Below are 142487 nucleotides of genomic sequence, written 5' to 3'. Positions count from 1 at the left end.
GGGCCTGCTTGCACCATCTGCTCTCTGATTCCCCTTTTCCCCTACTGTTATAGTTCTTTACTCCCTGAAATATGCTGCTGTTGTCCAGGGATGGGAGCTGCAAAGAGAAGTGCTGCACTGGCGCTGCTCTGCCCGGGTGCAGGCAGCCTGGTGATGGTTTTCCTGCCCAGTTTCTAATCTTGACAGCTCAGACAGCTGGGCTGAGCTGAACGGTCCTTCCCTCTGTTTATTCAGTATGATTTTTCACCCTGAAATTTGCTGGGAGGCTAAGGCCTGCACAGCTGAACTGTGAGCTCTTCCTAGTGCACCCCCTTCCCCTCTCCCTGGTTTCCCATGGTTTTAATTGCCTGAGTAATGGCGCAGCTCCTGCCCCAGGGCAAGGATGCTGCAGAGCGTTTCCCTTTGACAAGAGAACAAAAATATCTCAGGGCCAAAAAAAGGCTTCCAGCGGCTCAGTGAGAAAATTACAGACATTTACTGGCTGTGGCTGTGAGGTTCATCACCAAATAGAACCCTGAAACACAAAAATGTATGATGAACCATGTTACCTACCTGTGTGATGGTGTTAGCATTGAACCTCACAGCTTCAGCGCATCCCAAATGTGTGTGGCAGGGCACAAAGAAGGCAGGCAGGATTTGGACCTGTGCTGTGCGGGTCCCAGCAGATGTTGGCTTAACCAAGATGTTCCTTCTGTTCTGCGGGAGGGTTTTCCCATCCCACCTCGCACCAGCTGCTCCCTGCTGCTGCCAGGGAATGAGCGAGATGGTGGGAGCCAGCAGGGACAAACCTGCTGGGAAATGCATCTCCTGGGCACGGCTGAGCCCAGCTACCCCTCAGCTGGGCAGGGGGCTCAGCTGAGACAGCTGCCAAGAGAAGGGCCAGAGGTGTGATGGAAGGTGGGCTCATAAAGAGTGCAAGCTGCTGGGGTGTGATGGCACCTCCATTAATAACAAAGGTTCAGTGAAACTTCAAGCAGCACCAGTTTCCCCCGGAGATGGGGCTGGGGGAACCCAGGACGGGGCTGGCTCAAACAGGAGCTGCCTCATGCCAGCACCAGGGCTTATTTTGCCTCCCTATCAGCATCTCTAAAGTCTCCCCCTCTTTTGTAGCCAAGGATTCCCAGGCTTCATGCTAAAACTGGCCACTGGTCAGCAGCCCTGTACCCCTTTTTGGTGCAGGTCTCTGCGGCACAGGTACCCAAAAAGGATGGTAAAGTTTTTTGTTAACTGCTTTTGCTCTTCGGGGACTTGGTAACACGGCTGGAAACACTCATTCCCCAGTGCAAATTGCCAGAGACACTGCTGATTAGAAGTAAGGCGCAGATCTAACAGCAGCACAACTCCTGTTGCGGTTCCTGCCCATAAAACCGGGCAGCCTTGAAGGCCCCAGAGCCAAAGTGCGGGTGATGTGAGAGAGAAATGCATCCCAACTGGCACCATGAGCCTGAAACCCCTGGAGCCAGTGACTGTGAAGCTTCTTTGGGCAGACTGCTGAAAGAGCCGGTACTCCTCAGCTATACCTGGTTGCTGTCCCAGAATGAGGTCCCTGGTGCTGCGGTCCTGCTGCCTTGGCAAAGAGTAGCTGAACGGGGTGATGTGCAAAACTGTGCAGTCTGGCTCCTGGGGTTACCGTGGCAACGGGGTATTTGCTCATTTGTATTTCTTAAAAATTATGCTGGGCTGTTGATTGCATCATTTGTGGAGCTCTTTGTCAGCAGGCCAATAGATCATTGTCTGTCAGGGCTGTACCACAGTGAGTGCTGATGTTCTTATGTTCCCACTAGGAAACCTGCTTTGCTGGAGTGTGGTGTGTGTTGTAACTGCATCTCTCCTGCAGAAACCCAGCATAACCCCTAGCCTAGAAAGTGTGTGCTGGCTTTGCTCATCCCCTCTGACAGCCATTTGTACTCATGGAGTGGCTTGGGATAACACAACATCCGAGTGGCTTGCAGTGGGAGACCTTGGTAAGGATGGGACAGGGGAAGGCTTGCAGGAGAAACTTTCTTCTTGCACCTCTGTAGCAAGAGGACTTGAGTAAAATATGGCTGTGCATGGAAACCTGCCATGAGGTAGGAAGGAGAGGAGGTTTAACTAACTCAGAGCTAGTGTGAGGAATCACCAGTCTCCTTGTGTGACTGGGGGATGAGGTGGGAGCTGCGTGGCTGGAGGAGCAACACCTGCCAGCTGTAATGGGAAGACTGTGGTCCTGCTCCTGGGGGAATAACCACCATCCTCCACTTCCAGAGTGCATGGAGACTTTGAGGTTTGGGAAAATGCAAGCTTAGATCAAATGCTTTCTGATTTGTTGTATTGCAAAGATATCACTCCACTCGCTGCAGAGCACCGGGAAAGGTTGGTGCTGTGGGGCTGGCTTGAATTTCCAGAGGTGACTGTAGAACAGCTTAGGGAAAGCTTCTTTCTTTTTTGAATGCTGAAGACAGAATTAATTTGATTTGGATGCTGCTCAGATTCAATGGCCATGAGTTCCTGAAAGTCAATTGACCCACAATCCAGGAGCAGTTTAAGAGCTCGTTGTCAAGTATTTGCTTAATGGCAAAACCCCACTTGCCACTAATTCCTCTTTTATCTCATTGATATAATCAAATTAGGAAGCAGGACATTGTGGTAGGTCTGTAGACAGAAGTTGTTTGTGCAATTTGTCTGCGTGAGGACATAGTACCTCTGTGGGCTCCCAGTCTGCTCAGCAGGGCTGGCAACAGTGTCCATGTGGAGCACATGGGCTGCTGGACCTCATGGTCTCCATCATGGCCAGCCTCTTCCATCCTCCCACCACCAGCCATGGGCTGCACCCAGCAGACACCAAACGTGAATGTCACAGGCAGAGAGAGGGGAAGGAAATGTCAGGAGTGAGGGTCAGAGCAATTAAATGTGGTATTTCATCAGTGTGGAGGGCAAGCACTCACAGGAAAGGGCTGTGGCCTTTATTAATCTCCAAAGCATCACATGAAGTCATGGTCCCAAATAAATGCTAAATGCAAATGATGAATGCATTAATCTAGTATGGGTAGTTACCCTGGACTTAGCTGGGTCGTGAAAGTGATTAGTATTTGGTAATAGCAATAAGAGTAACATCTCTTATGAACTTTTAAATGCCAGCTTTGTAACCTGCCTTTTTTCCGCACTGATTCCAATCAAGTGACCTGCTGTAGCTGCCTATGGGACTGCTTGTAGCTTTGCACAGGATCCCTCCAATTCCCCAAGCATACCTGGGGATTTCAGTGTTATCTATTACCTGTGCCCCACAACCACACAGGCAACACAGAGCAGCTCCCACTCTGGCAGTAATGCAGGCAGGCTACTGAAAATCCTTGCTTGGATTTGACATTTTTGGGTGTATTCTGCATCTACAGTAAATTCATCCTTCATTGCACCTTATCCTGAGCCCCTGGGTGCTGCCTGCTGCATCTTACAGGCAGCAATTGCCAGAGCAATAGCCATTGGTCTCCCACAGCATCCTGGTGCTGCTGGGTTTGGTGCCTTCAACCCTGGGATCCCCAGGATGTGACTTCTGGGGAAGGACTGGTGAGTCTGTAGCTTTGGGTGGAGCGGGTGAGGTGATGGTGAAGAGCGCTTGCAGTTTGTTCCACTCCCGCTTTTAGCATACAGCCTCACAAGGCACAAGATGCCTGTATGGGTGGGGTTTTAAAACCGCCAGTTTTAGACTGCTCATATCATCTGGCAGCTACAGCAATCGCATCCGTTCCTGCATTGCTTTCTCCATTTTTCTGGTTTAAACTGAGCAGACCCAAAAAAAGCTGCTGTTTTGTTCAGGCGGCTCAGTGCAGTGAATGACCCATTTTTCTTCCCGATGAGTCACGGATCCTCCTTTGAAAGCTCTCATTATTAATATGCCATTTGGGGGATATGTCTGAATTTTCCAGCATTGTCAGCAGCCTTGTCTGTGCTCACTAAGGGAACCTACACAATTAACGGCATGTGCCAAATGGCTGCACCCTAATGCAATGGATTTAGTATCTATGTATTTTTAGAGGATATATTGCTTCTCTTGTGGGCATTTTTGGGTACAACATTCTTAACACTTTTTCCTTATTTGAAATTTGTTGCAATTCTTCTCACATGCAGGGTAAGGGGATCCCTCCCCAGATGGTTTGGCTCACAAAGGAGAAGCGGAAGAGGACAAGGGAGCTATTTTGGGATGCGCAGAATGGTCATGGAGTAGGGCTGCACCTCAGAGAGAGAGCAACCATCACTCCTCAACTGGGCTGCCAGGGCGGCACTTCCCAAAGCCCTGCTCTTTGTTTTAACACAGACCTTGCTCAGCTGTTGCAGAAAACAAACGCTTGTGGCAGATGCCCCCTGCAAGGGAAAACGTAGAGTCAAACAGGAGGAGAACAGTGCTGAGTTTAGTTTGGGAAGAGGCCAAGTGCACTGTCTGGGCTGTCTGAACCCCACCTTGGATGAAGGCAACATGCTCTGTTTAAAATGATACCTTTATTTACAAGATGAAATATGTTTTCCCTAACATTTGTGGAGCTCCTGCCTCCAATACATCACCTGAAGTGTGACTTTAAACAACAAGTTAGACTATCAGGTAATACGTTAGTTCAAGGGTAACAAATGCAGGTTGAAAGAGGACAATGTTCCTCCCATTTTCTGTTTGTTGTTTTCCCCTGAACTGCACTTTCAAAACGACTTCTCTGGAGCATTCTGCAAACGCTCAGTCTCTAGCAAGCCTAGTGAAAACACTAAACCACATACACCCCCTTCCTCCATTACATATGCGTGTTTAACCATATATAAATACACACATAGATATTTATGTATTACATTACTATTATATCCTAACCATTTCATGTACAAACAGCACATCTTCTCCACATCCCACATAGAATCATAGAATAGTTAGGGTTGGAAAGGACCTTAAGATCATCTAGTTCCAACCCCCCTGCCATGGGCAGGGACACCTCACACTAAACCATGTCACCCAACGCTCTGTCCAGCCTGGCCTTGAACACCGCCAGGGATGGAGCATTCACAACCTCCCTGGGCAACCCATTCCAGTGCCTCACCACCCTCACAGGAAAGAATTTCTTCCTTATACCCAGTCTAAACTTCCCCTGTTTAAGTTTTAACCCATTATCCCTTGTCCTGTCGCTACAGTCCCTAATGAAGAGTCCATCCTGCCCAGTGTAACCAGCACTGAGGTCTCTCCCATGGACATTTCTTCTGCTGAAGAGCCCAATTACATCATTTTGAAGTTCCAAGCGACATACTTGGTAAGATTTACACTAAAACCTAATTTCAGGCTGATTATACACTGTAGGCAGTCACAGTGCGTATCGCCTCATTAGCCTGATTAGCTGGCTGAGCTGAAGGACGAGCACTCTGAGCTCTCCTGAGAATGGCTTATAGGAAGAAGGCCCAGTACCCAATAAGGTTTTTGGCAGCAATGAACGTTTATGGGTTTGGGCATAATTCTGTTTATGGGGATTTTGTGATCAGCCAGGAGCTGGGAACAGCCCTGTGGATAAGTGGCCATTTGTGTGGCTCAGCTCTGCTGGGAGACTGAGACGTCCCCCTGACTAGTTTTGCATACTGAGCTCTGCCTTTTCTTCTCTTCCCTCCTCTAATCCCATGCCTATTATTGTGGATGTACTGGAAATAACAGGTCTTTGCCGATTTTGGAGCTGGGTGTGTGTGGGGACAGAGCCTGGCTGCATTTCTGCCCTCCCTGTCTCACAGGGGAAAGTTTGGGTGTGCAGGAAGGCTTAGTACCCAGGGGGGTTGTACAAGGGAGCTGAGGCCACAAAATTAAAATGGTTGTAACCTGTAGCTTAGTCACTCACTTTAGAGACTTTTTAATTTTAAATGGAGCTGTACACATGTGCCTGTCTGCCCCAAGGTTCTCAGTGTGTGCTTAAAGCACCACTGATTCAGTGGACAAACACTAATTTAGTGCATTTAGTGATGGTGCTTGCTCAGGCTCCCTGAAACAGCACCAAGCAGCTTGAGTGTGTTGGGGGCTCTGACCCTTGTTCTGACATGGGGGGAGCTGTGGGATGTCAGCTTACCAGGCAGGTTACCTCTGAGACGTGCAAGAGGTTTCTAAAGAAGTAGGTGACAAGGGAGCCAGGCACAGAGCTCTAAGGGTAGGTGGCACCTGCCTGGGAGCCTGCTGAGGTCTGCTGAGGATCCATCCCATACAGCAGGCTCAGCCCATCATCTCTTCTGGGAACACAAGCATCAGCTTTCTGGGGGCAGCCCTTGTTGGTCACTGAGCTCTGGTGCCCCCTCCAGCATGGTGAATGGACCTTGCGCTTGTCCATCCTAGGAAGCAAAGCTGAGGTGATTTTACATTCAGCTTTATCAAACAGAAACTGATGCCAGACTTGATTAAAAGGTGGGCTCGAGTCCGAGAAATAAATGGGCCTCTGTGGTGCTCATTACCCTGGGGCAAGCGGCGCTGGGAGTTTGCATTGCTGATGCCTCCTGGAGTCCTAGGCAGACCTGGATAGCAGGTTTGACATCACGTGCTGCAGGGATCAAATCTTGGTTCAATAAACCAGAAATCTAATCTGCCTGATCTCTGGTCAGGAGGTTTATCCAGGCCCTGCTTCGCCTGAAAGCCTGGGGATGACTGCTGCGTGGTGCTCAGCTCTCACAGGTTCGGGGTCCTCAGAGAGGCTGTGGCTGTTGTAAGTTATTGTATGGCAAGTTATCACCGTGCACATAGCACGGGACATCTCCACTGCATCCCTGGCAGTCTCTGGCACAAGTATGATTTCCTCTGGCCGCTTTCTGAATACGATTTTGAGCCATCAGTGTGTGGCTCTGCAATAAGAATGCTAATTAAGTGCCACTTCCACAACCGCAGGGTTAAATTAGTTTTGGCCATCACTGATGAATTATTGAACATTTGTACTCCTCGATGCGCTTTGTGATTTTCTTCAAATGATTTAGTCCCAAACCCAGAGGAGTCCCATTTAAATGGGATTTGCCCCAGCTTGTGCTGATGTTGCACTGGGGCTCGCGGTGGTGGTGCTGATCCGGAGCCCTGTGTGCTGCAAATGCAGTCCTCGCAAGAAGTCTCTATGATGTGTAGCAATGATAGATCGTTTCTGAATAAAAAGATTAGGAGAAGTAAGGCGCAATGACGTGTTGATACTTCATCCACCCCTGCCCATGTCCTGGGCCAGGTTCTCATTTCTAGCATGCTGGAAGGAGCCCAGAACAACTCTGTCAATGGCAGTGAAATTGCTTCTGGATTTATGTTTGTGCAGTTGAAACTACAGTATGTCTGCTATTTGGGCTAAATCTGCCTGTCAGCATCTCGGGAGAAGTGAGACCATCCAGGACAGGAGAAGGAGCCACCTGAAGACTTTTTGCGAGGTAGAATATCTCTTAATTTACCAAGAGATGCACGGTTTGCTGTGGGTATCTTCTGGCTTGGATTCACCATTAAACAGTCAAGCACACTGAGCATTACTAGTGCAGCTCACATGGGTGAGACAGCCAGGATGGAGAGGAGCTGTGGTGGCTTTCCCGGGGTCCACGTGTCCCTGCCAGGCACAGAAGGATGCAGGGGCCCATCTGCAGCCACGTGCCGACTTCATCACCAGATGGGAGTCTTGCCACACTCCCTGGTTTGGCACGTGCTGTCTCTGCCTCTCTCCATCCTGGGTTTCTAAAAAAGCATTGCCATATGCTGTATGAGCTATAGGCCATAGGGGATGAATCATGGCTCCCTCCACTGAAATGAGGCCGTCTCCAGCTTGGATCTTGCAGTTGTCAATAATATATGACCATTTACAGTAGTGGTGGGACTACTGCCATGGAGTTGGGCCAGGAAGGTAGCCCTAAAAGAGCAGGGATGGACTCAGAGCATCCCTGGTTGTGTGCAAGGTCTGGTCCAACAGCAGTTGAAATCCCATGGGCTTTGCTGGGCCTTGAGCCAGACCACAGGGCTGGAGGTGTCCCACAGCTGGGTGGAAATCCAGCTACTGCCCCTATTTGGTGGGTTTTCATAGTGTGGGAGAGAGAATCCTGCTTGGATGGCAGGTTTGCCTCTATAATAGTGCTTGGATGGCAGGTTTGCCTCTATAATAGAAGCCTCAGCTTTCAAAACTTCACCAAGCCTTTCGAAGCAGAGCTGACCCTGAAATGTCCTCATTCTCTCATTCTTGTGGATTATGGCAGTTTTGATGAAATCCACTTCCCTTCGCTGGTCTCTGTGAGTCTGAGAAATCAAGTATGGGGGTCTGAGGGACTGGGAGCTGGTGCTAAAGCTGGCCCTGAATTTCATCCTAAACTTGATCTCTGTGGGGATTTTTTTGTGTGCAATTAAAGAGGGGGGTTGTTTTTTTTCCTATCATCACCTTCAAGCAGCCATGAAAGGCCAGGAAAAAGAGAGAGGGCTGATTTATTTTCCACTTCCTTTGCCATCATCCAAATTGTTTGTGATCTGAATTTGGCCCAGTGACATCTTTTTGCTAAGTGAAGGCTCCAAGATAAGAAGCTACAGCTTCTTGACAGGGCTGTTACAAGTACCTGTGCTTGTATATGCCAGACTGTGTAGTGCTGCCTTGGCAGTGACAGTGCAGAAAGCTGTTTTACAGCAAGGACTTCCCAAGTGGTGGGAATGGCAAAGGATCACCATTTATTAGCATTTTCTTCCTTTCATACAAGAATTAGGTGAGGGGCTAGAGTTTTCTGGCTGGAGTAAACCAAATAGCAGTGATTTGGATAAGATGATGCAGGTGAGAAATTGCAGGCAGAGGTACAGCAAAACAGGAGCTCCATCAGAGCAGGGATGGGGAAAACAAACCTGAAAATTAAACCTGATTGGGATCTCTCCAGCAGAGAGAGGGAAGTACATGAAAAATAAAACAGAATTAATCCTTCTGCGTGGGAAAATGGCCAGAGTGAAAAATCCCTGTGAGATGGGGAGTACTGGTGAACAAGGGCAGAAGAATGCAATACAGTTGTCAATGAAAGTGGTGATGGAAAACCAAAAGCAGTTTCCCCTCCAGTTCTCTGAACTGCCCTTGCAGTGATTTCTTCTAGTTAAATGGTTTGTCCCCACTAGCTGCTTTGGGGAACTGGGTTCTCTGCTAATTACAGACTTCATGGAGTCAAGTTCTGCACTGATTAACCTCATACCCCTTCTCTGACTTACCTGGTAATGACCAGGATGCAAAAGAGCACAGCTTCCATATGCCAGTCTGAGAAAGATCCCTGTTTTCATTATAAAATCCCTTCTGCAATACTAAATAAGCAGTTTAAAAACGGAGCCTAAAATCACTGTCATTTAGCCATGACTGCCACTGGCCTCTGCCTTTTTTTGAAGGTTATTGATTGCTGCCATGGATAACAATTTTTCCTGCTTGGGCTCTCTCTCTTCCTAGGCAGCTGAGCTCCCAAGGAACCCGTATTTATCTGTGGCATCCTTGCACCCAGGGCACGGTGCTTGCCAAGGTGTCCAGGATGAAGTGTGGGGTGTCCTAGGGAGGATGCGGCAGCTCCTGCAATGGTTGGTTCAACCGGTGCCACTTGCCTTCCTGCAGAGAGCTGCTCTGCAAAGCCTGAAACGCTGCTCAGTGCCTGCCTGGAGTTGCAGCAATGCCACACTGTGATCTGAGAGAGGCAGTTTCCACCACTTATAAACATCCATCAGAGATTAGATCTGTTGGTCTTTTTTCTTAGGAGAGCAGCTCAGCTCTCTGCTTTGTCTGAACACTTCAGCACAAGCTGGGCATCAGAGGAGCCTGTAAGATAAGTTACAGACATGTACTGTGATAATGTTCACTCTGCTCCTTGCAGCACATCTGAAAATACACAGACAATATTGCACTCCTGTTTTTCTATTATGCTCATTTTGCACATATAATTTCCAAATGGCTCTGTGTGTTTGGTTTTTCCATTAACCCAGACAAAGGCATCCTTGAGTACCACCAGAGACTAAATGAAACGCCTGCCAGCGTAAGCAAATCGAGGCAATGTTATGCTCTGTGTTTTGCAAGAGAGATGATAAAGATCCTATTTCCATGGCAGGTCACTGTAATGTTTGTTGCTGCTCGTGCCCTGGCGATGCTGCTGAGGTCATGCTGGGGCTGCAGGCCAAATTCAGCCTGGGTGGAAGCACTGGGCTCTCCTTGGCTTCTCAGAGGGTAAGGCAGTGGCTGCCGTGTCCTTGTCACTCCTGTAAGTGCTGGACCAGTGCAGGGACTTTAAAGGAAGCCCAGAAATCAGTGGGGCTGAGATATTCTATACACTGCCAAAAGCAGTTCCCAGGTGTCACAGAGGCTGCCCTGCTACTGAAGACACCTTATTCCCAGGCTGGTGGCACTCCACGTTGCAGCAGAGCTACCCCATGGTGAGGCTTCCAGGATAGCACAGAGTGACCTGGCTGCACAGCCCCAAAGGGGAGCATCAGCTTGGCTTACTCCCGGTGGGGGGGGCAGCAGCACCCACAGGGACAGTGCACAGATGCTGGACCTTTGGCAGTGTCCAGATGCGGGGGTTGCTTAAACAGCATGGAAAATACCAAGGAGGAGAAAGGAGATGACTGTGTGGAGTTGCAGATGCAGCATCTGCCCCATAGCCTAGGGAGCCCTGTAATGGAAACTCATCAGGTCCGTGGGAAATCAAGGAGAAAACACTGAACCAATGTTTCCTGACAGCTTTTATTTGCTGTTGGTCCAAATCCCAGATTCCTTGTTTTGTAAAGACCGGATCTGGGTTTTTAGCACACCTTGCTCCGAGTGCTTGTGCTGGAGAGCAGCAGCTGGGCCAGTAATGCCCTTGCAGAGCAGAGGACAGAAAGTAGTCAGGCTTGATGAGCAGCTGGCACATGGCAAGTTTTCTGTGCTAAGGAAAGCATTTGATGAGTTTTCTTTAAGCAAACTGCCCTGAGGAAATGCTTCCCACCAAAGCTGGCTCCCACGGACTGTGGGAAGGTCCTGCCAGCTCTGCTCTTCCTTCCTATAACAGTCAAGGAGGCTGTGGCACAGTGGCATTTGCAGGTGAGGCCATGTTGCTGCCCCTAATTAATGCTGTCATTAGCTTTTGTCCCAGGTGCTTCTCCACTCAGGTTTCCCATATTGGTGGCAGTGGTCTGTCTCCTGCAGGAACTCAAGCTAGAGGCTCCCCAGGGTGATGGAAAGGAACTGCAGGTCTTCCTAAAACCCAGTCAGTGCAAAGGAGCATCTCTGGTTGGCGCTACCACTCGAGCAGACACAGCTCATCTCAGAGGTTCTTCTTCATGAAAATTTGTTGTAATTAGAAGGTATTTCCCTCCCCAGCTCCCAGAATGACACCTTTCAATGTTGCTACTCCTGACTGACAGCATTAAGCAGAGAAAAATCAGGTCATGGTTCACACTAAGTCTGCCTGCGGTCGTGGTCAGTGGTGACTGGGGGTAAGGGGTCTGTCCCTTTCCAAAGCAGTGACCAAGTCTGTTTTCAGAGAAATGAAGATTCTCCTCCTTCATCTGGCACAAGCTGACCTGCAGAGCCAGGGTAGCTTCCCTGCTGTGGGCTCTCTGGATCTGCTGGGTTGGCCCCTGGGGGGCTGGAAATGCTCAGCCCTCGCTTCGACCTTAATGCACAGAAGATGTGATTATCCTAACACAGCACGGCTCCTGTTGCGCCATTATGTGCTGCTGCGGATGGGCTTCTTGCTATAAAGTGGTTTCCTCTGGGTGCAGGCACTCACATTGCCCGTGGTGGGGAGGGACTGCCTCCTCCAGCCTTTCCCTTACATTCAAGTGCCATGATCCGCAAATCTGAATTTCCCTGCAGCTCTCCACCTCTCTTAGTTCCTTCTGTTTTCATAGGGATTATGAAGCAGATCTCTGCATCAGACTTATTGAAATCAAACCTTGGTTTCTTCTGTTTGCATAGTGTTGGAAATGAAGGAGGGATGGCTGCGATCTCAGGCAGTGGCAGCAGCCTTGTGGGATCCCACAGGAACCAAGACTTGGCCAGGGCCAGCAGGTCAGTGCACAGCAGGCTCCTGGGGGTGTGCATGAAAGAGTTCAGCAGTCAGACAAGAAATAGGTGCAGGGTAGGAGGAAAAAAACCAAAGGTAAGTGGGTGGAATCCTGTGGTGGAATCATCACCTTGGGAAAGGCAAAAATCAAGGCTGAATGTTTTCCCTGAATTTCTCTGCTTGTGTGCACTCGGGGCAGCTGGGACCTGCACCACACAGGGTGGCATGGGAAGCAAGGAGAAGGAAGAGTCATTCCAGATGCCAAAATCTGGCAAAGGATGCTGCTGTTCTTATTTTCTTCCGCAAACACCATTCAGAAGATGAAGAACAAATCCTTTCACTGACACCTAGCAAACACCTTGGATGGACAGCATAGCATCCATTCCATGCAGATGGGGATGACCAGGCGTATGTGAAATAATTGCTGCTGCTCCTTGCCTGTGTGGCAAGGTGGGGGCAAGGCCGGTGTTGCTGTACAAGGCACGGTACACAGGCAGCAGCGGCATCATCATCCCTGCCCTGCCTGTGCCCACAGCCCTGCAGCCCCATGGCAATTAGTGTGGCTGCATGCTGCAGCAGACCAGACAGGACAATGTCCCTGTGATGTGCATCGCCACTGGATTAAAGTTCTACACGTTTGCGTTCATTTGTAGGGGAGAGGGAGCTTTTCCTGCAGCACATATGTGAGGGAGTGCTGCCATCTTTTGGCTATGCAAATCAGGAGAGGTGTAAAGGAGTTACAGTGGGCAACTAGTATTGGCTTGGAAAATGTTGCTTATGAACTAGTTTCTTCTGTGTGTTTTTACCATTATCCCCATTACCATGTGTTATTCCCTTTACCGTGTGAAATGACCCTGGGCGCAAGGGGAAAGCCGTGATCTGTGCTCAGTGCTGGCCAAGGGGACCCTGTCATGGCTCCCAACAGCCCAAGCTGAGCATCCAAGCAAGCATTCTGTGTTGTGGGGCACCGGCATCCAAACAAAATGTTTTATCAAGTGTCTGATTTTAGTGTGTCAGCCCAATAAATAAAGATTTTCTGTAAATCTGAGAATTAACTATTGACTGATGGAAAGTCTCAGGCTTATCTATTTGCTTCAGTGGTGCACTGCAATGTCTGCAGGATGTAATTAGCATCTTCCTGGGTTTAAAATTAGAGTTTACAACCAGCAAACACATGAGCTCTCTATTTTATATACAGTGTTTACTGTATGTGTGTTGCCCAGGATCGAACGGTAGCTGCTACCACTGGGCAAAATAGGTTTCAGAAACAAACTTCAGAAAATGGGATACCTGTTTCCTTTCTGGTGAGCACCATCCAGAGCTAAGCATGAATCATTCCATCCATCCATTCATTCATCACCACAAAATCCATCAGTGTGATTTCTCTCAAAGAAAATGGGTTGTGCCATGTCAGATCCAGGGTATCATCAGCTGTAGAAGATATTTGTTAGTATAGCAGCCTTTCTTTCTCATTTGTGTGGGTCTAAATAGCTCATCTGTGGTCCCTTGCCTTTGGAAAGGAAAAGAAACTGGAAATTACTGAAGAAACATAAGTGAATACTCGTGGCTGCCATGGCTGGATGTAGTGAACATGACCTGACGGCTTGTTTCCCACCTAGGCTGGAGCCAAGATGCCACCCCTGCTGCAGTGCCATGTTTTTAACCCCATTGGAGTTGCTTTTTGCTGTGCGATTCCTTCTCTGGCCAGGAAGCATTGGCCATGGATGCTTAGTTCTGCTCCATTGTGGCCATGGTCCTGCCCAATGGTGTGGCTGCAGCTGTGTGGTACTGGGCTGAAATAGCTCCCTGGGAGCTCACCCTGACTTAAACATCTCTTCTGGGGTGAATGCTTTTGGAGAGCAGCCCTGCAAAAATAGCCCTAAAAGCTATCATGAGCACTTGCTCTAGAGGTAACTCCTTCCTGCGGTGATAAAGTCAGTGTTTGAGAAGCCATGAAATAAGGAAGAAAAATTGCCAGGGGAGATTACAGGGTCAAACTGCACCAGGTGTTTTGTTGATGCAGATGTGATCTATTTGAATGTGACATCTCTGACAGTGACATAAGCTGCTTTCCCAAATATAAAGGCTTTCAATATATCACTTTTCCAACACAGAAAAACAAATTTCAGTGGTGCTGCACTGAAAGAAGGTGAGGGGGTAGGGGAAGGGACCTGCTCTGAGCTAACAGCCCATCACTGACAATATGAATGTTGAACTGGCGTGTTTCAGGCTGTTTTTCTTGCCTCTGCCCAAATCAACAGCAGTGAGTCATCAGGGCAGACAGCATCAGCTGCCATGGTGCTTGCAGCGGTTCACAGCCCAGGCTGCTGAAACCTGCTGCTTTCCTCCCAGACATCCTCGGCATAAAAATGACAATCTCTCAGTGGAAATGTGGTTTCAGGAGCCAGAGACCCTAAGTTTTATTTTCAGTACCAAAAGATGCAGTGCCCTGCTCCCACACTAGGATGGGGATGCACCCCAAACAAAAGGTTGGGCAGAGCCTGTTTAAGCAGATACTGGGGAAGAAGAGCTATGAGATGGGCAGCCCCATGCTTCTGCCTGGCAAATCCCACAGGCACAGTTCCCCGAGGGTCTAAGTGTCGTGATACCATTGTGATAGTGATACGAGAACTTTGCAAGCGGTAGCAAAGCAAAGGTCTGGTTTTAGGCTTTCCCCCTACCTGCACTTGGGCCACCATGGCTGCTGCCAGAGCATCCCAGTGGATGCAGATCCAGTGTTTTCCCTACTGTACCCCAGCTCAGCAAGCATTAAAGCAAAGGGGAGCCATAGCCAGCTGGGTTATACTACAGCACTCTTTTGGTCCCTGCAGCTGAGTGCCTGCCTCATGGAGACCTTGACTTTGGGCAGGGAATGGGGAGTTTGGCACCTTGGTGTTCTGACTCAATTTGAATTTAAGAAAACTCCAGAGCATGTTCCTAGACCTGTGACTGGGGCTCCCCATATGCACTCACTTACAGGGAGCTGGTGTAAGGCTGAAGGGGTCCAACTTGCTTTGCCACCTGAAAGGAGGTTGCATTGGGGTGGGGGAGTCAGTCTCTCTCCCAGGAAACAAGTGACAGAACAAGAGGAAATGGCTTCAAGTTGTGCCAGGAGAGGTCTAGACTGGATATTAGGAAAAATGCCTTCACTGAAAGTGTTGTCAAGCATTGGAACAGGCTGCCCAGGGAAGTGGTTTAGTCACCATCCCTGGAGGGATTTAAAAGACACTTAGATGTGGTGCTTAGGGACATGGTTTAGTGGTGAACTTTGATGAACTTGGCAGTGTTGGGTTAACAGTTGGACTTAATGATCTTAAAGGTCTTTTTCAACCTAAACCATTCTGTGATTCCATGATCCAGGGCTCGCCGTGGCCCTGCAGGTAGGAGGCACTGCTCAGCACCTGCTCTGCCAAAACTACCACTGCCCACCCCAAAACCTCCTCGTGGTGGCTCCAGGAGGGCCAGCGTGGTGCTTGGCAAGGCAAGGTGAGCATCCTGGGGTGGCGCCAGGGCTCCATGGGCCATGCAAGCCCTCTCTTCCAGCCCTGAACATGCACCCAGCCAGGGACTGGGGAACACCTGGATTTCTCCAGGAAAGCTGCAGGACGTGGATGTCACTGAGCAGCTTTTGCTGAGCAGCCTGATGTGATTTAGAAGGAAAGCCTCAGTACTTAGAGTCATTTTCCAGGCTTGACCAGTGCAGCTTAGCAAAAGGTCAGTCTGTGGCTGGAGCTGACTGACAGTCCTTGGGGTGCAGGTATGTACCCACAGCATCAGCAAAAACAATGAGACAGCTGGCAGGACCTGGGATGATTGAGCAGTTTGCTACAGAGGGAAGCATTTCAGAAGCTTTACAAGGTCAATAGAGATGCCCTTTTGTCTTGGAAATCCCTGTAGCCACAGCTCCTCCCTGCTTCTTGCTTGGGAATGGAAATGTGATTGAAGTTAAAGGAGCAGAGCTGAAAGCCCTGCAAAAGCCCTAGCTGCTCAGGTCAGGCTCTGAGGAGAAGAAAAGCTTCTCCACTGCCCAGGTGGCTCCCTGCACACAGAGCAATGGGATGGGGAAAGCGTGAGCCTGCATAATCATTGCTATTGATGCTGACAGTCTCCAAAGGCATCTCCCTTGAACACCCACCTCACAGATATCAATCGACCAGCTGGACAGATTAGATTAACTGGATTTCTGCATCCAAAGCTGATGCTGATGCCCACTGATTGGAAACCACTCCAGAGCAGAGGCAGTTAAATAGGAAGGTGTTTCCTGTTCATGCACAAGCTTTGCTCAAGGGAGATAAGGATACTTGATAAGAGGAGGCAGAGGAGACATGCAGCAAAGCTGAATTAGTAAGGAGTTTGGTATGCCTGTGGTCAGATTGTTACTACAGCTTCAGGAATTTGCTAATAAGCTGTGTGGGACCCTAATTATCTTGTCAGCCAGTAAGTCCAATAATAATTCAGTTTAAGCACCATTTATTTATTTGGAAGCCTATTTGGCACTGACATCTCCATGCACTGCTGCAGTGCTGCACAGGCTGTAATTAACCCCCTGGCTCTGCAGGAAGGGGGGCTCACAGCCACCCAGTCTTTGGGGTGATATGGCCCCCAGTCTCACTTGCTGCTGTAGGAAAGCAAAGCAGGACACAACAGGAGGATTTGCGAAACAACACTGGAGTTTGGGTGGTTTTGTTTGCTTGGGTTGTTTTTGTTTGGTTTTCTTTGGGGGGGGGGGGGTGGTTTTGGGGCCTTTTTCATCCCACAGAACCCTGAAATACACCTCAAGGATGCAGCCAGAAGACAAGCCCAGGGCAAACAACAGCTTTCAGCTGGCTCTGTGGGGGCAGCAGTCCACAAGGACCAGAGATAGCTGGAAAATTAAAACCTGAATGTTTTTAATAAAAGACTGTAAGCCCTACAGAAATGTTTGTCTCAAGCAGGTGCCCTGGTTACCCCAGGCCCTTATTTCCTCAATCTTGCACTCTTCTCAGATGAGTATCCAAAGCTGAGTCCACTGGATGGGGCAGAAATAGCTGGAAAAGGCACTTTTTTTCCCACCTAGTTGATAAAAGTTTTAGCCTGTGGGGTTAACCGGGCTCTGAGTGACACCAGAGCAAATCTGAAGTTCATTTAATTTATTAGAGTTCCTCCAGGTGTAACGACCTGCAGATTTGTTCCTGCATCTGAGGAGGGATCCACATCCTGGGCAGGAGAAGATTTTCCCCATCCCTGTAAAAGTTTTTTCCCCTGAGCCAAGTGGGGGAGGAGGTGGTGACTTACATTATTTGTGAGCTGAGTCCTAATGAGGCTAATCACCAGGTAATGAACGTTCTCCTGTGTGCTGGTTTTGACTGGGATTGTTATTTTTCTTCACAGTAGCTGGTATGGGGCTGTGTTCTGGATTTGTGCTGGAAACAGTGGTGATAAACCAGGGGTGTTTCAGTTCCTGTTGAGCAGTGCCTACAGACAGTCGAGGCCTTTTCTGCTTCTCACCCCACCAGCAAGGAGGCTGAGGGTGCACAAGAAGGGGACACAGCCAGGATAGTTGATCCTGACTGATGTTGGCAATATCCCATACCCCGTGGTGTCATGGTCAGTATATAGAGCTCAGGGGAGAAGAAGGAAGAGGGGGATGCTTGGAGTAATGGCATTTGTATTCCCAAGTCACCATTATGTGTGATGGAGCCCTGCTTTCCTGGAAATGCTGAACACCTGCCTGACCATGGGAAGTGGTGAATGGGTTTCTTGTTTAGTTTTGCTTGTGTGCATAGCTTGTGCTTTACCTGTTAAACTGTCTGTATCTCAATCCACAACTTCTCTCACTCCTACTCTTCTGATTCTCTTCCCCATCCCAATGGAGGGGTGAATGAGTGTCTGTGTGAGGCTGAGTTGCTGGCTGGGGTTAAACCACAACAGTCCTTTTGGCGCCCAGCATGGGGCTTGAAGGGTTCAAGATAATGACAGATTTGATTGGAATGTGCTACGTAGAGTTTATAGCTGTTATTGCTGTTTAGCTATTAATTGCCAAGCTTCTGTGTTTGCCATGGGGCTTGCTTGCCTTACTGGATATTAGAGTCCAGTGCTCGTTGGTGGCTGCTTTTTGCTTACACTGCTTACTGTAGTGCTGCACTGCTTATCATCTTACTGTGCCGTGCCTGGGAACATTCTGATAACAGGGATGGCCACGTGCTTGGGCTGGCAGACAGCCAGGGCATCCCTGCTGTAGTGGACAGGTTGGAACTACAGTGTGAACTCAAGCCGAAGGGACTGGACCTGTGGATGAGCCCATGTGGGAGCAGGACACCCCAAAGCATCTGTGCCTGTGGTTATGTTTGTGCTGCTGTAGGTGTACCTCTGAAGGGCTTGTGGCCAAAGGATAAGTCCACGCTGGTGAAGGTGCATCTTGAAGCATCTGTGTCTGTGCACGAGGTCATGTTGGAGCACCTCGAAACGTTGCGCCATGGATAACCCTGCAACAGAGCAGGGCACCCCTGGAGGGACTGCAGCCATGGATAAGGCTATGCTGGAGCAGGCTTACTTCTGAAGGGACTGTGGCTGTAGGTAAGGTCCCACTGGAGCAGGTATATCTCTGAGCATTATGGCTCATGGATAACTCCATGCTGGAACAGCTACACCTCAAAATAAGGTGTTTATCCACCACCTGTGGCTGTGGATAAGCCTGTGCTGCAGCAGGTATACCCCTGAAGAGACCTTGGCCCATAAATAAGGCTTCACTTGGAGCAGATGCTCCCTAAGGGACTCCAGACTGGATAAGTCCAAGTCAGAGCAGGGGAGAGGGAGGGAGTTCATTGCAATATTAAATACTACAACCTGACCCACAGGGACATGCAGTGGGTATATCTTGCACTGCTTTTCCTAACACAGGGAGTTAGCTGAAGAAGCTGAAAACATTTCTTTGGAATACATTCCAAAATCAATTTAATATATGATGTCTGCCAGGACTGGGTGAGTCAGAGCACTGTGTTGGGCCTGTGAATATGCTGCAATTTATTTGTGCTGAAGTTTAAGCAAGATCGATGGAGCCATAAAAACATTATTGAAGAGACTTCATGGTGGAACATAAAGCACAGTAACAGGCTCTTGGTTTTGTGGCATCCTCCCACCTCACTGTGGGGTTGTGATGGTGGTAGGTCTTTGTTAGCTGGGTTTAGGTCCACAGAGAGCTGTGGATAGCTGTAGGTTTGGGTGGATGCCTGGGACTTGCAAGAACCACCAATGCTCTGCAAGGAGATTTCTCAGGAGATGAGAGATGGTTTGTGGAGCTGTACCCAGTAGAAGCTTAAGGTCAACCTGAGTTTTCTGGTTTAGATCTGAGCTTTTGTCAGAATTGGCCTTGAGGAAGAAGGCTTGTAAACCTGCTGAGGTTGGGGGCTAGTTTGGTACGGAAACCTTGGCGAGAATGCAGAGGCCCAGGCTGATTTGAGGCTTTTTTTAAAGCATCTCATAAATTGAGAGCTTGAATCTCTTCCTGTATTCCTTGAAACAGTGATAGTAAAGTAGACCAGAAGTAGCCTTCTGGCTACCTGGGATGAGCCAGGGCCATGGCAGGGAAAGGTGTTTTGGAACAGAAACCAGAAAATCCAGAAGTGCTGCAGGTTTTGCTGAGTGTTACTGGTGCTCAGACAATTCAGAGGTGGCTTGGGACTGTAATAGCTCCTGGAAAAGAGCATTTACACTCCTACAGGAGAAACTGAACCCTGCTGCTGGCTGTGGTGCATGGGTGAGTCTTTGCAGCAGCAGGCGACTGCAGTTAGGAAGAGAGATGCTTTGAGGGTCCAGGCACCTCCTGCTGAATCTGAGGCTGTCCCTCCACAGCCCTCTCCTCACCCCATTTCTCCTCAGTGCCAGTGCCTCTGCCTGCAGTGCTGTGCAATGAACTTCACCAGCAAACCTTGCTGGGCTGGGATCTGGAGACGGCGCATCTGCCACAAAGGCTTTTGGAAGCAGAGCAAAAGAAATTGGATAGATGGGATAATAAAACTACAAAGGATTATTGGCTTTGGTTTGCTTTTCAAAGATTAAGAACCTCTTTCAAGCGTCTTGGGCTTCATTTATCACTTAGATGTAGACCAGCACAGGCAAGTACGTTTATGGTGCAAGATATCTCTAAAGGTCTTTCTTTATACTTCACAGTTGTGAGGTATCAAACCCTCAGCTCTTTAATGATAATTTAGTCCAAGAAAGACATAAAGAGCATCAGCAAGTATATGTGGAGCTGTGCAACCACGGGCTGGGCATCCATGGGCCTCAGGGCACCTCCACTTTCCCCACACTCACCACACTGTCACATTGCCATCATGCTTCATCACGCTTCAGGCTTCCAGGGTGACCTGGGAAGGTTAATGAAAAACCTGCTGTCAGATGTTCACAGGCTTCCAATTTTAGCTGAACCCTTTCCATCTGGGCCTGTAGAAAGGTTTAGGGGTGGCTGCTTCCTTGATGTTTTCAATGCCACGTGTGCAGCCGACATGTCCAGTATTTATCACTTGGAAGTCTCTTTCCAAATGCACGAAGACCTTAGCTTAAGGGCAAGAAAGACCCAGGACGCACCAGGATTTCCAACTGGGGTATTTCTATCGCTGCTGTCTAAAAAGAGCTGAAGCAGAATCCTTCTAAGTAATTCAGAGTCTCCCTTTGCATCTGGGCATGTGAGTCATCAATGTGTTGACACATACTCATTTTAGTAAAATCTGGTATTTGTTTCACTAGTAGTGTTGATGTATAAAAGGCATTGAAATTAAGTGCTGCATGTTAAAGATCAATTAGCTTCTACTCCCACTGAAAACGACATTGGTATTTGGAAGACATATGTGCACACCCACGTCCCTGCTTACGCTTGTTGGGAGATTTATGGCCCTCTCCCCAGCTGCAGAGAGGCCATTTCCTCTGCAGCAAACTTGACACTTTGGTTTCTAGCTCTGCTCTTTCTCCACTTGAGTACGTTTATGTGTGCAGGAAGGAAAGCCCTGGAAAGAGTGAGTACTGGCCAGGAGAGGCTGAGAGCTGCCTGCTGCTCTTCAGACCTCGCTGCCTTCTCACTGGGGCTTATTTAGGGTAACCAAAGGAGCAGACCTACATCATGTGTGTGGGCTGCATGTGGAAACCCATCACCTGATGTGAAAGCTGCACCCCTGGGGTCGTTAACAGCCGCTTAAGAGGAAACGCTATTACAGGTACCTCCAAGGGAAGTGCTGTGGGATCTGATGAGGAGGTTTGCAAGTTTGGTACCAAGGGCTTTATGCTGCTCGAAACCAGAAGAAGAGATGAGGTAGGAGAAAGTATGCTAAGGGTGCTTGCCTGGGTTACCAGAGACACTGAGTTAAGGTTATCCCGGTCTCCACAGGCGTCCCTATGTGGGTGTCATGGAGCCCTGCTGATTGCTGGGTTGCTTCTCTGCTGATTTGAAGAGGGGGGCTCTTGCTGCTGTTTTTCTACTCAAGCAGCTTTGTTTATCAGTTCCCTGTGGTCTTGGGCTACTCTTTTGAAAGAAAGAGGTATTTTGAAGAGCAAAGCACAACTGTTGGATGCAGTATCTAAAGCAACAGCCATCCTTACATGTGCGTCTGCCTGGACTTTCCTGTTCCTGTGGTTGGTGTTGCAAGGAGGTGGAGGAGGCTGTTGTTCAAGACCTGTGAGTAACACACCCCTCCCTGCCCACAGCTCTCAGGGAGAGCAGGCACCCTCCATCCCACCCCAGCCCTGCTGGAACCCGGGATGGTCAGCATGGGGCTCTGCATGAGCAGACGTGGGCCAAAATATCCCTGGGGAAAGGGAGTCAGGGGGCTCTTTTCAACCTGAAAATTTCCTTGATGTGGCTAACGGGACTATCATTCCTTTCTCTTATGGACTTGGAAACATTGCTGCACAAAGGATATGGACACCTTTTCTTGTGTTTTGGCTTATATCCTCTTCCATCCCTGTGTAAAGATAGATACAAACTGAGTTTAGTACGGACAAGCTACAGAAGTGATTTCAATTGTTAAGAACAGACTGGAAAGAGAGGGGCATGCATATTCTGCCTCTCATTGACACCAGAGTTGTAGCTGTTGTCATTTCCAATTGTGTGCATGACTTTGTCAGTTTAATCAAATCTCTCCTTTTAACACCAGATTTGCTCAGGGGCTTCTTTCCATTCCCTTCTATGTCGGATGAGGATCCAGCAATGGCACAGCAGGGGAAGGCCATCCCAATGCCCTGCAGCCTCCCCAGAGGGCTGACGGCCAGGGATGCTGCTGGGCAGGGGCTGCCCCCAGCTTTGGGCACAGTCTGGGGCTGGCCACACAAAGGCAGCACATTGGGGACCACCAGCAGTGTGATCCCTGCTGTGATGATGATCCCTGGGGAGACCCAGAGGAGCTGACCTGGCCACGGAAGGCTGTGAATGATGGCAGGGAGGGCAGCAGTAAGAAACGTGATGTCACCGCTACGGCTGCTCGCTCCGTCTCGCCTGCTGGGGACTATTTTTAGCATTATCTCAAAAGTGCCTCCTCACCAGGGTTTAGTTGCTTAGCAGCGCCTGGCGAGGCGTGATTTGGATAGGAGAAGGCAGTTATTAATGCACACGTGCAGAGATTACCTTGCAGCTTCCACACGGTGGCTGCTCAAAACCCTGGCAGCTCTCGGGTCCATGGGGCTGGAGACAAGGGGTTTCGGCCCCAAAGGCAGATCTCCCCTGTGTACAGTAGTGACAACCCACACTGGCCTCGGGGGGCTGCCTGCATGCTGTCCTGGGCTCATCCCTCTGGCACACCAGACCCCTTCCCTCTGGGTTTGCTCTGTTTGGGAACAGGCATCAAAAATGGGATTCAGGTTCAAACTATGCCTCTGTGGCACTTGGCAACCTGCAGCCAAGAAAACATGGTGCACAAAAGATTGCCCCGATGCTTTGTTTATTCTTCAGTGAGCCTTTTTACTTTCAGATGATCTGTTTTCTCTGACATATATATAGAATCGCATGTTTCTAAAACTGCCTACCAGGATCACTGGTGGAATTATGTTTGTCGTTAAGTCAGCGATACACTCAGTCAGAATCAGGGCTCTTGGAAGACAAAAGAAGTTATTTTCTCAAATGGAAAAGTTTAGTACTTAAACTATATCTGCTTAATTTGATTGAATCAGATTGCTGAGCCACAGGTAACTTTATAAATACATTAAGCTGAAGGAAAAAAGTCTCCATGCACTGATAGGCTCCTTTTAAAGCTGGAAAATCCTGAAATGAATTACTGTAGGTACAAATACAGTACACAAACAGCACTTTAAGGGACTGGTTCCCAAAATGGCAGGAGCCGAAGCTAGTGCACAACTGTAAGCATGTCCCAGCTGATGGCAAAGTGATGTCTGCAAATGGAGACCACTGCAGCCTCCCAAAGTCAGAGCATTGCAGCTCTCCTAGGAGCTACTACAAAATGTTATTTAGACAGCAAAGTTGTCCTTCAGCATCTGTTCAGGGATGGTCTTGCTCAGTGGTAGTGTTGGACAGTGCCTCTGGGATGGCCACTGTGCAGAGGGACAGTCAGCATGGCTCAGCCAAGGGTCTGCTCTAAGGAGCCTACATAAAGGGACAGACAGGCCTTGGGGACCAGGTGGCAAAGACAGGGGCTTTTGTGGATGGGCAGAAAGAGACATCCACCACCTTAATGGCATCCTTGACCACGGTCTGGCCCTCAGTGTGCTCTTTTTGGGAGCAGTGTAGATCAAGAACTTCTTCAGCAGCTCTTCATTCCCACCTTTAATCCTATGCAAATTCCAGGATAGTGCAAATAATATCCCCGAAGAGTGGTCAAAAGCTTGCATGTGGATATGGAGCAAAACTGGAGATTGCACAAAGTGGAAAATTGGGCATAATCTGATAAACCTGAAAAATCAGGCTGAGGCTGTGTGTGCCTACTGGGACCCATCCTATTCCTGTCTGCCCAGGACCTTCAGGGACATACTGTAGCTCCTGGTTCCTGCATGTGCATCTCCTCACCATGTATGACTAGATATGTCTAGTGCATCCAAGCTGGAGAGTGGTGATGCAGAGCCACAGGTCTCTGAGCACGGGCAAAGGAGGTATTGGGAAGGGGAACGGAGGTCTGGGATCTCCTCAATAACCCACTGCCTGGGAGGACCATGCCATTGCAAGGACAGGTGTTGTTTCAGGAGTAACACTGTTTGCGAGACAGAAGGTCTCCATCAGGCACCAGGGCATGAATGCTGCTGGCAAGAGAGGGTTTCTGTTGCATGTCAAAAGCTGTCAGGAGAAATCCTGCAGCGTTCAAACCAGGGATCAAATTCCTACTCAAGGGAAGTGATCTCTGGATATCACCCCCTGTTTAATCCAGGGTAGGTTATGCTACTGTGTGTATTATGCCCAGGATCTCATCTGGAGCATCTCCACCTCTCCTAGGCAGTGGGTAGGGATAAGAGGTGGGAGCACTGGATCCCAGCATGAACACCTTGCATGCATACCTGTAGTCCTACTGATTTAGCATAAAAGGCAGCATTCAAGTATGATTTCAGCCTTCTCTGCTAGCTTGATTCACAGATCATGCATTTTTAGAAAGCCCTCCTACATCCTTCATGCAACCGAGAGCTGTGGGCCACCACTTGTGATGAATGTCAGCCAATTAAGCTATATATGGGAATGGGGCAGTCTTGTCCTTCCTGACAGTGATAGTGACACCAAAGGCCTTCCTGGTGGCCTGTGCTAGTACCCAGATAGCTGGCAAGCTGGAACAGAGATCAAACAGTTTGAGGAAAAGTAACATACAGTACTGCACAAGAGAGGAGGTGTTTCGGTCTGGCTATGGTTGGCACCCTAGAGTAATCTTTAATCACTTAAAGATTAAATGGCAATTCCTGAGCTACTGTAAACTCAGCGTTACAGAAAAACTGTTCTCTTAGAGCATGCTTGAGTGACGGAGCTGTTTCCTCTCACTTGTTCCTCTTTAACCTATGTACAGTGAAGAATGTAGAGCCAGTTACTAAGCTGTTTTTTCCTGACCAGTCCTTGGTCAAGCAGCAAAATGCAGGTGTGTGTTTCTGTCACGGTCCCAAAAAGGCAATGGAGAATCAAGTACCGCAGTGCCTGTGCTCCTGTTCCTCTGCAAATACAGCTGTCTCATTTCCACTGTCTGGCACGTGTCCTGGCTGAATCAACCCAGTGCGCACCCAACTGCCTGCACAGGCATGCCCCGAGGTGATGCTGGAAAGGTTATTCCTTGGCTTTTTGCTTTTAGTCATGTCAGCGCTTGTGCCTGTATCGATCACTTTCAGACACTATGCAACATTACAGCATGGAGCTGAAGCTCCTTCGCCCAGGTGAGGCAGCATGAGAGCAGATCCGTGGGCTTTGCTTCAAAACAGCTAAAGCCATAAACCCGTGTGGCTGCAGAACCAGCCCTCACCAGGCCTCTGAACACTTTTAATGAAACACTTTCTGCATTCGAATTCCAGTTGCCTCTCGCTAGGTGTGACAGTGCCTTCACTCTGCCACCTGCTGCCAGCTGCTGTGGGCACTGGCTTCACTGCAGCCGGGTCTAGGCCTTGGGTTCTTCTTCTTCATTGTAAATCGAATTTGAGGTAAGAAATACTATTTAGGTGGTTTAGGGCAGAGCTTTATCCTACTACTTGTTTGCTTGATGCTTTTTACTTCGGCAAGCGTGTCAAGAGTGGGAAAGGAGTGTTAACATTTGTCACACATTTGGTAATATTGCATATAGAAAGGTAAATGCCAAATGTACATATGCCATTTTATAAATAAATGCTTCTGGCAAGGAAAGACGTTTTCTACCCAATTATGTCGCCTTTTTGAGGTAAATGTTATGAATGTGTGGTAACACTTGGCCATCTGCTGATGATAGTAAGAATTGCACTGGCATGGCTGAAGGAGTCGCGGCTCTGTGCCACTGCAGGCAGGAGGAGGGATCATGGGGACCCCAGCGCCCCACAGAGGTACTGAGATCTACCCCACATAGCGCGATGCGGTGACAGCCTCATCCAGACTTCCTGACATCATAAGAAACCCGAATTCAGGTTTGGGATCACCACCTTGGTCTGTAATAGTACCTGTGGGTGGCAACTAGCAGATGACCCTGCTCGTACACGGCAAGCTTTTCCCACACTGTTGACCACTTGTTGCTTTCAGTCACTGGAGATGTTTCTAGAAATGTGTTTGCCTAATGTCTGTAACCTATAGGGTCATGGACTGCACCCAGGAACAAAACCAGGGAGCAGTATCTGAGTGAGAGGGGAAAAGGAAAGGAGCAAGAATAAAGGGGAGATGAGAAAAACACAAAGCAGGAAAAGGTCTAAATCAAACGAAGTCTTGATTTGTGTGGTTGAGGCTGTGTGAAGGAGGAGACAGTGGTGGAGAGAGTAAGGAAAAGCCGGTGAGGGAAGACAGGGAGACAAGAAAAAGGGGAGGGGAGGTTGAAGTGATGAGCTCTTCTTAGATGAGAGTTTAGGATCTGGCATACAGGTCCTGATAGATAGAAACTCGTTCCTTGAAAGCCCCCTGTGCTCCCCCTCTGTATGCACAGGCTGTGGGACAGAGGGCTAGAGGGGAGAGTGCAGGACTTCTCTGCCCCTGTCCAAACCCTGCCAGCACCACTGTTTCACACCTTCTCAGCTGATGGGCAGTGGGATGTGATATCCCTGCATGTGTGGGCTGGGATGTTTCAGTGCCCTTCCAGCTCCTGGCTTTCTCTGTGGATTGGGGAAAACTGTGGGCTCAGGTCTTGCACTCACAAGCTGAAGTCCGGATGGAGGAGCTGGGGCAAATGTGCTGTGTGCTGGGGTGACAGCAGGGACACAAAACTGTGACAGCAGAGGTACGATGTAACTTTGCCTCGACTCCAGAACCAAAGGAAGTTGGTTAATGGTTTCATCACTGTTTTTTTCCTTTTACTCTCTGCCAGTGGCCACGTTTTGTGTGTCAGCATAGACCAGCACTGTGCCACCCTGGGCAGGGTGCACACAGGGACATGACTGTGTCACCTAGAAGACACCTGGTGCTGAGGTCTCCACCCTCCTGTCCTGCTCTTCCTTCATGACATGTACGTATTGCAGGATATTGGTACTGTGCTTTACAAGAACGGGTTGTGTAAAGAGATGTGATTTTACAGTCTGCCCAGCAGAAGGCAGTCAGGTGAACTCTGATAACTCTTATCTCCTCCTCCCATCAGAGGGATCTTTCAGTTCTTATTCCCTGCCACCCCACAAAAGGTACCGAGGAGGTGTTTTAGGAGGTGAAAAAGGAGGACTTGGTTTTTAAACCCATAGAAACATAGTGAGTCAGGAAAGGTTTCTAAAAGAGATAGATAGAATAATAGCACAGCCATTTTCTTCTGAACTTTCCTAGACATCTTAAATACATTTTTCTGCTTAATTAATCCTGATTATTCTCAGCCCACCTCCTCCAGACAGAGGGGCACCTGGCATCATTATAACACCAGTCCCACCTCTATCGACCCTGAGTCTCAGCTGTGGGTCATGAGCTGGGAACAGAGGACCATGTCCTAGAGCAAGAGCTAGAATTGGATAAGGGAAGGTGACAAATACATGGTAGGGATGCTGAATTAATGTAATTCAATAGGAGTATGGTCCCCAGGCTGGTCAGTGCTGAAAGCCTCCAGCATGAGGAGCAGTCCTTGGGGTGTGCAGTGCTGCTGGTCTGTCTTTCCTGGAGGAGAAGGAGAAATTCTTATCTGTCAAAAGTCATCCCCTGTGCCTGCTTCAACCCTTTGGTCGTTTCACTGCTGCAATAAATTTGTGCCAGGTAGGGACTTCGTTGATTGCATCTCTAAAAAATACATGTTTTTTTTTTTTACTTTCAGCTACCATGACTTTGAAAAACACTTCTGCATTTGACAGGCAGTGTATTCACTTGCTTCTGCCCATTTGCTTTCCTACTCTATTTTTTATTTCACATTTCTCAACAGCTCACCATAAGCTATTCAAGCTTGTACTCTTTCTGTGACAGGGCATGTCCTCAGACTAGAAACTGCACATGTTGGACAAGAGATGTCTGCTCCAAGGCTTTTAGCTAGGCTTTTTAGAAAGACCTGAACAATTTCCAGAATCTGGATCCAGCTGTGTTTCAAATGGATGCAGCCAAGACAGTATGAGGGAGCTCAAGTACAGCACTTCAGCACTATGATTTTGTTTCAGCTTAGAGTAAAAAATACATCTGATATATATTAAAGGAATTTATGGAGATGTCATTCAGAAGAGTGAAGGACTTGTTTTAAGAGGTATGGGGACAAATTCCCTGTTAGGGGATCCTACAGGGGAAAGCCTGACTTCCAGGGAGGGGATGTTCCTTTGGCTAAAAATCCTGTGCAATTCCTTCACTTTGCTAAGTAAAAAGCTGTGCGTGCTCTCCCTCTCTTACCACAGGCCTTGATCATAAGTGAAAATCTTTCCACATGTGGCTGATATCTTTCTGTGGCCTAACAGCATTCATAGCAATTGTATTCCAATTTCCTCTCTTATGTGACAGTTTAATAATATCCTGAGTGGCATTTAATGCTACTGTTATACTTGCCCCATCTGGTACAGAATGAGTATCCTTACAAAACTGGAGGTTGGGATATTTATGAAAGCTTTCTTTATTGCCGAGTTCATTGTTGATTTGTTTAGTGTTCTATTTTTATATCTACTCTTTCAATTAAAGGAAAACCAACTCTGAATAAGAAAGTAAGGAGAAAAGGCAATTTCTGTGGGCTTATGTTAGTGTTCCTGACCTACACCCTCTTGGTCCTGCTTACCTTTAGCTAGCTGAAGTCAAGCTGACATTCAACCCCTGTCGCTGTATCAGACAGGGCCATAGAGATCTTTTTGCATAGATATCCCTAACTTCAAGGGGAATATTTGACCTCTGAAGCATCTGAGCAACCCCCATTGCCTGGAATGATAAAGGTGCGTTTGCTAGGAGGAATCCTTGAGCTGTATTTCAGGCTACTGCTCCTTGCTCCAGAGGTGGCTGCATTGCAGTAACAGTGAAAGAAATCCCTTGTTGGAGCACTGCAAGGTTAAATTGAAGCAGACATGGAGTCGTCTCTGGCCACGAGACAAATGGTATTACTCACACAACGTGAACAAGATCTATCCCAGGACTTATGAAGACTGTCAGCTTTGCACACACGGATAAAAGGCATTAAGGAAATCCCTCTTATTTTTATGATGTGTTGTCCTTTCTGGGACTTGCCCATTTGCCGGGTTTATGCTCTCATGCTGAACGCAGTTTGAAGCTCTCAGGTGCTGTGTATTTAATTGGCTTCGCAGGCAGGCACCTCGCGCGACACAGTCTGTCTTGCTGGCAGTCCGAGAAATATTTCGCCATTGTTCTTTCTCATTTGGCACACAAAGATCTGCACATGGTGTCCAGGATAGCCAGGTCCAAGTCACTGATGACATCATGGCCTCTGGAAGAAAAACTTCCTCAGGGAGCCGGGGCAGTGTGTGCAGTTTTGAGCTAACTACAAAGCAAATCCACTTTTTTTTTCTGTAGAAAATGAAAAAGATATTTATAAATATAAAAGGAAATTACAATTACCAGCAGAGGATGTGTTGGATGAGCCCAAAGTTGATGTGATTGTACTTCACACTGTATCAGCAGTTGCATCTGTAGTGTGAGCCCCAGCTCCCAATGAACTCATCCTCATGCCTTGGTGGCCTTTTCCCTCTTACAAGGGGCAAACTGTGGTCCAGATGACCTACCAGGATTCAGCAGCACTTGACCTAAGGGAAGCCTCCTGTCTTGGGAACCTCTCACTTCCAGACTAGAGCCTGCTGGGCCCATGGTTTCCCTTTTTTCTTCTTTTTCTTTACTTTTTTTAAGCTGATTGCAGGTATCAAATGGTAAATCAGCCTTTGCCAACACTGATGCGAATTCATCACTCCTCCTGGTTTCCAAGAAATGCTGAAAACTCCAAGGCTGGGAAGAATCGGTTTTGAGGGAGAGAGGAGGAACACGGCATGAGCTATTCAACTGTCCAGGCAGATTTGCATCTTTCAGCTATTAACTGAAGTAGGGAGTAAAAATGGAATCAAATTTAAATTGCCTAAACAATCAAAGACCAATTACTTCCTTTCACTATAAGCAAGATGGAGAAAACAATGGGGTTTAATTTCATTAAAATCTCAACCAACTCAGCTATGATTTTTATTTAATACAAAAGTGACAGAACTTCCTGCTTTGCAGTACCCTCTGTGCCTGAAAATTACCATGCTTTATCTTCACCATACACAATAAACCATGGTATGGACTTTGCTTAATACTCAGCACCTGACTGAAAAATAAACCAGGGCCCTACACTTTGTTTTTAAATTATAATCCCAAATCTGTACAGCAGTATCTGCTCTCAGTGCCAAAGTTCACTGAGAGAACTCAGCTCTAAGTTGAATGATGCCCTGTTTGTTTTGGTATTACTTATTAATTATATATTTTTAGACCCACCCAAGCATCATAATTCCTTTACAGAGCACAGAGCCAATTCGGTCTCTCCTTGGAGAGGCTGAGGGCTCAGCAAAGGGGATGTGAGAGGGACCTTTCAGTACTTTGAGATGGAAAAACTTACCAAAATCTGGGTAAACAGAAAGGGAAATGAGAGCAAAAGTAACAGCTGGATTAGTTGGCCACTGGAGTGCTGCAGGCTTGCTGGTGAGTGGCACAGCTGTAGAACAGTTTTGGCTCGTTTATTCCTGCTTTTTGCCTTTGTAATTGCAGATTATTTTTTGCTAGTATTTTTAGCATTGTTCCAGTTTGGTAGCATTTAACCTTGCTGCTATAATAACTGCTGCAGAAATTTTCATGAGGGAATTTATTCTGTCTTGGTGAATGCGTTTGTATAGTATGAAATAAAGAAGGCCTGAGGCAAGCTATTGAACTACAAGGAAAAGACAAAATATTGACTCACCAATTCAGTAAGCATCATTTGCCTAGTGTGCTGAATAAGGCAGGGGTCCTGTAAGAAATTTCTCCCTTGGCCATGCTATTAAGGAGTATCTTGTAAGGCAGAGAAACTGAAGGACTGGTAGACCACTGCATGGTCTACAGTATGCCATTTTTGGATATTTGATTTTGCAGCATGTGAGTATATAAAACTCATATATAATCCATATAGGTAGGCAAAGGAACTGATATGCCCAGACATATATTTCCAGTTCATGTAAATCAGTGGTAGTTTCATTCCTGATGTTCCTGGTTCCATTTATTCTCATCTTAGTGCTTGTTCCTTTTATTTAGAGTTGCCCCTTCTGACGTCCTGAGTCACTTCAGAAGAGGAGGACATGAGGATCCAGCTTTAGCTTCTCCAGGCAGCTCAGTCCCATGCCTCGGTTGTTGTCAAGGAGACATATCTCTGGCATATATCTTCTCTGTGGTTTCTCTTCTTAGTATGCTTTTCCATTGCTATGGAGACTATCAGAACTCATTTAGCAACTCCCAGTGCCCCAGGAGGAATGTGTATTTCAAAATCACTGCTCAGAACGAGGAGTGTTGTTTAATTTTTGGCCTCTCACCTGCACTGTCCAGCCTGGCTATGCCAGGGACTGTCGGTGCTGAGACCTTCTGGACCAACCCAACACAGTTCTAAGGGCAGAGCGTAAAAAGGTATCTTCAGTGGGGACGATTTTGAAGCTGAGGCAAACCTTGCATGTGGGAGGTAGCCAAAGGCCTGCCCTGGCTCTCCAGGTCCCAAACCCTCTTCTTCTCTAGTTCTTCAGCTTGTGTTCTACTAAGTTCCCATGCCATTGTTATCTCTGGTAGAGACCACTTCAGATCAACGATTGCATGCTGTCGGTGAAATGTAGCTTTGGATTCAGTAAGGATTTCATAATAATTTATTTTGAAGAGACATAATTACAATAAGACTATTAAGAGACAAGTCTCCAAATAGCAAGAGGGACTGAATTTGCTGGTATAAGAGCAGAAACAGCTCAGAAATTTGAGGATCAGGGCAGAGAACACGGGTATGGTGGTCTTTCATGGATACAATCTGAAGCAAAACAGTTGAAACCAAGGAAAGTGCCTAACTATAATGGTGCAAAAGAGAGGGAAACAGAACTGCTCTTGGCCACCACTGCAGGGTAGGAGAGAGGGTACCATGCAGCAGATATAGCAGCGTGGAGATATAGAGAGAGAATCTGTGGTTTGGTTCAATCAGTTCCTAAGACTGACAGCATCCTAATACTGCAGATGAAGTTGGCATCTTCCTCAGGGTAGTACCTGACTTTGCATCAGCCAAGTGGTAACACTTTGACTCCTAGAGAGCAGTGGGGCAGTTGCGTTAGAAGCAGCAGCATTCCAACAGTGGAGATGGCAACAGCAGGCTGGAAGAAACTAATAGTGTGCTGGCATCATGCACACAAAACTGTGCTGGGCAGTACAGAATTACAAGCTTTACTAAGAAAACCAAGACATACAAGAAGTTATCATTTGGGGTTTACAACAGCTGGTACACAGGAAAGCAGACACTGCTGGGCTGAAGAGGCAGAAAACAGTGGGCAGAAAGCACATCAAAGCATCTTCCTCCTGAGATAGGAGAATAATCCCTGCAACCCAGTCCAACAGGGACTCAGTTCCATGGGAAGACCCCTTTCAAAGTGGATGCAAGTGAGCAGGCAAAAATTAGAAATAAATAGGCCAGCCTATAAAGTAATGAAGTTTCATGTTCAAGGTGGGAATTACAGCCCTGCTCATGAGCGATGTGGTTCATGCTGAGATGGTAGCTGAGGCTGAAGCTCCCAGCTCCCTGCCCTATTTCCCCACTCCAGTGCACAGTCTGACATATTAGCATAATCCTCAATTCCAGTTTGCATTAATATGTCGGTCTATACCCTGCAGTAACTCAGGAACAGAAACACTATCATTCAGCTTCTACAGCTGGAAGGCCATAGGAGGGAACTGAGATGGGGATAGTAACTCCATTACCCTCCCAGGGTAAATCAGAGCCCACCCATACACAGAAATCTGTAAGTAGCTGGATAATCTCCAAATCACCACCTCAATGCCACACAGCAATAAATATTCATCAGGTAATAGGAACAGCTGAACCCAACTAAAAGAATCTAAATATATTTTAAAAAATGAGGTAATTAATCAATTCAGGCATTTTACAAAAATGTAGATAAAATTTACATATTTTGCTGAGGCACATGATTTGTAATGAAGTCAAATTTGGGGAACTAAAAGGAATCACATATAACCTGTCACTTATGCAAATCATTCTCTTTTCAGTGATCTTAAAAATCAGTTACATGTGAAACTGCCTTAAGATGCTGACATGCATCTCCATGATGTACTTGGCCTCTACATGTGCTGAACTGCAGCTGGTTCAGCACAGCTCTGCGCTGCGCCAGCATAGGAGGCACACCCTCAAGGTACTCTCAGCATTAGGAAGCCAGCACACTGCATCCAAAACATTCACAGGCCATAAGCAATAAAAGGAGGGAAACGCATCAAAAATCAACCCTGAACAATTAATCTCAATATAACTTAGAAGAGATGGGTTGGTTTGTAATTCACTTCAGTGTCATTTTTAACCTTATAAAATTCAAAATTAAAAGGATATATTTCATTCAAACTTAGATGTTCTTTTTTTCAACTTGGATTCCAGATTTAAAGGAAAACAGTTATGATGATCCAGATAGTATCTGTAGAAATACATGTGTAGGCACATATACACCATACATGCAAATACATTTCAGAGGGGTACCTACACCCAAATTGCAATTACCTGCGCAGCTCTGGTTCGTACCACTACATTTCTCAGTGTCACTTCTTTTGTCTCATCATGGGTTTTCTTCACAGCATTTAAACGCTTAGCTTGTTCTTTAGCTGTGCGTTGGTGAATGTATACAGCCAGGATTTGTGGACTTGCAAACATGTCATTACGGGGCTGGTGGACTGGGCCTGCATGCTTGGAGCTAAACTCCATTTATCTGGAGAGTAGGTGTTTAACTAACAGGCACATCAGACATGGAATAAATGCAGGGCCGCTTCTAGTGTCAGTGTTTTACAAAAACACCTGAATTAACAGGCTGAGAGAGCAAAACGCTGACTAGTTTTATATTCAGTGAACAGAAATAATAAGAAAAAGTACCATGATGAAGCGCTATCCTGGTGGATTACTGATTATTTCAAGGTTAATTTTATTCACTCTGAATGATTGCTGTATCTATCTGCAAGACTGAGGAACATGAAGTTCAAGGAACAGAGAGGATTAAGTACAAAACATAGGCTAAAACCAATCTAATTAATATCTCAAATAAGAATTTAGAGGAACTTATGTGAAATACACCAATAAATTTATGTCACTTATCGATTACTTTCTAGCTGAATGAAAGGCTGATCATGCTTGTTAAAAGGCCTCTGGGTTAAAGGATTGTAACACTGCTGTGTGCGTTGCCTGTGTGGGCTGTGGTCTAAGGACAGCTGTGCAACAAGGAATCAGGCAAAAGTGTGGTGCAAACTGTGGTCTAGGAAATACAATGATGGAAAGAAGAGAGAGATGTGCTCTGTTAAAGGGCTCATTCTACTTCAAATGATGAAGCTCACACCAACTTCAGGCTCTTGAATTCTATAGCAGAATTATTAGACTTAACATTATGTTGTGCTCCAAGATCCCAACTAGATCAAGGTCTTACTGTACTTAACATAAGAAAAGATGTCATTTCTGCCTAGAAAGCTCTACAATGTACAGAGTTTTATAGATTAACATGTTTTTTACAGGAGGAATCACAAGTATTGGGGACTAAAAAGTATCAATTATATGTAAATCATAAAAAAAGGTAACAGAACATGTCTATACATCCTGATGAGATCTTCTGTCTTCATTCTGTTTATCTCTGATTAAATTCTGGAGTTTTCTCTGTAAACATGCAAAAACTGAATTAAAATAACTTTATGAAGGCTACAAAACCAAAATTCAGGTTGACTAGGAATAATGTATGATTTTTATGCACAAGAATGCGTACTATTTTTTCATCCTGGCCTGGAGATGAGTCAAAGCTGTTTATTGAAGGAAGCTGTGGTTTGTGAGGCTGTTGTTAGAGAAACTGGCAATTGTAGTGATTTAGATAGGGTACAAGAAGATGATTTGGTGGTTACGATGCATGTATGTTATCTGGGAAATCAGATACTCTTTTACATAATGCTAGACAGTCCTCCCACACCAAGCTTTTCAAAGGCTCAAATTAATACCAAATCTTCATGCTGAATATATCTGAAAGTAGAAAGCAATTTATTCTCATTTGATTCAGCTGGAATTGTGTCATTATTTCAATAACGGACACAGGCTTTCTCACAGAAATAACATGCAATAGCAACTATGCAGGTGAGATTTCAACCAAGTAGTGCCTGAGACCTCAATTCCCTGTATAGAGACTTTGAATCCTCCTGGGTTTGCTCTAGATAGTGCCAGGTGACTGCAGCCACAGGGATGCTCATCCTCTGCAGTGCCAAGCAGAATAGCCATGGCTGAGCTGGAACAGAGCAACTCCTGCTGCTGCTGCTCCTGAGTTTACCCCAGCTTTATCCGTACACCACGAGTGAAGGAGTCCAACTCACGCTCTGATACTATGTTTTTTTCTCATAAAGGCTAGTTATTGAGCTGTCACTTGAAGTATGACCCAAGTGACATCTCTAATGACATCATCAAATTCTTTTCCAGAGACTTCAAGGAAAGATAGAGAGGAAAGGATATGGTAATGCTGAGACCTGAAACACTTTCAAAAACAGGTAGGAAAATAAGCCTAGAAAAAGCAGTTAAAATTAGTGGAGATTAAAGGATAAATACCCTATGGGAGTTTACTCTCTGTTTCACCTTCTAATTGTTAGACCTCTTAGACCAGTCTTTCTTTTAATTTTCATAGCACTCCACTATCAGCAATAAACACCAAACTGAGATAAATTAGCAAGTTGGATTCATTACACCATCCAAACAAATTCTCCTGGGCTTATTATGCCTTAAGGGCTTGACACTTTCCTGGCAGCCTCTTTCAAGTTACCCCTTCAACAAACACAACATAAACTTGGGTCTGCAGAGCATGAAAATTTATGTGAGAGAGCAGCTATTTTAAGAGATGGAAATTCTCAGATTCACCACAAAGGTGAAGTATCGAGTACATGATTAATTTTTCAAAAGGACTTCACAGTATAATAGTCTACTGGCATCCACGGTAAAAGATAACTGCTTCCTGCTTCAACTTTGTCTTTTTCTGCAGTGCGGTGAATGCCAGCTCCATTCCAGCACTGTCTAGCATTTCATAATATGCAGTTGCTTGTGAGTCCTGATTCAGCTTTTGCTCTTGCAGGATGCAGTGCTTCTCATTAAGCTTCTGCCCAGGCTTTCCAGAAATAATGCAAACAGCACAAATTTCCCAACAGCTGCCAGTCAAAACAGGGAGCTCTTGCAGCAACATGAACTAATCTACGCTCCTTGGCTTGCACGTAACAGAACATCTCGGGCAGGACCTTGGGTACTCATTGAGCAGAGGGAACTGCTGCTTGTGGCACACATTTTATTCAGTATGAGTAAAAGCATACTTGATTCTTGGCCAGCACTGTCTACCAATCAGACATACAACTGTTCCAGTCTGATTTTCAGAGATGCTGAGAATTTTTTTTAACTGAGTTGCTATGATGCTGTCACTTTAACTATGTAAAACACTGCATGCAGACTGTGACTTTCCTCCAAGGCATTCTGTGTGGCTTCCAAAACTCGTAAGAGGATTGCTACAATTTCTGCTCTCCTGAAGACCAGCACGGAAACTACTGCTTTGGGCCGTCTTGTCAGTTTTACTCTGGCTGGGATTTAACAGGTGTAATATGGCTGATTTTATTGACAAAAGAAATTTACTTTTCTACCGTTTTTTCCTTGGACATTTCAAGACCTAAATATTTAAAGACCTAAAACTGTTTTAGGCTATGTATTTGCCAGGTCAAAGTAACTTAAATGACTGCTTGCTCAGGGACTAGTCACTTGAATGGATGCTTTCAGTTTATATATTATATATAACTGTTGCTGGTAATATGTAAATGTTTAGGACATTTAAGGAAGCACATAGTTAATAAACAGAAAATGAAAAAAAGCTTATACACACGACCAAGGACTTTTGTAGTCTATGATGTAATAAATCTATAACAAATATCTGTGATAGGCACTCAAATATTTACGCATATATTGTACATATTGCTATCTTACCTAGGAGATGTAAAATGTCTTAAAGATGCAATAGCCTTAAAGAAATTCAGTAGAGCAAAAATACAAGTTCTCAGAAATCTACTGTATTTGTTGCACTGATGTAGGGGAATACTGTTCAGTAAAAGTTATTCTCTAAAAGACCTTGAGGAAATGGAGCAGATGGTTCCATGTCCTATACCAGTTAATTTTAAAGTGGGTTTATAAACACTCAGAAAAAGCAAAATACTATTTCCCTCAGTCTGTTATGTAAAAAAAGGTAAAAGATGTTTTTTGTTAGTATTCAAATCACAGTGCACTTATTATGGAATTCCAAAATATCAGATTGACCCTTTTTTTGCATTATAAAGATTTTCAACACAAAACTGTAGAGTGGTTCGATATGCCTTGCTATTAGGACTATTTGTAAGTTGGATTTCTGTACTGATACACCACACAGGATATGGAAAGATTCCAGTTTGGGATGAAATAAGGTAGACCCCTATATAGTCTGCACATTTGTCCATGATAGACAGTATCTGTGCTCGGCAGTACAATCTCCATAGATCATTACACCTGCCAACATTTTTAATGAAGAAAACAGTAGGAGTCCTGTGGGACCTCCTGTGCATGAGCGGATGGCTGTGCCTGCACCACAAGTACAATATGTTCTGGACACCCTGGGCTCTCTATGCTTGCACAGATTGGCCATACATCATATGTGTTTTGAGTCTGCTGTGTCCAGAAAATAGTGTATGGGGCCACCCACCTGAAAATCTGGTAGGTTACCAACAAAAATAGGATTCTGCCATCCAAGCAGTAGAATTGGCAGGTACAGGGAATAACTGTTCTAGGAATCCTTTCTAGTTCTTAAGAGGTATCCATCTGCAATATACAAGCTACAGGATCTTGGTGTCTGGTACTTCTCTGCTCTAGTTAAATACTCTTTTGCTCCTTGGCTTCTACCATATTTCCAGAGGAGGAAATAGCATCCCTTTCCCTCTCATGGTTGGTGATTATTTTTCTCTCAATCTGTAGCTTTGTTATGCATCAAAGTGAGCCAAGGGCCAAAAGTGATTTGTAATCCTCAGAACATGCTGTTTTTTCTAGACATACTGCTTAGTAAGGAAATAAACTAGTAAGTGATAAAAGATGCAACATGGTGCTTACCACCCTGTTCCAGCACATTAAATGTATACAATCTGCACTTCATTCCAACTAAAAATAATGCTCAGATTAATACAGCTTTCTTTCATATATTAAATAATCATTACCACAAATTACAAAGCAGGAAAAGCGTGGTTCACAGTGTCTGTCACTCCAGAATTCTGCATTAGTATGGATGCGGACAGTCTGATGGAGTGAATTGAGCATCTCACCCAGCAGTGAGAAGAGAGGCAGACCTCTGTGAGTGTCATGGACTCATTCTGAAGTGCAAAACTTGTTTTTCGAGTTCATATAGTTCTATTTTGAGAGGGTTCAGATTTAGACATCTTATTTATTCATTTTTTAACAAGACTCAAGAATCTACAGCTCCAACTGATGTCAGTGCCAGCCACTGAGTACCCAAAACTCAAGTCCCAAACTCGAGGACAGAAAATGAGAAGAATTAGAATTTTGAAAATCCTGGCCTCACCTTCTGTGGGCTTCTTCATTCAGAGTGGTGTCCGAATGGCTTTACCCATCTTTGCAAAGTGGCCGTAACTGAGAAACTGCTATATAAATAATTATTGCCCTATCTTGGAAATCCTGATGAGCATTTTCACTATCAATAACATTCAAATTTCACGATATAATCATCCTTGTAGAAACAGATCAAGTATGTCTTCTCATTTGGCAGCTATAGAATATTTTACAGTTTTAAGGCTGTGCACAACAGCAGTTTGGAAAGCTAAACATCACTGATCCATTTTACAAACAGAGACAACTGCACTCAAAAGAGGGATCTGCATTATACCACACAGACTGCACCAAACTCACCACTAGAATACAAGATTTCTGATACAGAATTTCCAGTACCAAACACTAAATCAGGCAGTTGTTTGTCATAGTATGCCAGCTTTATTTCTTGCTTTCCTTTGCTAAGTTAATATGAAAGGTAGTTAAAAACACATTCCTAGTATTGCCTTGCCCCTCAAGTGATTTATATTGTTACTGTTGCGATACTACTCAGTCATCAAATAAGAAAAATCACCCGATACATCACCAAGGGCAGGATCTGCTAGACTTTGTTGGAAAGGGCAAGCAAATTTGCAGCAGGTATTCTTACTACGCTTATAAACACATAATTTTGCTGCATACTGTGTAATTCTGAATCTTGATTATAGAGAAGGGAAAAAAGATCTATCATGGGTCGTGGAATTGATTGTTTTTGCAAAACTGAATCACTTAAGATTCACATGCATGTGTCAGTTGAAACAGCCCAATGGGCACTGGGTCCTAGCACATTAAAATGGCATTGTGTTGCAATGAAGCCTCAAGATACAATTCTTATTTTATTTTGTCCTAGAGCTGATTTTTAAATATGTACACGTCTCGCACACATCACTTATGGACTCTTAAGCCAACAAGAGTGTACCAGCAGGATGGTGGCTGTCCAGCAGAATCCAAGGGAGGCGGCAGTATGCCATCTGTCTTAGCCAAGTCACCACAGGACCATGGCACGCAAGCAGAGGGGAATTTTAAAAGTCCCCTCGGGTCTTTCAGTGGTCTCAAATCTAGGATAATGTAATTAAAAAGAGGTTTTCTGCTCAGGTCTCTTTGCTGAGTATCTCACTAAGCTATTCTAATTTTTCATAACTAAGGAAATATTCTGCAGTCAGGAACTGGATTTATCAAATCAGCTAATGTAAGTTTCTGGTGTTGCAGGAAAAAATATGCCTGACAGAGTCTTCACATTTTTTAAGGGGGCAGAATACCTCCCAAATTGAGAAGACTTTTATTTTACTCCCATTTCCTGCCTTCCTGTTTACAGACAGGCTTTCCCCACAATGGGCATCTAGCAATGTGGTGACTGCTTTACACAGAAAAGTTATCTGGGCTTAGAAGGACACTAGTTCACTATTCTGCCTTTGAAATGCATTTTAGCAGCCGTGAGGAAAAAGGTAGGAAGGAGAAACCTTTGGGGTTTAGTTAGTGTTTAGGGTGGGATTAGTCTGCTTTTTGCTGACCGTTGCCAAACATCAGACTTCTCCTTGGCAGTCATATATAGGTGACATGTTCCAGTGGTAAGAAACGCGGGGATGAGGATCTGAACGATGCAGCTCCCCACAGACACCCCAACAACATTTGGGGCAGCACAGACCCACATCCTCCTAGCAAACGGAGATGGGCCCCAGACTCCTCACGCCCTGGGGTCCTTGGTCCCCTCAGCGCCCAGGGGCCCAAGATCCCCTCAGGACCCAGTGTCTGGGATCCTCTGGCTCCCCTCGCAGTTGGGGCAATGGGAGCCTCCACTTTCCCTCATGCTCTGCTGACGCTGGTCCCCTTCGGGGTGCAAGGGTGTCGGGATCCCCTCAGTGTGAGAGAACCCCCACACCCTTCACGCTGCTCAGCCTGGCATCCCCTGGCAGCCTTCACGTCCACGTTCCCCCCACAGCTGAGGGGCTGGGGACCCGTCTGCTGTCACCGACGCTGACAGCCCACTCAGGCTCTCCTCATGTCCCGCGGGCTGGGAACCCCCCTCCCCTCACGCCCCGGGGAGGGGTGGCGATAACTGAAGCCCGCTCCCCACCGCCCCGCAGGACGAACCCCGCCGACCGACGCCCCGCGGTGCGGACAGCGGCGGGGAAACCCCACCCGCGGCTGCCGGAGGCGGAGCACCGCCCCCCCGCGCCCCGTCCCCCGCCCTCCCGGCGTGCCCCGCGGAGGGGGCGGGTGGCCCATGTCCGTGATCCCGGCATGCCGTGCGGCTGGGCAGCAGCCGGAGCAGCCGCGGCGGCCCTTTCCCCTCCCTCCGGTGTGAGACAGCAGCCGCCTGCGGAGCGCGAGTGAGGAGCCACCGCCCACGCCTCAGCTTCGCCTCTCGCCACCGCCTTCTTCGCCCCTGCCCCGCGCCGCTGCCCGGCCGGCCATGCCGTCTCGGGCAAGGTAATGAGCCGCAGAGCCCCGGGGTCTCGGCTGAGCGGCACCGGCAGCAGGCAGCACTACCACCCGCGGGGCTGGAATGACTGGCAACCCAGGTGGGCAGGGCTGGGGCAGGGGGCGCGGCCTGGCCGCCTGCGAGGCGTGGGGCAGCGGGGCTCAGCGGCTGGCGGCACGGCTCGGCCCGGCCCCGCCGCCGGGCCTGGGGAACGGAGCGGGGCTGTGCGGACCACGGCGGCTCGGGGCGGTGGCGGCGGAGGCACTTCCTGGCTGTTGGGCCTAGTTTGGGGCGGGCCGGCCGCCGGGCCTAGGCGGCGGGGAAGGGGTCGGCTGCGGCCGTGCCACGGCGGGGCGCGGAGGGGGATTTCCGGATCCGTGTCTGCCGGCGGGGCAGGGACCGGGGCAGGTCTGTCACCGCGCGGGGCTCTGCGGGACCCGGCCAGGGCTCCGAGCTCGCGGGTACGGGTTCCCCTTCCTCCCCGCCCTGTCCCTTCGTCCCTGCGGTCAGCCTCGGCTCGGTGTAACGTACTGGGCTGATATCCGGTGTGTATCCGCAGGCAGCGGCTTCCCTCTCCCTGCGCTTCGCGGTGGAAGACGCTTCCCTGGGAAGCTGAAGCGCTGGGGGGCCTGCAGCGGGGTGGATACCGGGGGGTGGGCTTGATAGCCGTGTTCCTTCAGTCTAGTTCTCAGACGGCAGTTTATCAGAGAAGAACAGAGGCTGCAGGAGTACCCGTAGTCTTCTGAGGGTTAATAAAATAGTACGGGATTATTATTGGGTTTGTGTTCACCTGGGGAAAGTAGTTGAGCTGTAAGTAGGCTGGGGTGAGAGCTCATACAGTGTGTTAGGTTTTAAAGTGTGATACCTCTTAGTAAGTGACATTCAGAGCCTGCTCACTTTAGTCAAGTAGAGATAGTTTATTTCAGGTCCTGATTGATACCTGGTTAATAAATCTGATGCCAATGTATTTGCTGTGCTGCTCAGCTTTGATACTTTAAGAGTCTAAATTGTCATGTAGGAATTGTAAATAAATTTGGTATTTCTTTCTGGTGGAAGACCTGGGGCTTTTTTAGTGTTTTTGGAAGTTTAACATAATATGGAACCCTGCTTTAAAACTTCCCAGTGAAGAACAGAGTGGCATGTGTTTGGGAATGTATTTACAGATGACGGTCGCTGTTGCGTGTGATTTAGACTAGGAAAATTGGGTGGATGTGAAGGTAAATCTTCAGATGAAACAGATGTAACTGCAGTATTTACTGTGAAGCAAGTTTTCCTGTTGCTCAAGCAGCAGCTCAGCCTCAAGGGTTAACACTAGAGGCTGTTCAGTTCTTAATGGTGTGTGGGGCATGGTTGTTTAAGTTCTAATTTCTGCTTGGTTTAATAACTGCTTGGTTTAATAACTTACAACTTGAAAACCTCCTTGGTGACCTTTTGTTACAACATCTGGATATTTTGGGGAGGAATTAAGAAGTCTGATCTCTTTATTATTCCTTAACTACTACCTTGCTTCATATTTCTGGGCTGCAGCCTAACTCTTGATCTTCGAACCTGGAAGAAATTGGATATACATTTTCTGTCTTTGCAGTGGAGAGCTTCTGTAAATGCTTTCTGGCTGGGTATATTAATTTGTCCCATGTTCTATCTTTTAGCCTAAAAAATTACATCTTGCAGTGTCTAGGAAGTTGACCTTTTCCAATATAGCGTTATCTTCAATAGGTTCAGTTATGTTAGGAAAGGAGCATCGTAGCTGCAGAAATGCTTTGCTTGGTGATAAGCCTGGATTAAGAAGTTACTGTCAGCTCAGTGTCTGACTGGTCCATGCCCCATGATGTAGTTCGGTGCCTCCTTAGCTCTCAGGTACAGCTGCTGTAAGCTGGGCTGCTAAAATAGTTATCCCAAAAGCCACAGCAGGAAACAAAAATCTGAAAGCTCTAGAGGAAGCGTGGCAGACAAGGGTACCTTCGTAGCATGGATGGGGCCTAGTTCTGTTCCCATCATGCTGTGTGTTAGAGCTCCTGCTAAGAAATAGGTAACACCTCTTCGCTGGTCCTGTCACTTGTAAGGATTTAACTTTGTCTTTTCCTTTAAATATTATTAATCTGGTGAGAAAGCCCAGGAATCAGGAATGTTCGCGCAGTCCCAAACACAGAGCACATTTTTCCCTATACGCCATGCTCAGTTTTTTTAAATCTCAAAAATATAGCTTTGGTGATACAGAACACGTGAGGCTACATTAAGATCTCACAGAAGTACACAGAGATTAAATCAGTCTTTGTTGTTTTGGTGGTAACTAATTTTTTTACAAGTGATTCAAGTGCACGGTAGGAAGGAGATCTGTTGCATAAAACTGGCAGTGTTTCTTTTTCATTGATTGTTTCGAGTGTGCTCTTGGACAAACCCCACGACACAGAATACACCCACTTATTCTTCCCTTCCCCTTTCTTTTCTGTTAGTTTCATTTAGCTTAGGTGATGTTGCTGGCAAATGCTTTCTTGTGGGGCGTGGAAGAGGGAATGCACGTGGCCAGAGTAATGAAAACTGCAGTAATGGTAGTTGTTTCAAGTTCCTGAAAGGGAAAGAAGGAACTGCTAATGCACAGGTGTATCATCAGATGGATTGTGTTTTCAAGCACACATTTTTGTCTGTGTAAAGAGAACTAGATTGATTGTCGTTACTAGGTCTAGATTCTTCTCAGTTTTTAATAACAATAATCAGCACTGGGATTTGGGGGGAAACAGTGTGAAACTGGAAGTTGGAGCCCACATTCTTCTTCAAGGGAGAATAGTTTTAAATTGCGGTCTGATTTTTTTTTTTTTTTTCTTTGTGCCTGCATGAATGCAGTAATATCTGTGAGATGCAAATGGGCTGGTTTTCCTATAATATGTGTATGACAGTGTATTACAGAGGAAGAAGTTGTCCTAATATATATGGGCGTATTAGTTTGTGCACTGAGGTGTACCAGACCCTAAATTAGCATCAACACCAAAACTTCTTGGATAAATGTTGGATGTATGTGATAAAGAATAGTGAGGGTTTTGGTTTTTTTTTTGAGAAGGCTTGATAAGATCTTGTTCCTCCTTCTTCTAATCTTTATAGCTTTCTAGACTTGTTTTCCTTTTGTTTGGTAAATTTCACTGCATTTTCCCTGATATGAGGGGAAAAAAATAAAATATCAGTGTGCAGGTCTTGCATGTGAGCAGAGTTAATTCGGTAGAGTACTGAAGGCAAATTACATACTGAAACAAGCAATACTTCCCTTTGATAGGGAATGCAAGTTTCACATGCTTAGGTGGTACTAAGCAGGAGTGTGTGTTCAGAGTGGCAGGTTAGCAAGTGCAGGGTGCACTATGGCTTTCTTATTCTTAGGCAGAAGTGAGAAAAGGAAGATAAGATTTTAATTAACAGGACCTCTCTGTCTCTCCTGTCATAATGTAGGTTAGCAGGGGAGTATACAGAAAAGAGAAAAATCATTCACCTCTGAGAAGTTCCAGAAATACCTTACTAAGTTCAGTACTGAAATTCATTCCTGAAAATTAAATATATTGTTCTCATGCAATGTGAGTGTTATGAATTACTAATTTCTGTTGGCATGGTTCCTGCCAAGCGAAGTTACCGCCTAGGTCCCCATGGGTCTAGACATGATGAGACAAGACAATGAAATATGTCTCCTCTTCCAGGTAGCTTACAACCTAAGCAAGAGAGCGGTATTGGCTGGCTCTTCATAACTGAGGACAAGTACCCCATCTTAATTAAAGACAGGACAGGAGGCATTGGCAGAGAGCAGAGAAACTAATCAGAGCAAAACGGCTAAGAAAGTGACGGTTAGAACAGTCCTTTTTACATGGCTGTGAAGGGCAGAGATGTATCTTACAGAAGGCAAGCACTAGTTGTGGATATTGTCTGTTTATAATGCTGGATTAACACATTGAATGACAAGCAGAGTGATAGTAGTGTAGGAGACAGGCTTTAATTCTTCTCCATTTGCATGTATAAGGAACAAAGAAAATGTTTGTTAGAAATCGGCTGAAATCTTAGTTTGAACAGGTCTGTAACTGAGAGATCTGAAAGTTGACAACATAGAGGTGTTTGAAGATGTCACTGAAATTAGTCGAGAATGGGTGTAGTGTCATGAAGGATGAAAGTTTGTAAGACTTCTCCGTGTTGTCAGGGATAGCTGAGAGTGGAGTGTGCTGTGAGAGGTGCATGGGGGCAGAGAGACAGAGAAATAATCTGTGATGTTGAAGGCAGTTTAGAAAATGAGATACAATATTAGTTGTGAGGTGCCATTATGAAGAGGTCAATGGAAAAGCTTGGGAAGAGATTCAGTGAACTGTGTGGGAGGTGCTGAACAGGAACGGGTTCAGCTCTGAACTGGCAACAAGTAATATTTGATCTCCTTTCACATGTGAGTGTGTTGAATATGGTGATAAAGTTGGAAAGCTATGAGATCAAAAAGGTTTTTTGGGTTTGGGTAAAATAGGGGAGCCTAAGTTTGTAATGTGAAAGCCTTTGTTTTTAATGTGAAGACAGGAGAATGAGATGCGAGAAAGATAAAAGAAGATGAAAGTGTGTCAAGTGGGAACCAGAGGGAACTTGGAGAACAGAGTCTTCCATATAAGAGCCATACTAGATCGGACCAATGACATAGCTAGCATATTATCCTGTATCCAGAAATGGCTATCAGAAGATGGCTATGCAAAAATAAGGACAGCATGCATATATGTGATACATTTTCTAATGTTCCCTCCCAACGTCTACCACAGGACAGAAGGAAACTGTTGAGCTACTATGTAAGAAGGGAGTGATGCAGAATCAAGAGGTTACTTAAAAAACTACTGTGACTGCAGGTAGTTGTCCAGCATTGGAAATGGCAGAATTGCAGTAGTAAAATAGTTAATTAGTTGTTATTTTACTAGTGGAAAACACTAGTAGGCTACTTCCACTCTTACTGTGTTCTCTCAACACAGAAGTTGAAACAAAAGTAGGCTTTGGGGTAGGCTCAGCAGGTACGGGTGGTGGGCAAGATGGACCAAGTGTTGAAAGAAGAGCATGGCAAAAGAAGGCTGTCATAGCTCTGCATGCTGGTGGAAGAAAGGTTGAAAACTTGGTTGGAAGCTGTTAATTGAGTGGATACAGTGACTCTAAGTTTTAAGTGTTTTATTGATAGAGATTTTAAGTAATGAAGAATTTTTCTGCATTATAGCAAATAACCTTGTCAAATAGAGCAAATAAGCCAGTAAAATTGACTGGCTTGAACAATAATACAACTCATATGGTGGTTTTCTCAGAATAAATCTTCCATGTAGATTCTGTACTTGGAAATAAAATTAAGTGGTTTGTGTCTCAAAATAATACCCATATGGCAGGGTCACTCTGAAAGAGCTGCAGATAATGAGTAGTATACACCAGATTGTTTGTAACAAGTTGCTTGGGTAAAAATTCCTAAGGCTTCCATTTAACAGAAAAAAGATGATATATGATAACATTGACCTATTTTTCTTAGAGACTTTTTCTAAGCCAGTTGGTCCATGCTTTCTTCATTCATACAGGTTAGCTAATCAAATCAGGCCGATGCTTCTGATGGAATGAGTAGACATTTTTGGAAAGTCTAGCTTTCCTTTTGTATGTGTGTCCCCCACAAAAAGAAAAATTTTGGGTTTAGGGAGAACTAGTGCCCTTTTCTGCTTGTTTACATAGGTGGATTATTTTCTTTTTCTGATGGATAGAGGCACATTAAAAAACACCTTGCAGAAAACTGAATGCAATCTCTTCTGTATAAATGATATTGCTAAACCAGCGTATGCAGGAAATTGGTGCCGGTGTTGGTGGTAATCAGGTAGTCTTCCACCCGGAACCAGGCACAGATGAAAACTGTCATGTGAGCTCTTGAAGTACTTTGTTTAGTCCCCATCAAGGAGCTTTTCAGGTGGAAATAAATCAGAGTAGCATCCTGAAGTGGCAAATACACTTTTGCAGCTACAGTATAAGGTAATCATAGACATGTTCATCCTTTCAGTTTCCCATTCCCACTTTGTCTAATATCGTATTTGTATTTCAGCTTATGTGTTGCTAACATTGTACCTTGTAGTTTTATTAGTATACAATGTTTGCTCAGGTCTGTGACAATGTCAATGTATGTAACTGACAGATTTGTTGTTACATAGACTTCTTTTGAAAGATGGTGCCTTAGGTCTGTGACATAACCTGCCATCTGCTTGGCACAATATAATTAAGATGCAAATACTGCCATGTGAACAGATAAAGGCTCTCCTGAAATGCAGGCATGAGTTGGGGTAGCTGGGAGTACAGTTCTTCCCATCGCCATGTGGGATGGCTGCAGTGTACCTTAAAGATATACTGGAGGGAAGTTGAAAAAGTAAGACTTTGACAAGTACCTGTCCACTGAGTGGCTGCATTTTGAGTTCTAAGCGGTAGTCTTTCAAAATCATGAGTACATTGCTGACATGAAAAATGGTATGTTTTTCAGAAACACATCTGGAAATTCAATGTGACAGGTACTTGGGTTGTGTGCCCAAGTCTTGACAAGCCTGCACCACGAACTCCCAGCATGTTGTGGCAGGAGCCTGCAGTAAAGTTTACTTCCCACCTCAGACATGGTGTGCATCACTGAACAGCTAGAAATGCACAGACCCAAGAGGTGGTGGGCTCTGCGTTTGGTGTGGATCATACTGCAAACTTCCTTTGGTTCAGAATCCTCCTTCAAAGCTGTATGGGTTTAGCAGCCAGTTGGGTCATGAAACATCGTTCTCTGGAAACAGTATCTTTCTACAAAGCAGTTTTTTCTCTGCCTCAAGGGGTAGAAACTGCTGGATATCTAAGTTATGCATTTATTATAGTGGGAACAACTTTTTCAGTGGGAACTGTTGTGTCTTGTTTTGATGCACAGGACAACAATTACACATTTTTAATAAAATTGTGCTTCCCTTTTAGTCAGGTGATGAAGTATGAACAGGTTAGCCCGCAGAAAGCTGTTCCCAAAGACGGAATGAAGCGAGCATGTGGATTTTCTCAGGGAAACAATAGGCTTATGTATTTTTACCACAATGGAAAATTTTCCTAACTGTTCAAAGGCTGTGCTGCAGGAAGGGAAGTTAGCTGATGAGAACACGTGTAGTCCTTCAGTTGATTGGGATACACAGAACAGTCTTAAAAATTGTATGTTTAATCAGTTTGCCTTCAGACTCAATGCTTGACAATTGGAGATGGTACAGTCTACAGCACGTTGCCTTGAAAAAAGCAGTGTTCTTTGGGGAGGTACACTGTTAACCCATCAGTTCTTAAATTTATCGGTTGAAACTTTGTCAGTCTATTTCATTGAAAGGCTAAAATAATTTGAATCCTTCGTAATAAACTGCTGCTCCTCAAAGTGATCTGGAAGTCTGCTGTTTTACAGCAGGGAGAAAATCTGGGGGCTCTAGCTGACTGGAAAATTTGCACATGGTTTAGGCACATTTAAAGTTCATATCATTTGAAGGTACTGTGCAAAACTTTACTGTTCAACATTACTTAGGTGAATGATGAAGGTCCAACCGTGTAAGTATTGCTGCAATCCTAGTTGGCTGTCATAAGCAAAGACTTTTAGTAAGGTCTTGCCTCTTGAGTAGCATAGCCTATTTTATAAAATAGGCCAAGCAGTGCTCAACAACAGTAGATGTGATGCCACACTGAATACTGAGCAAGAAAGAGTCCTATTGTGTGTACCTTGAGATTAATTTGCTTATACAGCAGAAAGGAATAATACCTGCCAAGCAAACCTGGTGTCAACCTTTCACTGTAAGAAAGGGCAAAAGCACAATTTTCTTCTTTGGAACCTTGTTCCAAATGATAGTATATTGTCTTTTAATATTCGCATAAAATATGTGTGTGGGGGTGTTTTCTATCCCAGTTGGCTTTGCGAGTATCAGCCCTCATGGTATTACTCTTCCAATTTTACTGAGGGCAAACTATTTTTGAAAATAGCAACTAAATAGTATTTAACTCCTTTCCTCTGAATTTGTCTACCATTTCTAGTCACAGTGTTCTTTTGAAACATAAAAGTGAAAGGCTTCTTCCCAAGAACATGTGGTGTTTTTCCTCACATGAGTTGTACTTAATTTACAAGAATGAAAAGGAATGAATGGTCTGTCCTGCTTTTTCTTAAATAATCAAATGAGCTATCCAAAGACTAAAATAGAAATAGTAGATCGTTTGCTTAGAGAAGAAGACCTCTGTAAATAATTTCAACAGTGTGATTCCAAATATATTCGAGTCAAACAAAATTTTGTGGATTTTTCTATTGGATGAGCATTGTTTTACTGGTTTCAGTGTAAAACCTCCAGTACTGCTTGTAAGAATGTGTTTAAAGTGATTGGTTGAATGTGGGTTCCAAATTTTCATGTGTGCAAGTTTCATGTACTAAAGTTACTGTATGTTTAAAAATGAAGTCACATAGTATATCCAGTGAGAGTTGATTCCATAATTTTCACCTTTTTCCTTAAAAACTTATTCTAGGCTATAAATCTATTTTCTAAGATGAGTGATTTTAACTTAATATAGATATTTTTTTAACTCTGTTTTTATCTGCAAACATTTACTCTGAAAGATAACAACTCTTAACTTACATTCCAGGTTTTGCCACAGTAAAGCCCGTTCTTTTGTTTTGCAATTTTTGTTTTACAAAAATTTAATGTACAATTCCTATATTGATTACCAGTGACATGTTAGTGATACCCCCATCTAATAAGTGGGTATATTGCTCAGTAAGGCCCGTAGCATATTATGTAGATGTTCATGTGTGGATTAGTAATGACTCGCAAATGGTAGACACTGTATTGCCTAGCTGTGATGTATACCTGTACATAGTTGTATTTTTTTTTTCAGTTTTGGGAAGTAATTTTTCCTTATATAGGCCTCCAACTTGAAAGAGACTTGATAACATCCTGAGAAAAGGCAGTGGCCCACTAGAATACATTTCTTTTGCATGTTACTGTGATAATGAATCAATTGAGTAAATTCTAATCCCAGTGTGAATTTAGGGTCGCTTTTTAAGCAACAGGTTAGATGTATTTCCTGTGTCAAAAAGCACATTTGGGATTGTCATTTAAATATGTTGCATTTATAAATGAATGTGAATCCCGCTCCTGTTATACCCCTACATAAAAAAAAATATTTTTCTCTTTATAGAACTGACAGTGCATCAGCTGACCAGGACAATTTAAAATACTCTTCATCCAGAGATCGGGGCAGTTCTGCCTCCTATGGATTACAGCCCTCAAATTCAGCTGTGGTGTCTCGACAAAGACACGATGATATCAGAGTCCACACTGACATACAGAATGAAGAAAAAGGTATACAGATTGCTGTTTCATGTGTAAATTGTGAGGGGACATTTGGAGAAAGGCAGTAAACTTGAAATGGTGGAGATTACTCCCCCCCCCAAAAAAAAAAAAAAAAGAAAAGGACAGTGAACAGCTCATTGCCATAGTATCACTGTGCTGAGAGATTTATCAGGGATAAAAGAAATGTGGTTGATAGGAATAGTGAGAAAAATATGCAATTGCATTAAGAGAAGAATGTAAGAGAAGACTTAATGCATTAACAGAATAAGCAGTCTTCCCCTAAGGAACAAGATTCTGGATGTGTTGGTCTGCAGGCTGTAGTTTCTTCCTGAACACTGTCTAGTGCTTCTGGTGTTGAAAATTGACTGCTTGGCTAATCTGACACATTATCTACTGCAGCAAACTGGAATCTTTGTTTGGAATAAAATCTATAGTTTCTCATTAATGGGAATTTCTACTTCTATATGCCTCAGTCAGACTTCATAGAAATCATATGATGGAGGATTAAGACTTTCTCCTTTTTTTTTTTTTCTTGTATTTTTCTAGTATGGAAATACTTTGTTTAGAAAATAGCTAAAATTCAGAATCATCTCTCAACTTTATTAAAAAGAAGTCTATATTCTGATTTTTCTTTTTCTTTTTAAATTCCTAAATACAGGTATCAAACAGGAGGATGTTTTTGCTTGCAGAGTCACTTTTTTGACTATGTAAATCTTCAGGCAGGCCAGACTCAAAAATCTCACAGGAATATCAGTGTGGGAGTCTTTGTTCAGGAACAGAAAAAGCATTCGCATTCCTCTGCTTCTGTCCTATAACTACCTGTAAAGAACTGTTGCATCTTAAGGGAAGTTACAGCTGGGTGTGCTGCTGCAAATTTATTTTTTATAAGAAGTAGGTGTTAGTAGGACGCAGGAGCATGAAACAGGTACTTGGTTTATCTGCATACCTTGAGAACCTTAGGATTTGGTTAACTTTAACAGAGAAACTTCTCAGAAAGTGAGTATATTTGTCAATGTGTCTCCTAACATGGAGAGTTTTACTGTGTTTCACAGACTAGCGTAGTAGGTTATTCTTACACTTTGAAGTATGCTAGTATTTAAAGAATGTACCGGTAATACATAGTGAAATAGTAAGTTTCAGCTAAATTTAGCAAGGTAGTCTAAAGTTGCTGGGAAGGTGCCATTTGAAAAGAAAAATGCACCTATCTCTCCCTGAAGTACTGTATCTTAAAGTGCTGAGCTAGCAGAGACATGCCCTGTAACTATGCTGTTTTGTTCAGGTGTGACTTTGAAAAGAGATGATTAGGACATTCTGTACTATAAAACTAAATTCCAGGTATTTCTAGTTCATTTTTATTTTGGGAGAAATTGATAAGCTTACAGATGCAGAATAGTTTCTTTGTTTACTAAGATTTTTCAATGAATCAATTGGAGTCTGCCAGCATGGAATTTTCATTTTAAGGACTTCTAGCTTTTCTGTCCTGGATAATCATGTGCTGTAAGTACCCAGAATCCTTGAGAAGAGGTTCCACACATCCCCTACCCCCCTTCCTCCCTGTTTCTGATATTGATAATAGAAATGACTTCTCACTTGATAACTTTTAGAAGTTGTTCTGGTTTGAAAACCTCCAAGGATAGAAGGTTCTATAAAACCTCCCTTAGCAGCCAGTCTAGGGCTTTGCCGCTCTGCTGGTAAATAATTGTTTTCTCGTATCCGTTTTGAATTTCCCTTGCTGTAGCTTGTGACTGTTAACTCCTGTCGTTTTCCTCTGCACCTGTAAGATTAGTCTGGCTGGTTTTCCCTCTTTTATTACTAGGATTTTTAATAGCCCTTCATGTTAACTAGTGGAAGAGTGCAATTATACCTCTCCCCTTTGTCTTCTCTCCTTTACTCTATAAAACAAGACAGAGGAGTTAAAAGTTTAGAGTTTCTAAAACTAAATAGAAGGCTCTTGGGATTTTACTTCTCAATGAGATATTCGCCCTTCCTGCAACACTTCCCTCCCTTTTGATTTGTAACTGAAGTGCTCAGAGTCCTTACTGCTAAAAAGATACTGCACAAGTATTTGTATGCCATGGTATCTGCTTTTTTATGCTAAAATTATTAACGGTGATGTAGGTGATCATGTCCTTATTTGGCCTCAGATTTAACACTTAAAGGGGAATTAATAGAATTTGTATATATCAAGATTTTCAAAAACTTTTTATACCAGGAGGTAGCTGAAGAGAGTTCTGACATTCTGAAAAAAAAAACCCATTTTTTAAATTACTGTAAATGACAGTTTGTTTTACATTGTTGCCAAAGATGTACCATTTACATGTCAAGTGGGAGAATATAGGTTTGTGTTTAACTCATTTAAGAAAATGACAAATATGCTGTAGCAAGTACTACATGCCTTTGCAGAAAACCAGAAAAGCTGGGATATTTTTTGTGCTAAAGTATAAAGTAACTTTTAAGAACTCCAGTAGTATATGATAGTATGTATGATAGTCTGGTTTTGATAGTTGATGTCTGTGGTCTGAATGCATGACTAGCTGATGTCTTCAGTTAAACTGATTTCTTTGTTGCCTTGAATTTTAGTGATACGCTTCTGTTTAGTCGTAATTCTTGTTGTTAGAAATAATTTTCTTCATGGGACAATGTTGGTTTGTTATGGTAAAATAATGTTAAAGTGTCATACATATTAGTTTATGTTTAAAAATTTGGTTTAATTTTGTAAATGCAAATAACCACAGATTACAGTAATTGTAACTAATTACAACTGAGACTTTGGACAGGATTTTCTGTAATGGTAGGATAGTCCTGTTTGTTTAGAAATGCAAACTTCTACGGGTAGCTAACAGCTTCTTATCAGAAGTTTTGCTTTCAAGATGATGTTCTTTACATCTACTAAGGTCAAGATTCACCCTGATACGTGAAATAATTTCTTTTTAACTATCCTGTAGGCTGCCTCTTTTTACAGAGACTCTCCTTTTCTCTCCTTTTCCCCAGGCTTTCCTTTATAAACTGATGCAGGTGGAACTGTGGATATACCTTTTCTGAAAGAAGCCTTGCATATCTTTTGTTGTTCTGGGTTGAATTTTACCAGTTGATTTTCTTCCCTGTGTCAGGCAGGGAGGCAGTTTAGAAAGCTTGCCTGCACAGCTGACTCAAAAGTGATCTGTAGTACATTGAGTGAGGTATTGGGCAGGCTCGGGACAGTTTCACTTCTCCACAGTACTGCACAGGAAGAACCGGTCCTCACAGTGGTGTGGCAGACTGGAAAAATCTTTGGTTTCAACATTTAAGCATATAAAATCTTGTGGATCTAGTTGTAAAAATAATTGAATTGCTCAGAATGACACTTATATTGCTGTGTTTTATAGTTACCAAAGATATACTGTGTGTATTTCAAGTGGGAGAATGTAGGGTTGAGTTTAATTAAAGTATTAGTGTGTGAAAATACTGACTGTTGTATGTTTAGGGAGAGTTGTTCAATCTGTACAGAAAATGATCTGTGTTTTTTCTTAAAAGCTTTTTCCTTTTTTTTTTTGACCATTTTACTGAGCCTGTGTGGTGGATTTATAACAAAAACTGAGTAAAAAATTATTCTGCATAATCACAGAGTTTGACAAGAAGGGCCCTGTAAAACACAGGGTCAGAAGTAATAATAAGAAAAGCCCAAATGCAAAAAGATCAATGTTAAACTTTATTGCAATAGAGATTTTTTCATATGCTTCAAAAAAAGACTGATAGATTCTGAGTATCTGACCTGGAACCTTACAGGGCATAACAAAAACGTTTTTTGCATGTGAGAGTGAAGAAGGTGGTAGAAGCTAGAGCTGCTAATTTGCATATGAATTGAATAACTCATACTACTAAATATATGGTCTGATTGCCTGTTTTAACCTCCTCTTGTTTTTTTCCACAGGTGGCTACAGTGTCAATGGAGGATCTGGGGAAAATACTTATGGTCGGAAGTCGTTGGGGCAAGAGCTGAGAGTTAACAATGTGACCAATCCTGATTTTACCAGTGTTCCGCATGGGAATCGTGCTTTAGCCACAAAAGACATGAGGAAATCACAGGGTAAGGATACCACAATTTTCTGGAAAGAAGGATCTCTTTTGGCAACATATCTTGTTCTGAAAAGAAGAACTAGATGATCTTAAGGTCCTTTCCAACCCTAACTATTCTATGATTCTATGATTAGGCAGTCTATATGGATTTTATTTTTTGTGATACATGATATGATATTGATAGAAACTGTCATCTTGTATTTACTGTTCCTGCATTGCAGCTTCCTTCATACATTAGGCAGATCTCTCGACTGTATAGCTTATGCTGTCAATCTTTCAGTTTTGTTTAAGTAGCTTTTGAACCCTTATACAGGTTTGCCAAATTTGGCAAAGAGATCAAAGGCTTCAGGAAGGAGAAGGTACTCTTAGATTTGTTGAAAATCAATGCCTGAGTAAAAACTTGTTAATTAACAAGTCCCTAGTGTGGGAAAACCTGCAGTGGTGAGCTCAACAGTTATCTGTTCTCCCTGGCCTGCAGGTCAACTAGTCATCACATCATACCAGCTGATTAGTCAGTAGATGTGCACTCCTGAACCAGCCACAATTCATGCTCCCTCTTGCTCGGCTGCGTATTAGAGGCCAGGAAGGAACTGGAGGCATCATAAGAATGTGGGCAAGGTCTTGAGTTGTAATGAGAGGAAATCTGGAGTTTCAAGAATGCTGGGCACGTTTTTGAGAAAGAAAGCTTCACTTTATCCACTATTTGGGTTTAATTTATAGCTTTTTTTTAAAAAGCAAAAGTTTTTCTGAGGGCTTTTGAATTAAAATAGAAACTTAGTTATGACTAAACACTGTCATTTATTGCATCATTTAGTATAAGTGGTAGTTGAGCCACTGACAAAAACTGTGACTGCTTTATGCCATCCATGCAAGTTATAAACATATACAGACATGGTGTTTCATCTCAGGAATTTATATTTCAGAAGATACAAGTGAAGAGTGAGTGTGCTTTGCAGGTAGAAGAACTGAGGTGCAAGTGGTGACATGACTGTTGCAAAAGCCCGATCCTTGGAATGGGTTAAACTCAAGACTTTGTAATCCCATTGTGGCATCTTGATATAAAAATTATTCAGTCCTTGTAGCACCTTGAATTATGTCTACATAGAAGAAATAGAGAATTGTCTAATAGAGAATTATGTGTAAATAATATTTCTGGTAGTGGCTTGTGCATGAATTTACTATTAATAGCGGCAGAAACTGTTCTGCTATGTATGAGAGCACCTTTTTAAGCCTTAAAATGTTAAGAACTATAATTTCAGATGATTGAAGCTGCTGCCTGTGACTTCTGTGTTGCTGTATGTGTTGTGTCCTCTGTCTGGCTGTTGGTTTTTCAGGAGTTTCTCCTTTTTAACTGGGTTGTGTTTGTAATTGTCGGTTTTGGCAAGCCATTTTTATTTTTCATATTGTCCTCAAAATCCAGTGGGATTATGTTACAACAGAATGTTTTGTATTTGTTTTGTTTGGTGTGAGCTTTGAGCAATTTTTATAATGGCTGTCTTTAAGTTAGCACGTGGCTGAGACCTTGCTGATATTTCACAAATGGAAGTTAAACAGGTGTTTATTGGCTAGTGTTTTGATTTCAGTATAACATCAGTTGTGTTCTTGGTTAGCTTATTCTTTTATTTTTAGGTTATGATTATGGCTCAACAGACAGCTAACATTTACTCTTTTAGGGAGTAATGCCAATGTTCATCAGATATTAACTGGATGCTGCTTTTAGTAGAGAGCTTTGAACAGTATGTCTTGTTCTAGCAGCAGTTAATTGTGTGTTTCATACCAGTAGCCTTGGTAGTGGTAGCTTTATTTACACGGTCCTGGTTTCAGGATTTATTTGTGTGTAGAACAGCACAACCGTATTTCAAAATAAATTACAGCTTTTCCTGAAGAGATTACAAACAAAAAGATAAATCTGAAAAGACAACAGTAAAAAGTTGCAAGTTACGGATTTAATGAATTCAAGGCTTTTATTTGTTGTTGACTTTTCATCTAACACTGAAGAGTCAACATTATTAGGGATGGGAGGGTAGAATAATTAGGCACCTTACAAAGATCTAGAATACCCTTATTAAAAGTTATTTAGTAAAACCATTTTTCAGTGTTTTCCAAACCACTGCATCCTGGTTTGCCCTTCAGGAGCAGTATGTAGTGACCTAACCCTACTGTGCCAGTGTAGCTTCCCATGTGCTTGCTGAGTGGCAGAGATCAGTGCAAACTGGAAGTGACACAAGTGATGCATACTGTGCATTTCAGGTCACTGTTAGTGTTGGCAGAGTGCAGCTGTAGGAATATTGTAGAATAGATTTTTCTCTTCCTTGTGAGGCGCATCTGTTGTCTTGGAAAGGAGTATATGTTGTGGCAAATACATTGAATTATTTAAGGACAGATTCAGATTGCTGTTTTGAGAAGCTTCATATAGAGACAGTCTAACAGTGAAGTAAGTTTGTGTAGATTTGGATCAGCTTAAGCGTTCAAAATACATTCAGTAGTGTAGAACATAGTACTTGCCTAGCAGAAGAGTTTTCACATGGAATTATTCATGAATAGCAATTGGACTTTTTATTTTGTCTGCTGTAGTCTGTATTAATTTCCATTGTAACCAAGCTTTAAAAGAACTTCCATTTTTATTTGCATATGTTTTGTTTCTGAACTGTTCATTAGAACTTTCAAAAAAGAATGTTTTTCCTGGTCTGGTGATCTGCTGCTGCCCAGGTTTTATGGAGAATGGTAGCTATGGTACAGCCCCGCACAGGCTGCATTCTTTGTGGCAGTGCTTTTTCAGGGCTCGCCAAATATTCTGGGCGGGTAACTGCACCAGGTCCATCTTTCTGGAGCTTTGCTATGTATTGACCATTGGCAGGCAAGCCTTGGACTACACCTTCTAGCTCAGCTCTGGGCAGAAATAAAAGGAGATCTTTAGATGCAAGTGATCATGTATCAGGGATTGTAGGCATTAGTCTGGCACCATCACTCTAGAAGATGTCAGATACTTGCTTCAGAAGGTATCTTTGCTGATCATGATTCCTTGTATGTTTCTCACCAGACACGTGGCTTTTTGTCCACTACTTAAGACTGTGGTTTCCCCATAAAGAAGCTTTATTCTTCCTAAATGGATACGTATGCCTTAGTCTCCTGTAAAATCAATAGCATCTTAAAAGAAGTGCTCTTAATACCTGTCATGTAACATTTCAGCATGTCTTGTGTAGTTGTGTTAGCTAGGAACAAAATGTAGATTTGATCCTTCAGATTTACTGCTATTTTAATGTTTGCTAAGCCTGCCTTGTTCTTTGGGATGTCAGATGTCTTCAAAACTAATTGCTTAAACTGATGCCTGGCAAGAAACAGATTATCAAACCTATTTTACTCATACCCTCTTTTAAAAAATAAAGACATGGAAATAAGTTTGAGAATGTTCTTCATTACTGTAATACAGTAGATATGCTCTTCTGTAGAAGGTGTCATGACCTATAAGAGTTACTGGTCTGTGTGTGGATTCACAGGATTCTGTAACATACAAGGACACAAAGGTTTTTGTTTCTTAAGTTTCTTCATTGCGAATTACTACAAATGACCACTAGTAAAGGAAGTATATGCTTACAACTAATTGTTTGTATGCACACCTATGCATACTTTTCAGAGCCTTACTGGTACAGCACTTTCCAGGAGTGGGGCAAATTGGTGGCAAAGTCTCACTTCAAAATGATCTGCATCAGCCTGGAGTCAGGCATTCCCAGTGAGGGTCTGGTCTGTCTGGGAGATCTTGTGTAGTGAAATCTTTGCAGGGGAAGCTTTTGGAGAGAAGCTTCATTTTGGGTAGAAAGCGAGTTATTTTTATCCTGTTGGAGACATAAGGGGGTGTAGGGCACAACCACCTGGAGCACCAGTAGCTTTTGCTAACTGCTGTTTTTCACCTGGAAGCAGGCAATAGATGGTGCTGTGTTCTGAGACCAGTATTTGCTTTCTCAGTCTGTTTTTTCCCATTTGAGTAGCCAATAACTGTTGCTTTCCAAGGGTGTCTTCCACCATTGCAGTCTATTTTTCATGTCTCCAGACAGTAAGTTGTTGCTGTTTCTGGGTTTGTCCTTATTCAGGGTATGTTGGGATGTCTCGGGTTCCTCGGTACCCAGCTGCCCTTCAAGGATGCTTCACGTTCCCAGGCCAGGTTCTTGGGCTGGCAAACATCCAGGCTGGCAGACATCATCTTCTGTCAGTGTTTTTGCATTATAACCTTCCCATTATAAGCAGGTTGCCTTTATGGCTTTATCCCAGCATAAGATTGATGTGTAACATACTAGAGGAAAGAACTGTCTGTAGTTGTCTTGAGTGTTCGTATAAGAGTCATGGTGACTAAGAAAATCTCATCGTGTTCCCATGAATCCTCTAATTTTAATCATCATGGAACATCTAATGTTAAACTTCCAACAGAAACTTTTTTCCTTTTTGCAGATTAGGGAAATGAATTATTCGTATGAATTCATTGTAATTGGTACCTAAGGGAACTAAATCCAGGGGTTTGTGTAGAAGTAAAATAGTTCTGCTTAGTTCTGGATGAGTTCTGCCCAGGTACTGGAGAGTCCACTGGAAGAAATTAAACATTTAGATAGGTAAATTAGATTTTACATTTAATTTTCCTTGTATTAGCTTTAAAATAAACCAGGTTTTATCTTTTTTGCCTTTTTTTCTCCTATTACGGCTTTTCAAATGCACAAATACATATTTCAGATAATACAGATCTTACTGATCAAGTGCTGCAGACAAAAGAAATAGATGCCTTTTCTTTTTCAGAGCGATCGTTGTCTTATTCTGACGAGTCTCGACTGTCAAATCTTCTTCGGAGGATTACTCGGGAAGACGACAGAGACCGAAGACTGGCTACTGTAAAGCAACTGAAAGAATTCATTCAGCAACCAGAAAACAAACTGGTAACTTCTACGCTTGCATAGCACTTGTTTTATAAAGCTATCGTTTTAAGAAATCTATGTACTGGGATATGTTTGTGAGGAATATTTTATACAAAGAATTTCCTTCCATAACAAAGCATGTTCCTGGATTGCATGTCCTTTTTCTGGCATTGAGGAGATTTTTTTTTTTTGCTTGATTACGTACGACATATTGCCCTAAAGCAGATTACTGAATGCATGAGCTGTAGGAATAAATATGGTATGCATGTGGGGTTTTTTGGCTGGTCTTAGCAATATATCCTCTAGATCCTTCAGCAAGGAAATAGAAAACTAATAAAATGTGTTGTCTTGTTCAAGAACTGTTTCTGTATTTTAATTTAAAAATATGCAGATATTTAAATAGTCTTGTGAATAGCTCATCTTAGTTATTCAGCTTTCTAGCTGAACACCTTTGTATGTGGACTCCCTTTTATGGGAGAGAACAAAATGAGTCTTTGTTTTCATTACATCTTTGTTTTTTTTTTTAAATGGGTTGTTGAACTAATACCCTCAAGTGTTTCTTAAGGGTTGGGTGGGGGAGAGTATCCTGCTGTGGATATATGTTTTTACACTACTTAAATAAAGTATTTATTTTGTCTGACACTTTTTACCCCCACTGTTTTGGAGAGCTTAGGAATTCTCCAAGCATTGAAAAGGCAGGAAGTGATGGTTTAATATCCTGCCACTCATTTACTGACAGTGCTGTGATTTTTCAGTTGTGGATAATGTGTCTATCCATATTTATAGAAGTTGGTTCATTCTGTCATTATATGTTGATTAACTAGTGTTAATTGTGCTCTTTTTCAAAAGGCATGATAGTCAAATACCGAGACTTTTATATTCCGTGCACCTAAGCATAAGCAGACCATGTGCAAGCCTAGCTAATACTTCAGCTTTCCTCTGCAGCAAAATCCTTGTTAGCACAAGTACAAGTTAGTACTATGGAGTAAATGTGTTCCCCATTTTTCCTTTTATAACTGCATTTTATTTAGGTTTATTGGTATCTCAGGTATTAGAATAGTAATTCCAGTATGTTGTAACTCAGTGTTGACAATCTTTGTTAATGGTCAGAATGCTAGAAGCCTGTCACTGAGAAATTTTTCTTTAAACTTCTTCCAGTTTGGTAATGAGAATAAGATCAGATGCCAAGTAATAGCCATCATGTCAAGCCTAAAACTATAATGGACTATAATAGCAGTATAAAATAGGAGTAGCTCCTGCAGTTCTTGACACTATAAAGTGTAGCTTCATTCTCAGGGTTGAAATGTGTGTTCAACGAAGTGAATTTAGTCACTAGCCAGTGGCATTGTCATGTAATGGCATTGTGCTCCAGCTTCTAAATCGTATAGGTACTTCTCATGTCTCTTTTGTGGATACCAGGCACATTTTTAAAACCTCCTTGTGAGTTCTGAGGGGCCTAAGCATGTGGACTTCTTTCCAACCTGTGCCTCCTACCCCCTGCAAAAGAGTGATTTTGCTCAAAACTTAGCAACAAAAACTAGATATGAATCTTTAACACAATAGATGTTATCTTGCTGAAGAAAAAAGAACAAACTTTTTTATTAACTCGTCAAGAAGGTTTGTTCTTACTATCTTAAACAGTTGCAGCTAATGTATTATTTTGCAACTCAACTCACTAATGTGGAGAGGTTTTTTTTTACTGCATGTTAGGAAAACAAGTATTTCTGGTTATGTTTTCTGAGAAGCACTGGTTCATCAATAATGGTTCATCCCCCTAAATAATAATCCATTTCTCTGAAATTCAGGTTTGCCTCAGGAGAGATGTTACTACTTCAGATAGTATTATCTGATGAATTAAATATTTAGCTGACTCAACTGGCTATTAGTATAGGAGACTAGGTCTTCAATAGATGCTACTGATGAGCTGTATCGTGAGTTTTACATTTGTGATGTAATGTTATCAGGAAGAACTAAACATAGAGCAAACCCTGATAGCAGGCTGCCAGTGTATTTTTGTGGCTACTGTGAATAAATATAAAATATAACATGTAGGATAATATTGCAGTATTGCTTAATATAGTTCATCCTAGTCTGCAATGGCCATGGGAAGCATAATAGCATTCTATTAGCAAACACTAACATGGTTGTAAAGAGTATCTAGTTTGCAGAAGTTACTGTGCCATTATTATGCTTATGGCTTTTATGTATCTTGTAGGTACTAGTTAAACAACTGGATAATATCCTGACTGCCATTCATGATGTACTCAATGAAAGGTAAGCTGGAGAAACAAGGCTTTTCTGAAAAGGGAAAAATAATGACAGTGTTAGGTTTGGATTTCAATGTAGAAATAGAATGGAAGGAAGAAAGGTTGAAAGAAATTCATTCAGTAATTTTGCGTGGATGTGACGTTGCAGTAACAGGACAGAACTGCAGGAGAGTTAAGACTCCCTTAGGCATATCAGCAATACTGTTAGACTGTCTAGAGTATACGTAACACGAGAGAATTTGAATGCACACCTGTGGCTTTTAGGTTGTAGGTAATATAAAGTCTGTCTCAGCTATGTTTAGTCACGTGGGTGTAGTAGTATGCTGCTGTGGTTGTCTAGCTGGCAAATTGAATTTCAGTTTTTTACAACCTGATCTAATTGATTTATATGCAACTAAAAGGATATGTAGAGGGAGCTCAGGTGTTGGGGGGAGCTTTTTGGTGTTCATGGTTACTACCCAAAGCCATCTGTGTGTTAAGAGTTTTCCTCTTTGGATAGTGTGTTTGAAGTAGACTAGCCTATTCATTGCATATTTTTATTCAAGTTGCTTCATTTCATAGAAATAATTATTTGACAGGATTTTTCAGATTATTAATTTTTATTTTAGCTTCATTGCTGCTGCCATTAGGTAGGAGAGAAGTAGCTTCATTCATGCATGTATTTTTCTGCTTTAGAAATGTTCTAATTTGTTCATTGTTTATTCTGCTGTCATGTCTGGAGATTTCACTTGTGTTTTCTTGCCCAAAATACAGTAGCAAATTGCTGCAAGAACTGAGACAGGAAGGAGCTTGCTGTCTTGGACTTCTTTGTGCTTCTCTGAGCTATGAGGCAGAGAAGATCTTTAAATGGATTTTTAGCAAATTCAGCTCATCCACAAAAGATGAAGTTAAACTTCTTTATTTGTGTGCAACCTACAAAGCACTAGAGACTGTAGGAGAAAAGAAAGCCTTTTCATCTTTAATGCAGGTAAGACTACAAGTTAAAACAGGATTATTAATGGTTTTTCCAGTGCAAGGCTTGAATTAACTTTTTAATTGGAATGAGTGATAAGTAAGGCTGTGTTGACATAATGCGTAAATATAATTACAGCTGGGAGGGAACTTTCTGACTGCATGGAATTCTTTGGTTCTGATAACATTAGAAAGGAATGTCTGGTCTTCGTAGACAACATATATTTTGATGCAAGTTTTTGGTATATATTGCAGATTTAAGAGGAAGAGTCTTGTTGAAACCAAAAAGAGAATTTGGGTAGAATGGTGCACAAACCCCAGCCAGATAATTGCTTTGTACTACCTCTTATTTACAATTTCTAACTTGAATTGTGTTCAGATCTGAGAGGGAGTAGGATATGTGCAGACAAATCTGGTCCCCTGGTTCTAGTTCTAGGGTCTGTAATTTTGTATGTAGAACAGCTAGGTCCAGGTCTGTGCTCCAATTTAATAACTACTTTACAGAGCCAAAAAGCTTCAGCAGGAGAAGCAGGAACTTAACTGGTTGGTCTGTGTCCCTAGCACGAGAACCTGGGTCTGCTGCATTTCAAGCAAATGGCCACTTTATTATTTTCATGCAGTATATGTTATGCTTTTTACATTTTTCCTTCCTTCAGAAAGAGTATTACAATGTTTCTGATGAGTTGAAATAATTCACTAAAAAGTGTTCAACACTGAATAAATCTGTGTCTAACACTGTAACTTTTTCACACGTCGTTTTAAGGAAGTGAAATGTCTATTGGCTTTGCTTTACTTTTTAGCTTGTAATGACCAGCCTGCAGTCTATTCTAGAAAATGTGGATACACCAGAGTTACTGTGCAAATGTGTCAAGTGCATCCTTTTGGTGTCCCGATGCTACCCACACATTTTCAGCACCAATTTTAGGGTAAGTTTACTTCTTACTCTGTATCTTCTTTCTCACATGGAAATGTTGGTGCAGCAAATTGGGTTATTAATCTTCCTTAAAAATTGCTTTCTAGGACACAGTGGACATACTGGTTGGGTGGCATATAGATCACACTCAGAAACCTTCCTTGACACAACAGGTGTCTGGTAAGTGGCCAAGGAGTCACTAATGTAGTACACTCTGGCTTGCAGATGATATGGGTTTACTTACATGAGTCTGATCCTACTGACATAGAAGTTAACATAAAACCAAAATGAGTTTCTGGCTACGTAACAAGAGATTTTGTTCCTAATTTTTTATTATAATTGCGTTTGCCATTTTATGCTATAGCTGGAAAAATGGGATGCTTTATTCGGGCTAAAGTTAAGCGTTATTAACTTTTTAACAGTTGTAAATAAGTTTATGGATCTTAACATATTCTCTGTGGAAGAATATATTTTCTCCTATGTACTTCTAGAAAATCTTTGTGATAGATACTGCACTGGCATTTAAGAAGTTGGGAAGCTTCTTCCTATAGCTAGAGCAGTTGTCTTGGAGCTGTTCACAGCAAGTCTGTTTCCTTACCACAGCCCTACATTCCATCATTAATGTTTAACTGCTGTGGGGTAGGGCTGAACCTCAAAATGAATTTGTCAAAGGGATGAATGAGGGAAATAAAATTTATTTTAAAAACTGCATGTTAACATTTTGATGCAGATGACCTTCTCTTACCTTAGCAGCTTTTACCTCAGCAATATTTAGTTTTCATGTTACCTTGTTCTGCTATTTTAATTGCCCTGTTTTTTTTTATACAGGATGGCTGCAGAGTTTGGAGCCCTTTTGGGTGGCTGATCTTACTTTTTCCACCACACTCTTGGGTCAGTTTTTGGAAGATATGGAAGCTTATGCTGAGGTAAGCAAGACTTTATGGTATATACCAGAGTGAACTATTGCAGATTTCCTAATCTGTAACTGTGAGTCTGATGGATGTATCACATGTGTAGAAAATAAAATTACATGGTTTTCCTGGGGAAAAGAGGATCAAATTACAGAGTATACTTAAGGCATGTACAATAACAATTGTACACAAATCCTCATGAAATGCTTACATAGGATCATAGCCAGGATTTCAGCCATTGTTTGTTGAGAATAGGATGATATAATAAAAATAAAAACAACCAAGTAGGAATGCCTTCATTTTTAAATATCTGCAGTAAAGACATTTCCCAGTCTTTCCTTGGTGTTTTCTCTAATTGTCCAGCGTCGGAGTTTTTCAGAGGTAGTGACTACTGGGGGGGAGAGGGATATTTAATGCTTCTGGAGGTTAATGGTAAGTTTGTCTTTTTACTAAAGTAACAAATTATACTGTGCAGGAAATAATGAGGCAGGATCTGATAGAAAACTACAGTATATTGATTTAACATACTTTGTTTTGACTTTGTAACCTTTGCTTAGGTAACAGGAGTGTAAAGTTTATGTGACGCTGGCATTAAAGGAAGAGTTTTGGATTTTAGGGAGGAGCGTTGCTTTTTTCTTAAGGTGCTCATATGTATATATGCTTCTAACTACATCATGCTGTATTATATGTGTTAGCATGCCATTCCTATAGGTGAAATTTTACTTCCAGCTTAATCTGTTTCATTCAAGGTAGAATAAATGATTTGATATTATTAATGTACTTATATATACATAAGGCTTCTGATGGTACAGCTTGAGTTAAGATTCACAGACCTCTTTGGCATTGTCAGGCACACAGAAACCTGCGTGTGACTGTAGGCAGAGAGTTGAAAGTGATTAGTCAGGGCAGTAAGTCGCTACTTATCAACTGGTCTGCTGAACTGGACATCATGTGTATTCTTAGTCACGGAAGAGTTTTAAGATAACACATATTAACTTAAATCATGGAGGAGGTGTTTCCTCCATGTGTGTGTTTACCTCACACTGGGGTAGACCAAGGCTATGTCTATACTAATGAGATCAGTACGTCTGGAATGTTCCCAAGCACTGATGCCAGCTGGCATGAAGTAGCCTGCCAGTAAACTCATGATCTCCAGATCAAGGTAGCTACATGTAAACAGTGTCATGGGAATGGCCACTCGAATGTTTTCACTCCAGTTTGTGGATGGAAATTGTTTGACAGAGTGGTGAAAGTGTGCAGACAGCTGTACGTGCAGCAGTATGAATGATCATGTTCTAGGGGCCAGAAGCATCATGAGTCTGTGCTTTAATTTACAAGGTATAGCCTGAGCACTCCATTTCAGTGGGTAAACTAATGAGCAGCATCTCATTACTGCTCTGTGGCTTGCTCAGTGTCATTGTGTGACTCTATCCCATCTCCATATATATATAAAGTTAGAGATACTGGATAAATGTATCTATAATATGCCTGGAAAATAGATAAAATATTTTCAGTCTTATATTTTGATCTTTTATATGTGTATTATAACTGTTAATGATGTGTACTGAAATAGAAAACTTCTGTGCTGTAGGACCTCAGCCATGTGGCTTCTGGGGAATCGGTAGATGAAGATATTCCTCCTCCTTCAGTATCTCTACCTAAACTGGCTGCACTTCTTCGGGTTTTCAGTACTGTGGTGAGGAGTATTGGGGAGCGCTTCAGCCCAATTAGAGGACCACCAATTACGGAAGCATATGTAACAGATGTAAGAATTCAAGATTTTCCTTCGGTTTTTCTTTGTTGCTGACATGATTTATCACCATACAATGATGTTATTCACTGTCGAGTTTGTTTAGGTTTTGTGACTCGTATGTGAATATGTATATGGTCAGCTTTGAGCAGATGTATTTTTATTAAATATTGAGGTATAGATTGTGGTAGTGGTACGTGGGAGTAGTATATAGCAGAAACTAACTTTTTTTAGGCATTTTAACTTCACATAGCTAGGTTTATGCTTTTGTTATGTCTTTGTAACCATGTTACCTTTATTCAGATTGCTCTGATGCTATAAAAGCTGAATTCATGTTATGAGTTTGACTTTATAAAACATAGGCGTCTTGTCCATACTGAAACTGTATCTATCAAATCTGATAGCAACGTCCTCCTGTTGTGAAGTATAGGGTGGTGTAAACTTGGAATAAATATTATATAATGTGCTAAGTAGCAGCTATACTTCTGTAACAGAAACTGTAGAGGGATGGATGTTAAATGAGAGAAAATAAAATAAGAAAAAAAAAGTAAAAATATTTGCAGTCAAATTCTTCTTGCTGCTGTGCTGCACAACAGGAACTTACACCTTTGCAGAGTCTCGGGTAAGTAAATGTGTGGATTTCCCAATTAAAGCCAGAAGAGTTATGTAACTTGTCTCTTAATCTGCAGGGGATTCTTGTGACAAAAGAAAACTAGTCTGTCTTTTACACGAGGAGTTCTGTTGACATCAGCTGCAACTGAACAGAATTCTGAATAATTAATTTAGTTTTTCTAGGTCTTTTCAGGTCTTTAACTGAGTAGGAAACCAGACAATTGAAGGTTTGTTTTGCCTTATACTTCTGAAGTGTAGTGCCATGATGCATTATTCAGAATATTGTATTGACAGAATTTACCAAGCTGCAGATTAGGTTATGGGACAGGATATCAGATAGATGTGAATATAATCAAATAGCATGCAGCCTTTGTCTCTTTTTAATGGATCTTAATTTAGGTATGCTTTTAATTTTCCAGGTTCTATACAGAGTAATGAGATGCGTGACTGCAGCAAACCAAGTGTTCTTTTCTGAAGCCGTACTTACTGCTGCCAATGAGTGTGTTGGTGTTTTACTTGGCAGCCTAGATCCAAGCATGACCATACACTGTGACATGGTCATCACGTATGGATTAGATCAAATGGAAAATTGCCAGACTTGTGGCACTGATTATATCATTTCAGTCCTGAATCTGTTGACACTGGTTTGTACATGTTTTTATTATTGTGGGGGTTTTGCATTGGAAAATACTATTTTCTAAGCAACTTTGCTTTTCTTTTGTATGTATTAGATAAATATTTAGAACTCTTCCTGACCACAGACAAGAAATTCCTCTTCTAAATGCTTGTAATCTCTTCTCTAAAGCTTATGCTGCTAGCTTGTTTATGCATTTGGCTTGTTGATAAATTGTCATGTAGTTTTAGCCTGAGTGTTAGCATTTTGTATTTTTGTGTTGGGTTTTGGGGGGGGGTTGGTTTTGTATGGTTTTGGTTTTTTTTTGCCTGGCTTGACTGTTGAACAGTGGCACTCTCTGGCCTCTGCAGTTGACAATAGCACCTGATGAATTTCAGAATCTTAGTGCTTGATATGTTCTATTTATCTACTTATGCCATGACCTGGAAAATCAGACTTCTTCAAAACATAGTTCTGAATGTATAGGACACAAACGCCTAAATCCACAAGGATCTAAATTAAAAAAGCAACTTTGTCTCAGGTGTGCCATTAAACCCTGAAAATAACTAATTCTCTGTGAACTAATGTTCAGAACTATTAATTAGAACTAATTCTCTGTGAATTTAAATGTGAATTTGGGAAAGCAAATATTAGATACTTGCATTACTGGGAAGCATTTTTTTTTCCTAGATGTAGTGTATACAAGCTAGAAAAGCGGTATTTTATTTAGTCTTTAATAATCTATTCTAATTTAATTCAGGTAAAGATATTTACAATTTTGATTTTTATTCCCAGATTGTTGAACAAATTAATACAAAACTACCCTCATCATTTGTAGAGAAATTATTTATACCAGAGTCTAGACTGCTTGTTCTTCGTTATCATAGGGAGAAAGAGGTAAGAGTGACTTCTACCGGTGTTTTACAACAGCCTTTGTGTGTTTCCTGGAATATATTAAGCTGTTCAACTTTAATTTAAAATATCTTTTTTTGTCATAGCTAGATATCTGTGAAACTTTTGAAAAGGCAGATGTAGGTAGTTCTTGGTTTTGGCATTTAGGTCTGATAAGGAATTGGTAAGCTGGCCATCATACCAGGTAGATAATTCCTTAGTTGATGTGGTTTTCATACTCAGTGTGTTATATGGATGATCCAGAAAGTAATTAATAGGTTTTTGTAAGTAAGTAGTGTTTAATTACAGAAAACTAAATCAGATTAGGCTATTTATAGGTAAAGAAGCATAAGTTTAAATTCTACACTGGTGATAAATATATTTTAGGATTTTATGCTTATCACTTATTAGTGTACTTCTTTTATATTCTCAAGGTTGTTGCAGCAGCCCAGGCTGTGTACCAAGCCGTACTGAGCCTGAAGAACATTCCTGTTTTGGAGACTGCTTACAGGTTGATTCTAGGAGAAATGACCTGTGCTCTAAATAGTCTTCTCTATAGTTTACATCTTCCTGAGGCCTGTTCTGAAATCCAGCATGACTCTTTCAAGAAGCGTATACTCAATGTGGATAACGCAAAGTTTGTTGTTATATTTGACCTCAGTGCTCTAAGTACTATTGGAAATGCTAAAAACTCATTAATTGGGGTGAGTAAAACTACAGATAAATCTTGTGCATTTTTTACTTAAAATATACCATAATGTATTTCACCATGAGTGCACAGATGTACAATTAAAATAATTGGTGTTTTTTTTCCTAGCTTAGTCATAGAAAAGCTTCCAATATTAAAACTTAGGTGAAACGAAAATGTGTGGATTATATCTCTAACTGGTGCATAATGAAACACAGTTTTTAGTGAAGAGCATCTTATTGGGGTTGTTAATGGGTTGAGTCTGATTGTCATAGTAACGTCTTTTTGAAAGCCAAGACAGATGAAAGGAGCCTTAGTGGTCCTTTGCTAGTATTAGCCATGTGAAAATATTTATTTCAGGTCTCTCCAAATAAAACAAACTGCTTTTAACAGTGTTTAAAAAAGGGAAAGAAAATAGTTACAATAAAGGCCAGAAAATTAATAGAGTTAAATTATTTCCCATGGGAAGAGGCAAACCACAATAATTAATGTTACAAAAACTGTGTTTAAAAATAGATCCTATTTATTATGTTTCTTGCTTATGTTGCAATTGTTTTATAGATGTGGGCTCTTTCGCCGACTGTGTTTGCACTACTGAGTAAAAATCTGATGATTGTTCATGGTGACATAGCAGTTCATTTTCCTGCTGTCCAGTATGCAGTACTCTATACGTTATATTCACACTGTTCCAGGTATGAAGATCAATAATTCACCAGTATTTTAAGAGCAGTAGGATGGACTGGTCTGAGTAGAATATATTGTTGGGGGGATTAATTTAAATAGGCTATTACAGTCAAGCTTTTGTCTGAACTTCCCTAATCAGTTTTTACTTTCATTAGTTGCAGGGAGTCTGTATCTCAGCCAAGAAAGCATATCCTGGCTTAAAATTTGGCATTTTATTCAAAAGCAGATTAGAAGTCTTGTGTTTGAATAGAGATAACTGAGGGAGAACTCTACTGAAAGTAAATAAGGAAAGATTATTTACTATTTTGCTTACTGTGAGATCTAGGAGAGGGAATGAAATGTAAACAGTAGATTAAAACACATTTTGAACCTTACTGCTACCAAATGTTGGCAAAGTAAGGGAAGTAATTTAACTGTTACTCTGTACATTTCTTGGGTTTAATGATCTTTCACGAGGCGTTTGGTATCAGCCAGAGTTAAAACCGGGTTACTGGGCTGCATGGACTGATGTAAAATTGTAGCTTTGTTCTTTTAGGCCAGTGATTAAAATATTTGGGTTTTGACATGATGTGGTTACTCTGTGGGTGTACATTAACTTCTGTTGCTGGGATTTTTTTGTTTGTTTTGAGGGTGTTTGTTGTTGTTTCCTTCCCTCCTCCCAGTACTGTAAGGAAGTATCCCTAATCTGGGAGTAGGTTTATATTCTGTTTTTCCTTCCCTTTTCAGGCATGACCATTTCATATCCAGTAGCCTCAGTTCTTCCTCTCCCTCTCTGTTTGATGGAGCAGTTATAAGTACTGTAACCACAGCAACAAAAAAGCATTTCTCAATCATACTAAACCTTTTGGGGTTACTGCTTAAGAAGGATAACCTTACTCAAGACACCAGGTAATCAAAATTTTCTTACTAATCAGGAGTCTTGCTCCCCTTCACAGTAGAGTGCCTTAATTTGGAAATCAGGATAATTTTCATCTTGGCATAAATTTTAACTCAAGTATTTGGGCTTCATTTGTTCGTGGCTTTTTACCTTGGGAAAAAAAAAAAATTGATAACAAAATACCTGTGGAAAAAGTAGGTGCTCATTATTATGTGTGAAGACTAGAAAAATTGAAACCATCATAATATCTATACAATAAAAGCAGAGCTATCAGACTTTACTGCAGAAATGGTTTTGCTCACTGAAAGTACCCTTTTACAATAGTTATAATCTTCTATTACCTAAATGCTGTGAAAGTTGGGGACATTTTTAATGTTAAGAAACCTTTTGTTTCAAAAATGAGTGATACAATACTCATCTGTAAAGTGACATAGTTTAGGTTACATTGAAAGGTATCTTTCTATAACTGTATGGAGTGATTAATACTTTTGTTTTTTGAAGGAAACTACTTATGACGTGGGCTTTGGAAGTGGCTGTTCTGATGAAAAAATCGGAAACATATGCACCATTATTTTCTCTCCCATCTTTTCATAAGTTTTGTAAAGGACTTTTAGCAAACAGTAAGATATCTTATATTTTTACTTTACCATACTTTAACCTGTCTTCTACATGGCATAATTAAGTACATAATCGACCTTGTCATATACCACTGATAGCTGTAACTACTTGTTTCATTTACATTAGGGATGCTTTCAGTTTGTATTGTACAAAAACTTACACTATATTTCTTCTCAAATGGATCTCTACCTATTACTTATGCAAACAATTTTTTTCTCTTAAAACTTATGATTGTGAAATTGATTTACCAAAAATGTCAGTGATGTGCCAAATCTTACTTATAAGATTGCATTTCATATTATCAAAAGCAGCAGAACCATTCCATAATGTGATGTGCTGTTCTGAATTTCAAAACTTGGAAATGGAAATATGGGAACTAATGCTTTTAGTAGCATACTAGTAGCAAAAGCAGTAACTTTTCAAGGCCAGGAGTTACTAACTCTACCTTAGGGTTTATTTAAATAGATTGTGTATAATCTCCATGTATGAACCGTAGAAGGATTAATTTGTCAGCTGCCAGGAAAGGCCTACAAGTAACACATAGCACAAGTGACTTTTTGTCATTAAACATGTACTTGTTATAGTAAAACCAGTCAATGAAATCAATAGAAAAGTATTGCATAAAGCCTGTGTCTCCTACCAGGTATGCTGTTAAAACATCTTTAGATGTTCTACCACAACCAGAATAATGCAGAAGCTATCTAATTCTAGCAAGAATAACTTTTTTTCCTTTTAACTCCTTAATTCAGCCCTTCTGGAAGATATGAACACTTGCCTTCAAGCATGTAGTAGTCTCCATGCCCTGTCTTCCTCCCTCCCAGATGACCTTTTACAAAGGTACTTGTGCTGAATTCTGTATTTTACTTTAGTTATGCCATTGTTGGAAATGTTACCACCTCTTTCTTTCTGATTGGTGCAGGTGTGTTGATGTATGTCGTGTTCAACTAGTACATAGCGGTGCTCGTGTAAGGCAGACTTTTGGAAAACTTCTGAAGTCAATTCCTTTAGATGTCGTGTTGAGGTAAGTTGTTCAGATTAGCTTCAATATAGGGAATGGTTGGGTTCTTCAGTGACAATTTCTAAAAAATAATGCCAGTTGAATGTCATCATACTGTCTTAAAATCAAAAAGCATGAAGTGTCTTGCTATCTGTTCTACTGTGTTACAGGTTTAAGAGTGGTAGGTAGTACACAAAGTAATTAACAAGTGTGATACAGCACTTCTTGCAGTAAATATGAAATTAAGTTTAACCATGCCAAGTGCAAGGTCCTACACCTGGGTTGGAGCCATCCCAGGCACAGCTACAGGTTGGGCAAAGAAGAGATTCAGAGCAGCCCTGTGGAGGACTTGGAGGTGTTGATCGATGAGAAAATGAACATGAGCTGGCTTCAGTGTGCGCTCGCAGCCCAGAAAGCCAACTGTATCCTGGGCCGCATCAAAAGGAGCGTGACCAGCAGGGCGAAGGAGGTGATCCTGCCCCTCTACTCTGCTCTCGTGAGACCTCACTTGGAGTATTGTGTGCAGTTCTGGCATCCTCAGCATAAAATGGACATGGAACTGTTGGAACAAGTCCAAAGAAGGGCCATGAGGATGATCAGGGGACTGGAGCACCTCCTGTATGAAGACAGGCTGAGGAAGTTGGAGCTGTTCAGCCTGAAGAAGAAAAGGCTGCTTGAAGACCTCATAGCAGCCTTCCAGTATCTGAAGGGGGCTTATAAGGATGCTGGGGAAGAACTCTTCATTAGGGACTGTAGTGATAGGACAAGGGGTAACAGGTTAAAACTTAAACAGGGGAAGTTTAGATTGAATGAAAGGAGGAAGTTCTTTACTGTAAGGGTGGTGAGGCGCTGGAATAGGTTGCCCAGGGACGTTGCGAATGCTCCATCCCTGGGGGTGTTCAAGGCCAGGTTGGATGAGGCCTTGGGTGGTATGATTTAGTGTGAGGTGTCCCTGCCCATGGCAGGAGGTTTGGAACTGGATGATCTTAAGGTCCTTTCCAACCCTAACTATTCTATGGTTCTATGAAATATGAATGCTTTTAAGTTCCATGTTACCAGTATTGTGTCCTGCAGTTTGTCTCAAAGACGTGAACTCTTAAAGCACTTGTCTTGATACTAAAAAGTATACTTATTTCCAGTCATTGTGCATGTACATGTATGTGTGCATGTGTAACTTCTTGCACAGCTTTTTTATTCTAGTACATGACAGCGTGGTTTGGTTTTTTTTCCCCTTGTCCCTGCAGTAACCGTACCCACACAGAAATACAAGAAATTTCTTTGGCTTTAAGAAGTCATATGAGTAAAGCTCCAAGTAATACATTCCACCCACAGGATTTCTCTGATGTCATTAGTTTTATTTTGTATGGAAACTCTCACCGAACTGGGTAAGAACTTCTTTTAAAACAGAAATTCATGGATGTTGAAATCATAGTAAACAAATTCAAGCTGTATTTATTTTAGAATTTTAGAGATTACATGGCTTTACATTCAGTCATTTTTTTAAATACTTCTTAAGTATTTATAAATATCTTTAAATACACACCTTTTTGCGTATTTGCCTATGTACGTTGCTGCTTGGAAATAATCCTATGAGATTTGTTGGAGAGCAATAGGGAGCTGAAGTGCGTGCAGTATAAACTTGTTTCCACGTAAACTTTTGTTAATGTACTGATGTTTTCTTTCAGGAAGGATAATTGGTTAGAAAGATTATTCTATAGCTGTCAAAGACTAGATAAGAGAGATCAACCAACCATCCCTCGCAATCTGTTGAAGACTGATGCTGTCCTTTGGCAATGGGCTGTTTGGGAAGCAGCCCAGTTTACTGTTCTTTCAAAGTTACGAACTCCTCTGGGTAGAGCCCAGGATACATTTCAAACAATTGAAGGTAATATAAAAGCTATAGTTTACTTTTGTGGCTTTTTTTTGGTGTGTGTGTGAGGCTGCTCAGCGATGAGCTTCATGTCCAAGGCCAGGAGCACAATGATGTTACTTTTCACTGATTTTTAGATTTTAGCATGTTCTTGACTAAGGCATCAAGACATGTAATGGCAGAAGAGTGGTTGTATAATTACTGTAAACTTCTGAGAGGTTTTCAGATAGCATTGCTGTGCCTTGACATATTTAAACAAAATACTGTTTGGTAACTCTTTTTTTCCCCATATTTTGGTAAAATGTGTAGGTATTATTAGGAGTCTTGCTGCTCACACATTAAACCCTGACCAAGATGTTAGCCAGTGGACTACTGCAGACAATGACGAAGGACACAGTAGCAACCAGCTTAGGCTTGTTCTCCTTCTACAGTATCTGGAGAACTTGGAAAAATTGATGTACAATGCTTATGAAGGATGTGCCAATGCCCTTACCTCTCCACCCAAGGTTGGTTTGTCTCACAGTGCTGATGTTACTTGAAACAGTCTACTGAATGAGCAGTGTTTTTTAGGTTTGTTTGGTTCTTAGTGTGGAACTTCAGCAGGACTTCTCAAACAAAGTTTGAGACTCTTAATTCATCTGGCTTTGGCTTATGCCTAGAGAAAATGTGAAAACCAGGATTTATTTCTGGACTACCAGCTTGTATAGTGATGCAAATAAAGCAAGTCTCTAATTTGTAGCAGTCACTTACTTGCAGATTGTTAACAGTCTTGTTAAAGTAACACAGTTATTTGAGGCTTTAAATTGCTTTTTGAGGTATATAATAATTACTTATGTCCAGCGTACCCTTTTCTGTAGTTCTTACTGCAAAACATTCTTCACTGTTGCAATAAGCTGTTATATTACTGCCATGTCAATGCCTGGTAATTACATAATTATAGCTGGTTCATTTCAAGATTTTTAACTTGCTGTTGAGCCTGGCCAGTTGCATGCTACACATGATTTCAGACTATCTGCATTAATAAGATTAATGATGCAGAATTTTACCTCTTTTCTTGATCTCCCAGTTGAAAACTCAGCTGGAGAAGAGACACGTGTCCTGACTTTGATTGTTATAAATACTAAGTAATTAATGTGACTATTTGGATTCGCACAGAAGAATGGTATTGTAAACCTTACCTTTTCTGTCTTTAAAGGTTATCAGGACTTTCTTTTATACTAATCGTCAGACATGCCAAGACTGGCTAACCCGGATTAGGCTTTCCATCATGAGAGTTGGATTGCTGGCTGGCCAGCCTGCTGTGACTGTCAGGCATGGCTTTGATTTACTCACAGAAATGAAAACTAATAATAGTCTCTCTCAGGTACTCTTTTCAAACTCTTTGTTTGTAAAATTTGTAAACTGTTGCAAAATATTCCCATGGTATTCCAGAAGAACTAAGATAAGGCAATCAACAGTTATTAAACCAACTGGTCTGTAGAAGACTGTGTAATTTAAAGCCACCTTTTAAACTCACACTTCAGTGTTGACAAACTTTTGTGGTTAAGTGATAATGTATGTTGGAGATTAGGATGCACTGTATGGATATGGTGGATTACTATACTTAAATGAAGGCTGTAGTTCACTCACAATTTGTGTTTAACAATTTCTTAAGTAGCAGGTTCTGCTTAAACTTTATGCTGTTGTATTAGTGTGAGGCCTTCCAAAGCTTGTAGTAGTGTAGTGTCTTTCCTTAGCTGTGTATGAGCAGAAGGGGGATATGATGTGAAGGTATCCTTCCTCTATAAGTAACTAGCAGATACGCGCAGAGTGGGTTGAGTGGATAAAGTGGTTAAACCTACTTAAAAAGGCTGAATAGTTTCTCCAGTACATTACTTGATTTGCTTAAATATTTTAACAAAAGAGGTTTGATAGGTAATTACTACTTCCTGCTTCTTTATGAATTCTCATACTTACATAGGTATAGACCATCATGTAGTGGTAGCTACCTGTTGACGTTCACGCTGTGGATTCACAGCATAGACTCTTCCCTTAGCTCCCCTGCTATTCCGAAAGCAGTTTGATGGATGGATATGCAGAGCATTTCACTTGTAGATGCGTATGATGAAATGCTGCTTTACCATTTCCAAGTACTTAACTATGTATATAACTTTTCTTTTATATGAGATTTGCTGAATAAAGCTTTTGGTTTGATTTTAGGGAAATGAATTGGAAGTGACAATTATGATGCTGGTAGAAGCATTATGTGAACTTCATTGTCCTGAAGCTATTCAGGGTATTGCTGTTTGGTCTTCTGCTGTAGTTGGGAAGAGTCTTGCCTGGATCAGTTCTGTAGCTCAGCAAGCAGAAGGGCGGTAAGTTTTCTCAGTTAACTGGATGTTACAAACTTGGATACTTTTTCCTTCTTACATGTAGTTCTACATCTGAATCTTTCACACTGTGGTGTGAATGAATGCTACTGATCTAAATTCTTTTTCAGTTAGTTACTGTGTCTTTCAGAGATACCCAGTGCATCCAGCATTTCTAGGTATTTTAACTTTTAGTTTTAACTAAATTAGGATTTGAATATAAATGATGTTCCTAAGCTGTTTTTCCCTTAGTTTTTCATACACAGCAGTACTATTTTCATACTGTGTATAATTTTCCATTGCAAAATATTAACTTAAATGTTTTCTGATGAAGTTTCTGACCAATGTTGTGATCTGATACCTGCCACAGTCTGCCGAGAGAGGTACTCTGAGGGAGATGCTTTGCAGTTTTAATTCAGATTTGAAAAAGTGGCTTCTACGTCTATTGAAGTATAATCTTTGGCTGCAGATACAAATAAGTGGGTCAATGTTCCAGATAGGGTATGCATTCATTTTCGTGTTTTCATCTCCTTAAAGGAATGCATCCTTTCTTTTGTGTGAAATGAAAAAGGGACCCCTTGCATTATTTACCTATCATGTAAAAATCCCTAAATAAAACAAAAAAAGTAGGTTTTTGTATTTATAATTATATTTCTCTCATTTTTGTAAGATTTCTTAAAATAATATGCAGCTTTATTATGTGTGGGAAGCTTCTCAGAAATGTTAAGTTAAAGGTGTGCATTGTTGCCCTAGACCCAGTTATACAATCGTGTATTAAATGGTATGTAGTTAATCGTTATTCAGCTTTGCTCATCCGTGTAAAAGTTGACAGAGAATATAAAACTAATTTACCTACTTCAGTCTGTACTTGGTTTAAAGTTGTCATTAAAACCTGAATACAAAACCTCTTATATTCTGCTATAACTGAAGATTTAGCTGGTAAACTTGTATTCAGTGCTAATCCCCTTCTTTTGCTGAAGGTGATGTGAACTTTTGGGGTATGATGGTAAAGGAATGTTTAGGATATAGTCTGTTTACCAAAAAAAGGAAAGATTCTGTGAAATGCTGACTAAAATATTAAACCATTTAAGGTTTGAAAAAGCAACTGCGGAATACCAGGAGCACCTGTGCTCCATGACAGGAGTGGATTGCTGCATAACAGGCTTCGACAAAACTGTTCTGAAGTTGGCCAATTCAAACAGTGTGAATAATGCCAGTCCAAAGCATTCCTTGAATGGTCAGTATTCCTTTCTTTTTATGAGAAATACAGTTTTGTAACTGTATATACATAAAATAAGAACATCCAGTGATATAGCCATGGTAATGATAGTGTCTAATTCTTAAATCTGAAAACCTGTTTCTGCTTACAGTTAACTGAACCACTTAATGTCACTTAATCGTAGAACCATAGAATGGTTTGGGTTGGAAAGGACCTTAAGATCATCTAGTTCCAGCCCCCCTGCCATGGGCAGGGATGCCTCACTCCTAGGGCATGTCATCCAAGACTCTGTACAACCTGGCCTTAATGGCATTGAAGCCAATGTTATGTGTAAATATGAGGGTTTGCAGTACTGAGGTCTAGCTGAATGAAACAAAAAATAATAGGTAAAATATTTTCTAACTTACTGATTTGGTTGTAAATTATTTTAGCTCATCATAAATTAAGGCTTAGTACTTATGGTTGTATCATAAATTCATTAGTGACTTGGATTTTTTTAACTACTGAGACTTTGTTTCCCCTTTGAAAAGGGACCTTCTTTGTTCCTAATTTAATTCTTCTCTTTTCCTGTTTTGATACTTCTTTACAAATATGGACTATTTCCAAAACCTCATTTGAAAAAGTTCTGGTTTTTTATAAGAAAAATAAGTGGAATAAGAATACTGCAAATGTTGTGTAACTATTTGGGTTTTTATATTAGGTGGTTTTTTTGAGAAAATACATGGAAATTACATTTGAGTGATAGAATTGCCATTTGAAAATACATAAGTATAAATATATATTGAAGCATATCTACTTTTTTGTTTGTTTCACAGGAGAAACTAGAAAAACTGTTCTGACTAAGCCAAGTGACTCTTCACCTGAAGTTATAAACTACTTGGGTAACAAAGCATGTGAATGCTACATTTCCATTGCTGACTGGTCTGCTGTTCAGGAATGGCAAAATATGGTCCATGACTTGAAGAAAAGCAATAGTAATACCTCAATCAATCTGAAAGCAGATTTTAATTACATAAAGTAAGGATATAATTAATTTTTTCAACAGTGTCTTAGAGTTCAGTATCTTAGAACTGGAATATTACAGTTGTTATGGACTGTTAGAAGCTAGATGTCTGAAATAGAGGAGTGATAAGAAGAAAGTTGTTTTTGGAAGGCAGGGGGAATGTTTTCCTTCATTAATGTAAAAAGCACATTAAGGAGGTGGTCTTGGCTGCGTTAAATTTTTCTTTTTTTTAATAGCATTTAGAATTGTAGCTTTTGTATGTATTTCCTAAGCCTTGATATTTGTCTAGTTCATGAAAAAGTATCTGTCCTTGAAATAGTCCTTCAAGGTATAAGGGTCCTTTTTGTTTCATTTGGCAACTCTGTTACCTTCCATCCCTGTGCTATTATGGTAAAAATTGTAAAATCCTTTTTGCTGAATTTCATTACTTGAAAACATAAAAGGAAGCTTTTGAAATCTAGTCTTTCAGGTCTGAAAAGGTGACTGCTTCTGATAGAGAGTAAGGCAAGCCTTTTTCTTACTGCAGTAACCCAGAGAGCTGTGCAGTGAATCATTAGGAAAGTGAGTGCTTGTCGTGGATGTGAAAACGTGTCATTTCTGAATGTTCATGGTTTTGTAAACTGAAGCCACTGTACTTTTGATAAGCATCACTGTTGCAAAGGTCTGTTGCACTGTACTTTTGATAAGCATCACTGTTGCTGGTTTGAGTTAGTTTTCATCCAGATAACTTCTGGAAGAAAGATACTATATCATCAGAAAAATCCTGTAAAGAGCCTTTGAGGATGCATAGCACTTGGACTCTTATGTCCCTGACCAGGCCACGCAGAGACTCTGTAATAGTGAGGGTCAAAATAATTCATCGGAAAGGGGAGTTTTCAGATGCTGAATAGATTTGTTTGGGTTTTCTGGTTTGTTTTTTCTTTTTCCTTTTCTAATGCAGATACTTAGATTCAGTGGATAGTAACAAGAATACAGAATCTTTGAGATTTCTAAGCCATGAAGGCTCTTAACCTTTCAGTGCTTTTTTTGTGTAGTTCTGTAAAAGTCTGTGATGCCCAAATTACTTACAGTGGGGAACGAAAAGTTAAATTTGCAGCTTCAGACTGTTAAGCAATATAATTTTGTAAAATCTATGACCCGAACAATATATCAGTCTGTAAACTGAATGTTGAACTGTTGTAAATGTAAACTGAAGAGTTGAAACCATGGCCTCATGAAATTCTGCCCCGGAACTTGCCTTTCTATGCGTGGTGGAGAGGGGAAAGTTTTGGGGGGTTCTTTGCTTGTTTTTAAACTCTTCCAGTCAACTTTTTTCTTCCTGACTATGGTAGAAGAGTATTATATATAATGCAACGATAATATGAAAAGCTTTGTACCTGGAGAGGTGTTTTCCTTTCTCTTTGATATTGAATGTATTCTTTTGGTGCAGTAATATTGCCTTTTATCGATCTATGTGAAAATTGAGATTTTTTTTTTTCTTGGAATTAATCATAAGTATTCTGTAGGATTTTGGGTAGGCTCAAGTCTTTTTTGCTACATAAGATGTTTAGCAACTGGAATGAAATAAGAAACATGAAAATAAAACTATAAACATTGAATTGCAGATCTTTGAGCAGCTTTGAGTCTGGACAACTTACTGAATGCACTGAACAACTAGAATTATTACCAGGAGAAAATATCAACCTACTTGCAGGGGGATCCAAAGAAAAAATAGGTATAAATGCTTAAGTTAACATTGCTTCAAATACAAAAGTAAATATTTCTTCATGCATCTGTATCTATAAATGACAGACTGAAACTTCTTCTGAATGCAGTTTGTGTTCAGTGGACGACCATAATCTCTACGAATTGAGCTTCAAAATAGACCTTCAAATTGAGCTTCAAGAATAATCACTTGGTAGTAGTCATTCTGTATGTTGATACAAGTGTGTTTTCTGGAGCTAATGTGTTTGTTTATAAGTAATCTGTCATCAATTTCTAATAATGAATACAGAAATACATACTAAATACATATGTTTTTAAAAGTTCTTTTTCCAAACTTTCTTGCTCTCAAAAATGAATTATGATGCTTTGGTAAAATTTGGCTATTCTAGTTGGTTTCAATTGTTTAATTCCCATATAGACATGAAGAAACTCCTTCCTAATATGTTAAGTCCTGATCCAAGAGAACTTCAAAAAGCAGTTGAAGTACAGCTTTTGAGAAGTTCAATATGTCTGGCAACAGCTGTAAACCACATAGAACAGGAGCAAAAGTGGCAGTCAATATCTGAGTAAGTTGAAATGTGCTATGAATGAGTGAATGTTCTGTACTGTGAAAAGCTGTTCTAGTTTGTTAAAAACATTGCATACCCTACTTTGCAGATTATGAACTTCTTTGATAAAGTACTGCTTCTGGTCAGTTTAACAACAAAATGTCATACTGCAACTTGTGTGCGATGTTGCAAGTTTTTCTCATAATATCTTTTGAAGAGGGTGAATTTGCTTTTTATTCAGCAATTTTGATATCACTGCTTACTCTTTAAGTGTAGATTTAAACAAACAAATCACTGTTGTGGTTCTTCTATTTCAGAAATGTTATTAAGTACTTAAAGCAAACATCACGAATTGCCATTGGACCTTTAAGACTTTCCACACTCACTGTGTCTCAGTCTCTACCAGTGTTGAGTACTCTTCAGTTGTATTGTTCTTCTGCTTTGGAAAACACTGTGTCCAACAGGCTGACATCAGAGGTATGTCTCTGTTCAAAACCTAAATTGGAGTAATGTCTTTCTCCATGTCATGAAGTATTGAAAATAGAACATACATTAATTGCTTTGACAGTTGGATTTCTTTCTATAGTTATAAATATTGTTTATAGTTTATATAGTAATATAAGTATATATAATTATAAATATACCATATCTTTCAGTCAACAATACTTTAGTATTTCTGAAGTTTTACTGATAATTGCTTTTTACAGAAGTGTTGATATTTCTTCACTAAATACATTTTAAAACTTATTCCTGCAACACACGCTTGTAATTTATTTGAAAATAACTTTAAATATCTATCAAAAAATGATCACTGCAGCAGTTAAAAACTCCATGTCAAACTTCAGCCAGCATCAATGATCTAGTTCTAATTTCTAATCACATAGTTTAGAAAACAGTTCTGCTTGATTTTGAGTTGTTCTTAGCGTTGTTCTCTCAAATATAACGCCTTTAGAGAGTTGTGTAACATATTTGAAATAATGCTTCCTCTGCACTAAAATGGTCTTTGGTTTTAAGAAGTGAAAAATACATTTCAGTAATGATGTCTCTGATGACAACTGTGTGACTTCCATGCGTCTTTCAGGACTGTCTGATACCTCTGTTCAATGATGCTTTGAGGTCATGCAAACAGCATGATGTAAGGCCGTGGATGCATGCACTGAGATACACGGTGTACCAGAATCAATTGATGGAAAAACTTAAAGGTATATAAGCTTTCATTTTAGTGTTATGAAAGGTAAATGCAGAACTTGAACTAATATCTGCAGTTGAGAGCAGCAGTTGTCTTTTTTCTATTAGATGGTTTACTTTTTAGAAGTCAAGTTTGAGTCATTTAGGTGTCTTGCTCTACAAATAGGGGTCTCAATTACTACTGTAACATAGACAGTGGTAAAAGGAAAAAAATATTCCAAAAAGATTAGCAGTTCTGTACTCGCTCTTCTGATTGCCCTTTACTTGCTCATCTCTTCATACTTTAAATGCTTTCCGTTTTCAACACTTCAAGACTATTAACGATGGGTCTTTTAAAGAAAGCCATTTAAATGTGTGGTATGGTAAGAGATAATTGGGAAAAAGAAGTATCAGGGGACAAGTAGATTTCTTAGTAAAGAATAATATTTATGATGAAAAAATCACTCTTTTGCCCAGCAGGTAATCTGTGGATATAAGTTTTTTCATTTCAGGTGGGTTATATAAATATTCTAGGCAGAAATAAAGTAATCTAAATTTCTGAGGGAGGTGTTAGGAAATATGAAAGAGAGAAGCAATTTTTTACTGATGGCCATGTGCAGAATATGTTGGGCAGAAATCTGTGTAACCCAGGTGCAATTACTGTTTGTTTAATAATTTTGTTTATGATGTCTTGCTTTCTTCAGAGCCAACAGTCCCAATTAAAAGCCATCTAATGGAGCTGGGCTTAACAGCAGCAAAATTTGCAAGGAAGCGAGGAAACATTGCCCTAGCTACACGACTGCTTGCCCAGTGCAGTGAAGTTCAGCTGGGAAAAACCACTACTGCACAGGACTTAGTCCAGCACTTTAAAAAATTGTCGGCACCAGGTCAGATAGATGAAAAATGGGGTCCTGAACTTGATATTGAGAAAACAAAACTGCTGTATACCGCAGGTGAGTATTTGCTAATTGTGTTGTAGATACTTGAGCTTCCTGTTCCTGTAACTAGACCAGTTCCCCTGACCTTAAAGAAATTGTGATAGGACAGTATGAGTAGGAACTGATGTCATCCTATTAACTGTTGTCTCAGTCTGAAGGTGTTTTTACAAGTCATTTTTTACAAGTCATTTTTAACTTCAAAAGAGAATATACTTTGTAAAAATATATTGTTACAAGCTGTGTCTAAACATGCTGAAGTTCAGAAGTGTTTTGAATAAAGTTAATGCTCTAATGAAGATATGCTTTTCATAATATGCAGGTCAGTCAACACATGCCATGGAAATGCTGAGTTCTTGTGCCATATCCTTTTGCAAATCTGCCAAAGCTGAATATGCAGTTGCAAAATCTATTCTCACACTGGCTAAATGGATTCAAGCAGAATGGAAAGAGATTTCAGGACAGTTAAAACAAGTATATAGAGCGCGACAGCAGCAGAATCACACTGGTCTCTCTACTTTGTCTAAAAACATATATAATTTGATTGATCTCCCAGCTGTCAATACACTAGAAGAAGAATATCCTAGGATTGAAAGTGAATCTACAGGTAGATTTGTTCTCTTTATTCTCTTGTTAAATTAGTTATTGACGATCCCCCTGAAGGATAGCACCAGTTACATTGATAAGAGTAAGAGCTCCATTACTCATGTATTTGTTTTCCTAAATGTATGAACAGTCTGTTTTGTGCAATAGATAACTGCAGTTAAAAACCCCAAGCACCTTAATAGTGATATTTCATGTTTTTTTCACATTTTTTCTCATTCAGGTGATGGTAGCCTGAAAAAGAAACTAGGATGTGTTTATTTTATGAGGAGGAGAATAAATTTTGCTTTGCTTTTGTCTGCTTTAATCTCCTGTATTTGCTAAAGCTTGAATGAGATCTTTCAGATCAAGCATTGACAAGATTTGTATTTTGAAGGCCCTGTTATGTGTGAAAAGCAGTTACCTTAGTTCTTCTCACGATCTTTATACATCATTTGAACGCTTCTGTTGACACAAAATGTAGTCAAATTCCCAATTTTCTGCTGACTGTCTTCAGATGTTCTTTGCTGAAACATGCATTTCATATATGAAAACTTTGTTCCCCTCATACAGAGTCAGAATTGTTAGATCTAGTAATGGATATTAAGCAGTAGGTGCTTTTTGACTTGATGGTGAAGAAAATAAACACTAACGCACTGCCCTAGATGCTTCATAAGTCTGGTCTCTGAAACATCTTGGTCTGTTAGACATCATGAGTTCTTACCTAAGTTACATCTTCCTGTGAAAGAGAAAACAATTGTAGACTGTTAGCAGTGTTTTTTAGCAAATGAAAAGTGGTCTTTGTTTTGCAGCCACTGTTGGAACTGAAAAACACTTGCATTTAGGAAAATTTTACACTTTGGGGCATTAACTTGACTGAAAAAAATACTACATACTTAAAACGTTTTGATGTTATTTTCTATGTTAAGGAAATTAGAAGTAGGTTTTACATCATAACATATTCCTCTGTTTCTCCCATTACAGTAAACATTGGAGTTGGAGAACCTGACTTCATCTTGGGACAGCTATATCACTTGTCTTCAGTACAGGCACCTGAAGTAGCCAAGTCTTGGGCAGCCCTGGCTAGTTGGGCTTATAGATGGGGCCGGAAAGTAGTTGATAATGCCAGGTAAATTCATCCTAATGTTTAAATCTATACACCACAACTAGTTTTCTTAAGATAAACCATAGCTTTCTATTTATGATTACTGTTCTTTGTGGTCTGAAGTCACATGTGAGCAGAGGACTGAGTATTTTCTCTATTACTTGCCCTCTGTAAAAAGTTATTTTAATTCTGAGATAAGGATGAAGATTTCCTCCTTCAAGAAGTTTTATATATACAGTCTTACTACATTCAGTAGCTCTACAAATATTAGTTTATTGGGGATCAATAACTCATTAAATGTTACAGTCAGGGCGAAGGTGTTCGTCTGCTGCCCCGGGAAAAATCAGAGGTTCAGAACTTGCTTCCAGACAACATTGCAGAGGAAGATAAAGAGAAAATCTATGGGATTCTTGGGCAGGCAGTGTGTCGTCCAGCTGGAATTCAAGTAAGTGTATATTTGCCTGCTTGAAAAATGTTCAACCTCAGAATGAACCTTACTTTTCCTCTACTTGTGCTTCGTATTAACTCTTGTAAATGTTATGAAGTTAAAATTTGGACAATACAAGAGCTCTCTGAGAAACCATCTGTTAGCTAAATGGTAACACATCTGTTCTATGGACTGTGCGAATATTATCAAGTAAAGCAGTTGCATGACAAAAACCACATTAGGAACTAATGTGGGTTGTAGAAGTGGTTGGAGGACTTGATCAAATTGTTTTCGCTTTATTTGCATGTAGGATGAAGATATGACTCTACAAATCACTGAAAATGAAGACAATGAAGAAGATGATATGGTGGATGTTATATGGCGTCAATTATTAACAAGTTGTCCCTGGCTTTCAGATCTTGATGAAAATGCAACAGAAGGGTTAATTAAAGTGTGGAGGAAAGTTGTAGACAGAATCTTCAGCCTGTATAAACTCTCCTGCAGTGCATACTTCACTTTTCTCAAACTCAATGCTGGTCAGGTTAGTGTTTGTACTGATGAGGAAATCCAGTTACAAACTTTTCTAAATGATTATATGAACTATAAACTTAGCTTAAAGGAGTAATTCTTTCTTTCAAGGTTCCACTTGATGAAGATGATCCCAGGCTACACTTAAGAAATACTTCTGAGCAAAGCACTGATGATGTTATTGTGATGGCAACCCTCAGACTGTTACGACTGCTTGTGAAACACGCTGGAGAGCTTAGACAGTATCTAGAGCATGGGTTAGAAACTACACCTACTGCTCCTTGGAGAGGTGTGTGTTATGTAGTTGTTAAAATTAATCTTGGTGCATTTACTCTAAATACAAGCGGAAAGCATTGCATTTTCATAAAACTTTTATGTAAGCCTGATGGAAAGAGAGCCTGTCTTATATTAAATAATTTTATTAAAAGTGTTGAAGTCTGCTATGCATTCTGATCGTAGGACAGGAAAGTAGCAAAGATGCTGGTCCCCTTTCTCCCCTGCCTTAAGACACTGAAAGGAGAAAGGAGATGTAGTTTGTGGAGTATTATATTACCACCTTAAAGTGGGGTACAGGGGGTGCAGGGCAAGGGTGTTTCCTAGCTACTTTTTAAAATGAAGTTAAGAGAAAGAGATATGGCTTTAGCCAGATGTCTCAGAAGTAGTTGTTTGTCACTACGCTACTGGTTCTGATTGCTCAAGGGCTTTCCCACAAAAGGTCATTGAGTCAAAATGTGGAAGGCAGAAGAGGCTGAGTGATGCAAAATTGTTCTTTCATTTGCAACATTGTTACTAACTTCAAGAGCTATTAAGGAGACTTTCCTTTGAAAAATGATAGAACAGATACAATGTGCAAAACTCAGTTCCTAGTGCTTGGCTAAAGGATTTATATGTTGTGTCTGATGTCATCTGTATTTGAATAGTAGAAGGAAATAAGCTATTGCCTGTACTTAAAAAAGACATTTACGTTCTCTCAAAGCAAAACCAGCAGACTTTTAGAGATAAAATATAAAATTTCTGCATCATTTGAGGTGAAATGAAATGGGTCCTCTTTCTTTTCCTGTGTATGAAGGTATTATACCTCAGCTTTTCTCCCGCCTGAATCACCCAGAAGTGTATGTTCGTCAGAGTATTTGCAACTTACTATGTCGAGTGGCTCAAGATTCTCCTCATCTCATTCTGTATCCTGCAATAGTGGGCACCATTTCCCTTAGCAGTGAATCCCAGACTTCAGGTATGGAGGAAAAATAAATATTCAAATACGCTTTAGCTAATACATTTTTACATACTGGATAAAAAGATACTGAATTCCTTTTGTTTTCCCCAGTAACTCTGATACGTTCTGTCTTATGTGGGACCTCACTGATACCTTTCATTTGATTTACTAGTTTGGCAAATAAGTGTTTTCAGTTTCATCATCATGTACTTTGTTGGTACTTAATGTAATATGGGGACCTGATGTGAAATGTTGATTGATACATCTTTCAAGGCCAGAACAGCATAGCTGGTATTTTAACATCTGTTGTTAATTTAGGAAACAAGCTGCCTTCTGCCATCCCTACTTTGCTAGGTAATATTCAAGGAGAAGAACTGTTGGGTGGTGAATGTGATGGAGGGAGCCCCCCAGCTTCTCAAGAAAGCACTAAAGATGACACAAAAGTTGGATTGAATGAAGATCAAGCAATGATGCAAGATTGTTACAGCAAAATTGTGGAGAAATTGTCTGCTGCAAATCCAACAATGGTATTGCAGGTAAATAATCCAAATGTATGCTACTTGCGCAGTTACTTGAACCACAAAATACATAGTTTGTGGGTAGACTTATTGAAAGCTTGGTGCATCTTGCTGTTAGGCAGTCATCTTTTTTCATGTTGTACCTCCGCAATAAGTCTTAATACTCTTAGAAGTGAGTGAATCTTAATTTCTTTTACACAGGTTCAAATGCTAGTGGCTGAGCTGCGCAGAGTTACAGTTCTTTGGGATGAACTGTGGTTGGGAGTTTTACTGCAGCAGCATATGTATGTCCTCAGAAGGATTCAACAACTGGAAGATGAAGTCAAGAGGGTCCAAAACAACAACACTTTACGGAAGTATGTCTTTTTTGATTAATTCAAGTGATAATTGTAACAAATATTTATTCTTAGGGAAGCATACACTCAACCACTCAGTAGTGGTGTTGCTCCTGAATTCATACTATCCTAGCTGCTTCATGTAAACCAGTGGCTTTATTTCAAGAACATTATGATGCTACAGCTAGTACTGTAATCAGATGAAAACCAACAACAATCTACGTGTGAATCCATGGTGGAATTTCCTTAGCAATAATATGTTGGGAACCAATGCATATTCAGTTGTGGGTTATGAGATTCTGTAGTTCTCATTTACAAGGTCTTTCTACAAGTTGGCTGAAATGAGAACAAGCACACTGAAGAGTATGATCCATTTGGAGTAAACAGAATGTCTTAGTCTGCTTTTGAGTTTCAGTGTTCATAAAGTCTTCTTCACCTGGGTTCTCCTGTGAATGGATTTGTGGAAGAGGGAAGCCATTCACTGGGGTCTTGGCTAAGCTTAAGAGTGCCTCTTGGATTCTTATAGTCAGGACTGACATGGAATGGGAGAGCAGCATGATCTGAATATCTTTCTTCTTTATAGTGTGGTGCATCTTCAGGCAGTAGTAAAGAGCTCTTTAATAAAAGGAAAACAGTTTGTTAGAGTAGTTTGAGCTCTGAGCTTCTCCTCAGGGTTTCCAGTGCTGAAGAACCCAGTTAAAATGTTTCAGTTATTAAAAAGCCCGAAAGGGGTGAGGTGTGGGGAGCGTGGCTCAGAGGAACATGCGTTCAGTGTGGAATGAAATACTCTTAAATTTAGTACAGTTATTCTTGAAGACCTCATTTTAGAGATGTAATAATTTTTGTGAATTCTTAAATGTCTCATATGCAGTCTTATTTTATTGCTCTGCTTATAAAGTAACATGGTTTTTATGGAATTTAGAGGAATTTTTTGTTTTTACTAGAGAGGAGAAAATAGCAATCATGCGTGAAAAGCATACAGCTCTGATGAAGCCCATTGTATTTGCTCTGGAACATGTACGGAGCATCACTGCAGCTCCTGCAGAAACTCCCCATGAGAAATGGTTTCAGGATAACTACGGAGAAGCAATTGAAAATGCGTTGGAGAAACTTAAGAATCCTTTGAATCCTGCTAAACCTGGAAGCAGCTGGCTCCCATTTAAAGAGGTACTGTATGCACAGGCAGTACAATGTAGACACGCTCAGCACTCTTGCTGCACCGTGTGCTTGACCTTTCTCCTTAGTATTCTCTTGCCACATCAAAATTACAGTCTGAAACTTTCTCTGCAGTCGCCGCAGGCCTGCTAGATTTGCCTCTGTAAGGCCTGCTGACTGCCTGCAGTATTGCATTTCTACCCAATGAAATTGTTCTGTTTTCTTCAAATCTTGCATCTTCTGCTGTCTGGTATGCTGTCAGCTTTGGGGACAGAGGGCTTTGTGGTTTTGAAGTACTGTCTTTCTGAAACTATATGCCTTTTGAGTTTAGTGGATTTAAATTTTAACACGTTTGGTGTAGTTCTGTGGCTATGCAGCAAGCTTCGAGTGATCCACCCTACCCAAAGATACTTTGTTTTTCAATGATGTGATCTTGTCCTAGTTCTTAATTGGTCTGAGGAGAAACAAAATATATATTTACTTGGATATCCAGGGCCATGCTGGTGGTTTTAAAAAGTCTTGCTAGATATAACCTATGTCTTGCACACAAATAGATGGTTTTTGTAGTTCCCCTTCTGCCTCGCAGAACAAGCAGGTATGTAAACAGGAGGCTGCTGAATGCTGCTGCTTTTGACCACAGCTCAAATATTTATAAACACAGGAGCAAATCTCTTAAGGAATCATTGTGACTTTGGTGCTTGTCACCAGGCAGGGTATCTTTGCTGCATAAAGGATGGGGTTTTGGTTTTTTTTGTGTGGTTCTTTTTTTTTGTTTGTTTTCTTTTTGTTTGGATTTTTTGTTTGTTTTTTAGTTTTTGTCATCTTCATCCTTAACTGTAACTGGATTCATAGGGTGGCAAGGATGCTTTCTGGAAGGTGACCACCAGTACATTTCTTTTGGTGACAGTTCTTTTCTACTGCTAGCTCTTAATGTGGACATCTGCCTAAATTAATCTTCTTTGGAACAGGTTATGCTAAGTTTGCAGCAGAGAGCACAGAAACGAGCTAGTTACGTTTTACGCCTTGAAGAAATTAGTCCTTGGTTGGCTGCCATGATGAACACTGAAATAGCACTTCCTGGAGAGGTATCCACCAGAGACACAGTCACAATTCATAGTGTGGGCAGCACCATCACAATCCTGCCTACTAAAACCAAACCTAAAAAGCTGCTTTTCCTGGGCTCAGATGGGAAGAACTATCCCTATCTCTTCAAAGGTAAGAAATTGAAGTTTCCTCTTGCAAGTTATTGTCCCTTGTTATAAATTAAACTGCAATAAAGCTAGGAATCCACATGCTTGCAGCTTATGTTTTATCTGCCTGCCTGACACAGAGAAACAGTTGTTTTGGGCCATCTGCTCCCTCTCTTCCCCGCACCCACTTCACCATACGTTTTTAAGGAATTTTGCCCTGTGAATCTGTAAGTCAGGTGTTTTGTATCTTTTCTTTAGCAGGGTTGCATCAGAAACAGTATTTTACTTGCACACTGATGGGGTTAGCTGGATGCACTTTTCCAGGAGTTTAAGGTAGCACCCAAAAGAGAACTTCAGAGACTTTATGCCTTTTCTAAAAGAGAAAGACCTATTCATTACGTTAGTAACCTCATCTGTACTGCTCACAGAGTGAGCTGTCATAAACTGGTGATTCTAGTAGGCAAATGCTACGTAAACACTTAAGTTTAGACTGAACAACTCATCTTTAATCTACATAATTTATAAAACTGTTCATAGTCTGAAATGAAGTAGGACTTTAAGAAAGGATGAATTTTTATGTAAAAATTAAATTTTAAACAAAACTTATCACAGGTTTGGAAGACTTGCATCTGGATGAAAGAATCATGCAGTTCTTATCAATTGTGAACACAATGTTTGCTACTATTAACCGTCAAGAAACACCGAGGTTCCACGCGAGGCATTACTCTGTGACACCTCTGGGAACAAGATCAGGCTTGATCCAGTGGGTGGATGGAGCTACACCTTTGTTTGGGCTTTACAAGCGGTGGCAACAGCGAGAAGCTGCTTTACAAGCACAAAAGGTAACAACTATGTTTTGTGCCAGCTTGAACAGTTCAGAGGAAAACATTTATTCTGATTTGCTTTGCAGTTCTCTATAACATTGTCTTAAAAAAATTGTGGTTCTTTTATAGTAACCCAGAATGGGTCTGTATATTGGGATTTCACCAGATGTCAATATGTATTTTCATATATATATACACACACACATACACACAGTATATATTATGTAAATATACTCTTGTATGATAATTCAGGGAGAATTGGGTTTAAACAAGTAGAGTTAATTATGATTAAAGTTACTTTAGTTCAGTATCTCATTCTCTCATTCTTATTTGATTCTAAATGTGGGGTTTACAGTTATATTTTCAGAATTTTCCTTCATAAATTGTACGGTTAAGCCAAAACAATGTGTTTTGTTCATTTAGGCTTTTTAACTATTGATTTTTGAAAGAATTCTGAGGTTTAAATCATCCTCGGTAGAGGAGTTAATTTTTTTGGTATTTCTTTCTCACCAAAACTGAATTTGGGTTACTTCTCTGTAGTAATGAGTTGTAATAGGTAAATTACAGTTTTTATCTCTTCTAGGCTCAGGACTCTTACCAGACTCCTCAGAATCCTGGAATAGTTCCTAGACCAAGTGAACTTTACTACAGTAAAATTGGGCCTGCTTTGAAGGCAGTTGGGCTTAGTCTTGATGTGTCACGTCGTGACTGGCCCTTGAATGTGATGAGGGCTGTTTTGGAAGAACTGATGGAAGCAACTCCCCCAAATCTCTTAGCTAAGGAGCTCTGGTCATCATGTACTACACCAGATGAATGGTGGAGAGTTACACAGGTGAGTTATAACGGATACCTGTCCCTTTGAAAGGCTGTGTTTTTAATGGGGTGAGGGGCAGCAAATGCCTGGGATGTGTTCAAGCAATGATACTGTTGATTTAGGTGAGCTGGCACTGCTGAAGTTTCATGTAACAGGAAATGTTGGCAGTTGTACCATCTGAAATAAAAAATGGGTATACACCTGATATAGCTCTATCTTATACTGGAATTATCAGCCTATGACATGAAAACTCTTGTAAGATATCAGGCAAATCGAAAACGGCTTGGAATAAGTTCGGTTTAAATTGTCTTACACTTAAGATAATGTTTTAAGATGGTAGTCAGTCTGATGTGTTGGCAGAGGATTCCCACAAATAATTTTTTCCTGAAACTCTCTTTAAAGTCGTATGCAAGATCCACTGCAGTTATGTCCATGGTTGGCTACATCATTGGTCTTGGAGACAGACATCTGGATAATGTTCTTATAGATATGACTACAGGAGAAGTTGTCCACATAGATTATAATGTTTGCTTTGAAAAAGGTAACTTAAAAAATGCTATATGTTATTCAAATAAAAGGTTTCCCTTCTTGCTAGTTAAGAGAAACAACTTAATTTTTTGTCTTAAAGGGAAAAGCCTTAGGGTACCAGAGAAGGTTCCGTTCCGGATGACGCACAATATTGAAACAGCGCTTGGAGTGACAGGTGTAGAAGGGGTTTTCAGGCTTTCTTGTGAACAGGTAAGTTAGGAAACATGCAGAAACCTGAAGGCTGTCATTTGCCAAATCCTATCCTAAAAGTTTTCTATTAGACATTCTGATACTGATTTATTTATAAAGCCTTTGCCTTTTCTACTGTGATTTTATATAGGACTTTGTGTGGAAGGCTAGCTAGAACACAGTCTTTAGTTTTAGTGGTGTTACTACAGGCTAGCTGCATTTGTACGTACTGTGGTGTTCTTCTGGGTTTGTAGTGGTTAGAGCAAAGTTACAGATTTCTGTACCTACTCAAGTACAGTATTTTGCATTTAAAATTCCACTGTTCTATAAGGGTAATTTAAGATCAGAATGAGTCTGTTTAAAATATGGTGCAGGTCCTTCATATTATGCGGCGTGGGAGAGAGACTTTGCTCACGTTGCTTGAAGCTTTTGTTTATGATCCTCTGGTGGACTGGACAGCAGGAGGCGAGGCAGGATTTGCTGGAGCTGTCTATGGTGGTGGTGGCCAGCAGGCTGAGAACAAACAAAGCAAACGAGAAATGGAAAGAGATATTACACGTAGTCTGTTTTCTTCAAGAGTGGCTGAGATAAAGGTGAGTTTACTACAACAATTTTATTTTTTATAACCAAAGTAGGCTGTATGCTTTCCCTTCATTTATTTGCGTCTTCAGGTACTGGAAGACCCAACATTCATTGGTGATCATTTATTAGAAATAGTTTACAGATTTTATTGAGCTGAATTCAGTTTGTATCAAGGAAAGTGCTTATATGGAACTTGCAGATACTTAGTTTTCATTTTCTGTGTACTTAATACTAAAACCTGTTATAATATTTTTCCTGAATCTAAGCTAGAGGAATAAAAATAGAGGTTTAGAGAGCAATCTGCATGTCTGTTAAGCTTTAGTGCTTGTAGCACTTGTAGCACTTGTAACAGTGGAAGTAGTCCTAGATTAACAAGATGATTGAAGGGTTAAGTGCTGCCATATATTACTTTCTCTTACCTGTTAGATTTAAGTCCAGTTGTCTAACGTCTGTGTCTTGGTTATAGGTTAACTGGTTCAAGAACAGAGATGAAATGCTTGCTGTACTGCCAAAATTGGACAGTAGTTTAGAAGAGTATCTGAACCTGCAAGAGCAGTTGACAGATGTAGAAAAGTTACAAGGAAAACTACTGGAGGAGATAGATTTTCTGGAAGGTGCAGAAGGAGTGGATCATCCCTCCCACACACTTCAGCACAGGTACAGAGGAACCAGGAATCCTGTCAGGAATCTCACAGTCCAATACAGTTGGTGATTTAGTAATGTACTTACAAGTTAAATGTTCAAAATACATATATATGGGGGTGATTAATAGCTGTGTTGAAGCTATTCTTAAGTAAGCAAGTCACTTCCTGTACAGAACTACTATTGAAACTGTTTTCCTACTGAATAATCTTATTTATGTCCTATGTCTCATACTGCATCAGTATAACCTGTGCTAGTCTATGTTCTACACTTGATCCCCAAGACAAGAGACAGCATGTGCTGTATGTAGTGTCACATCACATTAATCCACATAATGCAGCTATTGGTAAATATCACAAAAATATTTTCATCTAGGCTTCTAGTTCTTTAACTTATTTTTGAGTTTATTTGCAATTGATCAGAGATTTCAGAATTGCATGACTATGCACATGCATTATTCTGTAGGAAAATTAATTATTAACACAACACTGAAGTTTTATGTAATTGGGGAAAACGTGTTTATTTTCTGGTCAACAAAGTAGTCGTATTGTTCAGTATTGTTTTCTATTCAATATAGTTAAGTATTTTTTTCTTTCTGGTACATACTTAATTCTGTGGCTTTAATAATTCAGGTATTCTGAGCACACACAGTTGCAGTCTCAACAAAGAGCTGTCCAGGAAGCAATCCAGGTGAAGCTGAATGAGTTTGAGCAGTGGATAACACATTACCAAACTGCTTTCACCAATTTAGAGGCAACGCAACTTGCAAGTCTTCTTCAAGAAATTAGCACGCAAATGGACCTAGGTATAAAACAGTATTTGTGGGTTTTCTTAATGGTTTGAAAATATCTAGAGTTTAGTATCAGGAGACATTATGAGTATCCTCCAATTTAAAGGCAAGGACCTAGGGTATCCTTCAAAGGGTGATTTATAACTTCCAAGGCTTCTGTGCCAAGCTGTCTGAAGGACCTTGTCTATCTTACCCTAGCTGGGCATGAGATTATTCTCTTGCCTTGTGTTCAGAGTTCTTCAGTGTGAATTCTCAATGTTTTCTTTATCACAGGTGAAAGAATACTTTTCAAAATGTGTCAGCACTCAGTATTTGTATGTTATAAAATGCGTGTTTCAGAGATGCATCTTCATTTTTAACCATCTTTCTTAAAAGGTCCTCCAAGCTATGTACCAGCAACAGCATTTCTGCAAAATGCAGGCCAGGCACATCTCATCAGCCAGTGTGAACAACTGGAAGGTGAAGTTGGTGCTCTTCTCCAGCAGAGAAGATCTGTGTTACGTGGTTGTCTTGAGCAACTGCACAACTATGCAACAGTAGCTCTTCAGTATCCAAAAGCCGTGTTTCAGAAACACCGAATAGAGCAGTGGAAAACTTGGATGGAAGAACTGATCTGTAACATGACAATAGAGCGTTGTCAGGATATCTTCAGGAAGTAAGTTGAAAAAATAATGGATTGTTTGAAGAACTTAATTTTCAAGCTACTTTGGGATTTTAATTTTCTAATTAAAACAAATACTTTGTATTTGTTTTAACTGATCTAATTAGAAAGCAAGACAAGATTAAGTTGTAATTCTGGAAGTCTGGGAAAAAAATAAAAGATGAAAAACTGCTTTAAAAATACCGTTGCAGAGTTTAATCTGTGTACTGCAAAAAGAAAGCCAAGTAACACTGCCATGAAGAGCCATGCTTGTGGCTTTAGGGTAGTGATATTTAGGGGTTTTAGAAAGTTATAGTATTTAAAAATCACTTCAGTAAAGATTTTTTAAATTTGTTAAAGCAGAATTTCAAGCAATTATTTTTTTCTTTTTCTGAAGCATTGGCATTAGCACTGCTTGGTTTACAAGATCTAGATTATATTTGAGCATTTACACCAAAACCCGTTTTCTTCCTATTCTATTCCTTCTTTGCCCAAGGGCCACTGATTGCCTTCTGTACTTGCAAATAGGTATGAAATACGGTGCATTCTAGGATTTCCTGAAAGTGTCATTAGGGTGGCCATCAGCTTCTGTCCTATTTAGAATTGATATGGAGTAGGGTAATGTGGCAACTGTTCAAAGGCAGAGTATTTTCCAGAATACAGAGCAGAAAGCAGTTTGCTAGCACTTGAGAAGGGAGAACTTTGTCATTGTATTTTTGCTTTACAGGTATGAGATGCAATATGCTCCTCAGCCACCTCCAAGTATGTGCCAGTTCATAACTGCTACGGAAATGACTCTACAGCGTTATGCAGCAGATATAAATAACAGACTTATCAGGCAGGTGGAGCGTTTGAAACAGGAGGCAGTTACTGTACCTGTTTGTGAAGAGCAGCTGAAAGAAATTGAACGTTGCATAAAAGTTTTCCTTCATGAAAATGGGGAGGAGGGCTCCCTGAGCTTAGCAAGCGTTATCATCTCCGCTCTTTGTACGCTGACGAGGTGAGTTGCCTCTTGTGAAATTTTTGGTATGTGCTCATGTTTGAGACCACTTAGAAGGAATGTTCAAGTGATGGTTATGTGGGGAATGCAATAGCAGGCAGGTTGTCTAAGTGTCATAATTCATCTAGGCGAAATCTGATGATGGAAGGTGCAGCATCTAGTGCTGGAGAGCAACTGGTTGATTTGACTTCAAGAGATGGAGCCTGGTTCTTGGAGGAGCTTTGCAGCATGAGTGGGAATGTTACGTGCCTTGTGCAGCTGCTGAAGCAGTGTCATCTTGTACCCCAGGATTTAGATATTCCTAATCCACTTGAAGCATCAGAAGCTGTTCACTTAGCGAATGGAGTATACATCTCGCTTCAGGTGATACTTTTGGATTACTTTTCCTTTCCTAATCCCTGTACTTCTAAGGCTTCAGCTAAGCCATTCTTAACATCTTCCTTAAATGGCCAAATGTTTGCTTATGGTGCTGCTGAGATTTTTATTTTGTTGGACCTTGGTCATCTTCATTGCTGTGTTTGGCTGAGCTGAATAGGCTTTGCTACTGCCATTTACATCGGTTGAAAGAAACCATTTTGACCTATACCTGACAAATTGTAAAAACTGCTGTCAAGTAACCATAATAATTGTTAGTATCAGATTATTGACACATCAGCTTTGTTTTGCTTTCATTCTTTTATTCTATTGCTGGCAGTGCAGAACAATTTCCAAGCTGTTTAATCTATGCCCTGTCCCTTTTCTGCTCCTATGAAGTCTTACTTATTTTCACCTAAAAGAAGTGGTTTGAAACAAATTCTGAAAGTCTGTTTTACAGGCCCCTATGTCCAAGATTGGGAAGGAGAAAACTGGGTTTATAATTTTGTGGTTTAGAAATGTTTTCACCTTAACCAACTAAACAAACAAAAAGACATTAGTGGCAGATTGAGTGAAATACCTGCTGAAGACTCAAACAGTTTATAAACTGTGGCTGGTGGAAATAGCTTATTGAGGCTCTTGGTTCCACTGTATTGTGTTTGACAAATATTTTCCTACCAACCTGTGTAAGCACATTGAGGTTTTTGTCACATTGTTTTTTTTGCTCCTCAAAGTATTAACACTTCAGAAACATGCCTGCAATTTCATTGCATTGCAGCTGAGATCTTTCACCCACATTGTTTTCCTCCCTGTGAGCTCTTAGGTAAGATGTGTAGCTCACTGAACAGCCGAGATAGCTAATCTTTTTTTTTCCTTTGTGTCTTGTCTCATTTTGGAGACAGAACATATCGGTTGGTTCTTTCTATAGCTGCCTTTAGCCCTCTGGTGCATTCTGCTTGCAGAAAATTGCTTTATGCCATTTGAGGTACTGTTCTTACCTGCATTGATTTCTGTGGAGTGAGTAGGATAAAATAATCACTGTCTGTCAAGTTTTTTGATTATTTTCCTTGCCTAGTACAATCAGTTTAACAAATCATAAATTCTGTAAATAATTCAACCTACTCTTTTAAAGTTATGTAATGGAAAGAGAAGCTACCTAATTTGATTAAATCGATTTGTAAAGTGTGATGTCTGTACCGCTAATGCTCTGCTGAGAATTGCTGTGTGGTATTGCTGATGATGCAGTTAAGGTAGTTGTTGCTATATTATGCAAATGTCAAACCTTTGGGTTTGTACAGAGTGTAATGGATTCCTGATTTCTTTCAACTTAAAAAAAAAAAAGTCGATTTTGACCCTTGGTTGACCACCATCTTTCAGAGAATATCCACTGCCAAAGAGTGTTATCTTTCAGAGAATATCCACTGCCAAAATGAGAAAGATGCTGTATATGATACTTCTTGAGACGGGAAAATTTCTAATGTTTTCATGCCTACTTCCCAACAGGAACTGAACTCAAACTTCCGACAGATCATTTTTCCTGAAGCCCTTAGGTGCTTAATGAAAGGGGAGTATACTTTAGAGAGTATGCTCCATGAATTAGATAATCTCATTGAACAAACAACTGATGGAGTCCCTTTGCAAACTTTGGTTGAATCTCTCCAAGCCTACTTACGAAATGCTGCCATGGGACTAGAGGAAGAAACACATACTCATTACATTGATGTTGCAAGGTAAATCACTTTTTAGTTCAGGTGTGAGAGAATGAAGACTGCACAGCATTAGTTTGTCTGAATATTATTTATTTGATGTACAGGCTTTTCTTGTCCAAGAAAACCCTTAAGCGGAGTGCAGTGTCTAAAGTGCACATTTCCTCTCTATGTGTTTGTGCATTTATTCACAGGCATACATAGACATACAGAGCTACGGCACGTTACATTTACATTTGCCTGGTAGGTTGACTTTTGGTAGTCAACTTTGTTCAAAACATATAGTTGTGGTTTTATGCTTGAGGTTAAGGGATGCTAAAAATAGAAACTGGTCCATTAGTTTGTGGGAGGAACCTGGGAAAGGGAGAGCTTATAACTATGGAACTTCTCCATCAAGATGTTTGATGAGCAGCTTTTGCATGATGAATTGGTGACTTCATTAAGAAAAACAAAACAAATAAACAAAATCCCAGCCAAACAAAAAGACTTGTGCATCTTGTAATGTGGGGCAGTACCTTTGTATGGATGGAAGTTCTTGGCAGACAGCTGAGCCAATTCAAAAGCTTCCTGCTACGTAGAAGTGATCTTGATGCTTCCCTTGTGCCAGTTATGGTGGCTTCATCAGTGCTGCAAGGAAGGCTGCTATACCAGTTGAAAATCATTTGCTTTTTTCTCTTGGGTTAATTGTCTTCGTGGTTTACCTACGGGCAAGCCTGCTCAACCTGTTAGTTAAGGGTCAAAAGTGATGTAAGGGAGGGAGAGGGTAAGACCACCTTTGAGGAGCAGTAAGCTGTTAAACAGTCTCGACTGTAACCGAGACCTCATCCTCCACCTTTTTACCCCATGGTGCATTCAGACATTTACATGTGTTACGTTTTAAAACCAGGACTTAATTTTCATGAAGGGAAGATATTTACATCACTTATTGTTCATAACTTTAACATGCTCATAGGAAATGTAGTTTGTATCCTCTACCTGCATTTTAAGTTAGCTTTGTAGCTGGTCCTTTAATACAGTCCTGTCTTATATGATATCTTTAGCTGTTCTTATGAAACCAGCATTAAGATTTATGGTAAGTAGAGGAAGAGGTGTAAGAAGAACATGCAGAGATTTCACCTTGTTCAGGTGCATCTTCATTCAAATCTGCTCTGGCTGTGGGAATCAAATCAGTTTAAGAAAATCCTATTTATTTCCTGTAGACTAACCAAAACCATGTAAATTTTCTCTTTTAAGAGTACTTCATGCTCAGTATGGTGAACTGATTCAGCCAAGAAATGGTTCAGTGGATGAAACTCCCAAAATGTCAGCTGGGCAGATGCTTCTGGTAGCCTTTGATGGAATGTTTGCTCAAGTGGAAACTGCATTTGGTTTATTGATTGAAAAGGTATGGATTTGTTCTTTACAGAGTACTTTGAGTCAGGAATATGAAAGCTTTACAAAAACAAACTATATTTCCTTTACATTTCTCAGCTAAACAAGATGGAAATACCTGTTGCTTGGCGTAAGATTGACATCATCAGGGAAGCCCGCAGCACCCAAGTTAACTTCTTTGATGATGACAATAATCGGCAAGTTCTAGAGGAAATCTTCTTTCTGAAGAGACTGCAGACAATTAAAGAATTCTTCAGACTCTGTGGTACCTTCTCTAAAACATTGTCAGGTAAAGAAATGTTACCAAATATTCAGTATCACTTTGTCCACTTCTCATAGAGTGATAGAATAGTGCCTTTTGAGAAGAATGTAAAATGGTCACTTCTGCTGTAACTTACCTTTCATATATGGCAAGCATGCAGAAATTTAAAATTAGTTCCTCTAATCTTGCTATGTTTATAACAAAAATATATTTCCTTTAAAAGGTATCAGTTCACTGGAAGAGCAGAATGCAGTAAATGGACCTGTTCAGATTGTCAATGTGAAAGCCCTTTACAGAAACTCTTGTTTTAGTGAAGACCAAATGGCCAAACCAATCAAGGCTTTTACAGCTGACTTTGTGAGACAGCTTTTAATTGGACTTCCAAATCAAGCTTTGGGACTTACTTTGTGCAGCTTCATCAGCGCTTTGGGTGTTGATATCATTGCTCAGGTAGAAGCTAAAGACTTTGGAGCAGAAAGCAAAGTTTCTGTGGATGACCTGTGCAAGAAAGCTGTGGAGCACAATATCCAAATTGGCAAGTTCTCGCAGCTGGTCATGAACAGGGCAACAGTATTAGCTAGTTCATATGATACAGCGTGGAAGAAGCATGATCTAGTGCGCAGACTTGAAACCAGTATTTCATCTTGCAAGACCAGTCTTCAGAGAGTACAGTTGCATATTGCCATGTTCCAGGTAAGGCCACAATGCACAAAACACATCTCTCTCCAAACTGTGTCTGTGGAAAGTGAGCTTTAATTACTGTGGGTAAGTAGAGCTCCTTTATTTTGTTGGATGAGCTGTAGAATATTTTAATGGACTTGAAGTATTTTGGTTTTAAATTACTCTGTCAATGTATAAGGAAAAGAGGTGTTACAGCTTAGCTTCTTTTGAAGGCTAGCTGCTGTATAAGATTCAAGTGTGGAAAGGTGTACATTTGGAGTCCATGAAAAAATTGCAGGTATTAAGTCATTTACTAGAAAATAAGTCATTCACTGGCTTTCTTGCTAGCAGTGTTCCCCCATTCTCCCTCCTTTTTTCAAACAGACTATGACTGAGGAGATTGCTTAAAACAGAGGTTATGCATTGCTGAACGTTGTGTTGCACCTTTCCTCCTAAGTTTTAATGCAGTAAATGTCGTCTTGCTCCACTGTTTGCCTCATGGCAAAATATAAATAGTACTTGTATCCATTCTAAAAATGTTCCTCTGAGGCTTTAAATAAATGCCATTGTGCAACTTGAGCTCTATGCTGGTATCTAGTTGTATTATAGTATCATTGATCTTCATTTGTAGTGATTAGAAGGTTAAGGGAAAGGCTTTCTCCATGTCAGTTAATGAACCAGTTAACAGATTGGTAAGCAAAATTGTGTTTGTTTTAGTGCATCACAGAGGAATTGTTTCTGACTATTGATGGGTTTTTTCTTTAGATCAGGGAAATGTGTGTAAATCACTCCTAGTAAGTTAATGACTGATTAATGATATAAATACCCAAGCCAGCAAAACATAGTTTACAGCTACTTATGTAATTTAACACTAACGATTTAGGACTTTTAAGCATGCTGGTATTATTTCACATTTAGCCCTTTTAAAATGCCCTTACTAATCGAGTATGCCAGAGTACTACAATTACTATTTGTGAAGCAAAGTATTTTGTGCTGAGAAATATGGCTGATCAGGTGTTCCCATTATTTCTTTAAAGTGGCAGCACGAAGATCTCCTCATCAGTCGCCCACAAGCTATTTCTGTTACTCCTCCACCTCGTTCTGCAATTTTAGCCAGCATGAAAAAGAAACTTCACACGCTCAGTCAGATTGAAGCTTCAATTGCAACAGTCCAGGTACTATTACCTTTGGGAGGTTTGTTCAGCAGTGTATTGGAATGTGACTTAACGCAAATGGCAAAATTATCTCCCACCTCTGGATTGTGTTTTCTCTCCTGCTATCGAAGCACAAACTTAGTGGTATTTTCACTGATCTCTTTAAAGCCTGTCTGATGTATACTGGTACATTGCTTGATTTTTGCCGTCTCATACAAAATACCCTTTCTGGAATATCACTCAGTTTGTTTCACAAGTGAAAATATGAGTATGTGAAAGTACTTTTCCTTCTGAAGGCTGATCATGCTCCTATTCTTTAAGTGTGTCTGACCTAGATCATCATTATTATCTTACTAAGTGTTAGCAGCTCCCTTTGTAGATCCAGGCAAATCAGTTATTTTGTGTGTTAAGGTTTCTGTGTGCTGTGGCTTGGCTCAGCTTTTTAGGCTTTTGAGTATCAGTAATATAGTATGTTTAATTGTTTAAATAATGCTTAGCTTCTTGAGTTTTTATTTCCTTTTTGTTGTGAAGTTACTGTTTGTAATAGTTTTTTGAAAATTATTTATAAAATAATTCAGGACTCATATGATTTTATATAATTTTTAGTCTAGAATTGTGATTACTTTCAACCTGCTTTTGGTTTGGTGGGGAGGGGGTGTTCTGATGTGTTAGAAGCTAGAAGGGTGACTTTATTTCCATAACAATCAAATCCAGTTGTGATGTGTGCTGAAAATAAACCTTTAAAGAGTATAAGATAACATTTGTCAGTCATGAATGTCACATTCTTTTCTATATATGGGTGTAAGAGCGTGCCTGCATGTGATACATGCATAATTTTTTTTAAAGTTAGGCAGTTAGGCTTAAGATTATGTATATCTGTATGGATTATCTATATCTGTGTATGTGTTTTGGTCACCAACATAGGAGAAACTAGCAGCACTTGAAGCAAGTATTGAGCAGCGTTTAAAATGGGCAGGAGGTGCTAATCCTGCACTGGCACCAGTCTTGCAAGATTTTGATGCCACTATAGCAGAAAGAAGAAACCTTGTACTGAAAGAAAGTCAAAGAGCAAGCCAGGTAGTGTACAGCAGTATGCTACTATTGACTTTGAAAGTGTGTTTACTCTATATTTCCTACTTGAGATTTATGTAGAAGACATTCTTCCTCCTCAGCATCTAAAGAGCAGATGTAAATAACCAGATACTTCTGGGAATTTCACTTGAAAACCATGATGAATAACCTCGGGGGGGATTGCTGCAGGGTTGGATGACCCTGAAATGATACTGCTACTGTAACAGAGTAGCTTTACTGTTGTGTTTAAAATTGTCCCTTCTAAGGGCATGGAACAAATGCAATTTGTGTAATAGACAGGTTAAATGGAATAATTTTTCTCGCTTGCTTTCATTTTCAGGTCACTTTCCTCTGCAGTAATATCATTCATTTTGAAAGTTTACGTACTAGAACAGCAGAAGCCTTAAATCTTGATGCTGCATTATTTGAACTTCTCAAACGTTGTCAACAGATGTGTTCTTTTGCGTCGCAGTTCAACAGTTCAGTCTCTGAACTAGAACTTCGACTACTTCAGAGAGTGGTAAGTAAAGGTCAAAGCAAAGTATATAACATTACAAAATCATTATAATCACGAGTTCCCAATTTTGACTTTCATTCTAAATGTTATGTATCCCTCCTAATGGTTGTGCATTACAGAGTTTATTCCATCAGCTGCTAAACACTTGGCAGTAGCATTCAGACAGTAATTGAATTTTATCTTTGGATACAGATACAAAGGTGTTTCTGCTATTTTTAGGGCACTGGTCTTGAACATCCTATTGGCAGCTCTGAATGGCTTCACTCGGCTCACAAGCAGTTGACCCAGGAAATATCTACACAGAGGACAGTACAAACAGAAAGAGAACAGCAAATAGAAACAGTTTGTGAAACAATTCAGAATCTGGTGGATAGTATTAAAACTGTGCTCACAGGTCATAACAGACAACTTGGAGATGTCAAACATCTACTGAAAGCTATGGCAAAGGTATGCCTAAAACTTCGTTAAAGTTATTCCTCAAACCTCTATAGTTCAAGGAAAAACAACACTTTAATGGTGTACTTTTTAAAGTATCTAGAAACAGTGAAATGTGTTTATGCTTATGGACTTCAAGACAGAAAATTCATTTCACCTCTAAGAATTTATAAAGCTTTATTTCTAGAGTTAGGATGATCAGGCTTTGGCTGAATTAAACCTTTCCTCTCATTCAGGAGCTGAAACATTTTCTTTTGTGTTTACAAATCCTCTTGGGTTTTAATCAGCAAAACATTTGATCTTTTACAGATTTTTTACAAATTCCTTGAAGTGTAGCCACTGAAAATTATGGTTCTTTGTAGTCAAATGACAGAGGGGCTGCAAAAGTTACGAAATGCTCAGCTTTATTCTCTTAGCCAAAATAGAATGAATAGTTAACCTTTTTTGCATGTCTTTGTTACAGGATGAAGAAGCAGCTTTGGCAGATGGTGAAGATGTTCCCTATGAGAATAGTGTTAGGCAGTTCTTGGGCGAATATAAATCGTGGCAAGATAATATTCAGACAGTTTTGTTTACATTAGTTCAGGTTATGGGTCAAGTCCGCAGTCAGGAACATGCTGAAATGCTGCAGGAAATAACTCCCACCTTGAAAGAACTAAAAACACAGAGCCAAAGGTAAGAAAGTCACCTTCTCCTGCGAAAAGGCATGTTGCTTGTCTGTCTACCTATACGTGGCAGAAACACAGACAGCACAGGGTACCTACTTGGGTACCCTCCCTGTCTTAGCATTCGTTCCGAGTCTTAGAATGCAGGAATCTTTTTGCAGAATTTGACTTAACTGTCTTTTTGAGTTTTCAGTAAGGCAAGTAGTTGCATGATTATTCATCAACTCCATTGTTTCCTAGTGTCTACAATAATCTGGTGGGGTTTGCATCACCCTTAGTCACGGATACATCAAATGAATGCTCAAGCCCAACATCAGCTGCTACATATCAGCCAACCTTTGCTGCAGGTAATACTTGAAAAAGTACAAACATTCAAATACCAGGAATGTATATAGAGAGGGGGTCATAACTTGTAAATCTTGAAATACAGACAATCTCTATAAGATTATAAAAGCCTATAAAATTAAAGCTATTGACCATACAATAGTGAATGAGTGATTATCCTAGCCTTTGAATAGCCTTTTGAGATCTGGATGCACTCCACAAAGCCCGGAACACATGGAACACATTGTCGCGTATATATCAACTGAATGGTGATTTGTGTTGAAATCAGTACTAAAATGTATGGTGACCTTGAAATCAATCCAGAAATCCTACAAGGTCATTCAAGCAAAATGTTCATGACTTTACAGTTAAAACCACAAATTTTCTCATGAGCATGGTTTTTTTTTTCTATTTAAGGATTATTCCACTGTCCATATTTGGGCTAAGCACAGGTCCCTGATTTCTGTCAGGAACAAGAATTGCATTTTCTAAGTGCCATACAAAATGATAGAATTAAATGTTTTGCAGTGGAACAAAATGTCTAGTCTATTAAGTGAAGGAAATCAGAAAACAGGAAGATTGAAGAGAGGAGAACTGGTGCAGAGTTTAAAATGCATTTGTACACAAGTACTGATAGCTGCATTTGATACGCTTTTATTTGTGCTTTTTTCTTGCATCTATAATATATTCTTGAATAACTCCTTTACAGCTGTACGTAGCAACACAGGGCAGAAAACTCAGCCAGAGGTGATGTCGCAGAATGCAAGAAAGCTAATTCAGAAAAATCTTGCCACGTCAGCAGATACTCCTCCGAGCACAGTCCCAGGAACTGGCAGAAGTGCTGCCTGTAGTCCCAAAAAGACAGCCAGGGACCCTAAAACAGGAAAAGGTAAATATAGGGCTAAAAAAAACCCAAACAAATTAAAAAAAAAAATCAAAGCTTTAACTAAAAAACCCATCACTGACAACAGCAAGAAAATCCCCAAACACCTCAGTGGGCTTCTGTGCAGGAATGTAAAATTGAATAGATTTTATTTTGTACCTTCAGCCGTGCAGGAAAGGAATTCATATGCAGTTAGCGTGTGGAAGCGGGTCAAAGCCAAGTTAGAGGGCCGAGATGTGGATCCCAACAGGAGAATGTCTGTTGCTGAACAGGTGAGTTCAAAATAGTGAAGTTCCAATACTGGTCCTCACTTTAAATATTTGGTAGAAAGCAAGCGCATGTGTGTGGATGCTGAAGTATGCAGATTAAAATCCTACTGTGAACGGGGCATCCCTTCCAAGGTATGTGATTTATATTCCAATGCAAATCAAGGTATGCTGCTGCCTTCTTTTATTTATATAAATCTATGATACAGAAAACAAAAGCATTTGATAAACTTAAGAATTGAATAAAATTGCCTTTTGTATATCAGTAAGCTAACAAATGTTACACAGCTGTTGATATCCAGGCAGAACATGAGATCTGTACCGCTGTCTAAAAGACAGAACTTGTCTGTGTTTTCTGGTGTAACACAGCCACACTTGTGACTCTGGGAGGCTGAGTCAGGGGACCCAGATGCCTATGTGAATTTGAGAACATTGTGACTGTCTTCAAGATAGGGGCTGTGAATGAGATGTTTGATCTTGGTCTGCCCCTGCAGTATAAATTCCTATTTCTTATGTGGACTACACAGAGTTATGCAAGATTTACAGTTATTATAGATCTCTTCTCACTGAAATTCTGTATTTGCAGGTGACTCAAATTTTAAGATTGCTGAAACACTTTAAAAAATCTGGCTTATTTTTAATTACTTGTTTGACCTTTTTAATAGGTTGACTTTGTGATTAAGGAAGCAACTAATCTAGATAACTTGGCTCAGCTGTATGAAGGTTGGACTGCCTGGGTATGAGTAGGGAGAAAGCAGATCAGTCTGGTTCAGCGAGGTCAGACACCCACCAGAATCAACTCGGCCTCAGGCATCCATAGCCGCACCACAGTCGGTGGTGATGCATACTGGGGCTTAATCTGAGGAAACCTAGGAAATCTCGGTGCACTGGGAAGTGAATCCTGCAGGATAGCTGCACTCAGGGATACGCTAAACACAATGGTCTGCAACCCCCACAGTCAAGGGTGAAAGCTCACCGCTTGAGCAACACGGTTTGTCTTTCTGCCATGGAAGAACTGCAAACGTGTCTGGGGGTTAGCTGCAGAAAGAAATCGGGATGCTACAAACCGCAGAGTGATTTGGAACTCAATTCCACCTGACCCTGTGAACACTTCAGGAAACACCGAACCCTGGTCAAAGAAAAACAGAAAAAATGGGGCCATGAAGAAATCACAGCAAGGGAAGATTTGATGCATTCAGATTCTTGTTACTCTTGTTGCGTGGCAACAGTGCTGGTTGAGTTGACCAGTTAGTACGGGAAAAGGCTACAAAATGTACACTTCAGAAATGGACTGAAAGCGAAGAGCTGTACATCAGATATTTGCCGCATTGGAAGAACTTCTGAGATAGAAGAAAAAGCCTTTGTTCTCTTCTCCCTTTCCTCTTTCCTTTCTTTCCTCCCTCCCAGCCTCTTGCATATACCCCTCTTGGCTTATTCTTGTAGGTTAGGCGTACTTCCAATATACTTTTCATTTCAATCCTTCTACTTCACAGTTTAGTCAAATTTACCAACTTAAATTTCATTCGGTAAACAAATTTTCCAAAAGCACTGAAAATACGGAACATCAGTGATTCCTTATGAGTTGGATGGTCAAATGCAAAGTGTAATTTTGGTTATTTTAAAGTCATCTCTGTTATTCTATTATGTACAGTTTCTCCAAATTGTTGCTGTGCATTTAAAAGTAATGAATCCTACAGGCATTTGATTTAATGTGCACTTCCCTCTGCTTGCAGTGTACACTTTTTTTGTAATTCAAATTGTCCCTTCAATCTCATTCTACTGTGATTGCTGTAGTTTCTTTCGTACAACGTAGCTAATCCAATGTAATCTTTACCTTTTTAAAAACCAGGATAGAGTATCTAGTAGAGTTTTACATTGTTGATGACAGATAAACAATAAAGTGATGTTCTGGTGGAGGTAGAGTGATATGCTTTTTACTTCACTTTCCTAATACTTTTAGTTCACACTTGTAAATTACGCTTCAGTTCCCAGGGGTATATGTATAATCCAAGAAATGAAGGACTCTCCAATTTTTGTTCAACTAGATCTGTAAAGATATCTGCAAAGTAAATTTCCTTTGCCATATTACTTCTGTAGATGGTTGTTCATTAATGCATCCACAGTGAATCTTCCACCAGTTTTCTGCTTGGTTGGGTATTTCAATCAATTCTGCACTCAAAGTGTGATTATGGTCAGAAAAGTCTCTCTAAAAATGGCATCTCCTTACTTAGATCAATGCCCTGCTTGTCTGCCAGTTGTTTTCAAGTGGGACGTGTAGGAGAAGACAGCTTCCTTTTCTTAGAGCAAACCAACCTACCCCAACTCAGTAACAGCCGCAGAAACTTAAAGGTGCTGATAGCTAAAGCAGAAGCGCACACTGGTGTTCTCAACCCAGGTAACTTTGCGTAGCTACGTATAAAATGTTTCTCATTTGTAAACTTGGGGAGTTCATTATGCACAGTTGCTGAAAAACAAAAGGCATGGGAAGATTCTTTATGCCATTTTAGTCACTTTTCAGAGTAAAACACACTTTAAATACAGCATTTTTTCAATCAAAATACAAGTATTAAAGGATTTGAGCCAAGCCTGCTACTGACTTAAAATTCATTTAACTGAATCAGTTCATCCGAGTAGAAAGCTTGGCTAGTAATTTCAGGATGACATAGAGTAACACCAGGCAGAAATAATAGCCAAACTTGTATTATTTTCAGTATTTGCACTATGCTGACTGCTCTGCCTCCTCAGTAGGTCTTAGAATTCACTTTCTCCTCTGTTGCCAATTTTTTGTGGACATGCACTTTGAAGCGTGAGGATTTCCAGCAGACACATGGCCTTTTTTGCATTCTGATTGCCTGATTAACTCTATGGAAGTCACAGGCTTCATATCTGACGATACCCATGCAAATGCATTCCACTGCCATTGCTTCCTGAACCCTCTGCCATCCACGTGCTGCGAGAAAGAAGGTGTTTGCATGTCGCATTGAAGAACATTCGTATGCAGGACAGGACACTTGACACTGTCAGTCCTTTTTACTTTTCTCCAGTTAAAAATAACCTTACAAGCAATCTGTTTGGAGCACCATAGACAAGAGTGTATTCTACATGCTGTTTTATGTCTTGGAAGCTGGGGGGAAAGGAGGGGTAATGCACTCACCTGTGGCTCATGTATTATACCTCTGCTATCCAGAAATGAAACACTTGTGTGGAGATGGGTTCTTACTGCGTAATTTAATAAAGTTTTAAAAAAAAGAATATGTATCCATCATTTCCTTGTATGCAAAACTACTGTGGTTGTGAAAATCATGGGGGAGAATGAAGTACCTAGCATAAACAAATACAAAATAAAGCCCAAACTGAGTGCGCCCTCAGCAAGTTTGCCGATGACACCAAGCTGTGTGGTTCCGTTGATACACTGGAGGGAAGGAATGCCATCCAGAGGGACCTTGACACGCTTGTGAGGTGGGCTAATGCCAACCTGATGAAGTTTAACCATGCCAAGTGCAAGGTCCTACACCCGGGTCGGAGCAACCCCAGGCACAGCTACAGGTTGGGCAGAGAAGAGATTCAGAGCAGCCCTGTTGGAGAAGGACTTGGGGGTGTTGGTCAATGAGAAAATGAACATGAGCAGGCTTCAGTGTGTGCTCGCAGCCCAGAAAGCCAACCGTATCCTGGGCTGCATCAAAAGGAGCGTGACCAGCAGGTCAAAGGAGGTGATCCTGCCCCTTTACTCTGCTCTTGTGAGACTTCACCTGGAGTATTGTGTGCAGTTCTGGTGTCCTCAACATAAAAAGGGCATGGAACTGTTGGAACAAGTCCAGAGGAGGGCCATGAGGATGATCAGGGGACTGGAGCACCTCCCCTATGAAGACAGGCTGAGGGAGTTGGGGCTGTTCAGCCTGAAGTAAAAAAGGCTGCTTGGAGACCTCATAGCAGCCTTCCAGTATCTGAAGGGGGCCTATAGGGATGATCGGGAGGGACTCTTCATTAGGGACTGTAGTGATAGGACAAGGGGTAACGGGTTAAAACTTAAACAGGGGAAGTTTAGATTGGATATAAGGAGGAAATTCTTTCCTGTTAGGGTGGTGAGGCACTGGAATAGGTTGCCCAGGGAGGTTGTGAATGCTCCATCCCTGGCAGTGTTCAAGACCAGGTTGGACGAGGCCTTGTGTGACATGGTTTAGTGTGAGGTGTCCCTGCCCATGGCAGGGGGTTTGGAACTAGATGATCTTAAGGTCCTTTCCAACCCTAACTATTCTATGATTCTATGATTCTATATTGCATAAAACTACTGTTGTATGTACTTAAATACATAACTGATTAGAACAATTTTGCCATTCATCAGACTAATGTTTTGTGAATGGCATAAGAAAGTTTGCCATGCATTTGTTATATTAGGTGTGATGAATGGGTGGAGGTTTAATGTGAAATCTGTGTTTCTAACTGCACACAGCAATTAAACTGCTCCTTTTAGAGGTTCTTTGAAGTTTGCTTGGGCATTTGTGTTTCTGTGCATCTGCTAAGTGAAAATCTCAGCAAAGGAAGAATGCATCACACTAGCATGACCTGTGTCATACATTAAAACATACAGAAAACAATTAGATTTCGCAGCTGAGGTAATGTATGGGAGGTGATGAATAGGTTTTTCCACACTCTTGAGTCCTGTGATTACCATTCTCTGCCCTCCACATTAGGGCTCTGATTTTAACAACCAAATTTATAAACATGCATATGTGTGCACACACAGCATTTATTCCCTTCACATTGTGCTGCAAACAGCCTGACTGCTTAGCAAGGAAGGAGCCTGCGCTGTCCTGTTCTCTGCAATGCAAGCATCTGTCTCCACTGATATTTCTGGGAGGAGAGGGCATCCTGCAGTGCTCGCTCTTCCCTCTGCCCCTCCAGGTTATGGAGGAACACTTACCATGAGCGGACCGCACCTCTGTGGACCCTCTAGGGTAGCAGAAGCTTTAATGGTAGGCTGGTCAGGGAGTTGGCATTTGGAAGACTGGCTGGAAGATCATGAATCTGACCATGGCTGGGGGTGATGGAAATACCTGCTGTTCTCATGGGTAAGTGCTTCTGGGTTTGTGGTCAGTCACACAAATAGATGAAGCCAAGAGCTGGCTGATCGCATTGAATAGCCAGAGAAGTGGCTTCTGCAGGACACTGCGGATACCCCTAGAAATAGCAGTGCATCATGCTTCTATGTCCATGCTTTCTTAAGTCTAATTGGAATTATTGCTGGCATTGCTTTCTTATGAAATTAGCTTTTTTTCAGCCTTGCTGTGGTAAACTTACAGGTTTAGAGGGTGGCCTCCACCATTTTTAAGTACAACATGGTACATGAAACTACTCTGAAGAGCACGGAAATGAATTTGGAAGCTGTTCAGTAAGCTGTCTTGTTTATGAAATCTAAACGAGTGTCTTGTAAAAGATCAGACTCCTCACTACAGACATGTTTTTGCTTTTACAGTGTCACCCTTAGTCCTTTTTTACCTCTCCATCAAGCTGGTGAGCTGGGTTGGAAAAGTATCGCACTTTTGGTGCCAGAAACGATAAGGCGTTTTCTTTGTCCTCAGTTGGGAATCGCATGCATGGCATCCTGGGGCTGTGATCAAGCTCACTGACACGTGTGCCTGAAACATTTAGAAAGCTGAGTCAGAAAACATTTATATCCTGGTGCTTTCCTCCTGTGTCTATCCCTGTGCTGCTGCTGCTTCTGAAATAGGCAAGCAAGCTACGGACAGAGGTTAACTATCAGGGGTAGGTCAGGCAGCGGCTGGGGCTGGAGAACCTTCCTCTGGAGTCACCTCACCCTTTTCCTGTGCGCGCATCTGAAACCCTGTGCCCGGATTCTGGTCTGCGGCTGACGCCTCAGCTGTGCACTGCAGGAATGAATACCTGTGCTGGAAAACCAGGCGTTTTTAAGGAAAAGGGTTTTAAGCAGAACCTTACGTCAAAGAAAGGTTGTTGGCGAGTCCCTCCGGTGCTGTTACTTCAGCAATAAGGGGCTGTCGGTTAGCCTTGAAACACTCTCGTCGGTAGGACGCGTACACTTACAAAGCATGTCAAGAAAAGGGAACGTATTTTCAGACAGCACACCTTTTACTTATTTGCATCCCACTAATCACACGTTCGGGTTATATACGTCAGGTTTGTTTTTACACGAAAGCATTATTCGCTCATGTCCCGGCGGGGAGGCGGCTCTCACCGGCGCTCTCCCCCGGCCGCGGCGGCGGGCAGGCTTCCCCACAGACACCGGCCCCGCCTCAGCCAGGCCCCAGCGCCCGCTCCAGGCGCATTGCGACGGAGGGAGGGGGAGGAGGCGCGGAGGCCCCACGCTGATTGGACACCTGTCGCTATTTGAATCGCACCAGCCAACCGGCTGCCGAAATGGCGCGGCCGGAGCTCTGGGATTGGCCCGTGCTGTGTTTAAAGAAGGCCAATGAGGATGCGGAGAAGAGCCGCGGAGGCTATAAAAGGCTGCCGCGCGGAGTGGCGCAGGAGGGCGCGGCTGAGTTTGTGAGGGTGTTGGTGCGGTGGGCAAGATGGCGGATGATGACAACAACAGCAGCGTCTACCAGCTGGTGAGGGCGGGTGGCGCCGGGAGCACTCGTCCCTGCTGCGGCGGGGAAGGTGCCCTGCCTCCCGGGGACTGGGCAAGGGCTGGCGGCCGCTCGGCCCTGCTGGGGGAGGTGGGGGAGCTGGGCCTACCTGCTCCACAGCTGCCGATGGCCGCCTCGGCTGCCGAGCTCGTGAATCGCAGGGGAGTTACCTCACGGCCCTCGGGTTTGCTTCTCAAAGCTCTCGTAAGGGATCGGTCTGTGCCCTAGGGCCTGGCGGGGGCTGGGGTTGACGAGGCTGCGCGGTGCGTGTGCCTGGGCGCGGGCCGGAGCTCATCGTAATACCTGGCTCTACCTGATGTGCAAGGCTTGCGCTTAATATTCATGTTTCTATATTTTAGCACTCTTTGGCAGCGTTACAAATGCTTCAGTGGTGCAGGAGACTGGTGGGAGTTGGATTATTAGCTTCAGTACATCAAGGGTGGGCTTGAATACTTCAATGCTTAAATAAATACAAGGAATGTACATTGACTGCCGTTATGGTAAACGGCTACCATGAGACAGTGGCTGTGAAAGCATCTGAAGGGTTGGAGGGGGGCAGCTTTTGATGGCGTTATTGATGGGTGCTGCACTCTGCAGCAGGGATTCGCGCAGCCTGGCAGATGACCAGGAACCTGCCAGGAGCAGGGGAGGGTCGAAGGGAGGTTCGAGTTTAAGCAGAAACTGTGTGCAGAGCTGTATTGTCAAAAAAACATAAAGGGGTGCCCCTTTCGGGTCTCTGAGTTCATATTCTTGGAGACTTGATGTTGTTCGATTAATGAAAAAATACTTTTTTGGTAGCTGGGCCCTGGAGCAAAGGGGGTGTTGGCAAAAGCTGATTCGTTTTCTCTGTGTGGCCCAGTGGGAAAACAACTTATAGTTGTGGCCTTTTAGGCAGACAGACACTGCTGTTAATAATGCTGTTATATTCCAGCCTGTTTTCCATTAAGTCTTCTGTTAGTTGTGATGTTAAAAACGGACGCACAGAGATAATAAATAAAGAAAAATTTTGTTATAAAATGTTTTCTGGAGAAATGCAGCCCCTGTGCCCCATGTGATGGTTTGTGTCAATAACATGAACCAGACAGGAGAAACTGGAAGGTGTTCAGCAGCATGTCAGATAGTTTTCTACTTTTGTCCTCAACTGAAGTTTCAAATAGTTTCCAGTAGTGTCACACAAGAAAACTGCTTTACCATGATAGCTGCACTCAGATGTCCTTGTTATCCTAGTGGGGTCAGGCTTCTCATCTGGCTTAAGTGACAATGAAACCTGCTCTAGCTCTCCACAGCACATGTGCAGGTCTTGGGCAGTGATGGTTCTGCTCATGGTTACCTGAGTCTTTTAATCTCTGAGATACACCTTTTTACCCTGAGGGGAAACTTAAGCTATGTTAAATGTGGAGCACCTCGGGTGAACTGCTTAGCAAGCTGATGCCAGAGCAGATAGGGCCTCCTTGCAGGTGTCTGGGAAGGAATAATTTATGAAGGGGGTTTAAAGGCTGCCTGGTCTTGGGCAACCTGTGGAAAAACTTTCTGTGCAGTCCACTTGCATTCAGTTGGATAAAAACTCAAAATCCACAGTTAAGTTATTCGTCTTCTACATAATAAAAAAAAATGCTGTTGGGTAGCAACTAGAAAGCTTCCTTTTAATGTGGTAGAGTTTGCTTTGAAAATGCATACATTTAAAGTAGTTTTCGTGTTGTAATTTTCCAGATGTTGACACTGAAAACTTGAGAGGTTTTTATATAGACTTTAAAACTTTCTACTAAGGGGGGGGGAGTACGGTAAATGGGAGACTGGGGGGAAAACACCTTGGCAAAATCTGGGAGGAGGTATCATTTGGTCTAATAACATATGTTGCTATTTTGTTATGGTCTTATTTTAAAGAATCACTACAGTGATGTCATAACTTAGTGTAAAACTTACAACCTTATTGGTAATGAAGTTATTCAGAAAAGCTTGTGACTTGGGTCTTTAATTATGACTTTTTTTTTAAGTTACTTGGGGTGTGGGAATTAATTTGATACTCTGATTAGCAATAATAGAGTTTTCTCTTTCTGTGTAGGCTGCTGAAACTGCAAGCTTGGAAGAGCAGTTGCAAGGATGGGGAGAAGTGATTTTGATGACCGATAAAGTTCTTCGCTGGGAGAGAGCCTGGTTCCCTCTGGCGCTAATGAGTGTTGTTTCCTTCTCTTTTCTGTAAGTAGCTTGTGAAGGGAGTCTAGAACACCATTGCACTTTCATGGCTGGCAGCAAGCCTACTAAGTAAATTAGTAAGAGAATTTTAAGGCCTGGATAGGAAGGCTTTTACTCTACATGTATTCAGAGACAGAACCTGAACTTTGTTGGAAAAAAAAACCCAAACCCTTAAATATTGAGACCAGGAAGTAAAACAAATCCCATCCAGCTCAGAGGGAGGGGAGTGCTTTCTGTGAAAGCTGGCAGCAAAGGTTGCTGTAGTTTTTACCACACTCAGCTGTATGTCCTTCCTCAGTGTGTTCATATTCCTGCTTCTTAGTGAAATCTTGTTTCTTCCTTTGGCTTTTTCCCAAAACCAATAGCAATATCATCATGAAGAACTTATTTCCATAAGGCAAGCACAGGTTTTACATTCTCTGTCCTGTCCTTTGAGAAAGGAGGAAAAGGAAGGACTGCAGGTAATTTTCAGTCAACAATATGGGAGGATTCCCCATCCATGGATTGGAGATACAGAACTGGCTTGCTGGTGGCACTTGTACATGCTTTTACGTTACATGGCTGACCCCAACCTGCCTTGTACAAATAAGTGTCCATGCCAGCTGTGCAGTTTGCCAGTTGTGTGTGTCTTTGGAGTAAGGAGAAGAGGGGAGTTACAAAAATAAATGCTGAACCAGGTGAGGCAGGGGATAATCAGTCTTTTAGCTAATCAAAATTTATGGTCTTCAAGGGAGGTGAGGAGGATGGAAATCAAATGAAACTGAAAATTGCATGAACTTCAGGCTATTATGTTACAAATGCTGTGATTATAGCAGGAAAGATCATGTGCTCAGTAATACTTTGAGGAAATAGAACTAATTTAGATTCTGAGTTGGTACTTCATCAAAAATAAACTTGAACATTCAGCACATTTAGCACTCTGCAAAGTGTAGAGAAAGGCTATCCCTACAATGGACTGTGTTGTTTCTTTTATTATTCCAGTGTTCAGCAAGCTCTGTTAAGTGCAAATAAGTAGCATGGGGCACAGCTGAGCATTCAGAAACGCTTGTGAGATGAGCTGGTTCTTGTCCAGTATACATACTGCTGTATTTGAGTGATGCACACTCAATACATGAGAGCACAACACTGTCCTAATTGGAGATTTATGGCTGCCTGTCCAGAACAGGTTTGGTTAGCTCTCACAGGTGAGACAGAGCAAATGACAGCTCGTAGTGGATCTGATTTCTGTGACGTACTTAAGAACCAGCAAGATGAGAGGTTTCATTCTACCTGGTTATTTTATATGTTCACTCACTCATCCCCCAGTCAGTGTTGAGTCCACTAGATGTCAGCTTCTGAGAGAACAATGGTGATGAATTTTTACTTCTATCAAACTTCATACTGTGCTTGTTGTATTGTAGCATTTTTTTACCTAACACTTAAAAAAAAAAATCCTGCTTTTCATCTATATTTCTCTGTAATAGTGTTGAAATACTTAAACATCTTTTTATTAGCGATGAAGCAAATTTTCTTTTTATGTCGGGCAAGAGGGTAGGTCTGCTGTTTGCAGTCCTGAGCCAGTCTGAAGAGGTGACTAAATACGTCTTGTATTTAGCAGTCTGAGATTTGAGAAGTCATGTTATCTTCTTTCTGCAGGATGATCTACTACTTGGACCCATCAGTTCTTTCAGGCGTCTCCTGTTTCGTTATGTTCCTCTGTTTGGCTGATTATCTTGTTCCTGCTCTTGCACCTAGAATCTTTGGATCTAACAAGTGGTGAGGAAACAGCTTCTTGAGTGTAGATAAATTATGAACTTCATAAAATTGAATGTCTGACTTACAAATGAATACTTTGTAGAGTCCTGGTAGTAAGAAATCTGCAATCTCTATAAAGTGTGAAGTGAGAACACTGGTAAAATGTTGTTCGTTCTTATGTGGTGTAACTAAATTTTGAGTTAGAAGTAAGTTAGAATTTTACTATATCTGCTTTAAGATGGCTAGTGGATAAATGTTCTTGTCTAATAATGAGCTAACATAAAAGCCATAGTGATACAGACTGGTGTGAGGTGTGTATCACACTGGTATCAGTTTTAAATCAATGATCTATTGGTTTGAATGGGGCTGCTCCTGGGGAGTTGATTTGAGCGTCAGTGTACAGAAAAATTATATGGGCAATTGCATTACAATTCTCAATGTAGACATGTATAAAACTAAGTGAAGCAAATGCCGGGATATCCACCAGGTAACTTTTTTACTGATGGAAAAATACCATGGGAGATTTTTTAAATTTCAGGTAGGATCTTGAATTCTTACTTCTGGTGGGTTTTTTTGTGTTTTTTTTTTCTTAACAAAAGGACTACAGAACAGCAGCAAAGATTTCATGAAATCTGCAGCAGTTTGGTTAAATCTCGTCGCCGAATTGTTGGCTGGTGGAAACGTCTCTTCACACTGAAGGAAGAGAAGCCTAAAATGGTATTGAGTGCCAGGAGTTCATCTCTCTTGTCTCAAGGTTTTGTTTTTCTTAAGTGTGGCAAGGGACATGATTTGAAATACCACTTTATTTTGACAAGAACCAGCAGTTCTGGTATGACTTAATGCCAGTCACACAGCTTATTCAAACTGGAGTGGCAAGATACATGACTTTAAACTCGCAGTACTGTGCAGTTAGGTGCATGCCCTTGATATATTAAGATAAAGCTGAACTGTGCTGCTTTGAATAGGTGAATTTTTGGAAACACAGCTTGATTCCAGTGTACACCAATTATCAAAAAAAAAAGAAACCCAACAGATCTTGGTGATGTGTCAGCTTAGGTACATGAACTCTATTTAGTTTACTGTCCTGAAAACACCTTCAGGTACTGTGTGAGGCTGAGGTTGTGTCAGTGGGGATGGCATAGTCTGACTCTTAAGGGATGTCTGGACAGAAAGAACTGCCATACCTTAAAACTGATGATCTGAAAATAATGAGAACGTACAACTGTAGACTCTGTAATGTCAGTTTTAACAAGCCTGGGCATAGCATCGCATGTGGAAGAGTTGAACTTTGTTAGTTTTATATGTTGAAGTGTTGCTGAATGCTGAAGGGAAAGGGGGAGAATTCCTAACAGGTCTGTGATAACTGTTCCCTTTTCATTTTTTAGTACTTCATGACCATGCTTTTTTCTCTTGCTGTGGTTGCCTGGATTGGACAGCAAGTTCACAATCTCTTCCTGACCTATCTTATTGGTAAGTGTGCAGCATGCAAAACAGAAGTAACTTTTTTGCTGGCTAACTGAAATGGTGTGAGATGGGTAGAAGCAATTTTTGATTGTGATGATTTTGTGTGTGGGGTCTTTTTATTTATTTTTTTTAGGGTTATATTTTTCTGCTCAATGGCTTAAGGGAATCACAAGGAATCGCAGGTGACAGAAGCTTGTTAAAGGACTTAAGTAATTCCCTTTTTTTCCCCCTCTCCTCTCTAGTAAGTTTCCTGTTGCTTTTTCCTGGACTAAACCAGCATGGGATCATCACGAAGTATGTTGGAATGGCAAAAAGGGAGATTAACAAACTTCTCAAGCACAAGGAAAAGAAAAATGAATGAAGACATAACTGCTGTTCAGTCTTGTAAAAGATTTCCTGGGGAACAGTTTTGAGAGTTAATGTATAGTTTCAGTAGAAGTTGTATTGCTCACTGGCTTTTGTTGTTTTTGTTTTTTTACTGGCTCCCTGATAAAGTGAAAATGTCACTGTAGCAACTGCTGGGGGTTTGTGTCTCTTGCTGTGCTGACTGGGGTTCTGCAGCCTGTGGTTGATCTTGTGTGAAAGATCCTGTCCGTTGATGTACGGAGCCTGTGCAGTGTCTTCACCAAACTAGGAGGCCCTGTAAATAAACACCCCATTTGACTAACAGCTGAATTGTAATGTGCGGTAGCATTTCTGTAGCTGTGTTCAGTTCACTGATCATTAGTGTGTGGCTACAGGAAGTATGAAAGGCTTAAAGTTCTGAAAGCTAACTTTCCTTGGGAGGTTGTGACTACTGATCCTTGTGGAAGGGGGGACCATTAGCTGAGTAAAAAGGATGATAGCTGAGGGTGTGTACTCAAAATTGGTGCAAGAAGGTGATCCCATTGTCTCACTGAACCTGTTCGGGTTTTTTTTCTGGCTGCATAACCTGACTAATGTGTTGAACAGGGATCTGGAATATAGAAATCTGTAGTTCAGTCATTTAGCTGTAGTGTAAAGTTCAACTTGTTGCACTGAGACTGTAGGAAAATGAGTTAAGGTGTGTTACCTTAACAGCTGATTGTTTGAAAACCTGCTGTTGTCATGGAGCCATGTAGCATGTTTGGTTTTATGAATGTTGTTGTCTGTAAACAAAATCAGTTGAATATGCTAGGGTTGTCTCTGTAAATAAGCCTGTCTGAACTGTTTGTGCTTTTCTATGACCTCTCCTTCCTTTTTTAAAAACTGAACTTTTTTCTTTAAACTGCTAAAACCTGTGTTAATATTTTAAAAGTTTACTGTTCTAAAATGAACTCTCCTCAGTGTCCATTGTAACTGTTCAATAGGCAAATACAGATTAAAGAGAAACTTCTTTAAGTTCTTTGTTCTTTTTCTTCGTGAAAAACACATCTTTCGTTCATGAACTGGAGCTGGAAGTGTTGTTCTAGTGCTGCAAGCACTCGCACTCGCTGTGCACACCTTGTGTTCAAAATAGCTCTGTGCCAAGATCAGAGCCGCTGTCGGCTGTGGCGGTACGCTGGCCGCTCCTGCTGCAGAGGGGAGGGCTCTAACGTCACCCGTGGCTGACTGACAGCGGTAAAAGGGGCGGCCGTGGGCGCGTTGGGCCGAACGGGAGAAACGCGCGGCGCAATCCTGCGCCTCCCGCTGGAGCGTCCCGGTTGCTATAGAAACCCGGGCCGCGGCGTCGCTCCGGAAGTGAGATCCGCAGCTCTCGGCCAATGAGGATGACCGCACCTGGCGCGAGCCGCCACCGGACTGGGACGCCAAGTCTCGCGACAGCTCGCTTCGCGCCGCGCAGCGCCCCGCGCCCATGGCTCTCCCATAATCCCGCGCGGGTGCCCGGCCTCTTCCTTTTCCGCCATCTTGCTGCACCGGTGAGTGGGGGATGGCGCTGGGTCCCGGTCGCTATCCGCCGCCTCCCGGCCCCATCCGAGCACCGCGGCCGCCTCCGACCGCAGCGTCCGGGCCGCGAGGGTGCGCCCGACAGGGCCCGCCCGTTTTGAGCCGCCGGCGCGTTCCCTGTCTCGCGCTAGAGCCCGCCGAGTGGAGGGTGGGGGGCAGTCCCTTCTTGCCTGTGGCTCCGCTCTCCGCGGAGATGCGGGGCGGGAGCAGTGGGGCGGGGGCTGGCGTGGCAGCCAGGCCCGGGCCCGGCTGGGCAGGGCTCGGGGCAACTTGACTGTGGAGTCTGTGGACTTCGGCGGATGAGGACCGTGCTGCCGGGGAGGAGGTAGCGGCGGGCGTGGGGAGCGGGCGGTGTGCTGGGCCCTGGGAGAGGAGGCGGCCCTCGGGGCGGGGGTCTGGCTGCAGTCGGCCCCTGGGCAGCAGTTAACGAGGTCTGCTCGTCTGGAGTCCTTGGCTCAGTGCTAAAAGCTCCGTGTGCTGCAGGACTTGGCCATCTCGGGGATGGCCCTGTGGCCCCTCTGAGGAGCACCGTCATGGCTAGTTGTGGCAGTGCTCAGGCTCTGTGGCACCCCGACACTACCAAGGCGTGTCGTGGTCTGTGGTAGTCTGGGGGCTCTTTATCACGAGAATTAGAGTTGAATCCCGATTTCCCTTCTCAAGAGTGCCGTGTTGTGCATGCATCCTGCAGGGTTATTGCAGATAAGCAAGCTGAACAGTATCTGTTTAATAACAGCTATGAATTAGTTTTAGAACAGGGCTGATACTGCATAACTGGCTTTTAAAGTCCCAAACGATCACCTGTTAAAGGTGTACTACCCATGAAATGTTGTCTGGATGGTGATTTTAAATGTTTATGTGTGCATGCTGATAAAGCTAAGTTCAAGTAAGTGTGTCAGATTCCCTGACTTGTCATGATAATAGCAGATTCTCTTGAGACATGAGTATGTGATTTAATCTGCTTTTTAGCCTAAGAGAGCTTGGTAAGGTTTAATGTAACTTCCTGTCAGTGTTAGATCTTTTAGGTCTAAAATTAGACTTTCAAGAAAGCTCAGCGTTTCTGTGCTGGAAGGCCAGTGTCCATAACTGCCTCTCCTCTTCCCTGCAGGCACCATGGTGCGCATGAACGTTCTAGCCGATGCTCTCAAAAGCATCAACAATGCAGAGAAACGTGGGAAACGTCAAGTTCTCATTAGGCCGTGCTCCAAAGTAATTGTCCGGTTTTTAACTGTGATGATGAAGCATGGTAAGTGCAGAGTGTGCGGTGCTGGCTCCTGTCATGGCTTCTGCGGGTGCTGTTGTGTTGAGGGGCTTTTTGGCTAAAAGTAAACCAAGATGCTTGAACTAGTTTTGTGCAACACAGTTAATGAGTTGTATTAACGTAGCTGAATGTTATGTGTTTGATTTGTCTGTTTCCTCGTCTTCTGTAGGTTACATTGGCGAATTTGAGATAATTGATGACCACAGAGCTGGGAAGATTGTTGTCAATCTCACAGGCAGACTCAACAAGGTAGGATTTGTCTTTCTGACTTCAGTTCTCTAGAAACATGTCTTTATTTATTTTAATTGCTTGTGTGCTCCGGTTCTGAAAGGGAGGTTCTATTTATGGGATCCATGTAAATGAGAGTAATATGGATGTTATCAGTGGTTATCGGATGCTTGTTAATTTTTCTGGATTTATAATGGTGTGGGTGACTAGTTAAATTTCTTTTAAACGCTGAATATGTCAGATATATTTTCAGGGAAGTCTGCTTGCAAGTGTGCTGTGTTTCTCTCTCTTTAAGGGCTTTCTGGCTACCTAGTGAGTTTCCACTGTCTTTGATGTTTAAGGTGTCTAGAAGACTGTCTTTAAGAGATAGGAACTGAGCTGCTTTCCGGTTGATGTTTGATACCTGTAAGTGCTGAGGATTCAAGCCTTTCTCCTGCCACTAGATGGGCTTTGCTTGTAGTTGAGGGAAAGTTGAATGTTGTGTTAAATGTTTGCTTTTTAAGTTCTGGGGCATCTGAAGTATTTGTGTGTGTTTTGGATTTTTTTTTTTTAATGCTTTCGTCTCAAAATACTGAGCTGTCTAGTTCTGTGCTGACTTGCTGTACATTGTGGTTTCCAGTTAAGCTATTCAAGTGAGAGGTGGCTCTTCAGGGAAGAAATAAACAAGATTAGATATTAGGTAAAAATTCCTTACTATGAGGGTAGTGAGGCACTGGCACAGGTTGCCCAGAGAAGCTGTGGCTGCCCCATCCCTGGCAGTGTTCAAGGCCAGATTGGACTGGCTTGGAGCAACCTGCTCTAGTGGAAGGTGTCCCTGCTCATGACAGGGGGTTGGAACTGGGTGAGCTCTAAGGTCCCTTCTGACCCAAACCCAGCCTGTGGTTCTATGAAAACTACTTGGTCAGGACATGTTGGGGGCTATCTCCCTGATGAAATTGCAGGTGAACATTGCGTGAGTGTAGTATGCAGAGTTCTGATGCCACCTAAGTTCCTAGTTGTGTGTATCTGTAAAATAAAGTATGTCAGATTTGAGTATAGTGTTGCCTGAACTCTTGGGCTAATTTTATAACAGATCTTCTGGAGTGCGGCTGGATAGAATGTTTCTCTCAAAAGCTGCAATAAGGGAGCGGTTGTTTGGTTCAGAAAAATGGCCCTCAGTGCAGGAAGGTGTGCTGCTGTTCTGTTCTTGGGGAGTAACTAAGATAGTTGGAGCCAGCAAGGTAACTGGAGGCAGTAGTAGCAGTTGATTAGAAGTAGAATATCCCTGAGCAGTCGCAGGATTTCTGATGGATGATACAGGATGCTTAATAATCCTCAGTGATTTGTAGTATGCTTTTGTGCTCTCCCAGGTTTAGCCATTATTAGTTTAGCTTCAGCAGTGTAAGCGTAAGTCACTCTTAAGAGGAGGAGGTTGTGAGGAGAGGCAAGGCTGCTAAGGAAGTAACAGTTGAGTAGTTGTGTGAGAGTCTTGAGTTACCTGAGCAGAAGTGCCTGTGTGTATTGCGGGTAATAGAGCAGGCTTCTTAGTACTCTGATCTTTCGCTGCCAAAAATATTTTAATTGCAGTTGTTAAATTCCTTTATCCAGTGAATGGGAATGACAAATGTGCAAATCCAGTTCATAAAGTTCTTCAGTTTGTAATGGAGTTCTGTTTTACAGTGTGGTGTAATCAGTCCCAGATTTGATGTTCAGCTGAAGGATTTGGAAAAGTGGCAGAACAACCTGCTGCCTTCACGTCAGTTTGGGTGAGTATGGAGAAGAGTTAAATCCCAGTGGTATGTAAAAATGTGGGTGTTTTTTCTTGCACTTTAATACTGTATGAATGAGACCTGCCTGACACCTTTCCGCTCTCATCAGTCTGGAGGTAGATACCAGTCTAAAAATCAGTCTTCCATATAAATGCTCTTTTTAACCCATTTTAAAGGGCACTAAAACTAAGCAAGGCCCTGGTTTTGCTTGGCTTTGGTAAATCCTGGTCTCACCAGTTCTATAATTTACTGGGAAAATGGAACTTCTCTTACACAGTCCAGTATCTGAAAAGGGCCTACAAGGGTGCTGGAGAGGGACTCTTTATCAGGAACTGTAGTGATAGGACAAGGGGGAATGGGTTTAAACTTAAACAGGGGAAGTTCAGCTTAGATATAAGGAAAAAGTTCTTTACTGTGAGAGTGATGAGGCACTGGAATGGGTTGCCCAGAGAAGTGGTGAATGCTTCATCCCTGGCAGTGTCCAAGGCCAGGCTGGACAGAGCCTTGAGTGACATGGTTTAGTGTGAGGTGTCCCTGCCCATGGCTGGGGGGTTGGGATTGGATGATCTTAAGGTCCTTTCCAACCCAAACCATTCTGTGATTCTATGATTTTAATTGTATTAATGGCTATATATAGAAGGTCAGAGGAGTGATGTAAGTTACCAGGTCAGTGGAAGTAAGTTTCATACTAGTTTAAATTAAACTTCCTGATTGTGTATAAATTGATTAGATACCAGGTGATGAGAGACTCGAGAGCCTCTGTTAAACAAACCTCCACAACATAGAAAATCTTCCTGTTGTGCAGTGTATTTTTCTTTCCCAAAATTCACTTGAGTCAAATACTGGGAAGGCAGAATAATGTTTATAGTGATGGGACAAGAGGTTCTTGGACCTGGAGCAATATGGGTGAAGTAGGCTGGTAATCCAGATGTCGGCGTTAGCAGTGGCAAAGGCTGCTTCACGTGTCAGTCCGGATCCAGCTACTCATCTATGCTCAGAACATGGAGAGGCAAAGTGTTCTGAGTTGAGGAGCTGTCTGCCACAGTGGCAACTCTGCCTGCTCTGAAGAAAAATGTCTTTGTAAAATAGAATTAGATCTTGTCTAGAAACTCTGGAATTGTTGCTGCTACAAGAGCTGAATACAGTGAGAATGTGCAAGAAGACATCTTGCTGAGACACAAATATTTGGAGAATAGAAGCCTATAGGTGTTTCTTACACGCTGCAGAGTTGTACTTGTGAGAGGAGTTTGTTATTGTCTGATAACCTAACCTTACTTCCATTAGGCCCTTTCTTAGAGAAACAGATGTTGCTGTTGTAATGAAAATTACAGACAGGAATACGACATGACTGTACATACAGAAATGAAGTTAGTGTTGTCAGCTCAACGTGAGTGTAGGACAGAACCATCAACTGAACATTTGTTCTTTCTTCACAGGTACATTGTTCTGACAACCTCAGCTGGCATCATGGACCATGAGGAGGCTAGGCGAAAACACACAGGAGGCAAAATCCTGGGATTCTTTTTCTAAAACTTGTAAAAAAAGAGGATACTAATAAATTGTTCAAATGGACTCTGGTGTTTCCAGTCGGTATTTTAATGACTTCAGACGCTACCTGTGCTAGTGTTTGTAACAGACAGCTCTTCAGTAGTGCTCAAGTTCCAGCTTCAGAGGACGTTTGGGTTCCACACCATCCCCGGTCACAACTTTTATTTCTTTTAACGCTATAACCTACTTCTAATGGTTATAACTTCTGGGATTGCTGTGCAGAATGACCTCCACCAGGGAGCTCTTGTGCTAAGCTATGTGCTCGCTATTATGCCGTGGGGTCGGCTCTCAGGTGCTAGGTGTGTGTGTCTCCAGTTACATACGTGGGACTCTGTAGTTTCACCTGTTGGCGATAATAGAAGATGCCTTGCCAGAAGGTATTTCCTGGTTACGTTTGAAAAGGTTATGAGATGTAGGACTTTAGGATAATTAAGATGGTTGAAGCTTGATTTCAGATCCCAAACTTGTGCCTCATCTTGCAGCTAAGGAGTACCTGAGAAGTGGATTTTTTCTCAGGGTTTCTGCTTTGGAAGTCCTTTGAAGCAGGCATTTCGAATGGGGTAGTTGCCGTGTAGCTGCTTTGTATGTTGAATGAAGATGTCACTGTAGGAGTTTTTAAGTTTCTGGAGTGGGACAATAAGGATGCGTGAGCTTGCACATACTGAGTAGTATTGAATGAGTTGTTGCTCTTTCAGGAAGCTGATGCATAAGAGTGTAATGTACTCAATACAGAAAAATCAATGCCTTTTAAAGCAGTACAAGAGCAGGTGACAGGGGCTGAGGAGCTGCATGCAGATGGTGTGGAATGGGGAGTGAGCTTCTGGGCGATTGTATTGTCCTTTAACAGCAGCTGGAAATACCTTGCCTTGCTTTGCTTTGTTTGGAGTCTGTTGGGAAGGAGCCAATTGAAATGTAGCAAGCCTGTTTCAGCATGCTGTGAAACAGCTTTTGAATTGGTGGTTCTCATGATCCAAAGAGTTGGAAACAATTTTCCTTCTTGGCAGTATGCCCTGGCTGTTGATACCTATAGTTGCTCAAGTCAGAGGGGCTGTGCTGGGAAGGTGACACAGAGAGCCTTACTGTCTTCAGGCAGTAAGTATTCATAACTCTGTAACCTGTTGCAGGGCAGTCTGTTAGGGAGAAAAGGGGAAGGTGTTGACTCTTTGTGGACAAGCAGCACAGTCTCACCTGCGGTGGCTCTTCCCTGAGGAGCAAGGAGCCAGCAGCAGAGCTGTGCAAGTGCTCACGCTTTGTGTTGTGGGGTGCATGGCAGCATCCTCTAACAGGGACTTGCACCATGACTGAGAAGATGAGGGGAATAATGGAGATACTTTACCTGTTTTGACTTGGTCACCTGCTGTTTAAGGTCACAGTATGTGGATTGCGTATGGCAGCAGAACATTCAAATGTGATCAGTACAGTTCTCAGTTTGATTTGAAACAAATTTACTTAATATACGGATCTGTATATTGAATTACAGAGAGTAGTTGCAAAGTCAGAAGTCTGCCTTGACCCCTTTTTCTTGTCAAATGAGCTCTTACTCATTACTGGGTTGCGGGTTTTTTTGTATCATTAGTGGAGATAATTCTGCATTACTAAATGCTGATGCACATCTGAGCTTTTGTATTTCTTGCTCAGAGTAACTGAAGATTCCACTGTTCCATCTTGACTCAGTCCGGAATAGAGGACAAGTTTCTGATACATGGTGGAAGAAGGTCAGTGACACTTCAAGACTTCCTTTAGATGAATTTACTAGGGCTTCAAGCTCCCTGCTGGTCCAAAATTCATGTTTTAAACCAGTTTTATAGAGGACACACACATCAGTTCTGAACCAGTTACCTGTGTATGTCCTTCCCCACCACAGAGACTTGGAGGTGACAGGATTCCTGATACTCTGAGTTGAAGGAGCACTTGGGAATAGACTGTTAATTTATTTCACAAGCCAGCCCAAGACTTTTGTAGGATTATTAAATGGAAATTAGAGCTCCAATGTAGAAAGAATGACTTGGAGCATGCAGCAGCAGATGCACCTTTTTCACAGCAGAGCTAAAAATGTGACTGCTTGCTGGCTCACTGCAGGTGATGTGAGTTCATAAGGGGATCTCTGAGCTTGTGCCTCACTGATGAGAGCTTTACTCCTGGGCAACTGCTGCTGAGATCCTGGGAACTCCTGAAGTAGGATTTGGGAGCTGACACACAGGATTAGGGTTAGGATGTGTGCCCTGCAACACAGCTGCTTTAAATCTTTGCAGAAATTCGTGATTCTCAAACATGTTTAAATCTGAAAGGGGTCTGTTGGGGTTTTTTTTAAGCCCCAGTGCTGTTTTGTGAGCTGCAGGATGTGCCTTGGGAAAGCAGTTTGTAGGTAAGTTAACTGTCATTTTGGGTAATAAAAGGATTAATAGGGAGAGGTGAGAGGGAAAGCTGAAAGAGCAGTACAGGTTGCAACTGGCAATGAAGGCAGGGTGTTAGTTGTTTTGGTAGCAGTGGAGCAGGGAGGGAATGCTGGTGGTGGAGGAGTCCCCAGTGGGACAGGGGCAGCTGACCCTCCCATGGGGAAACGTGAGGGTGGGTGGCTCCTCAGGCGCATCTCTGCTGCAACCAACCACTGGAATTACCAAGCTTTCCCTCTGGTGCCATCCTGGATACCTGCAGTCTAACACTGAATGAGTCTGGAAGTGGTGTGTCACCTCCATACCCTTCCAGGTGTAGAGAAAAGCCTCAGCCTTTAGGCTGGAGGTTTGCTTCTGCTTGTTAAGTCATACCTCAACACCTAGGTTGTGTGAGCACAGCTGCTTGCCTGGCTATTGTGCTGTGGGGAGGCTTGTGTTACAGTATGGATGGTGATGCTGAGCTGCCTGTAGTCCCTCTGTACTTGCTTGGCTGATCACAAGAAGGTAAGTGTCAGTAATCACAACTGGTGAAATGGGGTCAGAACTTGGTTTGAGTTACGAAGAGTAAGTTAGAAGTAGCTGGGAGACAGTTGCTGACCCATCTGCGGGGTACAGCCTGCTCTCCCTTCTCGTGTCAGATACATGATCAGTACTTCCAGATACCGATTGCTCCTTATGCCACTGTTTAGAACAGGATGAAACATTGTTCAAACCGCATTAAGGAGTATCTATTTATTGTTGCAGTGAGAAGTTGGCAGCAGATGGCAGCATCCAAGAGAGGCGTCCAGAGAGGCTTTGGCGTTGCTGCTGGTCCCCCTGCTCCTTGCTAACCACCCTGACTTCTCCCGTACTCTGGCTCACAAAGAGACTTTTTTCTGTCTTTGATGCAAGAGCCTGGTTTAAGATAATACGGGAGATGAGATAACTGTGGATCTTCAAAATACCCCAGCAGGGTAAGAAGCCTGGTGCGTAACAGTGGCTTCACAGGAAATACACTTTCTCCTTCTCATCCTTTTGTTTGTTTTCCACAACGGGTAATTGAGTCAGCTCCGTTCCCCTGACTGGAGCATGTGTTCTGTTTCTCAAACTCATGGCCCAGTTACTTGCACCAGAAATGCAAGCAGTAATTACATCTGGATCTCCAGTGTCCTAGCAGTTATCTTCTTGTCTCTTTTTGCCTACCAGACTCTGGATGAAAGCCAGCAGCAATAGACAAGGATGTGTGCGGTGGTGTGGCAGAAAGCTGAAGTGGCAAGCGAGGCTTTAGAACTTGCGCCAGTGGATTTTGCACCGAGTAGTTATTTCACAGCAGTGAAAGAAGGAAGAAATGCTCATGGCTGGTGTGGGGTCCTGCCTGCAGGATGCAGGAACAGGGAGCACAGTGATGTGCAGGTCAGGATGTGCAGATGAGGCTGATGGTAGAGGACAGAAGACACCATTTGTTTGTAAAGGATCTGGGACTGCCCAAGCCATTATTTTGGGGGGGTTTAATTAAAATTGCATGCTCTGAAATAACAAGATGTTTTGCCTTGTCTAACACTATTTAGGTTTAAGACAAGGCTTACTTCAGTTCAGTGTCTTACTTCCAGTTAATGCAAATATCAGGCTCCCAGTAAATATCTGGGTGGATTTAACCACAGTTTAGTCCAGAGAACTATTCTAGTAGAGCTAAGGAGTTTCAACAGCTGGTAGCCTCTGTTCTTGCTCTTGCCTCTGATGCTTTCTCTGCTCAAGAGCTGCCACTTAACTCACACAGTTCTTTTAAAAAGAGAAGTATCTGGTTTTCTGTTCACCATCTCCTTGCTCTGGTACGTTGTGTTTTCATTTCCCGCTCATGACCTGGAGTAATTTGGTCTTGTTTACAACTGTTTATACAGAGAAAGAAATGCTGACATACCAAGTGATAAGAATAACTGGGCTGACCTTATTGCTTGATATGTGAAGGTGCATCTTCTGCTGGGGGAGAAAAGAATCCACTGACCTTGTCCTGTTCTCAGGCAAAGCAAATGAGGATGTCTGGAGGCATAAAACTTTCTGCTTATTTTCCAGTTGATCCAGTTTCATTTACTGAATGAGATACATAAGGATAATCTCACAAAAGCACTAGAAACAGATGAGAGCACGTACAAGGAAATGTTGTGGTTCTGGTGAAGGTAATGAGAGTTATGAGCGTTGCTAGGACCACTCTTACTGTAATCAGGTTGTCCTGGTACCCATCGTTGCCTAGTTGTACCCATGGTTTTGAAAGCCGTCCTGTTCTTGATCCGACTACGCTGGGTTCAGCGACCTTCCTGCCCACTGTGTGGCTGCTAACATGGACCTGTGTGTATTTATATAGGGAGCACAAGTTAAAATCCATACCGTTGGTGCACTGGGAAGCACAGGACACCCCATCTCATCATTCTTGTAACTGGCTTGAAAATAGTGATGCTGTTGGTGCAATTGTGCTGGTGGGTTGGACATGTGCCTTTGATTTGGGATTAAAAGGGCAGCATTCAAGTTCCAGGTCTAGCTTAGTTCCATTGTATTGGAAGTTTTATCTGCTAGTGCTGCAGTTAATCATTGTGCATGCATTCCAGGAGCATTGTGTGCTTTTGGACAGGCTGCCCTAGCAGGGTGTGTGACCCATCCCAGAAGTTCTGTCTTCCAAGGAGGTGCTTTTCTTCACAGTTTGGGGGTGGTGTGTGAGGGCAAGCCACAGAAACAGACTGTGTTCCTGCTACTCTATAATCCATTGCTATTCCCTCTTGGGCCTTACTTATTTATAACCAAGAGTCAATTTGTTTCATATTTCATTCATTTTATTCATTGTTCCCAATCTGTGAACACATCGTGCTACACAGAAAACTGGTTTTCCAGAAGCTTGCAATCCCCTGCCTATGATCTCTAGATGTCTCTCTTGCCCTAATATAAGAAAATAAGAAAAAGGCAGGAGTAGCAAAATACTTGGTATGTGATCTTGGATAGAAATGTGTGTGTGCAACACCCTGCCGTCTTCATCTTCCCAGCTAGATTAGAGCGGGATTTGCCCCTTCTATTGTGGGGAAGAAATGTGGCATAACCGTTCTTGTTGTCTTCCACTGATGCAAGTAAATTGTGCTTTCAGGCTTTAAGCAGTAAGGAACAAGGATTATATCTGGGAGCAGGAGAAAAGCAAGTGACAAGTGAGGTCAAAAGAAAAGCTGCTGCTGAAACCCACCTCTGGGGTACTTTCCCAGTCTCATTAGCTCTATGGATGGAGCCTAATTGGTGTTTGGTTCACTGTTCTGTGCAGTTTTAAAGAGAAAAGTCCAGGGACATCAATGAGAACTCTAGGTTTTCAGTATCTTTACAAACCAGGCCCTTAACTGTACAAATGAAAAAGAGAGAAAATGGAAGGATTTTCTTTTCCTTTTCTCCCCACACCTCTGCAATTCACATAGATGGCTGTCTCCTCACTTGCAATAACATGCCCAGCTGTATTCTTGCATAACAGGATCCTCGACATATAATCCACAAGTCTGCGTGGGCTGGTAATTAGCTCTGGCCCTCGTTCAGTCCTTTGGATTCATTCCTTAGTGCAGGAACATCAGCCTCAGTGAAGCATCTGTGCTCCTCAGACTTGAAACCATTTTTACCTGAGCCAGGTGGGCTGTGGGTCATTGCTTCTGTTTACGTGGTGTGGATGAGCAAGTGGACCTGTCCTTCTTGGGCAGCAGTTAAAGCCTTGCTGGTTTCCCACCACCGGTGGAGGATTTCTGACTCAGTACTATCTCCAGTTTAATGTGAAAAATGGTTATAGTTCAGCCCAGGTAGCGGGAGTTTGAGCTTGGTGTGATGCCTTACTGTGTGTGTGAAGCGCTGTCAGGCGGATGATGAGACGTGTGTCGTAGGACCACTAAATTCATCTGCTACCTGCCAAGCAGACGTTTGCTCTGGGAAGGAAGCAAAAGTCGTGAGAGTATTTTTAGCTCCGAAATACTTTTCTTGAATGACATTTAGTCCTCGCCAGCCTTTGGTGAGCACAGAAATAATCTCTCAAGGGAGCAACTGAAGGTGCCTGGATCGGCTGCTGGCAGCTCCCAGTGTGACTGTGGAAGCACTGGGGCAGCTCACAGTGCGACAGTCTCCCACAGATACCAACTAACACAGGTCCTGGGTGAGCATGAAATGCATATGGAGTGTCAGGGAGCTGGGGCACAGGAATGTGTCTGAGCATGAATGAAAATTACTCTGAGCCTGTTTCCTCATAGAGACCCAGTCCTACATTGCACAGCATGGAGCTGAGAACCACAAGCCCATTGCTTGCCAGGAGTCAGCCCTGTTCCCATGCTCATGTGGGAGAACCCATCTTGCAAACTGGTGAAGTACGAGCCCAGTGCTGCTAGGTGATGGTTCCAGAAATAGAAAGGTACAGTGATAGCAGATAACGCTCCCTGATAGCTGAAATTAAAAGAATTAAATTGTACAAAAGTGTGCTTTAATTGCTAACTCTCTCCTGTCTGCTTAAATCACTAGAAATAAAGGTCTCCTCTTTAGTGATGAGCAATTCCAGGCAGAACAGACATGATGGGGGAAACATGTTTGGAATAAATACTGATGTGAATGACACTTATTAGCTACAGTGTGGCATATTTATTTCTCTGTAGTTAGCATAATAGCACAGCTTGAAATGAGAAGGGTTCCTTACTAGTATCTGTGTGTGTGTGTGCATAAAAATAACAATGGATTGTTATGGGCAGAATGCAGATGATTTTCCTCTCTCTGCAATTAGCACTGACATTTGGATGGCATCATTTGTTGTGGGAGATGAGTGAGTGGCCGAAGCATGGCTGTGCTTTGAGAGAACCCTTCCATTCCTTGCATCAACCAGGAGACAAGTGAGACAACAGCACAAGAGGCTGACTCTTCTCCCCCTTCATGCGCAGCAGGTGCCTGCTGGGGTGGCTCTGCTCTACTTTTGGGTGCCTCAGTGAGCTGTGGCTGCAGTGGGAGGGGAGTGGAAACATCCCAGTTATCTCACAGGAATTTAGTTGCAGATGTGTGGGTGGTGGGGTGAAAGCTTTATTGTCTTGTGAGGAGCTGGGTGCTCAAAGTGGAGATTGGTGATGGAGATAACGTTCAATGTGCAGGTTCCCTGCCTTTCTGCTGGTAGGAACCTGCTCATCATCTTCTTGTCCTGCTGTTCTGTGCTTGTGTGCTGGGTGCTCTCAGGTGCCCCCATGCCTGGCGCTTTTAGCTGGGAGTGGTGGTGGAAGCTCTGCAGGGAGGAGCTTTTGCTCACTTGCACAAAGCACACTCCATCATGCTGGCTCAGTCAGGTTCTGGCGGCCTTGCTGCTGCCCTGCCCCTTCCCATTTTGTGGGGCTTGGGGTTTCTCACCCTTAGAGAATTGCTTCCCACTTTTAGTGCCATTTCTTCCCCAAGTCTCGGGAGGGAAGGAAGGAAGGAAGGAAGGAAGGAGGGAAAGCTTTGCTGAAAGTCTGTGTGTTGGGCAGACACTAGCTGCCAGGTGGCATGGGGTGAAGGGCCCTCTTGCAACAGCTTCTGGACTTGAGTGGTTCAGCAGGTATCATCTTTGAGTTGTTGCTGTGCAACAGCAGTAATATCTCTCATCTCTTATGCATACATTTTAATATAAGAACTTCTGGAAATGGATGATCCTGGACTGTTTAGGCCTTGAGTGAAGCTGGCTGGTGGATTTCAGAGCTGTTTGGGGAAGGGAAGAGAACTGGGAGGACAAAATAAGGGACTGTCTGAGCTCTGTTTCCTTAAGAAAAATAATGAGACATTTCAAATGAGGGACCAAGAGGTTCTCAGGTCAGCTGTGAATGCTGAGTACTGTCTCAGAAGCTGTCTTGGAAGCCTTTCCATTGAGGGGAATAATTATGTTGCGGCAAAAGTATTTACTTGCCAGGTATTTGCCTGCCTTATTTGTACTGTATTCTTCCATTGCTGAAATAGAAGATGAAAAACCTTAAGACATATGCCTGGGAGTAACAAACTTTCCATTCTTTCTAAGTTCACTTGATTGAGTGCTTGGTTTAGAAATACCATAAAAGTGCCAGCCCATAGCTTGAAATATCTCATTACCAGGTGTCAGGCTGCTTACGACTTTCACTCAGGGATTGTTGAGGGCTTTTTTTCCTGTTGGTCTCCTAATGAAAATGCCAAAGGGGGGAAAACTATTACAAAAAATAAAAAATGCTGCTTTGATTGAAAAGAAAACTGCTGAGCTGGCAGTGGCTCTCAGTAGTGCTTGCTCTATTGTAGTGACATGACTATATATTATTTCACAAGCCTGTGGGATGTTGTATAATGTGAGGGTCTTGTATGGGCACAGACCTGCTTGGAGGTATTGTGGAGCTGAGAGATGAGCAATGGAGGAACCTGACAAGTAGGCAGGGAGGAAAAAACTCAGATGCTGAGGTTACAGCACTGACTTGGCTGAAGCCAGACAAGTGTCCCATGTAGGGCATGTGCATCAGGGTCAGCTGAACAAGAACCTTGTTGCACTTTTTTGTGGTTGCTGTGACAATGTGGGGACAGTGTTTTAATGTTCTTGCCTTCTGTTACAGTGTTGTCTGCTCCACTAGCTTTGGGTACTAGTGCAATAAGTGATTGAGAGACCTTATTGCATGCCCTATATAATATGTGTGTAGGACCAGCGAGAGGCCACTGTGGACCCGTAAAGGTGGCTGAAGAAGCAGCTGAGAACTGGTGGTCCAACATGTGAGTAGGCAGCTATGGTGCTGGGAAGGAAATGTGGGGAAGGCTGGGGAATGCATTTATCCTCTGTCTGAACGGAGAAGGAAGGTGTTTTTCTGAAGATGTTATTCATGGTTGGAGATTCATATAGCGTCTTCAGGAGCTTCCTGCATTGGAGAAAAAGATGCTCTGGTGGACGGTCTTGGCCAGGTCCAGCTCATACTTTTGATGGCATTGGGATCTGTCTTTAGTCCTGGTCTTCACCAGTGCTTCCCTGCTGCCCAAGCATCTCCCAGTGCTGGCAGCAGAAGTGATGGCTTGAAGGATCTCCATGTCATTCTGGATAATGTGCCGGTAAGGATGGAGGTGTCACAGCTTGCGTACCAGCACCCAAATGTGCTGGCTGTAGGGAAGCCTGTGATCCCATTGCTGTTTCGCAGGGAGCCGTGCCCTGGCTGTCCACAGACAGAGGTGCTCAAAGATACTGTGGTACCAGCCAAGGAGGTCACAGTGCCCCAGAGCTGCTTGCATTGTGGGAGATTTCTGTGGTTCTCTCCAAGATTCAGCTGATTGCTTCTTCAGGCCTGCCAGAGGCTGCAGTCCCCTCCTTACAGCAATGCTGGCACTTTCCACAGCAGGGAAAGGGAAACTTGGAGACGTGGCAACCAATTTGAAAATAATAAAACACTTAAAGCTATATGAAAATCATCTTGCATGGAAAATCAGACAGGGCAGGAAAAACAGCACTTACCATCAACATAATGCAGCTGAGAACTCTTTCTGAGAGATAATCATCTCTGACTCCAGCAGTAAAAATAAAGGACAAAAGCTGGAAGATGCCAGAAAGCACAATCATGGGAGTGAATCTTGGTGAAATGAAAATTAAAAACACAATGAAAGGCATAGAATCGCCTTAAATGAAAACAGAGCTGTCTGCCTAGAACAACAACTGAGATTATATGGGAAGCACATGGGGGTGTGGGGAGCTGGGCTGAGCATGGGGCTGCAGCAGGGTTGGTGCTGTGCCAGTGCTCAGCTGTGAAGGAAGGGAGGGGAAAGAGCCCCTGGCTACACCTGAGAAAGATCCAGGTTTCAGGTGTCCCTCACAGTCTAGGAGACATTCAGGTTCTTGCTTTTAGCACCCAATCTGAAGTATAAAGTAATTTATGGTCTGTCTGAATGATAATGGCTGATCCTGGCCAGTGCCTGTTTCTGCCTGGTGAAGCTCATTGTTGAACTGCTGACCTTTAAATGGACAGCATGTGCTGAACTGGCCTTCAGCAAATCTCAGCGAGGCTCACATTTAAAGGTCTGTGCAAGTCAGTCCTCATCCAAAACTCAAACAATTGAAGGGAAGATTTGCACTGGCACAGATCCAACCCCCACCAGGCTGTGATGGCTCAAGAGGCAGTACTGCCAGCGGGACCTGGTTGGGAGCAGCCCATGGAGTTCATTATTGCCCCTGCTATGTGAGAGCATAGTCTTACGCAAATCAGAGCCACAAAACTAGGCTCTAAATGCTGCTTCCCACTCCAACACATCATTTGGAGACCTACATTTAAAAATAGGTACTGCTTTTTAAGTGCTACAGGAGATGCACAGCCTTTTATCAAAGGATGCCAACGTATGGTGTGAATACCTATGTCTTGTGACTATTTCTGGTTGACCTTGATGGGTTTGTTATGCTAAATATCATAAAAATCAAACTGCTCAATGAACTGTCTACTTCTTTCCACAACACCAAGAAAGCACCTGGGACCCTTTTGCTCCCTGTGGACAATGGCACACAGGGGCTTATGCACCTTGTCTTCTCTGGGGCTGGCTGCTCTCTTCTGGAGATGCAGAGGAGTGTCTCCTAACTGTATGTTAATCACATTTTCAAAGCTTCAGCTGATGTTAAAGTGATTCAGCCATTGCCTGAACTCACATACTTCTGTTTGTTGCCTTTTGTGTGCTGTGTGTAGCTTTTCATATGACTGTGCCTATTTTCTACCAAAATCATGGTTTGGGAGCTGCTGTACAACAAAGGCTGGTTTTATCCTTTCTGAAGACCTTTTGAGTTATCCTTGGCCCCAGTCACCTGAAATACAGACTCGTGCACTGTATTTCTCTCTGCAGGCAAAGAACATAGACTGGAATACACTTTACAACTGTGGTTCTTAAAGTTTACTAGTCAAAGGGCTGCATGACCTTCTGGGAGGAAAAAAGACCTGGCAACCATCATATCTGATGCTTCCACCCTGGTGTCCATTTATGACCAAATAACTTCTTTATAGGATATTTTTTTAATTAGGTTTGCTTGCCCTTTTGTTACTCCTTTGTCTGATGGGAATGTGCTCAGTAAATGTCTTTGTCCCTCTTTATGGCTCACTGGTCTCACACAGCACCCTTGGGTCTATACTGAATGTGGGTTTTCAGCCCTTGTGGCCTCTGCCCCATCAGTCTTACATGGAGCTTGCTAAGCTGAGGAGAATGCTCACTTCTCTGCAGATGGTGTGAAATCAGTCCTTAGTAAAAAAACGCTGCATGCTCAGCCCAGTGCATTATCTGCTACTGAAGAAACGTTCTCAAATTCTATCACAGAATAAACTCACTATATACTTTTATGAACAAGGAACACAACAAGTGATTGACTTAGCTTTTCCTGGTTTACCAGGCACTGGTGAGGACCCCAGCTTGGAGCATGGTCCTGGCTGGTGGGGTTCATTGGGAATGAAGGGGAGGAGATGGGGACCCAGCTGGGCTTTGCTGGTGTCCCTAGACCCAGGGTACTGCTCACGCAGCTGACCAGGGCTGTCAGCTGAGGCAGGCTGGGGTAACCTCTCTGCAGAGGAAAGTGGGGTTTTGGGGATCCCAGTGTAGGAACTGGTGCTTCCAAAGCCAGGCCCTATCAGTGGCAAAGCAACACCCAGGTTTGCTGCTCCCAAAGGCAATGGAACAGCAAGGCCTGGAACCATCTTGGCCTGGTGTGGGGGAGCCAGGCTGGGGGGCACTGGGCTGCCCTCCCACGCATTTTGGGATCTCTCCCTTTGCCAAGCTCCTCTCCTGGTGCCTTGTCCTAGATAGGCCAGGCACCTGTATGCTTCCTAGAGTGGCACTTGGACATGGACAGAGGCTCTGCCTGTCCACGGGTTCCCTTTCAAAAGGTTTTCTGTGACACACAGGGGAAGGGAATGGCCTTCTGTGGTACGTCCAGCAAGCATCACATTGCTCTTGTCACCACGTTTCTGAAAGTGCCCCGCTGCTCCATTTCTCCCTCAGCCTCTTGTGCACCCTGTAAGTGGCCGGGCCCCTGGCAGGGCTCAGCTCCTGGCCCACTGAGCCTGTTACAGGCACACAGCCACCACCCGTGTCAGGAGGGCAGCTCTCCGAGGGGATCCTGCCTGTCACCGCGGCCTGGCCATGCAGGGCTGTCGGCGGCCACGGCCCCACAGGCCCGGCCCACTCCATGGGGGCAGCCCTGTCCCCGGTGCCGCCGGCCCGCAGCTGCCACGGGTTTGGCCATGCCCTTCCCGAGGGGCTGTGGAAAGCGGGCACGGAGAGCGGCTGTGGGGGTTACAGCTTCCCCGGGCTCTTTCTGCCGGGTGGTCTTTTGTTTTTCAGCCTCCCTGTCAGTCCCTTGTGTGTCCCTTCTCCCCAGCTGCGAGGGCTGCTCCGGCCTGCGACCGCCCTCCCTGAGTGGGAGCAGCGTCCCTGGAGGGCAGCGAACAGCTCTGGGCCGGGCTCTGGCGCGGTCCCTGCGCTGAGGTGAGGCACAGCGGACATCTTGAAAGAAACTAATCCCGTGCAATTCAAGCTGGTGGAGGGTTTGTTCTGCGCCCCCTCTCTTCGCTGTGCTGCTTTTTTACCCTCCTCTTCCTCCTCTTTAATCCCCACCTTTGTTGGATTTAGCTTTTTATCTTGATCTTCAAGGACCAGTGCAACATGCTCCCACAGCTCAGGAAGCTGACCAGATTCGCATTTAACTTATTCGCATGTAAATATTTAGGGGTGAAATTAAAGCAAAGGGAGACAAAACTGGGAACAGACTAAAGAATAAGTGTATGTATAAAGGAACAAAGGCGATGCTTACAGATACACAGGGAAAATAAAGCATGGGGAAGAAGACAGAGAGAGCCCAGTGCCTCTTTGTTGTTGTATCAAGCACACTGTGACTAATGGCGATAATCCCCCCCCCAAACATAATAGAAAAATAAAACTAATTGTCATCTGCCACCCACTGTTTGTAACACAGCTTTTCTTAAATAGTTCTTATGTATTGAGTTCAGCTGTCAAAAGGAGCTGCTTTCTTTATGGTCTGCAAAATGCATTTCAGTATGAACACAGCTCCATGCAAAGGTCACCCCATCAAAAATGTTTTCCCTCAGTAGTGAATATAACAGCATTTTGCAGTCTATTCTCACCATTTTACTTAATATTTCTTACATGGTAGACAGATGGAGATTAAATTCCCTTTGATGGGCAGAATTTGAGGGAGAGTGTTTTGTAGTGTGCTTCGGGTTTCCTCCTCCTCTCTTCCATGCTGCAGTACAGGCTCTTTAATAGCTACTTATGACAGGTAGTATGAGCCTTAAAAAGAGCTGGAGACAGAAGAAAATTACCTATTGTTTTTCAGATTGGCTATTGTTCCTTAGGTTATTAGTGTATGTTCCAGTATGTGCTAGTGTTTTAATGGTAGTTTGGATCCTGGATGCTTAAATTACTCTCTCTATCAGTGTTTCCATTTACTTGACACATTCCAAATATGAAAAGACTTTGGGAGCCAGCCTACAGAGCGAGGGAGACCACAGTGACAGTAAATATTGGTACGGACAATAGGCAGAGGTCAGACAGCAGGGGGAGGGAGGGTTCCTGCTAACACTTCCACAGGAGAATCAGGGTAAGGTGGTTTGAAGTTATAATTACAGGTGTACTCATGCAGGGGTGCCTGCTCTCCGTGTGTGCTCCTGGACCTGCCTGTGGTGTAAGCTGGTGGGGGAAAGAAGAGAAAGGTCTGCCTGTCTCCTGCCAGGCATCTGAAAGTGGGTGTTACCTCTTCAGGGATATAACTGGCATATTTCACCCATGTTTTTACTAGAACTTTGCTGTGTTTTGGAGTTGCAGAGGGGAACTTTGGAGAAGGCTTTATTGGCCTCCAGAGGGAATGGTTTCCTCTATTGTGCTGCTTGGGTTAACCCATGGTGACCCTTGCCCAAAGGACTGTGTGTAGACAATGAAAACACTGGCTCTGCATCAGCTCCTTCCGAGTGCATGTGAAGTGATCTTCCAGCAATGGCAAAGGGAAGCTCAGGATAGCTGAGAATGTAACACCAGGTGTTCTCCCTCTCCTAGAAGGAGGAACCTGTCTGAGCACCTCAGCGAAGTGAGGGTGAGCAATGACTGAATTCTTGATGAATCATAGAATCATAGAATTGTTAGGGTTGGAAAGGACCTTAAGATCATCTAGTTCCAGCCCCCGTGCTGTGAGCAGGGACACCTTACGCTAAATCATATCACCCAAGGCCTCGTCCAGCCTGGTCTTGAACGCTGCCATTCACAACCTCCCTGGGCAGCTCTTCCAGTGCCTCACCACCCTAACAGGAAAGAATTTCTTTCTTATATCCAACCTAAACTTTCCCTGTTTAAGTTTTAACCCGTTACCCCTTGTCCTATCACTGCAGTCTCTAATGAAGAGTCCCTCTCCAGCATCCCTATAGGCCCCCTTCATTGCTTCACTGTCTGCACACTTCCCAAAGCTTACTGCCTCTGAAGGCTGCACCTTCTCTGCAGGATTGCCTCAGGCATTTTGTGTAATGGTTCTGTCTCTTTTCCAGCTACTTAGTTTTTGGGTGACATTTTGCTCTTCTATGCCTGGCTACATGGAATGGACAGCAGGAATTGCAGCCTGAATAAAAGCTAAGTCACTTGAGGTTCTCCAGGCTTGACCAGTTCAAGAACCAAACCAGAGGCAGATAAAAATGTCTTTATGATGCAGCTGATGTTTTTTTGCTGTCTCTACTGTAAACAGTAAGAGCCAATCTCTCTAAGGAGAGTGGCCACGAAAGACAGGATGGCTTTTGTGTTCTGCAGTCAAGTTTTTGGAGAATCGAAAGGCAGGTAAGGAGGATGGAAAAAAAGCAGAATCCTTCTACTGATAAATCAAGCACAACAGCACAAAATGTAATAATGTGACATTTTCGGTAGAACATTGCACATGAGTGAAATGTACTGCCTACCTGTGATGTAAAACCTCACTTTCCAGCAAGGTTCTCCATTGCTGTCACATTAATGGGGCTGGTAGATACCATGAGCCATAGATTTCTGTAGGCAAACCTCCCATTTCAGGTTCTTCTCTGTAAAATGGTTCACCCATTCAGGGCTAATGTGAGGATATGTTTGTAAATATTCTTGGGGTCCTCGTCTGTTTTTGGGAGAGCACTGTGAAATGCTTGAAAGGGAAATTCTTTCTATCAGAGCATACCCATAATTAAATACTTCTGTTTATTCGTGAGTTCAGGCAGGCTTATTACTGTTTTTTTCTGACCTTGATCTAACAAATTGTGCAATGTGGTCTGCCATGCATCTGCTGTTCTATGTGTGCTGGGGAGGGTGGAGGGAGAGTAGTGGAGTGAAAACAGTGGCCTCACTGGGAATTTCCTTCTAAGATAAAACCCTTGCATGGCTATTTGTGAAACGTTGCTCTTGAAGCAGCAGCATGGGTGGGGTTGTTACAAGCAGGAGACTTTATAAAAGCAAATAAGTGCCAAATGCTTAAGGAGGGTCTGTGGATTCTGACGGCTGAACTCTTCTGGCAGCAGCACTGGCTGCGTTGCTGTGTCACACGCTGGTGGTTGTTCTTGAAAGACAAATCTGTATAGGGTACGTGGTGCACGTGTTGCTCCTCCTTGGTGTACGACACAAGCTGATTCCATCGTGTTGTATTGTGGGTCTGATAGGCGAAGTACCCATGTAGTCATGTGCAAGGACCATGATTGGTTCTGCAGTCCTAAGCTGGGGGAGGCAGAGAGAGGAATGTCCCCTTGTGGACAGTTTGGTAGGAAGGGAAGCAACCTGCTGGAGAGGGGGGATGCCTGGGCACTACATCTGCCAGCGTGGACTCTTGAGTCTTTGCAATATATGTCATGGGAAACGTGTGTGCTTTTCTCATTGTGTCAAAGCCAGAAAGCCCTGGCCCAGCTGGAAGAAAATGAGAATTTGAACAGAGATCTCACCAAGCAAGATGTTCCAGCTTGTTACAAAACAACTTGCTGTATGCTTGAAAGGCACCTGCAATGCATAAAAAGAAATGGCTCACCCTTGCACTGGAAAATCTAAAGTAGAATAGGCAGGTATGACCTCATCTTTTCATGCTGGAAAATTACTGCCACTTAACTTCCTGCTCTTGCCATCTTAAAGTGGTTACTGGGGAGTCAGTAATTTGGGAGCAAGTGTAAATGTGGCTCAGTTGCTTATCAAGTTGCAGCAAAGTCTTTTGGTTGGAAATATGTTTAATGAATGGAAAGGCAAATGAATAAGCAATATTGTCTGGCTTGTAACTGGCCTATTCAAGGTATCTGGAAGGCTTGAGAGGGAAGAATTTAAAGTGAAATGTGGTGCCTGACCCTTGCATTGAAGGTAACTGTAGTTTTGCTAGTCACAGTACAGATTTCTGGGTCTGGTGCCCCAGCATTTCATTCAGGAAGCATGGTCCCAGTGACAAACACTGCCACAGTGTTTGGGAAAATGAGCTGGTTCCGTGATGCAGGTGCAGTGTACAGTTTGGGGAGGCTCTAAGTGGGCTAACAATAGATGGCATAGATGGTTGTATCAATCTGTTCATTCCTTATGCCAGTTCAGAGAACTGGGCTTTCATTGTGCTTGCAGAGCTGGGAGAACCCTTTCAGGCAGGCTTGGAGGTGAGGTCTGCTCACAGGCTGTGTTCTACTGGGAGGGAGGATGATCTCTCTGTGGTGGGCTGCCATGTTAGAGATCTTTAGAGTAGAATGTGACCTTTGGGAGATGAGTGTTTTATGAGCAAAAAATAGTTAGGCCCAGAATCTCTGGTACTGCAGCCATTTCCAGAGAGTGTACCCAATGAGGGAGAAGTTCCTAAGAAAGGGAGAGAGTGGTGGCAGTGGCTGGAGAGACCTGCAATCTGCATTACTAATTGTGTGCTTCACTCACAAGCATTTGAATATACCTTTTATTTTCAGCAAATTATATTGCTCTAAAAAAAATAAATAGGATCTGTTTCTGAGTACAACAGCTCAGGAGCTCTGAGCCTGGTGTTTTCTGGAGGTCCCCAGGTTCCTATAGGCCCTGCCAGGGGAGTGAGAGCCAACTTCGGGCTAGGAAAGATGCTCCTTGGCTTCAGGCTCTTGTTTCACAGCAGGACACATGTAAGCCAAAAAGGCCCTTAGCCTTGAGGCAGGCCATGTGGGATGGGACCACTGCAATATGTCTGTTTGGCACACGTGAATGTGTAGGGATAGACAAAGCAGATTAAAGTATATCACTCAGCAGTGCTATACTTCCCAGTGGGGAAGTCTGACACTTCCCCAGGGAAGCCATTCCAATGGTTTAATTGCTCTCAGTGCTGGGAAACAAGCTTTTATTTCAAAGCTGAATTTGTTTGACTTCAGTTTCTGCCCATTGGGTCTTATTTTGATGAGGCTTACTTTTGGCTAGCTCTTTCTTTTGCAAGTACCTGTGAGTATCAACTGAGTTGTCCCTTTGTTTTATTCAGACATATTAAATTCCTTATGTCTGTCTCTGCAGGAATTGTTCTCCAAGCCCTGGTTTCCTTTCAGCTCTCATTTAAAACTTGTTTCCATGTCTTCCTATTCTCTGAAAGCTGACCCTTTGGTTTGGGGACAGTTCTTTGGATTTAGGTCTGTAAGGTAGCTCTAATGCTGCCTGCCTCTT

The 142487-nt window shown here is 42.3% G+C and overlaps 4 protein-coding genes across 9 annotated transcripts in view; all 4 read left to right on the top strand.

Annotated features, from left to right (window-relative positions):
* CLEC19A (C-type lectin domain containing 19A) overlaps positions 1-10480 on the top strand; it is a 21787-nt gene extending 11307 nt beyond the window's left edge. Inside the window, exon 5 of the mRNA XM_061473587.1 lies at positions 9387-10480. Within this exon, the coding sequence (XP_061329571.1) occupies positions 9387-9394 (8 nt within the window). The 3' untranslated portion in view covers positions 9395-10480. The remainder of the gene's footprint in view (positions 1-9386) is intronic.
* Positions 10481-21337: 10857 nt separating this feature from the next.
* On the top strand, positions 21338-107736 carry SMG1 (SMG1 nonsense mediated mRNA decay associated PI3K related kinase). Of its 5 annotated transcripts, none has more exons than XM_061473317.1 (63): positions 21338-21616; positions 50416-50579; positions 54481-54636; positions 59409-59545; positions 61740-61798; positions 62545-62758; positions 63543-63668; positions 63763-63835; positions 64484-64581; positions 66158-66331; positions 67348-67572; positions 68337-68438; positions 68867-69136; positions 69682-69812; positions 70531-70692; positions 71183-71301; positions 72049-72136; positions 72219-72320; positions 73541-73681; positions 73982-74181; positions 74476-74672; positions 75362-75529; positions 76366-76520; positions 77606-77751; positions 78549-78750; positions 80341-80450; positions 80859-81006; positions 81306-81465; positions 82070-82190; positions 82860-83108; positions 83413-83697; positions 84657-84801; positions 85084-85222; positions 85515-85745; positions 85844-86021; positions 86802-86963; positions 87264-87481; positions 87665-87819; positions 88743-88965; positions 89922-90168; positions 90756-90985; positions 91551-91799; positions 92184-92322; positions 92410-92519; positions 92873-93091; positions 93547-93737; positions 94355-94527; positions 94888-95167; positions 95880-96152; positions 96281-96515; positions 98010-98236; positions 99446-99596; positions 99683-99872; positions 100069-100538; positions 101543-101680; positions 102584-102736; positions 103071-103250; positions 103467-103694; positions 104146-104357; positions 104588-104694; positions 105381-105560; positions 105720-105826; positions 106486-107736. In XM_061473317.1, exons 1-63 carry the CDS (start codon positions 21510-21512, stop codon positions 106561-106563), a joined length of 11007 nt encoding a protein of 3668 aa, XP_061329301.1. In that variant the 5' UTR covers positions 21338-21509; the 3' UTR covers positions 106564-107736. The 5 variants fall into 5 exon arrangements, with proteins under 5 accessions (XP_061329301.1, XP_061329302.1, XP_061329303.1 ...); XM_061473318.1 differs by lacking the exon at positions 21338-21616 and adding an exon at positions 41082-41332; XM_061473321.1 differs by lacking the exon at positions 21338-21616 and adding an exon at positions 41575-41640.
* Positions 107737-112344: 4608 nt separating this feature from the next.
* ARL6IP1 (ADP ribosylation factor like GTPase 6 interacting protein 1) lies at positions 112345-119173 on the top strand. 2 transcript variants are annotated; one of them, XM_061474273.1, is made up of 6 exons: positions 112345-112407; positions 114488-114621; positions 116254-116373; positions 116952-117069; positions 117738-117822; positions 118059-119173. In XM_061474273.1, the coding sequence occupies exons 1-6, from the start codon at positions 112369-112371 to the stop codon at positions 118175-118177; spliced, it is 615 nt and encodes a 204-aa protein (XP_061330257.1). In that variant the 5' UTR covers positions 112345-112368; the 3' UTR covers positions 118178-119173. The 2 variants fall into 2 exon arrangements, with proteins under 2 accessions (XP_061330257.1, XP_061330256.1); XM_061474272.1 differs by lacking the exon at positions 112345-112407 and adding an exon at positions 112493-112629.
* Positions 119174-119535: 362 nt separating this feature from the next.
* On the top strand, positions 119536-124527 carry RPS15A (ribosomal protein S15a). The gene is made up of 5 exons (XM_061473415.1): positions 119536-119693; positions 120827-120964; positions 121149-121228; positions 122867-122952; positions 124392-124527. The coding sequence occupies exons 2-5, from the start codon at positions 120832-120834 to the stop codon at positions 124483-124485; spliced, it is 393 nt and encodes a 130-aa protein (XP_061329399.1). The 5' UTR covers positions 119536-119693; positions 120827-120831; the 3' UTR covers positions 124486-124527.
* The last annotated feature ends 17960 nt before the right edge of the window (positions 124528-142487 follow it).

Source organism: Pezoporus flaviventris, unplaced genomic scaffold, assembly GCF_033815535.1.
Source record: "Pezoporus flaviventris isolate CSIRO_AGI_PZ_B2104156 unplaced genomic scaffold, CSIRO_AGI_Pfla_v1 ptg000078l, whole genome shotgun sequence".
Lineage (NCBI taxonomy): Eukaryota > Metazoa > Chordata > Aves > Psittaciformes > Psittacidae > Pezoporus > Pezoporus flaviventris.
Note: the sequence above shows the minus strand (reverse complement) of the source record. Positions and strands in the feature narration are given on the sequence as shown.

Bases quoted from the DNA above. Each gene is read 5' to 3' on its own strand.
- SMG1 (XM_061473317.1), top strand. From the start codon at position 21,510: ATGCAGTATCTAAAGCAACAGCCATCCTTACATGTGCGTCTGCCTGGA. The intron at 82,191-82,859 runs GTATATAAGCTT...TGCTTTCTTCAG, and splicing joins ATTGATGGAAAAACTTAAAG to AGCCAACAGTCCCAATTAAA. The intron at 105,827-106,485 runs GTGAGTTCAAAA...CCTTTTTAATAG, and splicing joins GAATGTCTGTTGCTGAACAG to GTTGACTTTGTGATTAAGGA.
- ARL6IP1 (XM_061474272.1), top strand. From the start codon at position 112,552: ATGGCCGCCTCGGCTGCCGAGCTCGTGAATCGCAGGGGAGTTACCTCA. The intron at 116,374-116,951 runs GTGAGGAAACAG...TCTTAACAAAAG, and splicing joins ATCTTTGGATCTAACAAGTG to GACTACAGAACAGCAGCAAA. The intron at 117,823-118,058 runs GTAAGTGTGCAG...TCTCCTCTCTAG, and splicing joins CTTCCTGACCTATCTTATTG to TAAGTTTCCTGTTGCTTTTT.
- RPS15A (XM_061473415.1), top strand. From the start codon at position 120,832: ATGGTGCGCATGAACGTTCTAGCCGATGCTCTCAAAAGCATCAACAAT. The intron at 121,229-122,866 runs GTAGGATTTGTC...TCTGTTTTACAG, and splicing joins TCACAGGCAGACTCAACAAG to TGTGGTGTAATCAGTCCCAG. The intron at 122,953-124,391 runs GTGAGTATGGAG...CTTTCTTCACAG, and splicing joins CTGCCTTCACGTCAGTTTGG to GTACATTGTTCTGACAACCT.